Source organism: Lemur catta, chromosome 7, assembly GCF_020740605.2.
Source record: "Lemur catta isolate mLemCat1 chromosome 7, mLemCat1.pri, whole genome shotgun sequence".
Taxonomy (NCBI): Eukaryota; Metazoa; Chordata; class Mammalia; order Primates; family Lemuridae; genus Lemur; species Lemur catta.
This window is the reverse complement of record NC_059134.1, coordinates 92495567-92617012: the sequence shown is the minus strand read 5'-3', so window position 1 is coordinate 92617012 and position 121446 is coordinate 92495567. Positions and strand designations below refer to the sequence as shown.

At 47.6% G+C, this 121446-nt stretch overlaps 1 protein-coding gene and 1 long non-coding RNA gene across 2 annotated transcripts in view; one reads left to right on the top strand and one right to left on the bottom strand.

The window, feature by feature from the left end:
• LOC123642632 overlaps positions 1–10395 on the bottom strand; it is an 11585-nt gene extending 1190 nt beyond the window's left edge. The window contains exon 1 of the long non-coding RNA XR_006736500.1: positions 9349–10395. This is a non-coding gene — a long non-coding RNA (uncharacterized LOC123642632). The remainder of the gene's footprint in view (positions 1–9348) is intronic.
• Positions 10396–64894: 54499 nt separating this feature from the next.
• On the top strand, positions 64895–109963 carry SYT13 (synaptotagmin 13). The gene is made up of 6 exons (XM_045557879.1): positions 64895–65150; positions 95217–95442; positions 98035–98169; positions 99678–99979; positions 104618–104747; positions 106528–109963. The coding sequence occupies exons 1-6, from the start codon at positions 64968–64970 to the stop codon at positions 106830–106832; spliced, it is 1281 nt and encodes a 426-aa protein (XP_045413835.1). The 5' UTR covers positions 64895–64967; the 3' UTR covers positions 106833–109963.
• Positions 109964–121446: the final 11483 nt, after the last annotated feature.

Genomic DNA, 121446 nt, shown 5'->3' with positions numbered 1-121446 from the left:
CAGCAGCCCCGAGGACGAGATAGATTCCGGGATCTTTGGAGAGGAAAGGCTCACTTACCAAGAGCAGTCCCGAGTGAAATGACATTATCCTTCTACAGAGGGATTGCGGTGGGTTTTTTGATTATTGTTGTTGCTGTTCAACTGCTTTTGTTGCCTTTTTGGGCTTCGCTGGAGTTATTAACCGTCGAGAGTTCAGTTAGCATATGAGGGACAAGGGGACCACAGAAATGAACCGATTTGCCCGAGGAAATAGAGCAAAATGTGTGGCGGAACTGAGAATACAAAAGTCCCAGTCACAAAAGCCATCATGGCACTTGTCATAAAGTGCTAGACACCGTGCTAAGCTTCATATTCCCTCACCTTTACGACAACTAAAAAGTAAACATTATCACCCCTACTTTACAGATAAGCAAACTGAGGCTTAGAGGAATCAAGATACTTGCTGGAGGTCACACGGTTAGTGGCCAACGCCAGGGCCCCTGCAGCCACCTGCCATGCAAGGCCACCTCCCCCAGGGCTTCCTTTTGGGCATCCTGACTTTCCCTGGAGGCTTTTTTTGCAACTTATGATTGACAAAGGGGAAAATCTAATTTTTGAAGGATAATGAAGAAAGGGAGGAAGGGAAGAGAAGAAACTGAATACAAGAGCCAAGTTGGCCCCTGTAATAAAATGTCATCCCACAAGATGTAAGACAACAGTCTTTAATAGACTTTGAGATTCAATTATCCCTTTATATTTGCAGCAGACTCGTCATCGTCTAAATCATGCATTTGCCATAAACACACCCTAATTCACAAATAGAATATAAAGCAAATCATGTCTGAGAGCCATGCAGCTTCTGAGCCATCACTCCCCAGCCCTGGCTCCCTAGGGAGGGAGGTTAATAAATGCCCTGGGCACTGCCTCTACTTCAAGGCCAGGGCCTGTCTCACAGGAGGCTGAGAAGTGCACTTTGACTCAGAGACTGAATCAATCTTTTCCCTTCTGGGGCTTTTAAAGTATGTTCTTCTCTCCTGTCCTGGCCACCCTCTCTTAGCCCTTGGAGGAAAGACAGCAACTCGTGACTCTCTGTGGATCCTTCCCATTTTTTTCCCAGAAGACTTTGCAAGTGTCAGCTCTCAAGTGAACGCCAACACGTTCGAGTTTTCTAGGTAGCCGGGCCTTCCTATGGCACGGGCCCCGGCCTTGCCAGAGAGCTGACCCGCCCTGCCCAGGCCCTGCCTCTCAACTAGCTGCTAGCCCCCCTCCTCGTGCCCCTCCTCACCAGTATTTTTTTAGCTCTCCTCCTTTTTTAAGTTATAACAGTAATGCACGTTCACTGTAACATGGTATTCAACAGAGTTGTACAAAGCAAAAGCTCCTGATGCTCCTCTACCCCAGTTCCATATTCCCGAGAGAGCCAGAGTTCCCAGTGGTCTCATGGGTGTCCTTCCACACATTTCTTTTGGTTCATGTAGACATTCGAGGTTCTCTTAAACAATTTTTGCCTTTTTTAACAAATATGGGATCATACCATACATGTTTCTTCACAACTTGCTATTCAGAATGAATAACATATCACAGACATCTTTTCAGGTCAAATAAAGAAAGACATCTGACTCCTTCTTTCTAATAATGTTGCAGGCATGACATTATGTAGTATACCTGTAGCACCACTTTGCAAATATCTTATGTCCCTTGATCCTCCTAGATGTGATGTCATGCCTGGTCCCTCACACCTATGCATGCCATGGTTTCCCTCCAGTTACAGTCTGCCTGTCTTTGGCAAGGCTCGTGCCAGGCTGGCCCAGCCTTCAGGAGAGGAGTCCTTGTCCATGCAACATTCTTAAGAGTAGTCCCTGCTAAGCTAATCCCGGCCTTTCAGGCAGAACCCAGACAGACTTGTAAAAGCAGGTTTCACTGCCATGAAATCTGGACTTCCTTTTGGCAAAGGAAAAAAAAAAAAACATAAAGCATAACTAAACCCTTAAGACATCATAAACAGGCATGCAAAAATACTACATATAATTCTAGGCATAAACCCAACACCCGCCAGAAAGACTTAAGAAAACAATCCCTGAGAACACAAAAGACGTTGTTTACCAGAGAAAGGTTTTTATAATGCTGCTGCTGCATTTTATTAGAGAGGGAAGAGGCGTGAAGAGGAGACAGGCTACAGGAGATTTCTGTGCTCATTTAAACTGAATGCTAAAACACTCTGGGTCGGAAACGTTTCAAAACTGGAAGTAAATTCTTCGAGACAATCTGGTTTTCTAGAGCTCTTTTATGGAAGTCACATTTGAATAGTTTTAGAAATCCAAATGAAATCTCACAAAAACCTATTAAGAGTTTGTCTCCTTTAGAACCGGTTATTCCATTTCTGGGACTCTATCCTGAAGAAAAATCAGGAATGCCAGCAAAGACGCACGAATAAGGATGTTTATCCCAGCATTACTTACCATTTTAAAAAATAGAAAACACAACTATTCAAAGAGATATTCACAAAGCATTGAATACCAAGGAAAATGCTTATGGTGTGATGTTAAGTAAAGAGAGATATAAAATTGTATATTAAGTCTATGTAAAAATACACATAGAAAACACTGGAAGGAAATACACCAACATATTAACAGTGGTTATCTCTGGGTGGTAGAACCATATATCATTTTTCTTCTTCTCCTTTTACTTGTCTGTAATTTAAAAATTTGCTAAAATGAACCTGCATTACTTTTATAATGGATTGAATTAAACCACACACAAAATATAGCACTGACTCTACTGACTATTTTTAGGATCGTGGGCTGGTATGCGTGGGAAGGAACGGGCGTGGATAAAGCTACGGGTTTTCTGGGTTGGGGGGCAGAGCTGGAGAAAATCCTCTCACTCTTTGGTTTCTTTAAGGGTGTGAGCCCTGCAGAGGAATACCTTCTACAGAACAATTAGCACACAAAGGAAGCTTAATAACATCAAATAGATGATATTGTCAATTCACTCAACATTAGCATGCATTTACTATATGCCAGGCACTGGGGGAAATGACCAACTTTGCATTCTAGTTTATTAAAAAACAAGGCTACATTTTGTCCCCTTCATCATATCTGACACGTAGCACATTGATTCCCTCAATTTTCCTTCTGTTGTTTTCAGAAAGGCAAAAAAAAAAAAAAAAAAAAAAAAAAAAAAGAGACAGAGAGAGAGAGAGAGAAAGAGAAATGAACAGGTTGAGATTTGCAATGGTTGTCAGGAAAGAACATATTGGAAGTAGTCCGAGGACTTTCAACTGACTCTGCTGAGTGTTCTTCATTAGTGCCAGCTCTGGGAAGGATGCAGCCAGGCAGTTCTCAAACTAAGGTTTGCAATTTGTGCTGTCTGTTCTGAAAGCACTGATGGGTGCTCTCGGCAGGACTGGTATACAGTTATTAATCCATTCATTTAATAAAAACCTACTAGATGTCACACTATCTTAGGACCTGGGGGTTAGAATCAAACAAAGTCCTTGCACTCGTGGTACTTACGTTCTAGTGCAGGAGACAGGCAACAAATGCATAAAACTATAAACTAATAGTATTCAGGTCGTGATCACTGCTATAGAAAAAATAAATAAAACAGACTAAGGGACCAGAGTAACAGAAGGCTCTTTTCAAGATAGAGTGTTAAGAAAAGTCCCCCTCCCCAGGAGGTGACATTTGAGTAGAGAACTGAATAAACTGATCAAGTGATATGAATATACAGAGTACTGTTCTGTGTTGAAAGAGCAAGTGCAAAGGCCCTGAGGCAAGAGTGCAGCAAGAAAAGCAATCTTGCTGGAGCACAGTGAGCAAAGAGGAGAGTAGATGGAGACTGAAGTCAGAGATGCAGCCAGGGCTAGATCATGTAGGGTCTTTTAGGGCACAGTGAAGACTTCTGATTTCATTCTAAGAGTGATGAGAGGCCACTGGATGGTTTTGAATTGGGGAGTAAACTGATCTAAGTTTTAAAAGATCACTCTGGCTACTACGTGGGGGAAAAGTGTGTAGACACAAATTTAGGCTAAGAAGCTGTTGCAGAAATCCAGTGAACGATGGTGGTGGGCATGGTGAGAAGTAGTAGGATCCAAGACATATTCTAAAGATGGAGTTCATGACTGAATATGAGGCAAACGCAAAAAAAAAAAAAAAAAAATCAAGGAAGATTCCAAGGTCTTTGGGCATGAGAAACTGAATAAATGGTGGTGTTGTGTAATGATATGGGGAATGCTGGGGGAGGGGTGGGCGTTTTGCTTTGTTTTAAGAGGACATAGCAGATGCTGTTGGTACCCAGCCCGTATCCCTCCGGCCTTACCACATCAGTGCAGGCTGGTTGACTTTCAACTGCAGCATCTGCATCTCTTTGCCTGAGGGCTTTCTCCCAAGCTGCAGAAAACCACACGCTTGTGTGCCCAGCACACCTCGTGGGAGCAGCCATCAGTCACTGACACTCAGAAGTTGGTGGATAAATACCCCAGTTGGGGTACAAATACCCCAGCTCCCATTCCTGGGTGGGTGTGGGGAGACGCCGGGTAATTCTGACATATGTGCTCTACGCCACCATTTCCCAGGGCTCCCCAGTGGGACTGAGCCCCAGTTCCCCGCAGGAGTGCCTGGCTTGACAGCACATCCTTTACTGGCCTTTCTCCCTTCCCAGCTCATTCTTCCCAATTCCCTACTAAGGGTTCCTGGACATCCCAGGTAAATTCCTTACACTGGAATCCAAACTAAGATGGGAACAACTTTCAATTCTTTATACTGCATTTTTCCTTACATCCATTGCTACTCCTGCCTTTGGTCATTCTCTCTTACTTGCTCTGCAATAGCAGCAGAATCAAGATAATCTGTGAACCTTGATCACATACGGTAGGAACCAAATGGAGTAACTTTGATAAACCAGATTGCCAGCTGATCTCCCCATCCCAATCCCTGGGCCTGCTAATAATCAGTTCCTTTTCTTATTCAACTGCACAAGTGCAGCTCTCCCACTTGCTTTCACATTTTCAAAACCAGCAAAGAGAGGACAATGATCCAAGAGAATCCAGAAAGCTGTCAAATGAAAGAAGCAGGAGAATGAAGGACCCTTTCTGTCCCCTCCTTCACTACATAGTTTAGCAAATACCCTGAGACAGGAGGGCCAGAAACTATTAGCAGCGACATCAAATGCTATTTAAGCATCGACTCTGAGGAACTAAATCTCTCATCAAAAGCCAGTGACATAGAGACCTGACTTGCCCTATGTCATATCTCTTAGGGAAGCAAGCTTGTTGATACAGTAGCATTTTATATGTCACAAATGACTCAGAATCATCGCTTTCTGTTTTCCTTCTGTTGCTATGGATTTACTGTGGTGTTAAAAAAAAAAAACCCAAAGCTGCACAAAGATCCTTTGGTTTAAGCAAAAAAATGCTTGGTACAAATGAGCTGCTGTCATTGACCATCAGGCACTGTGTAAACATGATCATCCTCTCTACAGGTGAGAAGATAACAGGTTCACAGTTACACTGGCAGGGATGATGCTGGAATCTGTACCCCTAGCATTTCAAGGGGCACCGAGACTGGGCACAGGCTCTGGAATCATTCAGATCTGGGATCAAACTCCTGGTTAGCCATTTACTAGCTGGTGACTTTCAGCCTCTTTGAGCCTTGGTTTCCTCAGAAGCTTGGTGGAAATCACATGCCCACTCATAGGGAGGCTGAGATGAATGACGGCAGGCGACAAGCAGATCAGGCACTCCATCAATATTAGCTCCCATCTCTATTCAGCTATTGGTAGCTGAAGGCAACCTGGCAAATCCAACCTAACTCCTTAAAGGCCTGAGAAAAGCCAGCCTGGTGATTCTTGAGGCACAAGGAATTATCACCAAGTAAAAAAGGATGACACCCATGATTAAAGGTTCTTCTCCAGGCCCTCTGTTTCTCTTCCAAAGACTCCCTGTGCTGTGGTGTGTGAGCTTCTTGAACATCTGTTTTACATGTCTGCATCTTTAGCACTGAACGCAGGACCTGGCACATAGTAGGGGAGCAAGTTTGGTGCCATGGAGTTAGACAGGCCTGGCTTCAGGTTCCAGTTCTGCCACTTGCCTCTGAACAACTTACTTCTTTAAGCCTCGTTATCTTGAGCCTTGAGTATCCTTATCTTGAGCCTTGAGTATCCTTACCTGTAAAATGGCTAATGGTATCTACTATAAGGTATTATGAATATGAACTGAGCAAAGACATGTAGAGCCTAGTACAGTGCCTGGCACACTGTAGACACTCAAAAATGTTACCCTTTTTAAATAAATAAGGAATAAGCTCATGGATAAAAAGAACTCCATTCAATTAACAATGCACATTCCCCACACACAAAATGAAACATGCCATTGATCACATATTCTTTGTGTCTATCAAGATATAGCCCCAGATATTTCTTATAGTGGCAAACGTTTATTCCAGCTCTGATTTTATGCAGCACAATCAGAGCAAGCTCCGATCTGTAACTGGGATGCAGTGAGAACAAATCACTCTGCCCACCCTCACCTCCACCCCAGCACACATAAGGAAAGTCTGGTCACAAATAATGCCAAGGGAATCGCACAGCATCTGCCCCCAAATATATATTAAGGCACATGGTATTCTTCACTTTACAGTGGGAAAACCAGACAGACGCCACCTTACTCAACTGATCAAAGTGAACATCTCCAGCAATAAGACATACTGACATCACATTCCTCTCATAGGATGCATGAGAAGGGCACATCACTGCTAGGGTGTTCTTTCAGAAACTTCAAAACTCCAGTTTAATCAGTGAGAAAACAGCAGGCAGACCCAAACCGAGGAACGGTCTACAAAATAGCTCATCAGTGCCCTTCAAGTGTCAAGGTCATGAAAGACAAGGAAATAAGGAAGCACCGCCACAGACTGGAGAAGACATAAAACTAAATGCAATGTGGGACCCTGAATTGGATCTGAACAAAATTTGTAGTTCAGTTTTTAAGAACTGTTGAGGGTAGCCCCCAAAGGGGAAAAGATTAACAAAAGATCCAACCAAAAGGTTCATGGGAGACAGAAGGCTAATCCCAGGAACTTGGCTGAACAACTGGGGGTGAGGAAGATTTATGAAAGGATTAAAGTCTAAGCTCCATTTTGCTTCTTTTTCATTTTTTAAACCTGAGCACCAATGGTTATCTTCTTTCCCTCATTCCCATCCCCTCAAATCCAACCTAGAGTGAGAGGATAAGTCTGAGCCACTTCATCAGAGTTTCACAGCAGCATAATTTGCTCTGTTATTTTCATCCATTATCAATATAAATACTAGATGGCCTAAAATTAGATGGATTATTAGAAATAATATGTCATTTAAGTGGAATTGACAAATTGGGATGTAGCCCTAGGTTCGGGATTTTCTAAAGAGCAGGCCCCTTGCTCCTCAGGGATGAGGGAACCCCAGATGCGCAATTTCAGTTAAGTTTTGAGTTTTGAAGTTGCACAGGAGCCCAAGTGAGCCTTCACTTTGTATTTGAGGAGAACTGGGGCCGAGGGAGAGCAAGGTACTCAGGCTCACAGAGTTGGCAGAACCACTGCAGGCTACCACACTGCTTCCTGCCAGCTGTTATGGTCGACTGCGGCCTTATTGTCCTGACCAAGAATGAGACCAGCCTACAGGTATCACACAGCACGGACACTGCTGCTAGACCTCTGAATCACTCAACACCGAAAGCATCTCTACCAGGAAAAGTGATCTATAAGATGCAGGAACAGAGCAAATGTTGAGAGACAAGATTCTTCAAGCTGGAATGTGTGTGCACATGTGTGTGCAGCTGCTGCTTCTGCAAGGTTTAAGATTTCCAGAACATATGCCTGGAGTTGCTCTATATCATTTCCATTTTCCTTAAGCATCTCCCTGCTGTCCACCCAATATTTTTTCCTGCCTCTGTCCACTGTGTCCTTGCCCACATCTTGTGCTTCAGGGTCCATTCTATGTAGCATTTGATCCCCGGGCCTTTCATAGCCCTCGCTTCAGTGTACTTGAAATGAGGTGGTAACAGCTTTGGGGCCCACGAGATACAGTAACACACAAGATAGACAAGATCTCTACTGTCATGGACCTTACGTGTTAGTGGGAGGAGACAGCCAACACACAAGTGAATAAAGATAAAAAAAATTGCAGTAATGATGGTTGTTGTGATGAAACTGAATTGGGATGATGTGATAGGGAGTAAAAGGAGGTCGCTTTAGTGTGGGTGGTCAAGGAAGGGCCTACTTGAAGAGATAACATTGAAGTTTAGTCCTAAATAAGAGAGGGCCAGCCCTGTAGGTTGAAGACAGAAAGACAGTATGTCTGGATCCTAGTAAGTGGAGGGGTAGAGTGTTCCCAGACTGAGTCTAGATCATGTAGGGCCTTGTAGAGCACAGTAATTAATATAGTATGGGAAGGCACTGGACAGCACTAGACTGTGGAGTGATAGAATCTAACTTGTGTTTTAAACAAATATTCTGGCTGCTGCTGTGTGGTGAATGGACTGATATGGTAGAAGTGGGTCACAAGATTAGCAGCAGGGAGACCTAATTAAGAGGGTGTTGCATTAACCAGTTAAAGGATGACAGTGCCTGGGTTAGGGTTGTAGGGATGAGAACATGAATGGATTTAGGATATGTTTTAGAAGAAAAGCCAGTAGAACTTGTTGATGGATGAGCTGTGGGGAATGAGGGAAAAAGGGAATGGAGACTGTTCCCAGGTTTTTGCCTAGAGCACACTGATGCTGCACCACTCGTTGAAATAAGGAACCCTGGGAGAGGAGACTGGGAGTAGGAAATCAAGAGTTTGATTTCAGACATGTTAAGATTGAGAAATTTACAAATGAACTGGCTGAAGCCCCCATCTCATATTTTATATGCATCACTAGACAAAGAACTGTGAGATGCCAGACTTTGCCTTCCTTTTCAATTCTTTGTTAAGCAGGAATAAAGCGAAAGATAACTGAATAAAATATTTAGTCTTCTGTAAAACACTCTTACACTCAGAGGTTTGGTAGTAGAGCCACATCTTCCTAGGCAGGCCTAAGTAGCCAATAAATCACCATGTCGCACCCAGCAACGGCTCAAGGGGCAAACTAATTAAAAATTTAATCCCATGATTTTCATCTTAATCTCTTTTTCCCATTAGCTTTGATCAATGCCCATAAATACAATTTAGCAGAACTGTTCATTTAGATGAATGACTGGGTGGGGTACCTAATTAGTCTATTTGTTATGAACCAATGTATAACTAAAACTTACATGCTAATTATTAAAAACCACACACTAACTTTCAAAGCATTTTATTACCACAAAAGCTATGCTTCTATTATCAAATGAAATGCCCTTTCTATGTTACACTCACCAATTGCTCAAACCTGTTTCTCTTGACTTTCAGTAGTTAAGCTGCAGTGTGCTGTTTAGGTACACAGGGCATTTAGGAAATGTATGCACAACCTTACCCTGCCCTGTAACACAAGCAATAGTGAAAGGAGTACCAAATAAGATTTCATAAACTCCTCAGCTACCTGGGAAGTTCTGCTGCACCCTGCCAAAAAAGAAAAAAAAAATCAGGCTAGAAACCAAACAAAACAACCAAGCAAACCCGAATGTGGGGACTGCTTTGAGAAAAGGGGAGCTTTGCAGTCTGTTCCGACACCAAGGTGAAGATTATGGCTCTGCTCCCTAGGTCTGCATGTCAGGAGATATTCATTTGAATGCCAACATACTTTAGTTCCTTCCAGTAAAAGAGTTCTTCATTTTAAAAATAAAAGTCCATGGCCCTGGTCTCTTGGAGCTTTTTCAGCCTCTGTAGCAGTGCTTTTACTACTTGGATTTTCACTGTCATTTCAATAAAGGAGTGAGAAGAGTAAAGCACGGGGCCTGCCATTAATGAAAACTATTAAATAACGACTCTTCATGCCAGACACCGCCTCAGAAACAGGAGGAAAGTCTACCAGACAGCAGAGGTCGAGGGTAGCGGAGCCCAGTTTAATGCATAAATCTAAAAGAGGAAGAAAATGGCTTTCAGGCTGCCGAGGTCCTCTATACACACACATTATATAGTACTAAGCATCATTGTCTCTGCGCACCCATTGCGTCTGCCACTTCCATCAGCCCAGTAACAACCGGGGTCTTGGGTGAGTTTTCATCAGAAACTTGGCGGCCACGCCTCCCAGCCACCTCCCGCTGCGTCCCTCCCTCTCGTCGGTCCCACTCAAAGACACCCGCTCACGCGGACGGCCCCTCCCCTCGGCCCCCTTCACCGACAAGCCGCGAGCGGCAGAGCCTCGGAGCCACTCTTCCAGGCTACCCTGGAGCTGAAGCGAAGATAAAGGAAGAGGAAGGCGGAGAGGGGCGCAGAAATGTTCTCGTATTCTTGGCGTCCAAGGGGCTCCAGGACAACCGGAGGGGAAGTGACGTCACTCGCACCGGAAACGGAAGTTGGGTTCTAGTGCAGGTTACCGCCATGTTGTGTGTGGCGGATGGGGATTTCCTCGGTCTCTGTTGAGAGGCTCCATTGACTCTCCTTTCTCTCTTCTCCATTTCTCCCATTCACTAAATGAATATTTACTGGGGACTCGCTGTGTGCTGTGCTCCAGACCCAGTGAACAGGATGAACCAACGTTCAAACTTCCCTCAGCACTGGACACTGAAAGATTAACCACACCGCCCCACCGGAGGGGTTCAAGCACCGGGCCTGGGGAGCACTAGGCACTGAGCATTGAGCACGTGGGCCCGCTGGTCGGAGACATCTGGGAGGCTAGTTTGACTTTGGTTACTTGGACTAGGGCCGCAGCTGAAGAGCAGGGGAGGCAGCAATGGAGGGATAGTTGGGAGGTAGGTGGTGCTGCACTGGTGTGTGGAATGTGCAGAGTTGAGGTGACTGCCAGGATGGGGAGGGAGCAGGAGCTTGGCAGAGATCCCCTTGTGGAGCAAATACTCTGGGAAAGAGACCAAGGACAGAGCATCAAGATCTCTACTAAAGGAGAAGAGAAGGAGGAGGCAGCCTTGGGAGAAGACCAGGACAATATGGCATTGCAGGGAGCAGGGGAAGAGCACTTCAAGGAGGGTAGTCAACTGGGTCAGTTCTGCTGAGAAATCGGTGAGACAAAGACAGAAATGTTGTGACTAATCGGGCACTGCCTTTAGCTAGAGCAGGTTTATTGGAATGGTGGGAAAAGGTCAGCTACCAGCTTGAAGTGAGTTGAGGAATAAATGAGGGTGATGGTGAGGAAATGGGGGCAGATGAGCATGGACAGCCTTCCAAGAAGTTGCCTGTGAAGAAATGAGAGTGATACTGGGAGGAAAATAAGTTTTTAACTATTATTTTTTAAGATTGGAGAGACATAAAGAGGAATAATACCTCTGAAGTCTGTATGGGCAATGGATGAAATCATCAACTTTCACATTATCTCATTTTCTTGAGGCATTTGTAGCAAACTGAGCTAGCTTTTTGCTCCTGATATAGTGTCTTAGCAGGCAGATTAAAATATTCTAAACCTTGCTGAACATCTTATCCTCCTGTGGCAAGTTTGTTTTCCATTTCTTTTAAAGGGCACTGGGATGCTGACCCTGTTTCATAGGGAAATATCTTTTGTGAAAGTAGAGCCAGAGGCCCACTTTTAAAAATGCATCAGAACTTCTGCTTTCAGGAAAATGCAGTAAATGTACTTTCCCCTCTTTCCCACAAAGTACAACTAAAAACTCTGGGCATTGTATATAAAAGAAACATAAGACTTTGAAAGGTGGAGAGAGAAAGGTTGAATGACTAGGTACCTTGGGCCCCTAGTAGCACCACGCTGGCAAATTTCCTGAGTTTTCTTTTTGTCTCATATATTCCAGACGAAAAAAACCAGGGACCCAAAAATGCTAAGAGTTGTGTTGGGGTGGGGGCTGGGGGGAGTTTGCTCTCTCTTAGCAAAAGGAACAGGAAAGGGGAAACCTAGCAGACAGAAAACTCTTGGACAATAACTGCTCTACACCAGCCAGAGACCACCCACAAAACAAACATAAACGGTGCTCCCCATGCCTGCTGATGTGTATCTCAGCGTTTGTAGAGGAAATACTTAAGACAATTATAAGTGGAAGAGGTAAAGGGATGTAAAGGATGGTAAGTTTTCTTCACTTCACTCAAACTGGTAAAATGATGACACCAGTAGAATGTGGTGTCATCATTTTGTATATATTAAAGTATATCATTATGTACATATTAAAATACCTATAGCACTGAAAAGGATATAGAGACAGTCAAAAACAAGGTTGATAAGTCAAATGGAATTCTAAAAAATGTTAAGGTAACCCACAGGAAGGCAAGAAAACAGAAATGAGAGACAAAATAAATGGAAAATACAAAATGGCAGACTTAAGCCATTTTGTTATGCCTAACATACCAATTATTACATTAAATGTAAGTGGCCTAGTTATGCCAATTAAAACACTGGTAGTAAAGTCAGCCCTTGGTAATAGAATAGTGAAATGATCCACGGCCTTTTGATCTTTGTTTCCCACCACCTTGGGCCCTGGGATCAAGCAAGGCAAAGATGGTGGAGAATGGCCCATACCAAATCAGAAACTGGAGTTCAGAATTTTATGTTTAAGATTCACGGTTAGTTCACAAAACACATTTTCTCAATTTATCAATTAAAATTCCTTTCAAGTCCTTGGGAGGGTAGATGAAAAAACATGACCTAATTATATGCTCTCTGTAAGAAACTCACTTCAAATATAATAACATAGGCAGGTTGAAAGAAAAAGGATGGAAAAAACTATGTCATATAAACAGTCAAAATAAGGTAGGAATGGTTATATTAACATTAGATAAAGTAAATTTCAGGGCAAAGAAAATTACCAGAGATAGAGAGAGACATGACAAAATGATAAAAGGGTCAATCCACCAAGAAGACATAACAATCCTAAATTTGTATACACCAAAAAATAGCTGCAAAATACATGAAGGAAAAAACTGTTAAACTGAAAGGACAAATAGACAAATCCACATGCCTCTCTCAATAATTGATGGGACAATTAGACAGAAAATCAACATGGATATAGAATTCTATATCTGGATATCAATCGACAGGATCTAATCAGCATTTATAGACCATTCCATGTAACAGCAGAGTGTACATTGGTTTTTTGTTGTTGTTGTTGTTGTTTTTGTGAGACAGAGTCTTGCTCTGTTGCCCAGGTAGAGTGAGTGCCACGGTGTCAGCCTAAGCTCACAGCAACCTCGAACTCCTGGGCTCAAGCGATCCTCCTGCCACAGCCTCCTGAATAGCTGGGACTACAGGCATACGCCACCATGCCTGGCTAATTTTTTCTATATATATTTTTAGTTGTCCAGCTGATTTCTTTCTATATTTTTTTAGTAGAGATGGGGTCTCACTCTTGCTCAGGCTGGTCTCAAACTCCTAAGCCCAAACGATCCGCCCACCTCGGCCTCCCAGAGTGCTAGGATTACAGGTGTGAGCCACCATGCCCAGCCAGTGTACATTGTTTTTAAGTGCCCATGGAACATACAACAAAATATCCTGGCTATAAAACAGACTTCAACAAATTTAAAGAGCTAAAATCATACTGTATGTGTTCTCTGACCACAATGAAATCAAAATGGACATCAGTAACAGAAAGATGACAGCAAACTCTCCAAACACTTGGGAACTAAGAAATACACTTCTAAATATTCCAAGGGTCAAAGAGGAAGTCTTAAGGGAAACAAAAGGATACATGGAACTGAGTGAAAACGAAAATAAGCCTGTCAAAATAGGCAGAGCTAGGCAACGTGGAGGGAAAATGATAGGCCGAAATGCATACATTAGAAAATAGAGAAACTCTAATCAATAATCTTAGCTCCTACCTAGAGAACCTAGGAAAAGAAGAGCAAACTAAAGCCATCTCAGCAGAAGGAAAGAAATAATAAAGAGCAAAATTAGTGAAATAGAAAACAGAAAAGCTAGAAAAGCAAATTAAAAAGCTGGTTCTGTGAAAAGATTTTCTTAAAAAAGGACAAATCTCTTGCAAGACTGACCAAAAAAAGAAGATACAAGTTACCAATATTAAGAATGAAACAGAGGATGTTACTACAGCTTTTCCAGCATAAAAAAGATAATAAGGAATGCAATTGGCCCTCCTGAGAAGGATGAAGGCACAGACTCTCAAGTCAGGCTGCCCAGGTTAAAATCCTGGCTCTTGTGCTCACCAGAGTGAGCCTTAGCTTTCTCATCTTTAAAACGGGGATTTGAATAATAACTCTCTAGGGTGATTGTGAAAAATAAATTAGTTAATACATTTAAAGCATTTAGAATAGTGCCTGACTATAAGTGCTAACTATTGTTATTACCATTTTGCCATTAGTCTTTCAGGAAGCTGGGACTGAGCTCATGTGAAAAAAATCTCTGCTCCCCAAATAAGTGTCACCTGAGATCATCCTTGGCCTTGTTGAGCAGATCGTACAGGGGAGTAGATAAGCTGTTTGTGGTACATCCATGCAGTGGAACACTACTCAGTAATAAAAAGGAATGAACTACTGATGTGCTTACCAACATGAATGGATGTCACAATGATTATGCTGAGTGAAAGAAAAACCACATGAAAAGACGAGTGTATACTGTATGATTCCAGTTATAAAGAATTCTGTAGAGCTCGAACTAACCCATGGAGACAGAAGTCAGATCTGTGATTGCCTGGGAATGGGGGATGGATGGGGAAAGGCAGGATGGGGAAATTACAGGAGGGCATGAGGAAGCATTTGGGGTGACATATGTTTATTATCCTGATTGTGGTGATGGTTGCATGAGTGGACACGTGTCCAAACTTATCAAATTGTACATTTTTAAATGCTCAGCTTATTATAGGTCATTTAAATAATGCTTAAAGGAAACCCACTACTGAGCTTCATCCAATCTTAACCTTTGCCACGTGTATTTGTTTCAGATTTCTCCCCTCCACACACACCTGTACCCCTCCCAAACCTATTTCCATCCATTTCCCAATGTAAGCGCTGGGAAACTGAACTTGGTGTTTATCATTGTCGTGCATTATTTTCTATATTACTACATAAGTCTTTATAAACATTATGTAACATTGTTTTGCATTACCTAACATTTTTCATAAATGGGGTATTTGTCATTCTTTAATTTGCTTTCTTTGTTCAACATTGTATTTATGAGTAAATTCTATAACTTCAACAAAATTTTGAGGCAGGTGTTATTATCATTTTACAGATGGAAAAACCGATGTTCCCCATGGTTAGGTGAAACTTCTCTTGCTAAAGATGAGTGATGAAGCCAAGATTGAACCAGGTCTGACCTAGGTCAAAGCTAGAGCTTCAGAAAGTGACCACAGGTACTTTGTGGGCTGGGAGATTTCCATCTGAGACTCCCCGGATTGTGCCTCCTGGGACTGCCACAAGCAGGACCCTTCCAGGCCGCGCTCTCTTCTGGGCAGCCCTGGTTTGCCCGGCGTTCAGGGTGGGTCAGGCCTCTGCTTGCCATATCCACCTATGCCCTGTGCCAGGATCAGAGCCTGGCATCTGTGCCCTGCCTTGCTCCTTCTATTTGGTTCTCCCTGCCCTAACCAAGTCCTGCCTCTTCTTGTCCAAATAGGGGTTCCTATCCTCTTTCATGCAGGGACCTCTTTGGCAGGCTGGTGAAGCCTATGGCACCTCAGAATAATACTTTTAAATGTCAAAGATACCTAAGATTAGTTATATTGAAATACCATCATCAAAATATTTTTAAATGGTGATAGAATAATACATATGCTTCTTTGTTAATGCCTTACTTTATAAGTTCTAGCAATAATAACCAATTTTGACATGCAGATGAGCATGAACTTGATTTCAATGTGTCTGTAACAACTATAATATGATATGAAAATGTCTGTGATCTCTGTTGATGACAATAAGGACTGATAATACTACTCTAGTTTGAAGTGCTAAATTTCGGTTAGAAGTTAACACACATAAACATATTTTTCCCCATCCAAGTTCACAGATCCCCGAATTCCCTCCACAAACATGTTAGGGGTCTGTGGACCCCAGGATTAAAGTCCCTGGACTAGCACCTTCCCAGAGACAAGAACCACGAAGTGGAGGGGATTGACAGAAGCTGGTTTTGGGGGCAGACAGAAAGCCAGCCGGTCCCAGGGCTCCGTGTTTTATGCTAAGGACAATCATCTCTCCGTTTCCCTGATCAGGAACCGCCTTGGAGCCTCGTGCACTGTTTGACTTAGCAAGGAACTTCAAAAGCAGCCGCCTGACAAGAATAACTCTTAACTCTTAGATTTAGGTCAGAGCATGATATCAAAGGCTGGAGCAAAGCTTTGCAAATTTCCAGTTTTCAGTGATGTAGTCTAATTCTTTGGGGCATTTGTTACAGACACATTTTTCTAAAGAAAATTGGTTTATGGCTTAATGTGAAAGTAACCCCCCAGCAGATTTTGGCTGCCTCACCAAAGTCCCCCGCAGGGCCCCTCTGGTTCCTGGCCTCAAAGAATGCCTTGCAGTTTGCAAGGAGCCTGTGGGATCTGCTTTGGAAAGGTCAGGCACTAGATTTTGTCATTTGTGAGGCTTGCCATGTTTGCAGCCCTGCTCTCGATTTCCCTACGGCTCAATTACTGACGACTCCTTCCAGGGGGGCAAGGCCCAAGGCCCTCCTCTCTCTGCCTCATTATTTTATGTATCTTGAAATGCTAGCTTTTTAAGTGAAAGATAAATTTTACTGCTTTGGAAGGGTAGTGGAGGAAGCATTTTCACTGTTGGAATAAAAAAAAAAAAAATCCTCCAACATGGTTGTACCAATTTATACTGCACTAGCAGTATGTGAGAATTTCAGCTGTTTCTCATCTCTGTCAGCATTCGGTATTTTCCATCATTTGCATTTCAGCCATTATGTTTTAATTTGCATTTTATGTGTTTATTGGCCACTCAGACACCCTCTTTTCTAAAATACCTGTTCAAATCATTCACATATTTTTCTATTGAGTTATATTCCTTTTTCTTATTGATTTGCAGGCATTTGTTATACAGTATATATGTATACATATATGTGTGTGTGTGTATATATATATACATACATATATACACACACGCATACACACACACACACACATGAATGTAAGTCTGTTCTTGGGAATATGAATTGCAAATATCTTTTCCAAATCTGTGGTTTGCCTTTTTACTCTCTTAATAGTGTCTTTTGATGAACAAAAGATCTAATTTTAATAGAGTCCAATTTACATTGTTTTCCTTTGTGGTTGGTGCTGCTGTTAAAAAATATTCAAAAAAAATTGGGGCAAACTCACTGAAATTAAGATGCGTTGATGCAGTGTTTTTCCTGCTTAGCCTGTCCCGTGGGGGGCTTGTGCTCACAGGCCAGCCTGTGTGCCCCTGAGAAGGCACAATGTTTAGAGTGGCACTGCCCAATAAAAATGTGATGTAAGGCACATGTGTCATTTAAAATTTTCTAGTCATCACATTTAAGAAAAAAATAACAGGTAAAATTAATATTGATGGTATATTTTATTTAACCAAATATCCTGGTACCCAGGTCATTTCATTATTTAAAAATTTACCCTGCTTTAGTTTTTAAATTTAAATTTAGATTTAGTCACACAAGCCACGCACAAGTGTTTAGTAGCCACATCTCTCTGGTCGCTATAATATCGGACAGCACAGGTTTAGAGGCTGACAATGAGTTCTGGGAGCAAACGACCTAGATTCCAATATGGCTCTGTCACTTAGTAACAGTAGCAAGCACCTACAGACTGCTGCCTCCCTGCTGGGCTCTGAGTACCTACGGCATACCAAGTATTGGACGTGCCTTGTCTCATTTAATCCTTCCAAAACCATAGGAGGTAGGTAATATTCTTACCACCAGTGGTGGTTAATTTTATGTGTCAACTTGGTAGGCTTCATCACTATACAATTCATCCATGTAACGAAAACCACTTGTACCCCCTATATCTATTGAAATTACAAAAAAAAAAAAAGAAAAACAACAACAGAACTTGGTAGGCTATGGTGCCCAGTTGCTTGATCAAACACCAGTCCAGATGTTGCTGTGAAGGTATTGTTTAGATGTGATTAACATTTAAATCAGTAGACTTTGAGTGAAGTGCATCACCCTCTGTAATATAAGTGGGCTTCATCCAATCAGGTGAAGGCCTTAAAAGAAAAGGCTGAAGTTCCCCAAAGAGAAAGGAGTTCTGCCTCCCGACCACCTTCAGACACAAGATGGTAACATTTAACTTTTGCTGGAATTTCCAGACTGTCAGCCAGCCCTGCAAAGTTTTCATTTTCCAATCCCCGCAATTGCACGAGCCAATTCCTTAAAATAAAATCAATCTCTCTCTCTCTCTCTCTCCCTCCCCCAACACACACATACACGTGTGCATACACACACACACACACACACACACACACACACACACACACACACACACACCCTGCTGGTTCTGTTTCTGTGGAGAACCCTGCCTACTGCACCACCCATCCCAATTTCCCTCAATGGGGAAACTGAGGCAGCCTGGCTCCAGAGTTCATGCTCCTAACCTTTCTGCTGCTTCCAGCCCTTTGGAAAACTGCTTAATTTCTTTAGGTCTAGATTTTGTCACTGGCAAACTAAGATGAATAACATGGTACCTACCTGATAGGGTGGTTGGGAGGACTGTTTGAGATAATCTAAAGCACCTGGCATGTGGTAAATACTCAGTAAAAATCACTGTTATTTATATCTTAAAACACTCTGAGCAGAACTTACTACTGGATGCACTATGGACATCAAGGAATTAAAAAACAAGGAAGGACAATGTTTAGAAAAGTCTACTATTGACGATCTATATTACAGGCACTTTAGGAATAAATTTTTGCCATGACCCATGTCAATAAAAATGGCTCTTTTTGGCTGAGTCTCTACTGTATGCTCAGCACTTGAATTCCATCCTCTCGTGACATCCCACGTGAATCCTACTGGGAGGTGTCATCATTTCCCAGTTTACAGACATGAAACTGAGGCTGCGGGCGAATCAGAAACTCACCCGGCTTGTAAGTGACACTCTCTCAGGGAGATAATTTCCCGCTACCTTCATATTATCAAAGCATCAGGTTATTTGTTTTCTTTAATAATCCTTTACAAATCGGCTTGCAAGTGAATTGAAATCAACATCAAGTCCTTGTAGGGAAATTGAAAACTTAATCATTCCCTTCTTCTCCCTCATTTTTATCTGCTGCCGGATGCACACATTTGTAAATTCAGCTTTGAAACTGTCATATAATCTTATAATGTTTTTTTTTTCTGTTGCAATTTTGTGCAGGTAATCCCTAAAGGGGATTTTTCATATATTGTGTATGATTAAAATTGAATGTAGCTTGTAAAAAAATGAATTGTTAATAACTGAGAGAGGCTGTGTTCCTTGAAAAATATTTGTTGTTAAATAAAAAGAGACTTCAGAATGTCAATACATTTCACTGTGTTTGCTCTCCCCTTCTGCGTGCTTGTATTCTACCCATACATTTCAAATTGCTGTAATCCACCGCTTAATTCTTGGGTAACTCTTTGAGGTGTGTTCATGAATGTCAGGTCTTATAGAAAGATTATTTTTGCATGTTTTAATACATTTTCTCCTTCATTCTCCTTTCTTTGATGTCAGAGATGAATAAATCCAGTTTAATATGACTTTCATTTGTGAGGCTTAACATAGAAACCATTCAAAGGCTAAATCAAACCTCCTTTTGTTTTTCAATGATTATCTTTTTCTGTCAAAATGAACCAAGCCCTCTAGTCCGAGGATTTGAAAATGTAAGTGTAGAAATAGTCAGCAATCAAAGCTTAGGGGGTGAGCTCGATTGTGTCTAAGTGTCCTTTTATCTTCACACGCACACTCCTGTGAAGCGCTTTCCCTAAGCTAGTTATGTTGGATATTGAAGGGAGAGTGTGTATTCCCGAGTGGCAAGTCTATCATGTTTATTGGGAGGTTGGATATTACGATAGTTATTTTCTGCATGGTCTTTTACCTCTAAGCCCTGGTGCTTCTACATCCACGACTTTTGCCTGGCATGATTACATTGAGATGGTTTAAATAATTTAGAAGCTAATTTGTGCTGGGATAGATAGCTTTGTAAGTGGACCATTAACACCTATATTTCAATGAAAGTGCTGTATAATGACCTAGGGTGTTATTGAATGGCACACTCCCTGAGATACGGCTCCTCTTCCTTTTCATGATCTCTTACCTTTCTGTCACTTTTATGAACAATTCTTTGCCCTGTCTCTTGGAGAGCTAACAGAAGATGACAGCAGAACTGCAGATAGTGTGCGTGGAAGAGTCTGAATTTATTATGTTCAAATTACAATCTATGCATATTTATTTAGCTCCTATTATGTGCAAAGCTTTGTTCTAGGCCCTGTGTATAAAGATCAGCCTCATTCCCTTAAATATCCATGCCTGAGGTATAATTTATTACTGCTTTTCCTGAGGTTAGTTAAGCAATGTGCATCAAAGCCTTAAAAAATACACATATCCTTTGATCAGATAATTCCACCTTTAGAAATGTAACCTAGGACTGTGGTGGCTCATGCCTGCAATCCCAGTGCTTTGGGAGGCCTAGACGGGACGATCACTTGAGACCAGGAGTTTGAAACCAGCTTGGGCAACATACCAAGACCCTATCTCTACAAAAAAATTTAAAAATTCACCAGGCACAATGGCATGCATGCACCTGTAGTCCAACCTTCTGGGGACACTGAGGCAGGAGGGTCGCCTGAGCTCAGGAGTTTGAGGTTACAGTGAGCTGTGACAGAGCCACTGCACTCTAGCCTGAGTGACAGAGCAAAGCCCTAACATTAAAAAAAAGAAGAAAAGAAAAGAAAAAAAGTAACCTAGGTAAATAAATGAAGATGTGGGTAAATATTTATGCAAAAGGATGTTCATCACAGTTGTTTAGAACAATGAAAATTGGAAAATAGGCCAACAGCAAGGGATTATAAAATTAATGTGCCTATATGCCTATACAATGGAATATTATACAACCATGAAAATGAGATTGTAGATTATTGACATGAAAAGATATTCATGATAAAATGCCACGTAAGAAAGAAATGTTATAGTGGGTATGTGGTGTATGATTCAATTTTTATAAATGAATATATAAATACATTGCACTCCTAGGAAAAAGCCATGTGGATATTGAGCAAGTGCAAAGAGTGGTTATCGCTGGGTGGTAGGATCATAGGTGTATTTTCATTTTCTTTTCTTTGCTTTACTTGTCTACATTTTGTAATTTTTCTGCAGAGACTAGATATTGCTCTTGAAATCAAAACAGTCTGTAAAAGTCATTTTTCATAAAGAATAAATTAGACAGTTCATCCCTGGACCATCACAGGGCAGCAGGCTGTGCAAGAACGACACAGTCTGGTGGCCGTTCAGTGTCCATGGGACCAGCCCCAGGAGCCCTGCCTGCCCTTCACCCTGACCCTCTGGCCTCTCTCATCCCGACCCTGCCTGCCCTGTCAGCAGCTTTATTTCCTGGCCTCAGAAAGCCACCCTCCCTCGTGCTCAGTGCAAATGACAGAACAGCCAGCTCCACGTCTGGGTTTGTGTTTCTTCCTGCAGTGAGAAGTACAGAACCTTGACATTGGATTCTAGCTTCTGGGACCTGGTCTGAGGATGAGACCTCAGCAGTTGCATCCTCAGACCAGATGAAAGGCAGTCCCTGAACCCCAGAAACTCAGAGGACATGGGACATGGACATCAGCAACTCTGTACTATTAGATCATGGCTCTCTCTCACCTACAACGCAGCTCCCCTCCCAGCTCTTTAATTTGCACATGGTGTTCACAGCTGGCCCTATGGGCCTTACCTTCAACGATACCCTGTTTCCCATCCTGATGATAGAAATTGCTAACATTTATTAAGGATTTTTAAGTTATTTTTGTGTATCAATCACTATTATAAGCACTTTACATGTCTTTTCTCACATCATCCTTACAACTCTATGAAGTTAGTTTCTTACCATTCCATTTTCAGGTGAGGAAATGGAGACACAGAAAGGTTATCTGACTTGTGCAGTGTCACGCTAGCTGGAAAATGGCACAGTCAGAACGTGAACCCAGACTGCGAGGCCTTGACCACCAGGCAGTCCTGCCCCCCAAGCGACAGCCCCTCTGGGCTGCTTGCAGTGCGTGAACAGGCCGGGTTGTTTCTGTCCTCTCGGGCTTTGCCACACCTGTTCATTCTTTCCTCCTCCCAGCCCTTGGCAACCACTGATCTTTTTACTGTTTCTATAGGTTGGCCTTTTCGAGAATGTCATATCGTTGGAATAATACAGTATGTAGCCATTTCACATTCGCTTCTTTCACTTAGTGATATGCATTTAAGGTTCTTCCTTGTCTTTTCATGGCTTGATAGCTCATTCCTTTTTATCATTGTATACGATTCTATTGTCTGGATGTATGACAGCTTATTTATCCATTCACTTATTGACGGGCATCAGTTGTTTCCAAGTTTGGGCAATTATGAATAAAGCTGCAATACATAGTTGTGTGCAGGTTTTGTGTGGACACAATTTTCACCTCCTTTGGGTAAATACCAAGGAGCAAGATTGCTGGATTATATAGTAAGAGTTTGGTTTTATAAGAAACCACCGAACTGTTTTCCAAAGTGGCTGTACCATTTTGCATTCCCACTAGCAATGCATGAAAGTTCCTGTTGCTCCACATCCTCACCAGCATTCGGTGTTGTCAGTGTTTTGGATTTTAGCCATCCTGCTACAAGGGCTAGTGGTTTCTCGTTGTTGTTTTAAATTTGCAATTAAACTGCAGTGCCATATGATGCTGAGCATTTTTCTTATGCTAATTTGCCATCTGTACGTCTTCTTTGCTGAGGTGTCTGGCCAGATCTTTTGCTTATTTTTAAATTGGGTTATTTGTTTCCTTATTGTTGAGTTTTAAGACTTTGTATATTGTGGATACCAGTCCTTTATCCGATGTATTTTGCAGCTATTTTTCTCCCAGTCTGTGGCTTGTCTTTCCATTCTCTTAACAGTGAAATTCAAATTTTATCACCCATAAATAAACTTTTATTGGAACACATACATGCTCGTTCACTTACAGATTGTCTCTGTCTAATTGCACGCTATGTCAGCAGAGTTCCTACAGGGCCCGAGAGCCTGCAAAGCATAAAATATGCACTAGCTGTCCTTTTACAGATAAGTTTGCCGACCCTTGATTTTTTAGGGCATCATCTCTATTCCGTCCTTAATGAGCCTGTCATTCCCGGAAAAGCAATTCTCACGGGCGACAATTACTGATCAGAAACTCCCATCTGGGGTCGCTGAGTTGAAGTGTCTGTTTCTGGCCCCATTGGACACTTTCTTTTTCTGTTCTCATGGGTACTCGTCCATGGCTTAGTTTCAACTCCAGCTGGCCTTGCTCAAGTCCCTGCTGCGTGGAGGGAGCGCCGCTGGGGCCGCCTGAGCTGGGCCGGAGCTGTCCTGCCTGTGGGGTCAGATAACCTTCTCCGTCCTCCGCGCGCGGCCAGCTCAGCCCTCGCATCTTCCCACGCCCCAGCTGTGGCCGCGTCTTCCCAGTGCAGGGAGTCGAGCGCCCCCTGGAGGCCGTTCCTTGTCATCACAGGGACATCAACTAGCGTGGGGAACTCGAGAGCGTTGCCAGGCTTTCCCTCCCAAGGGGGGCCTCATTGTCCAGCCCCAAGATCGCCCCTCCTTTGGTGTTTAGGGCTGAATTTCCCTCAAAGCTTTGGGTGATCACATTTCGCTGATTTCTCACATCCCATTTTCTCCTCCCAACAGCAGTCATCCATTCTAGCTTGGGGGAGTGGGGGCAGGCGAGGGGCTCAGAGCATTGGAACGGGCTCGAGTCACCCGCATTTTCCACTTCCCACATCGCTGCAGGCTGGCTCCCTCCCTCCACAGTTCTTGCCTTTTGATTTTTTAAAAATGTCTTTAACATTTGGTCCTATTTTTTTTCTCTCTCCAATAAGTGAAAAGAATGTAAATCTAGAAAAATGTGGGCAGACGTATGCTCTTTTTCTTGCTAAGTGTTCGCTCTTTAACTGTAATAGTGTGACAACAAGTGAGGAGAAACAGAGCGACTTCCACACTCTGCCCGGTCTCTCCTCTCCTGCCAGTTATTTTTGATGGCTTGGTATCCGATGCAAATCGATTTTTTTTCCAACGTGCACCTTCTGCCTCCTGCAGAGCATGGGAGCTCGGGAGGGACATAGCCCGCCTGGTTCCTGTGTATTAATAACGTTATTATTGTTATTTATTGAGCACTTACTGTGTGCCAGCACTTTGCTAAGTGCTTTCACATTTACAGACTACATGGTTTTCTGCCCTGTCCTGTGTGCCCTTACTGGCACTGGAATAGGTGACTGATAAGCCTGGCCTCTGAAGTCAGATGGCCTGGGTTCAAATCCTGGCTCTGCCACCCACCAGCTGTGTGACCTTGGGCATGTCACCTCACCTTTCTGAATCTCATTTTCCCCAGGTGTAAAATGAAGATTCATGATCGCACTTAGCTGCGAGGTCTGTTCTGAGGATTGCATTCGTTGATACCGGTGGAGCGTTGGGAATGGTGCGTGGCACATGGCAAGCACGCTGGGAGTGCAGGGACTAGCAAGCAGCTGCGATGGGCAAGCCTGTGCCCCTATGGCCAGTGTCACCACTACTCCATCCCTGGGCTCCCTGCCCTACCTGGTGGGCACCGGGCACGAGTCTGCCAGCTGAAGCCAATGCAGACAGAGCTCTTATACAGGAAGTGCATCTGGGCTGGCACCTAAGCACTGCTGCTTCTGCAGAACTGGTCCAGTCATCCCAGGGGCTACGCAGGTGTTTAAGCCAAATCCATGGGCGTCGTCCTTGACCCCCTCCTCCCTCCACATCCCACCACCACCCCGTCAGCCCAGCAGCAGTTCCCTCCGTCCTTTCCCCGCAATGTGCCCACAGCCGTCCACGTCTCGCCTCTGCGCTCTCCCAGTGCAGCCACGGCCTCTCCCACGTGGACTCCGTGCTGCCCTTCTCCCTGCTCCCTTGTGCTCTCGCACCTCTTATAATCAACCGTGTTTTTGCAGCAATTAGAACGATCTTCTTAAAATGCAAATCACTTCTCTATTTAAACCTTCCGAGGCTTAAGAAAACAGTCCACAGCTTGTGTGCTTGCGCACAGGGCCCTACAGCATCTGGCCCGGTGGCCGGTGAGGTCATCTTCACTCACTCTCTTTTTGCCACTCAGTGAGCCACTTTCACCACGGCCGACCTCGTGCCTGCCTCTGGCTTTGCACTTGCTATTCCTCCAGCTGGGGACTTGGCCTGACCCCTCCTCTGGAGAGATTCCTCTTGGCATTCAGGTCCCAGTTCGAGGGCCTGCCAGGCCTTGCTGGACATCCTTCTCCATGCAGCGCAGTTCTCCATGTGGCCTTGGACCCAACCAGTTCTCCCTCCTTTCCTGCTTGTACTTCCCAAGAACCACTGTGGAAGGTGCCGGGGGTGCAGCATCCAACGCAGAGAGATATTGTTGGGACGCTGGCGGGGGGCAGGCACTCCATGGGGTGCGAGTGGGGTTTGCACAGGTAAGACTCCATCTGCCCGGGGCAGCTTTCCTGAAGCTTGGGGACCAGCTTGTCATGGATCCTAGGCTTCTTTGTCCCTTGCTGCCTACCCATAAGGAACAAGCTCACTTCGTGTACCTCGGTGTGTGTGTGAGTGTTCTGTCTCCCTGGACTTGGGCAAGTAGTGAAAGCGCAGCCCAGGATGCAGTAGGCTGAGGCAGTAACCAGGGCACTGTGAACCTGCTTCACAGCCACCTGTCCCCACTGCCCGGCCACTGTATCTCGCTCTCCCCTTTGGTTCCTGCAAAGCATCGTCACTATTGGAAATACACAGGCAGTTGACCTGAGCATGTGGTTATTCCTCACATCCCCCGACTAGAATGCAGCTGCCTGTCTGTCTGTGCAGCCCTCGGAGTGCCTGTCCCCTAGCCAGTGTCCCAGCAGTATTTGGTGAAGAAATCCTTGAATACATTGTGAAAAAGTCAGGACATTTTTGGGGGGGAAGAAAACTTTTTTTAAGCTACTAAAGTTAAAGTCTGGAAGACCCAGAACAGTTAGTACACTATACTGCAGAGCAGGAAAGAACATCCAATGGTAATAGAATAATGTCCCTGCTCGAAACGAGATAAAAGTTCAAAGTTGGGAGGTGACAGGGAGAGGATTGGAGGGGCTGTGACTAGAATGTAGGTTCCAGGGACCTGTGACAAGGCCTGGGGTGCAGGAAGGCTGGGCGCATTGGGAAGAGGGGACCTCTGCCCCTCTCTGCCCAGGCAGAGCTGCTGTGGGCACCGGGCCAAGTGCGGTCCCCCATGATGGAGCTGCCACTGGGAGGCCTGAGACACTTCTGTCCCCAAACCTGTACCCTGGAGTGACAGGGAAGAGGATCTGAAAGGTTGCTAGCACCCCAAGGAGGGACACAAGTGGCTGAGAGCTGGTTGGGAACCTGGAGTGAACTGGCAGCTGGGAGAGGGGCTGCAGGGTGACATTTGGGGACCTGAGGAAGGTGCACAGACTGGCAGTGGGTGTGGAGGCAGTGAATGCAGATGGTATCAGGGATCCACACACAGGCCAGCAAGTCACAGCAGCCTCGGACGCCCCCACCGCAGGATGGAACCAGATGAGGGGAAGTGGGTGCCCCCCACCACTGCTGCTGGCAGGCAGGTCAGAGGAGAGAGGGAAGAAGCCGTAACTGACTGAGCTTGAGAAAACCTGACAATGACAATGTACCTTGACTTGGCAGGATTAAATTTTGGAGCCCCAGGGAGAGTGGTATGAACATTCACTTCTGCTGGAGAGAAATTGATGGACTCTAAAACGTATGCTTGCTAAACACGAGCAGATGAATGAATAATCAAATAATGTTCAAATAATACAGAATGTTAGCTAACATATAGTGAGAATGTGCCACGTGCCAGGAACTGACCTAATACTTTAGGCGTGGTTTAGACCAAGGTCCTTGGTTGCAGGCAACAGTCTATGTGAGCAAGTTCATGCCAAAAGAGATCTATTCAAGTTTATTTTTTAGTTACCTTATGGAATTTCTGGGAGGACCAAAGAATCAAGCTTGCATGGTGCTCAGACCGGGGACAATGCTGGACCATGGAGCCAACAGAGGCCTTGAAATGCCCTCCTCTCTGCAGGCCTGTTTGCAGAGGAAGCCCTCTGCCACGTTCACCTGTCCTTGGATACCCACAGCGCTTGGGATTGAATGTCAAAATTGCCCCCAGTTTCCCCAGAAGACCCAACGCCCCTGCCTCCGTGCTTTCCAGAAGGCCCAGCCCCCAGCATGTGGCCACCTTCTTGCAATGCTCACTGCACAGTGGGACTGTTGGGTGGAGACCGAGCCGCGTGCCTGTACCCTAGCTGCAACGGAGTCTGAAAGACGTGCTGTCCAGTTTTCCACTTTGTAGCAGGGAACCGGAACGTGTGCCACCTGAGCCGCACGTGCACTGACATCACCCTTCTACAGATGAGGAAAGCAGAGATTGCAGCCGTACATTCTCTTTGAATCTTGAGGGTTAGGAGTGAGCTCCACCCCTCTTGTTTGGGGGAATTTGAATTCATTTCCCTGTTTTTCCTTAGCATATAAAAGACCCCAGGTACAGAATGTTCAAAAAGCATCCTCCATCAGGAAGCCCACCCCAAAATCAAGAAGAAGGCATAGTTCAAGGGCATTCCTCCCTCCAGGAAACACTGTAGCTTGCCGTCTTTTCTCAGCATTTTCTTTTTAAGCCAAAATCTGCTTCCTGGATAGAGGATGTGTATTAGGACTTTGCTCCTCTCTTGGGACCTCTGACCCCATTTTTAATTTGTTGCATGGGCTTTCTGTTTCCTTTGTGTCTGTAACTATAACTCCCTATCTTTTTTTTTTTTTTTTGAAGTCTCGCTCTGCTGCCTGGGCTAGAGTACAGTGGCGTCAGCTTAGCTCACAGCAACCTCAAACTCCTGGGCTCAAGAGATCCTCCTGCCTTGGCCTCCAAGAGTGCTGGGATTACAGTCATGAGCCACCGCACCCAGCCAACCTTATTAAATTGCTTTTCAATTCATCTATAAAGGTGTTTCCATTTGGTACTTGAAGCTCCGCTCTCTCTTCTACTAACTCAGGCAAACTGTAACTGCATTGCAGGACGCATTTCCACGTTTCCTCCAATTTCTTTCAGAGCCATATGGAACTGAAAAACAGTTCACGAGGCTGCCCCTTCTGCTCTCAGAGACCAAGCAGGACTTCAGTCTAACCATGCTGGCAAACTCTTAATCTGTTTTGATTTCTGCCGCGAGCAGGCTGGGCTGTGATGAAGTCCTGGAAAATTCTCCTGTCTCCAGCCTACTACTCAACCTTCTCACACACGAAGGCAGGGGTGGGGCCAAAGCTAAGGCCTGGCATTGAGAAACATCATGAATAGCAATGCCTCAAATCAAAACTTAAAGAAGGAAGAGCAGATCCAACAATTCCAAATGAAGAAAATTGTTTAGAAATATATCCTGAGTTCCAGAGAGAGGATTCAAGTTAACAAAATGCGTCAACGGAAAGCTTTCAAATTTAAGATCTGACATGGATCACACAGCTGGAAACCGGAGCTGCTACTGGTGCAGGGGTCTTAGTGATTCTGGCCGACACATGCTCTCTGCCCTCTTTCTTCCATGCTAACAGAACCCTGGCTTTGCAGGTGCAAAGGCCAGAGCCCTTCATCTCAGGAAGGGCAGGCTCTTCGCAGCCCCACTGGGCTAAGGCGGTCAGGGTCGCCCCATCCCAGTGATTGTCTCAGGGTTCACCACATGACCTGGGTCTGGCCAATGAGATAGTGGAGCCTTCTGCAGGGCTTCTGGGAAATATTTTCTTCCTGGGTACAAAGCCACAGCAAGAGAAAGTCTTTTCTCCCTGCTCCTAACTTCCTATCTCAAATGTAGATTGTACTTAGATGTGACCCATGGAATTGAGGCTGCCATCTTGTGACCAGGAGAGAAGGCCAGGAGAGCTGCATGGATGCTCTATGAGATAACTAAATATCTTGACTGGCTAAGTCAGGGGTCGGCAAACTTGTTCTGTAAACAGCCAGATAGTAAACATTTTCGCTTTTCCAAGCTGCAACTGCTCAACTCTGATGTCGTTGTAGGAAAGCGGTCACAGACGATGTATAAACAAATGAGTGTGGCTGGGTTCCCAAAGAATTTATTTATAGACACTGAAATTTGAATTTCATATAATTTTCACATGTCACAAAATATTACTTATTCGTTTGGATTTTTTTCAACTATTTAAACTGTAAAAATCGTTCTTCGCTCACAGGCTGCACAAAAAGAGATGCAGGCCAGACCTGGCACGTGGGTTGCTGTTTCCCACCCCTGCCTTCTGGCCGTTGGGTTTTCTGTTCCTGGAGCTGAGTATCTTCTAGATGATTCTATTACCAGCCCTCCCTTTCACAGGCGACAAGGCTGAGGTCTCAGTTCACACAGCTAGCTAGTGTCAGAGCTGATAAACCTGGATCCCAAAGCTCCCAACACCAAGCCCAGGATTGTTCTCCCAGGGTACAGACCTGCTTCCTCCTCCTCACGTCCACACATTTATGTCTCTTTTTCTTCTCGGCTGTGACATTTTCCTTTATGTCTGTGACTGCATTTTATTCATTCAAAATGTATTGAGAGCCAAGAGGGTACTCAGGTTTATAGAGGGCCTATCGCATGCCGGGAACTTTACATTATTTAATCCTACAGCAATTGCGAGGCGGATGTCGTCACACCCACCTCACAGATGAGGAAACAGAGGCTCTGAGAGGTCTGAACCATGCCCAGGTTCACGAGGGAGGGGGTGGTGGCCTCAGTCGCACCAGCGCCCTTCTTGCTGCATTTAACTGTCTCCCATGCGCCACAGCTCGGTGCTGGGTGTACCCTAATAACAAAGACGTGGCCTGCTTTCTTTGGCCACTGAGTATTTTCCTTTCTGAAGTGGTTCTTGGCAGAGCGAGAAACAGACGGGGGAATGACAAGCTGCCATTCATCGCTGTGTCCACAAGAGGGCAGCAGGCGGCCACGTTTCCGAAGCAGCTCGGGCCCCCTCGCCGGTCCCACTGATCCCGGTCACGGGTTTACCGGAAACGAGAGAGAACAAGCTTCAGCCTTTTATTGCAATATCTTCACTTTTCTGATGGGAAAAACGAAATCCCATAAAGCTCAGGTTGGCAGGGGCTGTGGCGAGGGAGGGACGGGGCTGTGTGGCAGTGGCGTTTCCCCAAATCTGAGGATGAACAGCAGCCAGGCTTCCCAGGAGCTGGAGGAGAGAATTCCAGGACCCGCAGGAGGGAGAGTCCTTGACTCGTGCTGGAACCGGGCAGAGCAGCGGCGCGGCTGGGTCGCGGCAGGGAAGGAGGAGGGAGTGGGGGCCCCAGTGACATGGTGATGAGCGTGAACCTCCACAGGGTGCCAAGCTGCACCCTGACTGCAAATCTGCGGCTTGCACGCTATTCTCTCTCCCATTTTACAGCCTCAGAGAGGCTCAGCCACTTGGCCAAGGCCACACAACAGAGCTGAGCATTTGTTTAGCAGGAGAAAAACAGGATTTGGTGTTAGGCAACCTAGGCTTGAGCCCCTGGTCCCACGTTGGCAGGCTGTGTGACCTCGGACACATCACCACCCTCTCTGAACCTCAGCCCAGCTCGAGGTAGCCAGTGGTGAACAGTCCTAGCTTCACAGAGCTGGTCTTCAACGTTTGCATCTGTAATGCGGGCATCCTAGCAGCTACCTCTCCAGCTGGTTGTGAGCATGAAGAAAACTAATGTTCCCAAGTCCCACTTCTGGCAGTTCCTCCCCTATGGCCTTGTTTTCCCCATCTGCAAAATGGGAGAATGCCCATTTATTTCAGACACAGTCTAGCAGAACAGCAAGCAGCGGCTAGGAGCAGGGGCTCTGGGGTCATTTAGAAAGGTTGTTCATCTCGGTGCTGCTTGTTTCCTGCCTTCAGGACCCTCGACAAGTTATCTGAGCCCGGTGCCTCGGTTTCCTCATCTGTACCATGGGAGATAGTAACAGTACCTATGTCCCAGGGTTGCTGGGGGAGCCACTTAGTGGTTCCTGGGGCTGCTGTCACAATTCCCAACAATAGAAATTGATTCTCTCACAGTTCTGGAAGCTGAGAGTCTGAAATCAAGGTGTCGGCAGGGCTGCACCCCCCACCAAATGCTCTAGGGGAGACTCTGTCCTTGCCTCCTCCAGCTTCTGGTGGCTCCAGGTGCTCCTTGGATTGTGGCTACAGAACTCCAGTCTCTGCCCTTGTCTCCTCCATGTGTCTCTCCTTTGTGTACCTCTTACAAGGACACTTGTCATTGGACAAGCCAGCATGACCTCAACTCAAGATCCTTAACCTCATTACAGCTGCAAAGACCCTTTTTCCAAATGTGGTCATAGTCACAGGTTTTGGGGATTAGGATGTGGGCATATCTTTTGGGGCATCACCATTTAACCCGCTACGGAAGCCAATAGTGAATCCACGTCCCGTGGTCCACACAGGGCCGGGCACGTCGTGCGTGCCCAGCTGCTGGGTGCCATGGCTGTTACGTGTCCAGAGGCTGCTGCTCAGGTTAGACTGCGGGGACATGCCCAACACAAGAACAGAAACTCAAGTGCAGAAAGAGGGGCCACCCTGTCCCCGCAGGCCCCCGGGCTGGTGGCCAGACTGGCAGTGCTGCATTTCCCAGCTTGACCAGACTTGTCTCAGCGTTGACACTTCCCAAATCCTCACCCTGTTCCAAACAGGCTTTTGCAGATATCACCAATGATTGCAAAGTCTGCATTTGGCTCCACTGAAATCAGGCTCGAGGCGACTGTGGGTCAGAGGTTGAGGGGGGCAAGTGACCTGGCAGGTGGGGGAGACATGGCCAGCAGAGATGGTCTTGCTAGATCATCCTCTTGTTGGATCCCAGCCCAAAGGCAGCTTGGCTCGTCGAGTAATGCCAGGCATCAGGCTTAAAGGTCAGGGTAGTTTTTCACAGAAAAGAAAGGAGATGGCTCTCACCGAGTGACAGTCAGTTCCACCGCCGAGCCTGGCGGGTGTGTCCAGGTGTCAGGGGTATGTGGTTGGAGGAAGAATAAAGAAAAGAAGGGCCGGGGCAAGGAGGAGGGCAAGGAGGCCGAGGGGGGCCAGACTGCTCTCCACGGAAAGGGACATTGGCTGGCCCTGGGACTGCTAAGGGACAGCAGCACTGATCCTGAGACCAGCCAGCCCTGGGACTGCTCAGAGCCTCAGTGTTCTCAGCTGGCAAGTGGGGACCACAGCAGGGCCTCCCCCGTCAGGACTCAGCACTTTGCGGGTATGCAGGCGGGGCTAAAGGATGCCTATTGCACTTCCACCAACACCAGAAAGAATAAAACAGGCTGCAGAGGCACTTTGGGGGTGACAGGTTCAGATCCAGGCCACAGAAGGACCTGAGCTCTGAGCTCAACCTCCCTGTATCTGGGCTGGAAGTGAAGCCAGAGGGGCATCCTCACAGCATGCAGAGAGTAGAGAGGGAGGCATCTGGACTGACTGAGAGAGTTCTGGAACCCCACAGAGCACCTTCTGTCCCACAGGCAATTTGAGGCCGAATGGCATCATCAGAAGAGTAATATTTTGTAACTTTAATGAGACCTTAGTTTTGTCCCCAGAGAATCCTAGAAATAACTAGTGGTTGAGGTCCTTGCCAGAGTGTCATGGGGGCAGCAATGTCAGTAGGGTGTTACTGTCCCCAGGTGGATGGAGCCGGGCGGTCACCTGGGATGGAGCATTTTTTCCCCACTATCCACAGCTCTGCACAAAACCAGCACAACAGGGCGGAAAGTCTGTACCCCTTCCCCAGGCCGGAGGCCAGCACCGCACCAGCTTCAGGGACTCTCGTCCCCTTGAGGCCAACCTTGGCAGGCCTGGGCTTTATTTTACAGGAAGCTGTTTGCTCACCTGGCTGGAAGAAGAATCCTTGAGTTAAGAAGCATGTAGAATTTTCAACTGCTCTTTTGTTCCATGGGTTCAGAATGACTTTGGTAATTCCCTTCTCTGGAAAACTGCCCACTTGCTGTGGTGTAATTATTTTCTTTTGAAGTTGAGAAGCACAGATTGCCTTCCCGGCAACCCCTTAGTTCAATCGTCATGAATCTGTAGAATACCAAACACAAAGAGAATGTCTTAAAGCAACCAGGCAGAAAAGAAGATCACTCCAAAGGAATGACAATTCGACTGACACCTAACCTTTCTCAAACCCTAATGAGAGCCCAAAGACGGCAGAATAATGTCTTCTAAGTGCTGAGAGAACATAACTGTCAACCTGACGTTCCAGAACCAGCGAAACTGTCTTTCAGGCACACAAGCACAAAACAGAAGAGAACACTTGCTACCAACAGACTCCCAGCAAAAGAATAGAAATAGTTTTACTTCTCCAATTCGGATGCCTTCTATTTCTTTGTCTTGACTAATTACTCTGGCTAGAACTTCCAGTGCAATGTTGAATAGTAGCAGCAAAAGCAGGCACCTTCATCTTGTTCCTGATCTCAGGGGGCAAGCTTTCAGTGTTTCACCACTAAATGTCACGGCTTTTACATAAATACTCTTTATTGGGTTAGCAATTCCTTTCTATTCCTAGTTGTTGAGTGTCTTTTATTTTTAATAAATCATGAAAGGGTTTTGAATTATGTTAAATTTTTTTGGCCTCAATTAAATGATGTGGTTTTCTTTCTTCATTCCATTAATGTAGTATACTAATCAGTTTTTGTACATTGAACCAACCTTGCATTCCTAAGATAAATTCTCCCCTGGTCATGGGGTATTTTCCTTTGAATATGCCTCTGGATTTGATTTGCTACTATTTTATTGAGGATTTCTGCATCTATATTCATAAGGGATATTGATTTATAGTTTCTTTTTTTGTGATGTCTTTGCCTGGCTTTGGTATCAGGGTAATTAATGTTGGCCTTATGGAATAAAATAGGAAGTCTTCATTCCTCTTCTATTTTTTGAAAGACTTGTACACCAAAAATGACAAATATTGCTGAAAGATATTAAAGGATACTTAAGTAAATGGAAAGACATCATGTGTTCAATGTTTGACTTAATATTGTTAAAATGGCAATAATCCCCAAAGTGATCTACAAATTCAATAAAATTGTTATCAAAATTCCAGCTGCCTTCTTTGCAGAAATGGAAAATTTTATCCTAAAATTTATGTAAAATTGCAAGGGCTCACAAATAGCCAAAGAATTTTTGAAAAAAGAAGAACACAGTTGGAGGACTCACACTTACTGTTTCCAACAGTTATTACAAAATTACAGTAATCAAAAAATCAAAATAGTGTTAGAGCCAGGAGCACTGGCTCATGCCTGTAATCCCATCAACTACAGAGGCTGAGGCAGAAGGATCACTTGAGACCAGGAGTTCAAGACCAGCCTAGGCAACATAGTGAAATCCCATCTCTACAAAAAATAAAAATAAAAATTGGTTGGGCATGGCAGCACACACTTGCAGTCCCAGTTACCCAGGAGGCTGAGGCAGAAGGATTGCTTGAGCCCAGGAGTTTGAGGCTGCAGTGAGCAGTGATTGTACCACTGCACCATAGCTGGGGTGACAAAGTGAGACCCTATCTCTTAAAAAACAATAACAACAACAGAAAAACCCAACAAATACAAACAGTGTGACACGGGCATAAAGATAGACATATATATCGATGTCATAGAATTGAGAGTCTAAAATAAACAGATATATCTGTGATAACGTGACTTTCCACAAAGGTATCAAGACCATTCATGGGGCAAAGAATAGCCCTTTCAACAAATGGTGCTGAGACCACCGCATGTCTAAATGCAAAAGAATGAAGTTAGACTCTTATCTCACACCACATACAAAAATTAACTCAAAGACCTAATTATGCAAATGAAAACTAGAAATTTCCTAGAAGAAAACACAGTGGTAAGCCTTCATGAACTTGGCTTTGGCAGTGGTTTCTTAGATGTGACACCAAAGCACAAGCCAGGAAGAGGGACCAGGAAAGAAGGAAGAGAGACGGCCACCTTTCCCTAAGAGACAGCAGGTCCCACACCACCCTGGCTTCTTCCAGGCACGCTCTGCAAGGTGGAGCCTGGGGTAGACCTGGTGAAGGAGCAAAGGGAGCTGGTAGGAGACTGAGAAGAATGTTCCTGTCAGGGGAGACTCTTGCAAGATCAGACGCCAAGAATGCCAGGAATTAGTATACAGGGTACAGTGGCCAATGACAGTAGCAATAAGCTCTCGTGTGCACAGTGCTGTATCACTTACAGAGTTCTCGCACAGGCAGTATCCCCTGGGAGCCTCCCAGTGGCCAGTGAGCTATGCAGACCGGACGCCGTCTCAACGGGGAAGCCTGAGACTTGTCTTCGAAACGGACCAGTCTTTCCTCTACATCTCACAGCGCCACCCAGTGGCAAGGCCTGCTGCCAGCTCCCTTGTTTTTTCCAGCCCTCTGGATGGCCAGAGTCTAGACTCTAGAGTCACTTCCTGGGACCCTCCCCTTTGTGGGTGTTACTAGAGCATCTGGTCAGAGGCTTCCGGAGGCCCAGGTTTTCCAGATCATCCGGAACTCAAGCGAAAGCCTTAACGCAGACACACCTGGGATGCACAGGTGATTATGAGCAAGGGTGGTGGGACTCTGTCCCACGCAGGTGTCCCGACCTCTCTTAATAGTCCAATCCGTGGCTACTGAATCACCCGTCTGGGATCTTACCTGGGGCTTCCCACTGCACTCAGACCTACTCTGTGAGCCTTGGATAGAAACCCTAGTCCCTGCTCTAACCTCTGCCCCGCCCAGCCTGTCCCCTAGAAGGACGTTGTTCTATTCTTTCCTGAGTGTTCCAATCCCAGGCATCTCTCTGCACCCAGGCATTGACTTAGAACCGTAGGAAGAAAAGCAAGACTCAGTCTTGGCTGGGATTGGCACTAGGCTTTCTTTAGCTGATCTATGTCTCCATTTTTCTTCAATAGTGATCAAAACGGATTCCTTTGCAGGAAGCAGAGAAGCAGAAAGAGGATCCTGCCCCACAGGACGTAGAACACAGAATTCTGCTTCCAGAAGTTGAATTTGAGCTCAGCATGGGCACGCAGCCTCCTCAGAAAAAGAGAGAGAGATTCTTCCCCCCTCTGAAGCTCACTGCCACCTCAGGCAGCTCAGCTGGGCCCTGAGAATGTGTCTGGAGACGAGAGTTGTAGCTGGCAGCACAGAGCTGTGGCCCAGGCACACAGGGTTCTTGCTGGAGCAGGAGGGCGCAGAGAGGAGATTAGCCCACACCCGTACCCTCACCACCCCGCCTAGCAGATCCTGCCGCCTGTCCTGGGTTGCTGCATCCCTCCATTCGTCTCTGGGCTGCCCGATTTTGCAAAGCCGTTATGGTTTTCTATTTATTTCAGATATACCAGCATATTAGCTGTGCCCACCTCTCAACCTGCCCTGGCTCAGAAAGAATGGTCTATTTAATTGAAAGAGCCCAGATTCAGAGCTGGGATTCTAGAATGGGCCACGAGTTAATAGGGAACTTTGACTAAGTCATCCCTTGCTCTGAGGCTCAGCTCTTTCATCTGTAAAATGAGACGATTAGACTGAAAAGAGTTTTCCAAACTGGGTCCTGTGGAACACAGAAGATGGTGAAATTTAGGGGGAAAGAAGTCCCAGGGTAAAATAAGGCAATTCCGACTGCAGCCCTCTCTTTGCAATTCAGAGACACATTGCCACGCAAAATTCAGGTAATTGGAGCCCTGAAAAGCCCTGCAGTAAAGAAACCCCTTCAATTTTCTTTCATCTGGCATTCCCAAACTTTCTTGACCACAGAACATTCCCCTCCTTTTTCAGTGGAGAATCAGTTAAGATCTTGAGGAATATGATTTTCAGCAGATTGATTTGGGAAATAATGAGCTGATTGCCAAATTCTCTATAAGCTTGAACTCGTCACATTTTGGAGAAATAGGAGCCCTAAATTAGGAGATATTATCTCAGTTAAAAATTAACTCATTATAAGACAAATGGGCCAGTTGCTAAACCGGCCAAACGTCAGTGCAGACCCCAGAGTACAACAGTCCAACAGGCGGCAGAAGGAGCCCTGCCCAGCTGGGGCAGAGCAAGAGGGAGCCCACGTGTCCCTGACTCCTTCCCTGGGGTCCTGCCCCAGAACAATGTCCTCTTCTCAAGCAGGAATCTGGGCAAGGCAAGTGAGTCAAAAAGAGCTGAGACAAGATGCTTTTGTCTCTTCCCAGTGCCCCAGAACGGCACTTCCTTTCATCTTCTCAAGAGTATTGTTATAAAAGACCTTTCCTTTATTTCAAAGGTGATTTTACAGAATATGACCTCAGCGGGGTTTATACCTAATTGGGTTTCTTCTTCTAGTTGAGAGAATTGTTCTCCATTGATGTGTAAAATAGACCTGGGTCATCCTTTTTGTCCCTCAGCCTTCTATGATGTTGATTTCATTCGCTTCTTCCCTCTGCAGGTAGACACTATACCTGCCAGGGGCCGGACCTGAGGTCTGAACTGGAACCCCAGAGACGAGGCCAGGGTTTGATGTTTTAGTCTTTACCTCTCTATGTGCATTCACAGCTCCTCGAATGTTTTGCAGGTTCACTGGGGCACAGCCTAGTTCCTCTTCTTCGATCTCTGACAGTGCCCGAACCGTGACAGACGAAGAACGCTTGCATGCTCTGGGCACCCCACACATAGCTGCTGGGTGAGGAAGAGAAAGAATGAATGGCCCGGCCCCAGCAGGCAGTTGGGCCAGGCGTTGAGATGAAATCCGTGTCCCATGAGGAGTAAAGCACATCTTTTATTTTACACAAAGTGGGTATTTGACTATTGCTCATTTAATAACTCAAAGACTCAAACAAGAAAATGTGAGGCTGAGAAGGGATCCAGAATCTTGGAAATGAGCCTCAGGTGCCCACATCACCTTTTGGGCATGGCACGTGGACGCCCCAGGTTAAAACCCCTGGCTGTTTTCCAGGGAACACAAAGTAAGTAAATAAAAGAAAAAAGAAAAAATTGAGAAAAAAAACCCCAAGAAATTAACAACAGCAACAACAAAACTCTGGCTGCTTTTCACTAGTGATCTTGGGCACATGACTTCATTTCTTTCCTTCTCTTTCTTAACCTAAAGTGGGGCTATCGCTAATCCCATCACAGATAATTACATGAAACGATGCACAGAGGACTCAGCAGGTTGCATATTAGTTCTGCAATTTCAACTCTATGTGCATAGCAAAAAATTTTTTAAAGAGGGAATGGAAAGAAAAAAGGCCAAATGAACATTTAAACTGTAATACAAAAATATAATAATGCAATATAATTCCCATTGGAATAGGAAAAATAATTTAAAAGTTCAGATGGAAGAATAAATATTCAAGAATTGCCATGAAAAATTTTAAAAAGTAGTAGTGAGGAGGAACTTGCATTAGCAAAATTAAAACTTTGGTCCAAAGGTACTATTAATAGAATTAAAAATAAATCTGATTTTGGCACCAAGATACACAAATAGATCTCTGGCCAGGAACAGAGATTCCAAAAATAGACCCAAAATATGTGAGAATGTGATACAGAATAAAGGTGACATTTCAGTTCAGCAGGTTGAGTAGTTTATTTACTAAATGTTGCTAGTATAATTGCCCCTGCACCTGGATTGAATAAAGTTAGATCCTTTCTATACAGTTTTTGCAATAATAATAATTTCCAGATGGATTAAAGATTTAATATAACAACTAAAACTTTAAAAAGATAAAATAAAATATAAGAGAGGGAAATACCTTATTAGGTAAGGTATGACAACAGCAGCTATGAAAAAAAATGGACAGATTTAATTTCATAAGTATTAAAATTTTCTCTCTAAAAATACTGGCATAAATAAAGTCAAAAGACAAACACTGCTTGGGAATGATGTAGTATAACACACACGATGGATAAAAGGGTAATATCCCCAGTATAAAGAGATCTTAGTAATATAAATTGATAAGAAAATGACAAACAGCCCAGTTGGGGAACAAAGAAGAGGCTTGCATTTTCAGAAATATTTTGGAATGAGTTTTCCAAAAAACCCTTCTCAGTGCAGAAAGATCTAGAAATGCTTGAGAGAATATAAGTTAAATATTTTCAAAAGCATGACAGACCTGGAAGTAAAGTCAGGGCAGAAACGACAAGAAATGTTCACTAGATGGGTAAAGCCGTCGCTGGAGTTGGTGTTTGCTCTAAAAACACCTTTCCATACCTGGTGGCCAGAAACCGGGTTTTTACAGCGTAAGAGACGCCAAAGACAGGACACAGAGCTGGAACCCAAGCAGCAGGGAGTTTGCCCTAGAGATCTGCACGTGAAGCTGAAATTCCAAAAGGGAGTATGTGATCTAACACATACTTTAAACATAAGAAGATAGCAACGTTAAATGTAAAAGGGTGGAAAATGATAAGCTACACAAATATAAACCAGGTAAAAACTGATGTAACTAGACATCAAAGACTATGTATCAGACATATCAGACACTTTACAAGGAGAAGCGTTACAGAGGGTGTTACCAAAGACTCGGCACTTGTCCACGGCCGAATCAGAAGAAGGACAAGTGTCTTTGTGGAGGAGGAAAGAGATTTATTACCTTTGCCAGCAAAGGGAGGAAAAAGGCAGAGTAGTGTCTCAAAATCCAAATTCTCCCCACCCGCCCCCCAACATAAGCAGAAATACAGACCTTTTAAAGGATGGGTTCTCAGCTTCAGGCAATTACTGTGGTTGACTATTCTAATGGTCCCATCTCTGCCAAAGACAAAGCCTGAGAACTCAGCCAGCTGCCCACCTGGGGGCTGGTGGCCCACCTGGGATAAGAACAAGAGGCCCTCTCCCTGCTCCTCCCCACCACTCGCCTAGCCAGGGATGCAGGCTCCAAGTTCTCAAAAAGAGTGGGGGAAGCTTCAAAGAGACGGAAAATATTCTTGCTGCTTTTTTTTTCTTTCCAGGCCCTTCCCTGTTACAAGGGGGACATTATATAAGTATGCAAGTTTGGTTTAATGTGAAAAATTAATCAATGTAATTCACCACATCGATAGATCAAAGGAAAAAATCATATGATTACTTTGATGCATCAAAAACTATTTGACAAAAATTTATACCGATTTATGGTAAAAAAGAAAACTCTTAGCAAACTAGGAATGGAAGCGAACTTTCTTAATTTGATAAAAGAAAAAAAATCTCCAAAAAGGGACAGCAAATATTATACTTAATACTGAATTATTGAAAACTCCTCTGTCTGAGACCGGGAATAAGACAAGGACACACACTAAAATGACTTCTATTCAACATTATATTGGAGGTTCTGGCCAATGGTAAAAGGCAAGTAAATGAAATAAATAACATGTTAGAGAAGAAAGAAAACTGTCATTATTTATAAGGGATATGATTGTTTTTATAGATAATTCTAAATAATCGACAGGTAAATTATTGGAATTAATAAGCAAGTTTAGCAAGGTCACTAGATTCAAAGCCAATATAAAAAGCTAAGTTTATTTCTACGTTCTAACAACACCACATAGGAAAATAAATGTTAAAGTGAAACATTTTACAGTAGCACTACAGAACACTGAATATCTAGGAATAAACTTAATGAAAATTGTGCAAGATCTTCTTGCTGAAAACTATAAAATATTGTAATTTTAAATTAAAGAAGATCTAAGTATTGCCAAGAATGTAAATTTTTCCCAACTTGATCCACAGACATGTGAAAAAGTGTTCAACTTTTATTCATCGTTAGGGAATGTAAAATGAAAGCACAATAAGCAACTATAACTAACTTACCAGAATGACCAGAATTAAAAAGGCAGATGATACCTGCTGGAACAACCAGAGCGTCCATACGTTGATAGTGGGAAAATAAACCAATGGAACTCCTTTGGAAAACTCTGTCTCTACTAAAGCTGAGCATGCGCCTATCCAGTGACCCAGCAATGATGCCCCTCCTAGGTACAAACATATGTTCACCAAGGGACATGTATAAGCATATTATTAACAGCACTATTAATAAAAATAAAATACTGGAGATTACCCAGATGCCCTCCAACAGAAGGAGTAAATAAATTGTGATTGGTTCACACACCATAAACTATTACACTGCAATGAGAATAAATGAACTCTCCTACATACAATAGCACGGATAAAATTCACAATACAATGCTCATTTGAAAGGAGCCAAATCAAGAACAAAAGAAGATGGGAGAAAATGTTCTAGATTAGGGGAGACCAAAGAGACATAATAACCAAGCACAGTGAGTGAAATTGAAGTCCAGATTTTTTTAAGCCGTAAAATATGTGTTGGGGATAATTGGAGAAATCTGTGCATGGACTGCATGTTGGATGAAGTTATTGAATTAATGTTGATGTTCTTAGGTATGGTAGTAATGATGAGGTTGTGTAGGAAAATGTCTTAATTCTTGGGAGATGCACATTGAAGTGTGTGGGGGTGAAGACCATGATGTTTGTAGATTACTTCCAAATGACTTGGCAAGAGGAAGTATGCGTGTATTTAAAGAGAGATATAGAGAGATGGAACCGGTGTGGTGAAATGTTGAAGGTTGATGTATGTAGGTAAAGAGGTACATGGGTATTAATCATATTATTCTTTTAACTTTTCTAGGAGCTTGAATTTTTTCTGAAGAAAATAAAAGGAAAAATAAATGTAACACATGCCAATTATAGAAAATTTGTAAAATAAAATATAAAGAAGGAGAAAAGGAATAGAAAATCCAAATAGACTTCTTTAAAGAAACTGCATTACTAGAGAACATCCGCTATCTCTGTTTTTATTCAATATTGAATTGGAGCTCCTAGTCATACGGTAATATAAGAAAAAGAAATGAATAAGGACTGGACAGAAAAAACCAAAATTATTCACATAGAAGGTCCAAGAGAATCTATAGACAAATTATAATTAAGAGAGCTTGGCAAGGTTGCTGCATAGAAGATATATAAGCAAAGATAAAATGCATTTCTATATCCTAGCATCACACAGATAGAAAAAGTAATTTTTTTAATATTTTATTTAAATACAGCAACAAAAATAAGTAAACAAAAATAAATCGAACAAAAGATATATGAGATCTCCATGTGGCAAACAACAAACCTTTATTGAAAGACATTCAAGAAGGCCACATAATGGAGAGAAAAGCTATGTTCATAATTGGGAAGGTTCAACCTCATAAATATGACAATTTCTCTCAAATCAATTTCTAAATCCAATTCAATTCCTATCCAAATTCCCAACAGATTTTTCATTGAACTTGACAAGTGGATTCTAAATATATGTATGGAAGAGCAAGAATAGGCAAGACAGTTTTGAAGTTAGTGGAGCTTGTCTTGGCAGGTATTGAGACTTAATATAGGAGCCAGTGTAGTCAAGACAGTTTTTGCTATGGAGCAAGGTGGAAATGTGGATTAGCGGAACAGAATAGAGTCAGAAGCATAGATGAACACATTGTATTCCCACACGAATATGGAAACTTTACACTTGTCAAAGGTGGCATTGCAAATCAATGTAAAACGGGGTGGACTAGTCAATCTACCATATACAGACAATTGATTATCTTTATGGAAAAAGTAAAATTGGATCCCCATCCCCAACTACACACAGAAGTCCCAGGTGGATTAATGACTTAATACAAAAAACCCAAAGTTTAAAACTTTCAGAATAAAATATAGGAGAATATTTTTATTAAGCAAAACACAAAAAGCACAGCCATGAAAGAGAAAATTGATAACTGTGACTCTCTTAACATAAAAAGTGTGTGTGTACCAAAGTCATCATAAACAAAATGGAGAAATGAGTCACTAATTGGGAGAGGAAATCTTCCACACAGACGACAGACGCAGAATTAGGATCAGTGATAGATAGAGAGTTTCTATGAAGCAGTAAGGAAAGACAGACAGTAGCAAAATGGGCAAACCCAGGAGACAGTAGCAAAATGGGCAAACCCAGCTCTCAGAAGCAGTGGCATGAAAGGCATCCAGGAGAAGGCGATCAGTCTTGCTGGTAATTAGGGAAATACAAATTAATCTCATTACGAGTTTTTATTCTACCCCCATTATTGGCAAGAATTAAATGTTAGACAACACCAAGTAAGTGATGACAAACATGAAAGACAATGAAAACACTCTTTCAGTGCTAGAGGGTGCAAGCAGTTTGGACAGTCATTTCACGATAAATTAAAGTGTGCATCTCTTACAACCTTGCTGTCCGTGCCTTGGTACATTCTGGAGCAACTTGTGCAGAAAGAAGACATACACGGATCCTCAATTCAACATTGTTTATTATGGTATAAACTGGAAACAACTTCATTGCCCATCAGCAGGAGAACAGACAACTACTTACAGTATAGTTGAATAGGAGCATACTATAAACTGGTGGAAATAATGAACCAGAGTTGTATGTACATGGATTAATCTCACAACCATAATTGGGAAGAAGACTAAGTTAATAAAAAAATGCATACAATATAACAATATTTATAGAGAATTTAAAATATGAAAAACACAGTAAATAAAATGCACACATAATGTATGAAAAACACAAAAATGCACACTAAAATGATAACCACTAAATCCCAGACTAAGCAGGTTGCATCTAATGAGAAGAGAACGATGGCAGAGAGGAGGACTTTAAACTGTATCTGTCATGGTTTCTCTTTTATCCTGAGTGCTGGAAACCCAGATGCTCATTATATTATCCTCCGTACTGTTTTTATGTCAAAATATTTCATAATAAAAAAACCAGGCACATAAAATACAAAGCCTGGGAGAAAACAAGTAATGCTGTCTGTAAATGCGAGAGACTGGGCCCACTGTGAAGGGAACAGGGACAATGCCCCCGGTGGCTGGTCCCACACTGGGTAGCATGGGGGCTCCAGGAAGGGGCACCAAGCACACACCTTTATCTGGAGGGGGTCTCTGATGGACATGACAATGGCCAGCAAGAGTCCTGGGGACTGTAGGAACCTTGTCCTGTGTCACAGCTCAGACGCCTGCCAGAGGTCATGGAAAGTTTGAAGTCCTTTCCTGGAACATCCCAGCTACAGAGACTCGCCGCCCAATCATTTATTCAATATTATGACAAATATTCATTGCCTACTCACTACGTGCCCAAGAAACTAGAGGAACAATAGCAAGCGAAACAGGCTTGGCTCCTGCCATCCAAGATGAGTGGCTGGTGGGGAGATGGGCCTTAGTCTCATGATCGTGGAAATAGATATGAGTTTCCAGGTTGTGATAAGTGCTGCGAAGGAAAACCACAGGGTGCTACGAGGGAGCAGGCAAGTCACGTCACCAAGATCAAGTTCAGAATCAGGAAAATTCGCCAAGGGAGGAGCTTTAGAGCTGCAGTTTGAAGGGAAGAAGCCATAACACAGCAAAGAGCAGGGGAGAGAGGAAGGCGCCCTGGAGGTGCCGGGTTGGGGTGGTGGCCCTGGGCACAGGCCACATGGGTGGAGGCGAGAGGAAGCTGGGAGGGGCAGAATGAGGCCGTTCAAGGCCTTCTTGGACACCCAAAGCAATCAAAGGGCACTCAATCATTCTAACATAATCAGATTTGTGTCCTTAGAAGTTCACAACACCAAGCAGTGGCCAGGATGCAGGGCAAGTAGAACCTTCCCCCACTGACGGCGGGAGGGCAGAATGGCACCACCGCTCTGGAAAACAGCTTGGCAGCTTCTTATAAAGTTAAACACACACTTGCCACATGACCCAAAAGGATTGAAAGCTTATGTTCACACAAAGTCCTGCACGTGATTCTTTTGTTCATAATCGCTAAGCACTGGAAACAATCCAGATGTCCTTCAGTGGGTGAGTAAACAAACACTCCATAGCACACACATGCAACAAATAAAATGAACAGAACCTACTGCTGTACGCAGCCATGTGGATACACCTCAGATGCGTTTTGCTAAGAAGGAAGTTGGAGGCAAAGGGATTCATTCTGTATGATTCCATGCATGTGACATTCTGGAAATGACCAAATTATAGGCACGGAAAACAGGCCAGTGGTTGCCAGGGGTTGGGAGCGGGGGGAGAAGGTGATTACAGAGGGGCCCAGGGGAGCATTTTGGAGATTGTGGGAGGGGCTGGCTACACCACAGGATGCAGTTCTAAAAACTCACAGAACTGCCGCACCAAAAAGGGTGAATTCTACTGTATGTACTCATGTCTCAATAAAAGAAAAAGAAAAGAAAAAATTTTAAAAATCTCTGTGCCTGTCCATGGAGAAGTGATTGGAGAGACCCCTGGTCAACACTGTGGCCTGAACTCCCATTCAGAGCTCTAGCCCCTCTCCAAAGAATGCTGGATAAAAATGCCCTCTTCCACACTTCGGGAGGTACAGAGCTCAACTTGAGAGCAAGACAGGAGTGTCTCAGGTCCCAGGGTAAAGGAGGTTACCAGGAGCTAAGACTGTATGTCTCACGAGGGGACACCTAAGGTCACCCTAGCCTTTGTCACTGCTGGCTCCCTGCCCTGCAGGAGCTATTGGTTCAGTCTGAGCCCACTGGAGGGGCAGAGATTTAGGGTGTTCCTAGCACCACCTTGAGATCTACGGTTGGCGAGATTACGTGTGTAAGGAAAGCCTGCCCCAGGCAGCTCCCTGTCTGTATAGATGCCTCGGTGAGAGGCCACGAGACACACAGTGCACTACATCCAGGCAGCAGAAATAGCCACATATCGGTTTGCAAGACTCACAAATGCAGCTTGAAAGGTTGGATGTACCACATGCTCTGTTTGACAAGGACAGGAGCGTGAGTCCTGGCATGACCACCTGCTTGTCTGTAGATGCGAGTTATCCATCGACCAGCTCAGCCTTGTAAGAATCCGTCCACTTGCCAGCATGAGGTCTCGAGAAAGAGAACGGGAGAGAACGAGTTCATTGACTTTGTCACTGCTGGCTCTAGAGCAGAGGGGAGGCCCGCAGGGTCCCCGGGAGTCACCTCAGCCAAAAGGCTGGGGGTTCCACTGAGCAGGGCTGCTGTGTACAGCGGGGCAGGCTCTGAGCTTCCTTTTCACCCCCACGAAGTGGGCAGTGTCCCCTCGGGAACCTCTGCTTCTGCAGAGCTCTGGCTCCTTTGGACCGGGCCTATGGCCCAGGGCAGGCATAGACCAACTTCTGTGGCCTGCGCTCTCGGGGGCTGTGAAGACCCTAGGGGTCAGGCGGAGCTGCTTCACAGCCCGGCTTCCCACCTCTGGCCATGACGCAAGCACAGCCCTCTGGCCACCGGTCTGGCCACAGACGCCAGGCCTGCCCTAGGCCCTGCGCTGAGGGGCAGACGCGGCCCACATGTGAAGTCGGGGGGCAGGGGGCCTGACCCCACAAGCGACTCTAAACTCTGAGGGCTGAAGGGGGCTTACGCCTCTCGAGGCCCCTCCCTCCTGGCCACAGTCCCCGCACAGCGTCCTCACAGGTGCTCCTGGGGCTTGTCTGGTGCTCTCGTCCCCTCGCCACCTCTTGTCCCCTCTGTCTGGTGGAGGCACACGGCCCTCCCTTGGAGTCCGGCTCCGCCACCTCCCCGGCACGGTTCTCACGCGGAGGTCACCTCCCTCCACCTGCCTCAGGCCGCAGCGGCAGGCCCAAGGCGGGGTATGCGGCCCGAGCTGGGCCTCCCAGGCACCTTCCCTAGAATTTCATAGATAGATGTTGGGAAAGAGAAGAACTTTCTTTCCTGTTAAGTCATAAGGTTTAGGATAGGCCTCCCCTGACAGCCGCCAGAGGATTTGGAAGGAACAGAAGGTCAAGGCAAATCGTAGAGAGACGGAAGAAGGATCTTGGTCCCGCTGGAATCCCTGCACCCAGCAGGCCCTCAGCACAGTTCTGCCCCTGCCTTCCGTGGGCCCCCTTGAGCATTGCACGGTGACGGGAGAGGGTTGACACTATGTTTTCAGGGCCAAGCACGTCGGGCCCTTGAGACCACCAGCTCCCAGCCCAGAGCCTCAGCTTTTCCTGGGGGCCGAGGCTGCTGCACTGGCCGGTGCTCAGTGGGGAAGCCAGGTGTGCTGGTCACACCTGGGGGGCAGGTTGGAGCAGCCAGGGAGGGAGGACGGAGGGGAGGGCAGTGCAGTCTGGGAGGCCTTTGCTTTTCCGCTCATTAACCAGCCCCGTAGGCACGAGGGACGCAGCCTGGTGACCAAGAGGTGTTATGGGCTGCTGCAAACGGTAATTTTATGGCCGGGGGTGCAGGCAGGAAATTGGGGTTTATGGCTCACTAAACATCCATAACAATTAAACGCAGAGACTCCATGGCCCTCCGTGGGCCCAAAGCACTAAACAAACACTAAGTAAGAAGCCGTCCCTTCCACCCACGTTCCTAGAAGTGCCTCCACCAAATACTCTGACCCGAGCTCTTCCTGACCGCAGGAGCAGCAAGGCCCAAGTTAGTTTGGTTTGGTTTTGTTCGTTTTGGGTTTTCAAAGAAACAAGGCTTTAGTGATTCTTTTGCTCAGAAAAAAAGAAAAAGAAAAATCTGTCCCACCAAAGGGGTTAGATGAAAGGATGGATCATTACAATATCCATTGCTTAAATTTTATAGCATGCTACAATTTTTGAAGCACAATCACACTCATTCTCTTCCTTCTCTCACTTGGTCCTCACCACAATCCTTGAAGGAGGCAGGAAACATCACTCTCAGGACACAGATGAGAAAACTGAGGTTCAAAGGGTGGAGGGACTTGCTGTAGGTCAGCAGGTAACTGGTGAGTGACATTAGTTGGGACTGTGGCTACTCCTGAAGTTGCTGGGCTCTGTGACCTGGCACTTGGGAGTCTGCCAGTGAAATGACCATGTCCTTGCCCCTTGACGGTGAGGCCAGGCTCGCCAGTCGGTAAGTGATTATGGAGACTGAGCAGTCCCGTGGCAGGCCACCTGCGAGCTGCAGGGCGAGGGAAGGCAGTGGTGTGGTTCAGGACGAGTCCGAAGGCCTCAGAACCAGGGAAGCTGGTGGTGTAGCTCTCGGCCTGAGGAACGGAGAAGTGGGGGCCACTGGCGCACATCCCAGAGCACAAAGGCTGGAGGATGTCCCAGCCTTCTGGAGAAGACGGTGTCTCCGCTCCAGTGGAGATGGCACATTCCCCTTTCCTCTGCCCTTCTGCGCTGTCAGGTCCGGCTGACTGGACCGTGCCCAGCCACGCTGGGTGAGGGCAGACCTTTCCCACTCAGTCCACCAGCTCAAATGCCAGTCTCTTCTAAAAACAGCCTGTCGCAGTGTGCTTGTGCTGCTATAAGGAAATACCTGAGACTTGGTAATTTATAAAGAAGAGAAATTGACTTCTCACAGTTCTCGAGGCTGGGAAGTCCAGCTCGCATCTGGTGAGCGCTGCTGTCAGCTTCCGAGATGGCACCGGGAAAGCTGCATCCTCCGGAGGGGAGGAGTGCTGTGTCCTCACACGGTGGAAGAGTGACAGAGAGCAAGCCCACTCTGCAGGCCCTTTGTATAACGGCATTAACACGTCCAAGAGGGCAGAGCCCTCATGACCTAAACACCCCACAAAGGCCCCATCTCCCAACACTGCCACGCTGAGGATCAAAGTTTGAACACACACATTTTGGGAACACATTCAGATCATAGACATCCTCACAGACATACCCAGAAATAATGCTTTACCCACTATCTGGGTATCCTGTAATCCAGTCAAGTTCACACCTAAATCTAACCACTATGACAGCTCCCCATCAGCTTTTCATCGCTTTATCACCAAAATGAGTGAGCACTCAGGGAGAAAAGTGGAAAAAAAAACCTTGCCACATGGAAGAGAAAGAGAAATAGCTGGTAAAATTGACCGTAAAGGAAATGAAGCCAGTTCAGGCAGCAGGCAATAGCTCAAGGCTTCTTCAGAAAGCTTTGAGAAGATGTTACAACCAAGGAAACCAAGAGATTCCATGAAGATAGAACAACATAGAGCACTTGAAAAGTAAAAGGATGATTGCCAAAATTAAAAGTTAAATTAAAAGGTTGAAATCTAAGGCCAAGGAAATCTCCCAGAAGGTAGAACAAAGGTAGAAAGACATGGAAAATATGAGAAAAATAAGATCAATCAATAAGAAAGATAGATCCAGGAGGCACAACATCCAATACGAATTCCAGAAAGAAAACTGGGAAAATGAAGACAACAAAAACATTCTCCAGGGCTGACGGACACAGGTATTTAGACAGAAAGGGCCCACAGAGTGCCCAGTGCAATGAATAAAAAACCACTCACACATATTGTGGTGAAATTTCCAAACACCAATGATAAAAGGAGTATCTTAGAAACTTCCAGAGAGAAACAAAAAAAGAAAGTTGCTATCAAAGGAAAAAATTTAAGCCTGGCACCAGAAACACTGGGCACTAGAAAAATAATGGAGCAAAGTCTTTAAATTGTGAGAGAAATGATTTCAATCTAGAATTTCACGTCCAAGTGATGAACAGAGTTTAATAGGCTCCGAAGGTAAGAAAAAAGACATTTGCAGATTTACCAGGACTCAGACCATTTTTGTCCCCACACACCTTTTCTCAGGAAGTTACTTGAGGTTGTGCTCCAGCAAAGAAAGTCCTCTTTTTTTGGCTAAACCAAGAAAAAGAAAAATGTAGCATATGACCTAGGAAAGTGATTAAGGGAAGATGTGGGACTCGAGCTGTGAGAACAGGCCTGGAGGGAAAATCCAGTTGGAAAGAAGGAGATAAAGGATTCCAAGAGGAAGATATCTGGAAAAATAGAGATTTGAGAGATTTTATGTATCCAGAGAATTTGGTACCATATAAAAGGGTATTACAAGCAATCAGCGCACAGTAAAAAGCAAGGCAATCAACCAAACAAGAACTTAGGGATTTCAAACCCCTGAGAGGTTAAATATAGAGGAAAAGAGATTGAGCTCAGAGACAGACTGCCTGAACTTCCAGCTCTGAAACTTATCAGCTGTGTGATCTTACATGACCTCTCTGTGCTTCAATGTACTCATCCGTATAGTGGGGCTGATAATAACACATCACACGACTGTTGCAAAAATTGCATGAATGAATACATTTAAAGTGATTGGCATAGTCTTTGTCACATAGTAAGAGCTCAGTAAATTTTTGCCATTATTACTCTGATGGACGCTTGTTGATAAATCCAACCAATTAAAAGACAAATTTAAAAACACAGAATTGTAGAAACGATAGTGATCACTGTGTTCATTTAATTGTAGAACAAAAGTACAGCCCAGGGTAGTGTTAACTATTTTAACAAACACACCCAAAATATATAAGGGTTCAAACATGACAGAGCTTTATTTTTGGGTCGCGTAAATTCCGAAATGGTTGTTTCCTGATTGGTGGGCAGCTCTCCTCCGACTGGTGATGCATCTTCAATCACAGCACTCAGCATGGGTGTACGGGTCGCTGGCTCTCACGCATCCAGCCAATGGGAAGGGAAAGAGCACAGAGGATCACCCACTGCAGCCTCCATGGGCCAGACCAGCAAGTGGCACTCAACACTTCTGCTCACTGGCCACTGTCCAGAGGGCAGATGTATCCGACCACAAGGGAGGCTGGAAAGTGTGGTCCAGTTGTGTGCAGAATAAAAGGGTGAGTGATTTGGTGAACAACTTCTGCCACAAAATGCTTTGTGGTGTCAGAACAGAATGTCAATGTTATAAACTTTGAAAAAGTCAAAATAATAATATTCGGAGATGGGGGAAGGAAGGTGGGAACATTCGCAAGGATGTTCATTTCCTTCTCTTTCTTAGCAGGGCATCAATCTTTTCTGCCTCAAATGAAAACATGGAGTTTTTAAGAAACAATCATGATTCTAATCTCTTAATTTTTCGTAATCCTTCTTAACCTTAAAGGAATCTTTCAAATTAATAACTAGAGAAAAGAACATTTATCTGAAGTTCAGAAATTCATTTATTGTAACCTCAGTTTCATTTTCTTCTGTTAAATTCAAGTAAAATTAAATTTAGTAATTTCTAAATTTAAACAAAATGCATATATATCTTGATCTCGATGTCTTCTTTCCACTTCCCAAAGCCTGGAGGTACCAGCTCAGACTTGCACCCCTGGAAGCTCAAGTGACAACCCAATATCAGGATAAAAATCCCTCCACCATTACGTGGCTGGAGGATGCTCTACTTCCAAGGCCTCTCCATCAGCCACTGTGACTTGAACTTGTGAGGAGGTTCACGCAGGTACCTACCGTGTCCAAGGACAGCACCCTCACCGTCTTTGCCTTACCCTCACTGTGGTCTAGGTCTCACTCCTCTGCAGGAAGGAGCAGAGGATGAGAAAGGAAGACGCTGGAGCTAGAAGGACGTGGCCTCTCCATCTGCACAGTTCCACAAAGTGCATGTTAGGGGGTTGCTGGAATTTGCTGATATGGACATTTTCCTTTCAAAATTGCAGAAGTGCAGAGAGGTAGCATTTTCCAGGGCAGGAAATGATCATTTTAGAAAAGAAGGTGCAGGGGACTTGCAGGAGTCAACAGATCCCTAAGTTTTTTGCAAAACAACCCTAGCCACGCCTGCAGCCCCCACCAGAATGACTCGAAATTGCTGATGACAAACCATCCTGACGGGTCTCCCAGGTGCCTGCAGTCTAGAGGGCTCCCATGTACCCTGCCCCCAAGAGACATTGAAGGGAGTCCCCACCCTTGACGGCTGCTGGCTGAGGGTTTTCTGATTGCTTTCCTGGAATGGTACGTCTGGTGCAGACTGCATGAACCGGCAATCCGCTGTCCAGCCCCCAGAGAGGCTCTGCATCCCGGAGCTCACCCTAGCCCAGCACTGCCTCCACTCAGCCTCGGGATCCTCTCTCCCAGGTTTGGTGACCTTCAGGGAGGGGGACGGGTCTGCAGACAAACCACGTGCTCACCGAGCTCCACAGATGTCTCTTATCTGTTGCCGCATGCAGGTCTGGCTGCCCGCCACCCAGAACCAAACACGAGAGGCAAGTGGTGGTGAAGGAAAGGTGGTTTATTCAGGGGCCGGCAGCCTGAGGAGGTGGCAGACCATGGTCTCAAACACCGTCTCGTCTCCTCTGTTTACCGAGCAACTTATAAAGGGAAGGGAAAAAGGGGCTGGTGGCAGAAAGCAAGCTTTGTGCAAATCAGCGTGACTTGCGCAACGGTTATCCGCAAACAGTAGGTTGTCTGGTGGATCTTGTCATCAGCTGTCTGAGGCTGGCCTCTTCCCGACTCTTGATCTGTTCTTTTTTCAAGGTCATTTTCTAATCCTGTGTCTGGCTGCTGTGTAAGTGAGCAGCAGGTTAATTCTAAACTTTTAAGGCAGAACAAACCAAAAGCATACTGTAAGTTAAATGGCTTTCCTTTAGCCAGCCTGGAGTCGTAGTCTGAATGGAGTGCACTTACATCCCTCCTAAGAACCTGGATTGTCATTCATTCACGTTGATCATTTATTCACTCAGCAAGCATTTATTGAAGACTACGCACTCTGCTGTGGTCTGGGGATACAGCAGTGAACAAAAGAAACAGTGGGCCCTGCTCTCATGGAGTTTATATTCTAACTAGGGGAAAGTTTCTTAACCTTGGCACTATTGACATTTGGGGCTGGATAAGTCTTTGTTGGCGAGTAGGAGCTGTCCTGTGTACAGTAGTTAACATTATTTTATTGATAGACACTGTGTACAGATTACCTAGTTTATTCCTTATAACACAACCACCCCCATCCTTCCCCCATATTACAGAAGAGGAAACTGAGACTTAAAAGACATTCAGCAACTTGCCCCCACCATTAAGTGGAGTGGCTGGGATTGGAACCCAGGCAGTCTGAGTCCAGCCCCAGCTGTGTTGACCACTATGCACCATGTAACTAACTCTGCAGGTGTGCTTGCCTCACCTGTGCCCCTGGGGTGCCGTGAAGCTGCAGTGGGATTGTTGATCGGAAAGCACAGGGAAGACTATATACAGGGAGAGATGCAATTTAAAGCTGCACTTTTCGAATTGCGGTGTTGAGCCAGCAACAGAAGCCGTAGCAAAAACCTGGGACCAGCCTTTGTTTCTCTTCCTGGTGTGACTTAAAACACTTTATTTCAGGGCCAATAAAAATCTGTGGTGGGCCAGGCGCGGTGGCTCACGCCTGTAATCCTAGCACTCTGGGAGGCCGAGGCGGGTGGATCGCTCGAGGTCAGGAGTTTGAGACCAGCCTGAGCAAGAGCGAGACCCCGTCTCTACTAAAAATAGAAAGAAATTAGCTGGCCAACTAAAATATATATAGAAAAAATCAGCCAGGCATGGTGGCGCATGCCTGTAGTCCCATCTACTTGGAAGGCTGAGGCAGTAGGATCGCTTGAGCCCAGGAGTTTGAGGTTGCTGTGAGCTAGGCTGACGCCACGGCACTCACTCTAGCCCAGGCAACAAAGCAAGACTCTGTCTCAAAAAAAAAAAAAAAAATCTGTGGTGGACGAGAATGCAAAATTATATTCCTTTCTTTATGGTGAAACTATAGAGACTTGCAAGAAAACACATGCTTACCACTGTCACTGTGTGCTCTCAGGCCCCTACTGGATATGGTGGGAAAGCTGGAGAGACTGTGATTAATAACGACAATAATAACAACTAGTATTCATAGGCCCTTTCATATGCAAAGAAACTATAGAGACTTGCAAGAAAACACATGCTTACCACTGTCACTGTGTGCTCTCAGGCCCCTACTGGATATGGTGGGAAAGCTGGAGAGACTGTGATTAATAACGACAATAATAACAACTAGTATTCATAGGCCCTTTCATATGCAAAGGCTGCTGTCCTGAGCACTTTACTTATAACTCATTTAACCCTTATAAAAGCCCTGTGGGGTTAACTAATATGATTAAGGCATCTCCTCCACCCCTACCAAGGGGAAATGGCATTGCCTGAGGTCCCGCAGGGAGTCTGATCTGCAGAGACAGGGCAGGTTCGGATTCCTGTTGCACAGGACGTGGCCTCTGAGTTTAGCGGGAGGAGTTTCCGGGGAGGGGGCAGGTCCATATAGCTTGAGAGTTGGCTGTGGGAGGTGGGAGGTGGCAGTAGGAAGACAACATAAAAAGAATCCAAGTCACAGCCAAGTTACTGATGTTTTTCAAAACGCGGTCCATGGACCACTCACACCATGTCTACCTGGGGAGTTTGCTGAAAAATGTCTATTTCCCATCTTAATTTAAATGAAAAAAGACTTCATTTATTTGTTAAAATAAGAAATCTAACAGAGTCAAAGGCTTTTTTTCCCATTATGTATATGGAAGAAGAAGAAAGTTCAACAGTCTTGTCCTGATTTGACAGGACATCTTATAAGCATCTCTACTTTTTAGGAATACGGAGGTGTCCGTAATAGCATTATCACCAGAGAAATGGCCAGTCAGAATTGCAGGTTTTTCTTTGAAGTTTATTTTCACAGGACATAGCAAAAATCTCTAAAGTCTTAGGAGTCTGGCAAGACCTTTTTGTTCAGATTACACTGCTGCAGATAGATTTATATTAACAGGAAACAGAATAAACTGGCAACAGGTACACAAATACCAACGTGTTCTGGTTACCTATTGCTGTGGAACAAGCCACCCCCAAACTTAGTGGCTTACAGCAATAATTTATAATTATCTCCTGATTCTGAGGGTTGACTGGCCTCATCTGGGCAGTCCTCGCTTGGAGTCTCTCGGACAGTTGCATTCAGTGGCCGGGGGTGGTGTCATCCGAAGGCTCGGCTGGGCTGGGCGTCCCAGACGGCTCATTCCCGAAGCAGTTGGTGTGGGTTGTTGGCTACGAGCTCAGCTGGGGCTGTCTACAGGAGCTTTTATCCATGGCTTCTTCACGTGCTTGCCCTTCTTGGAACACAGAAGCTGAGTTCTGAGAGGCAACACCCAGAGTGAGCATTCCAAGGGGCCCAGGAAGAAGCTGGGAGGCTTCCTACGAACTAGCCGTGCAAATCTCAGAACGTCACTTCTTCCACTCTCTGTTGGCCCAGCAGATCACCAAGGCCAGCTCACACTGAAGCGAGGGACACCGGACCCCACCTCTCAATGTGGGGGGCAGCATGCTCTTAAAGGAAGGACAGAATTGACAGTCACCCTTGGAGACCACCAGCCACATCTCACATGTCTCCATATTGCACGGAAACAAGGTTTGATATTCTCACAAATGATCTCAGTTTTATACCACATCAAATCAGGCTATTTTGGAAAAAAAAAAAGACCTTGCTCCTACTTTAGCTGTCAAAGAGAGGAGACATCGCCTTTATTCATTCCTGAGACACTTAGGTTAGTTATGAACACTTGAAATTTTGAGGCCAAACCTGAAAGGTAATTAGTGTTATAAGCAATGAATAAATAACTATTTCGTGATGGAACTGGAGCAAAGGATGGGGGGACTTTCACTTATGAGCTGCAGCAGAAGGCACGGATTCCATTAATCTTCACCTCTGGGCCCACGGGTACCCCCTGAATCAGCCTCTCCCCAGGTGTGGTCCAGAATCAGCATTTTGCAGAATACACCAGGTAATTTTTGTTCATAGTGTTTTAGTTATAATCTTATTAATAATTCTTCACCCAATTAGAATCACACTCAGGCCTGTTGATTAATATAAAGTGCAATGATGATAGATTGCACATCTTGTCTCTTATTTAGCACTTAGCAATTTTCAAAGACCTTTTCATTAATATATTTGGTTCTATTTTCACAATAATTCCCCAGCCCCCTCTGGTGTCTTTGCTCGGTGACACCACATTGGCCCTGGCTTTGCCCACAGAGCCCCTCAAATTTACCACCTTCATTTTGCCTCTGAGATTTCTTCTCTAATATGCTCTTAAGTCTCCTTCGAAAGTCTCCCAAATTCCTCCAGCTCCACCTACAAGCCCACCCTGATTTGAGTGGGGCGAAAGGAGATCACTTTTCCCTTGGGCCTTCACTCCTCAGCCCACAAATAACCCCACGAAAGGTTTGGGAGGTAGCAGAGAGCCTGGAGTGAACCTGACATGGAGTCCGAAGGCCTGGGGCCAGCCCAGCCACATCCTCTCTGTACCTTGGCATCCGCATCTTTAAAATGAGGGCGTGGCCCACCACCAGTGGTTTCATGGTGCTTTGGAGCAGCCTTAGCGCTCCTTAGAGGTGCAAGGTGTGTGGGGTGGGGAGAAGGGCTTGGGGTGCAGAGGATTCTTCTCCCCAGTCCCTCCCACCAGAGCAGCTTGTCTTTTGGTTCAAATTCCCACATACAGCTGTTGGGGGGAAAGGTTTGCAAATAACAACAATGAAAAGTGCTTCCTTTAATTTTCCTTTCAGCCCTAACATTTCAAAATCGTAGTGATAAATTTCCAACAGCCCAGTGCTAATCACGAGTCAGGCTTTGGGCCGAGCACTTCATGCCCAGTGTATCACTCCATTCTCTCCATTTCATGGATGTCAAAACTGAGCCTCACTGAGATAAAGTGCTTTGTCTGAGGCCACCCAGCTGGATCCCTCATGGAACCCAAATTCACTGCAGGGTGGGCTGGTGCCACAGCCCTCTGGCTTGACCAGGACACAGTAAGACTTGTCCTGTTGCCTGACTGCTAGCCCAGGCTGTGACACAGGCCAGAATGTCCAGCTGCAGTGGCCACAGTTCCTCCCCTTTCAGTCCTGCAGCAGTTTAACGAGTGGGGGGGGGCAAGGGAGGGCTCCAGACCCTCCCTTTGGTGGAGACACAGGTGAGGGTGGGGGATGGGAGCAGCGGAGTGAACTTGCAAGGGGCTGTGCATGAAGGTGCGGCAGAGCCTCAGGGCTCGGGTTAAGGCCCACGGGGCAGGGCTGTGGGACAGGGCTCCCATCTGGCCACTCAACATACTCACTGAGGTGCTGTGCTGTGCCTGGCACTGTTCCAGGGCTGGAGATGCATCAGTGCACAACACAACCCGCCCCCCCCCCGCTGGCCCCCCCTACCTGTGTCCTGGGGCCTGTATTCCACAAGGGGGACTCAGACCACCAAGACAAATTAGACAGGGAAGAAGAATTACACGGAATATTAAATAATGACGAGTGCTAAGGGTTTGGAAAAATAAGGCAGGGAAGGGGAACAGGCAGTGATTGTACAAAGGGTGGAGAGCTGGTAATTTTAGATGAGGCGCAGAGAAGGCCTGGTACGGAGAGAAGGTACAGGTGATGCTGGGAGTAAAGACCTAGGGGAAGGTTCATTTCCCCCCATATCCTCTAGGTGGCAGCATCTTCCCATTCGTGGGGCAGCACAGGTGGTTCCTCTTCTTGGTGCTAGAGGCATAACCCTGCTCAGTCCACCTAAAAATGCCAGCTAAAATGGGGAATCCTAGAAATAATACTTGAAGAATATGGGGCATGTGAGTATGGTTATGTTTCTTGATCTAGGTGTTGTATAAACAGGTGAGTTCATTTTGTGAAAATCCACCAAGCTATACTTACAACCTGTGCACATTTCATCTGTAGGTTATACTTCAACAGCAAGTGCAAAACAACACACCCACTTTAAGCACTGATTTTAATCTAAATCATAGTTTGCATTATTTCCCCACCTTTTGATGATTAGAGCTCTGTGTCAACTCTATTAAAATTTATTAAATGCATTAGTACAAACCAAATGGTCACAGCCGTGGCTTACGTGTAGGAAGCACCTGATAAACATTAGGGCCATTACCTCTTGTGCACACTCACGATGCCTCATTTATGATTTCCAGTCTCACAGTCTTTACAACGGAGGAAGAACTTGGAGACACTTTCGTAGGAATTTGTTGGCACAACCCTTCTAGAATTTTGTGAGTTTTCCCAACCTTTTACAGACAACTCACTCATACCTATTTTAATAGCAGCTCTAAAAGCAGCTCACCTATATGGGTCTTTGCAAAGCACTCACCTTAGTTCTCACAGAACTGACATTCCTTTATACTTGTATGTCTTTAGTTGAGATACCAGTTACTTAAAGTGCATAATGCAATAATGAGATCAACTGGCACAAAAAGATTTTGAGACAAACACAACTCTAAACGAGTATTCAACTAGATCAGAGGGGGAGAAAAGGTCAATGAGAAAACAGGCTCTGGGCATCGGTGGCAAGTTCTCCAGAAGGAGTGCAGAGCTTGGGCCAATCTGAAAAGTTGGCTCAGTGGAAGTAGGTTCAGAGAGCTCATACTGTGCCGTTAAGTGCTGGAGTCTACAAGATGGACTCTGATACAACTGTTAATGGGCTGGTCTACCCATCAGGCATTGCTGGAAGTGCTTGGTAAGGCTGCTCTTGGGAACCTGGAAGAATCATCAAAGCCATTTATTTATGTAACTTCCATGTGCCAGGCCCTATGTTAGGTGCCTTACAAAAGCTAGCACTACATATCTTCACAGCAATCCTGTCAAGGATAGAATATCATCTCCCCATTTACACCAGCTCTTGATGTGTAACAAACACTCTAAAGCTTACCAGCTTGTAATTGTTAGGTCCAGAGCCAAAAGGGAGACACACAAAGCCCAAGGTGTAGCAAAATGTGGTTTACTTGAACATCTGGGTGCAGATGGGTAGAGGCCAAAAAGAGCATCCACATGAGGAAGGGGAGAGCCTTGGGTTTTATAGAGGGTTTTTCCAGGGGGAGTAGTGTAACTGGGCCAGAGCAGCCACTGTAATGAATTCTTATCAAACAGCTAGTTTCTGGGACCTGCATGGGTCACATCCTGCAACTCCAGCATCGGTTACTTGTTTAGCAAGACAGCATATTTTCTCAGCCCACTTCCTTATCAGCAGGGACCTTTGTTCCCCTCTCGCATTCCATTCCTTTATTTCCCTAGAAGTCTGGTGGAGGTTATGCATCTAATTGTAATGAGTCCTAATTTTAATTTAGCGTATAATTCTGTGAGTTGGCACTTTGGCTGGGTTCAGTGGGGTGGTTCTTCTAGTTTCAGCTGGGCTGTCATGTGATGAGCTCCCAGCCAGCTTCACAGCTCTGCTTCTAGGAATTGGCTTACTGTAGGTTGGGGGTCATGGCAATAACTAGGTCACTTGATCTCTTATCCTCCCACAGGATAGACTGGGCTTCTTCACACGGTGGCTGAACAGGATTCAATGATGGAGAATGGAAGCTTCCAGGGTCTCTTGAGGCTTAGGCTTAGAATTGGCATTTCTAATGGCATTTCTACCACAGTCGATTAGCCAGATCAAGTCACAAGGTCAGTCCAGATTAAGGGGTGGATCAATAGACTCCACCTCTTTGCAAAGTCACAATGCAAAGGGAATAACTGCAGCCATCTCTCCAAACTACTTATCACATCGTTTTTACAAGTGAAGAAACTGAAGCTCAGGCAGGTTAAGCTCACTTGTCCATCCACAGACTCCCAGCTAGTCAGAAACAGGGCTAGAATAACGCATGCCCACGGGACTTTGACACCTACTCTTTTCACCAGGCTAAGCTACTTTATTAAGAAACTAGAGGCTCAGGAGCAAATGGGATACTTTTTATTTTAAAATTAACATTAGTTGGGAATCCTCTGTTATTTACACAGCACCATGCTTTAGGGCATCCTCACAACATCCCTGTAAAATAGAGATGACTGTCCCCATTTTACACATAAGGAAACTAAGGCTCCAAAATATTAAGATTACTTGCCAATGGATCACACAGCCTAGTGCACATAAAGACAAAGGATTTGACCACATTTCTTCTGATTTCAAATCCACTATTCTCTCAGCCATGCTAGAGACGCCTAATCTTGGGCCCATGACTTCTAAAAGACATCATAGGACCCTTGAATAATTTAGAGTTACATATAAATTCTGATGATATATATTACATTCAAGCATTCTTTTCCTGAAAAAGGAAATAGATTTTACTAGATTCTCAAAGGAGTCTATGACCCCCGCAAGGTTACACACCAGATTTCTGAAAAAGTGCTGCCCTTCGTCCAAAATGGCAGCCGAAACCCTCCAGACAATCATCTTTGTATATTCCAGAAAGCCAGAAAGAAAGGAAGCCATTAGGTTAGCTCAAAAAAAAAAAAAAAAAAAAAAAAAACGGGAGAGAATTGAGGCGCTGTGCCTCTGGGCGTCAGAATATGTTGCTTCCTTTTGTGCTGAGCTGGAAGCAGGGTCTGCAAGCATCCTGCGTCCTGGAAAAGGCCCTGCCCAGGCAGCTGACAGCAGGTAGTGGTCAACAGAGTGATGCTGCCATTCGATCCAACTCCAGAATATTTTTCTACAATTTGCAGACTTGGATTTCTGGATCAGAGGCCCCCAGGCCCAACCCCTTTCTCCTTTCTGCCTTAGGATGTGGAGCCAGAATGGCTCAGTCAGCAGCCAGAGTGCTGGGAGTGGCCCTCACTCCTGGGCCGCCAGCGTCTCAGCTTTCCTGGGCTCTGCAAGACCCTGCTGTGGGGCCCAGAATCCTCCACCCTTTCTCCCAGGCAGCTTCCTCCTGCACATCCCACCCTTGGTAATGGACCTGGGCTTGAGAAACTTCCAGTTAGCAGTGGTCCAGCTTGCAGAACCACAAAGGCATTGAACAAGAGAAGTAATGACACATGGCTGAAAACTGGGGGCCAGAGAGGAAATGTGACTTGCTCATACAGTACCTGCCCTCTCCTCGTGCCATGAACAATTTCAGCCAGCCGTCACGACCCACGTCTGGATGGAAGCTCACACCCCTCCACTGCATGCTTCCTGCGGCCATCTCTTCCGTTCACCAGCATCCACTTTGCCCCTCCCCAATCAGTTCTCAGCACTTCAGCCAGAGGGGTCTTTCCAAAACATGAATCTGATCCAATCATGCTCCCCTGCCTAACATCATTCTGTGGCTTTCCATTATAGCCTAGAAGCCTTGTTACCTGGCCCCTGCTTCTCCTTTCAGACTCATTTCATACTGAGCTTCTCCAAGTTGTGCGCTGGAGCCAGCCCCTACCTGCTTACAAGAGCCAGTGGTTAAATATTGAGGAATTTGTGGGTAGCTGGAAATCAACCATGCTGGGAATACTTTACACCAGAGAAATCAACAAATGTTAAAAATCAGAATTTTTTTTAATTCTGGAGAGTGGGTTGTCCAGTCCACTGTGCCATTCTGTCACAGGGCCTTTGCACGTGCTATTGCTCTGCCTGGAATACTGTCTTCTTTCTTTGCTGAGCTAACTCTAACCTTACCTCAGCTCAATTGCTACTTCTTCTGGGAAGCCTCCCTTGATGTCTCTGAGTAAATCAAATCCCTACCATAAACCTTTTCTTCTTAGCTGGTATCACATCTGTAGTTTTATATGTGTGATGAATGGTCATTGTCTGTCTTTCCCATGGGAACGTAAACTCTCCATGGTGAGAGAGTCCATGCCTGGTTTTGCGCACTATCTTTGCTCTATCACTTGGCACAGTGCCTGGTAGTAGAAACTGACAACATCTGCTGAATGAATGAATGAATGAATTAACAAAATACGCACCAGACAAAGAGTCCTAAGCCTTGGCTGCGGTGGCAGAGATACTATTGCTCACATGTCTCCACACTCTACTCTATGTTTCCCAGCCTCCCTTGTTGTTAAGTTTGTCCTGTTATCCAATTTCGGCCAGTGGAATGGGGTACTCTGTGTGCTCTGTTTCCAGCCACAGCCTCTAAAAGATCACACGTGATCCTCAAGGCTCTTTCTCTTTTCCTCTGCATGGCTGGAAATAAAGGAGTAGCCCAGATTCCTGAGTCACTGATCAGAGAAGAGCTGCCCAGATGAGTCACCTTACCCTTCTTGAACTGAGAGATGAGGGAGACATATTATACTTTTATTGAATTAACCCCTGAGGTTTGGGGTTTGTTTACTAGAGCAGAACCTAACCTACCCTGACCCAAAACACCTTCCCAGCTTTCATGAACTCCTTCTGCCCTTCGGGCAAAACCACAATACCTCTAAGCCTCAGTTTCCTTATTGGTAAAAATAAAAGGATTCCACAAGGTGATGTCTGAAATCCTTCCAACATTAAAATTCTGTTGTTCTGCTTATACATTTTCCTTCTGCCTGCCTGGCACCCTATGCAGACATGACAGATGTTTGCTAAATAAGAGAAGCTTCTATATTTGAAATCCTTTCCCCCAGATAAAAGTATTTTAATAACTTAGAAGTTCAGAGTGATTATTCAGAATATTTAAACATCTAACATGTACAGTATTGATCAAAATAACAATGGTGACATTTCATCAAGGGGCTGGGGAACCTTCAGAGCTCTATCCCTCAGCCTTGCAGATGCCAAGCACCTTGCTCTGTCTGCCCTCAGCAGCCTGGCAGCCCGGCGTTTCCAATTATTTGCAGATCTCATCCTCAGACTGTCTCTGCCGTTCCACTCAGCTGCCTCTGTCAACTGCCTTTCTTAGTAGACAAAGGCTCATTTTTTAAAGGAACCCAATGATGCCTTTTCTTAGAGAGCTGTCATTAGAAGCCACTGCCTGAATATCAGTAACCAAGAAGCAAATGTTGCATCTTTGATGAGATGTATGAGGGTGACTCGTTGGGTAGCAATGGTAGCCCAGAGCCCTGATGACTCAACTGGGTTTCAAATCTCCTGGGGTCTATTCCTAGCTCTGCCATAGGTTCGTTGTGTGTGAAAGAGGAGGCAAAAGGCAGGCTCTTCTCCTTGGGCTGGGGTCCTTCCTGTTACAAATAAAGGCCACCGCAGCTTCTGTCATTCCAGTAACCATAGTAACAATGGACCACATGACAGGTGCTGATCCCCGTCAGATGTTTTCTGATATTAAGTGTTCTTCATCTTTCCTCCCCACCCCACCCCAGATCCTAGTAGGAGTAATGGCATCAAGGATGTCCCAGGGGAGCAGCTCAGGCATGAGAGACCTGGAGCTGACAGCGTTAATTAAACCTCTTCTTTCCCCAGAACACTGCATCGCCAGGCCTGGGAGCAAGAAAACCTCCCAGGGAAGCTCTTATGCTAAGAGACTGCTAAGTCTAACACCAGGGCCTGAGCCGCTTCAGCTCCACAGCTGGCAGCAACTGGGGCTCGGTAGGAAAATGTGCCTGGCATACAGCAGGCACAAAATAAATACTTGCAGCAGAGCCAAGTTAATAAAATGGAGTTCACATCACAAATGGGATTCCTTCTAAGCTACTGGAAATCCTGCATAAGATGATCATGTGAGTCATCAAAAGTTATTGAGGGCCTGCTGTATGCATCCATGAGTGATAGCATGGAGGCTCTAAAGATGTTAGCTGGCTGAAGGAATCCCAAGTCTCTGAGAGTGGCTAGAGTTTAAGGACATGTTGGGAAGTGTGTGGAGCGTAGTCTGGAGGGGTTAGCAGGAACCACATTCATGAAGGGTTTTGGATTCAAGTTGAGTCTCTTGAGTTTATCCTGGAGAACCTTTGGAAATTGTTACTCATGTGAGTGACAGGACGAGTCAGCTTTGCATTTCAGAAACCTGCTTTTTGATGCACTGGAGAAAAAGAATTAGAGGGAGACTATTGCTTTGACCAAAGAAATGATGTTCTAGAAATTCTGATCACTGGCCTTAAGAGAACTGGCAGCGTCTGCTTCCTTCCTCTTGGAACCTGGTCACCATGCTGTGAGCAGCTCCAGCACCATGGAGAGGCCAAATGGAAGAGAACCAATATGCACCAGCTGACAGTGCCACTGCCATCCCAGCTGCAGCTAGCACCAACTGCTCCCCATGTGAGTGCGCCATCTTGGAAGTTCCAGCCCAGCTGAACCCCCAGATGACTGTAGTCCCAGAAGACATTATGTGGAATAGGAAAACCACCCAGCTGAGCCTAGCCAACCCACAAGATCATCATAAGTAACAAAATAATTGATCTAAGTCACTAAGTCATGGGTGGGTTTTTATGCAGGTGTAGGTAACTGAAAAAGTGGGAGCTACCAGGTGGTGGTTGTGGCTGCAGCTCAGCAGAAAAGGTCTGGCTGGAGAGGTCAGAGATTGGGAGTCACCAGCGTTGTGGAAATTTAAAAAGCTCTGTTGTGGAGGAGATCACCTACACCCCTTCTCCTACACATGTCCAGCATGCCTAGAGCACAGCCGACCCACAGTGTATGTTTGCTGAATTAAGTTAAACACGCCACATAATGAAGAGCACTGAAAAGTCACTGTTTTCTTGATCTAAGACAGCCCTTCTCGTGCCCGGAATTCTAATTCCCCCTCGTTCTAAGCACACCTTTATTCTCACTGTCTGGGAATCAAGTGTGCACTCCTAGCTGCTGCATTTGATACTCTTTATCCTCCTAAGACAAGTCCTTCTTTTGGGTGTGGACTGGGAATCTGCAAACAGGAGTTTGACTTCAGGATGATTTTTCTGGCTGCCCTGTCCTATCTGAGGCTCAGCTTCCTCCTCTGTATATAAAGAAGAGAATATCTGTGGATCAAATTAGGTACTAATGGCCGTCCTCAGGGGACACTGGCAGAGTCTCAGCCCCAGAGGCCACATCGATTCTGTCCACCTGCTGCCTGCGCCTGTCCCCCCAGGTTCGCTAGGTGGGAAATCGCCAGCTTAGTGTGTTTGTGTGTTTGAAAGGCTCCTGGAGGACCAGATTTTACAGCCTCCTTGTCCAGCCCCTGGGGGAGGAAGAGAGTGAGCAAAGGGTTAGTATTCTGGTAAAGTGACAAAGTGACGCCCTCCCCTGATGAAGTCGCAGGCCGGGGTTCCATGCTTGGTTTGTCTGCTAGCAGAGTGACCTCGCGAGCTCCAGCCCTTCTTGGGCCCTCTGTCCCCGTTTGCACGTAAAACATCAAGAATGGCCTGAAACAACCCTAGGATTGCTGCCACCGACAGGCTCTGGCTGCTGCTGGGGTGGGGGTCCGGTCACGTGCCGGGGGAGGGGGTGCCGACTGACGCGGCCCGGGCCGGCCTCCTCCTCTGACGTCCTCGCAGCCGCCCTCCCTCCCTCGCTCCCTCCCCGCCCTCCTGGTGGCGGGAGAGGGGCTGGCTCGCCGGGATCCCGGGAGCTGCGCGGCGGCCGGGCCGGGCTGGGTGCGCGGCGGCGGCACCATGGTGCTGTCGGTGCCGGTGATCGCGCTGGGCGCCACGCTGGGCACGGCCACCAGCATCCTCGCGCTGTGCGGGGTCACCTGCCTGTGCCGGCACATGCACCCCAAGAAGGGGCTGCTGCCGCGGGACCGCGACCCCGACCCAGAGAAGGCGAGGCCCGGCGTGCTCCGGCCAGCCCAACAGGTGAGCGGGGGCGGCGCCCCGACCCTTCGGGGCGAGCGGGATCGCGGGGCTGCGCGGAGGGGGAATGGGGCAGGGGGGCGGCCGCGGTTCTCCTCTGCGCTGCATGGCCGGGAGGGGAGGGGGCACAAGGGACGTGCTAGAGGACCGGCCCAGGAGTCGGAAAGGCCTGGGGGATGGGAGAGCCCTGGGGGATGGGAGAGGGATGTGAGGGATAATTGGGGGTGGGGGGCTTGAGGGGACTGAGAGAGGAATGGGGGGGGCCAGCAGCGATGGTTAAAGGGAGGGGATGGGGAAGGGGACTTGGATAGGAATTGGGGCTGGGGGAATGTGGGGGACTGGGAGGGTAGTGTGGGGCTGGGGGGGGCTGGGGGTGTGGGTGGCTGGGAGCGGAGTGTGGGGCTGGGGGTGTGGGGGACTGGGAGGGGAGTGTGGGGCTGGGGGGGCTGGGGGTGTGGGGGGCTGGGAGCGGAGTGTGGGGCTGGGGGTGTGGGGGACTGGGAGGGGAGTGTGGGGCTGAGGGTGTAGGGGGCTGGGAGGGGAGTGTGGGGCTGGGAGGGGGGTGTGGAGAGCTGGGAGCGGAGTGTGGGGCCGGGGGTGTGGACCTAGGAGGAGTGAGAGGAGGGGGAGGCTGGGAAGGGAAGGGCCCTCAGAGAGAAATGTGGGAGGGGGAGGGGAGTTGGGGGAGACTTTGAGAGGAATTGTGGAGAATGAGAACCTTGCAGAATTGGAGGGGAAGAGGAACGGAGCTGTGAGAGGGAAGGGGGGTAATTGTGGGGGAGGGCAAACACTGACAGAGCTGAGAAGGAGTAACTCCCAGAAACCACAGGAGAGGTGGCTGCTGTCCCCCCAGGAGCTAGGGAGCTAGGGGACAGCTGGGCAGGGAGGCCTGGGGTCTGGAGAGGCAGCAGGAGCCCCCCTCCCAGCAGCTCCCAACTCCAGCCAGCCAGGCAGAGGGGCTTGCTGTGGCCTCTCCCAAGATGTCTCTGAAGATGTCCCTAGAGACCGGAGGGCTTTTATCCCACACATTCACTTGTCCCCAGAAGCCCCTTTGGGCAAGAAATGGGCTGTGTTCCCTTTGTACAGTGCAGCAGAAGGGGGTTGGAAGGATTTCCCTACAAGGCTGTGACCTCCAGGATGCATTTCCAAAGTAGAGAGTGCAGAATGTTCTCTGGACAAGCAGGAGAAAAAGAGTCTTGCTTGAGTGATTTGAGGAAGGCTGGCCCTGGGGCAGAGGGATGACTTAAATGACCGCCTAAGGTCCTCTAGATTTCTTATAGATTTTCTAGTTCCAGGAGTGGCATTAATGTGTTGTGATTCCACCTTCCTTTTTCCAATCAATAATTCAAAAGCTTAGAGGACCCAGCTGTGTGGGCCCAGTGTCAGTCACTGTATAGTGGGAGTGTAAAGGAAATGGCTGCTGTCCTTGAGGCACTTACAATCCAAGAGCAGTGACATTGACACTGGCTAAATAGCAGCCGGCTGTACAGCAGGATGTGGGACCTGGAATGATCTGGAAATGGGAGTAGTGGGCCCTCCATGGGCGGGTTGGCTGGGCCCTTCTCCAGAAGCGGCGGCTGGCGGCCTCTCCACCGTCTCTTCCAGTCAGCACACCCGAGGGACGGCCACTCTTCTGCCTTTCAGTGGTCGCTCTCCAGACACTGTACCTACCCTCCCCTTCCCCAGGAGAAGCACTGGGGAAACAGTTGGTGTAAATGACCTCTGAGATCCTTTCCAACTCTCTGTCTTATTGACAGCCAGTAGCACACAGAATGGCTGAAAATCTGCTTAAGACAAACCAGGTCGTGCCTCCCCCCTGCTTAAAATCCTCCACAACTTCTCATTACAATAGGTCATGGCAAACCGTAACATGGCACACACCCAGTGCCACGCACTGTTCTAAGTGTTTTACACTTATTAATGCACTGAACGACCCCATAGAGGAGCCGTATGATGATCCTAACTTAAAGATGAGGAAGCTGAGACTCAGAGAAGGTAAGTGACTTGCCCAAGGCCACACCACTAGAGCAGTTTCAGAGCTGGATTCTAGCTGAGCTGGTCTGATTCTGGAGTCCATGCTATAGCCAGTGCACGCCACTCCCTCACCTGCGTGGTACAGCAGGTGCCCCCTCTCCAGCCTCGCTCGTGCCAGTCTCCCCCTTCTTGTCAGTCTCATCCCTTCTGGAGTTATGATCATTCTTATAAGACACCAAGCCCTTTCCTGCACACTCTGGTTTTTCTCTGGCTTTTCATATGGATGGCTCCTTCTCCTTCCTGGGTCTCTTTTTGTCGGGTCTCTTTCCCTCTAAATGTCAGGGAGGATTTTGTTTACTGACCATGAAACAAAGTACCCCCATTGTCCTCTCTCATATTGTTCCTTCTAAAGTCTTTTATAGCCCTTCTTACAATTGGGTGTGATCTTTCATATTCAGTTGTTTGTATGCTATTTATTCCCAGCACTTACTTAGCACCTGGAAACTAGTAGGTGCCCAATAAGAGATTGTTGACAAAGAAAGGCATCCCAGCATCCAGCCAGCTGGGATTATCATCTGAGTTATTCTTCAGATGTGGGTGCATGGGCCATGTCTTTGCAACCCAGTGCCAGCTCAGTAGGGGTAGGATAAATATTTGTTGATACATTTGTTGCTACATGATTCCTGCCTATCCACATTCCCTGACCTGGTTCCCTGGGTGACAAGGATTTGGGCAGGCGGGGGGCTGAATCTATAGGGGTGAATGTGCTGAGGCTGGGATCTCACCATGGCTTGGCTGCCATTGTGTTAGACTCATTCAGCCACTGACCCAGATAAAGTCAACAGAGAAAAGACAATCAATTGACATTTCAAAGAAAGCAAAGGAGGTGGTGTTAAGCATGGCAGGTGACAGCAGGGTGATGTGCATGGCACATGTTGACAAGGACGGCAAGACTCGGGAAAGGCTCTCTGAAGATGTTTCTTGAAGAGAGAGAGCATGGGGGCTGGGGAGTGGGGTTCTAGATTTCTGTAGCCCCCACAGAGATTTCTGAGGCATAATATGTCTCACGTGCAACTGGGATGCTTGTAGGATACAGAGTTACTGCCCTCGTCTCCATAACTCACTGGTTGCGGTTGCTGGAAAAATTCCTGGGATTCAAGACCATGCCTGGGAATCTGATTTCTGACCCTGAATGGCTGGATGAAGTTGAAGTTTCTAGTGATTTTGAAAGGAACTTTGAAGTTTTCCCAGGGGTTCTTAAACTGGGTCCACAGACCCCTCCCACCAAGGGGTCTATAGATGAAGTTTAAGAGGTTCATGGTGTTGAACAGGAAAAAATTACATCTTTATTTTTACTTACCTCTCACTGAAACAGCACTTCATGTAAGTAGGAATATAAACAACTAACTGTAGTGGTATTATCAATATCTGAGACTTTGTCCCCAAGGGAAATCACAAATAGTTTCAGAGCACACCACAGCTGTTGCAGATACTTCGCAATAGCATTTATGCTCATCTCTCATTCTAATTATGGTACTTATTAATCTCCTGCAAGATTCTGTTACTTAATGAATTAATAAAGAAGCACACATATTGATATTGCACAGATTGATTTTATTAGCTGTTCCTCTGTAGCCCTGTGTCTTTTATTTTTGCTTTTCCAGACATTCAGAGGAAGTGTCCACAGGCTTCTTTGGATGGCTAAAAGAATCCCTAGAACAAAACAGGAGGAGAAGCCCTGCTCAGTGCAGAGCGGTGGAGCGGGGAGCCCTGGGCCATTCACTACCTTCCTTGCCTCCAGCCGGCTTCCTCTCTCAGTTCTTTGCTTTTCCAAAATACACACTCTGGAACCTTTATCCTGTCTTCTTAGACAATCCCTCATCCTTACTCACCTGCAGCCCCTTGGGGGATGCAAGGAATTCATTCTTACTATGCTGCCCTCTCCTGGTCCGGGGCGGTCACCTGGGACCACCCTGTCATCAGCCAGCTCTGGAAGCTTGGTCATTCTGCAGTGACCTGGCAGCTTGAGTGAGGAGACAGGGCAGCTGCATCTATTAGTGAGACCCGTGGGCTCCTTCCTCTGCATTTCTCTTCACGCTCGTCTGCACAGGCCGCCACTCAGCCCACTTCTGGGGCCTTTCAGAGGAAACCCCTGTTTTGCCTAAAGAACTATAGTGCAGAGAGAGAACTGCCCTTTCCACCGGGACACCTGCCACGTGGCAGGTACCTGGGTCCTGCTTTCACAAAGCTTTCATTTTAGCGTCCTGGTTTCTCCCACCCGAGACTTACACTTACGTTGTGGTGCACTTAAGTGAATCTCCTCAAATGCCTGAGAGGTCCCCAGGGTGAACCCAGGGCTGTCCCTTGGAAGCTAACAGGTGGTCAAAGGCTTTAGCAAAATTGCTTGGCCCTCAGCAGGGGTCCCCACACCTCTTCTAGCCACACCTCCTGTCCCCCACTGCCACATGCTACCAAATTATAAAATCCTACCCTCCTTGCAGCAGAGCTGGGGACACTAAAGTGGCTTTTGATGAAACCCTAATAGATTGATTCCAAGTTTTTACAAAATAATATAAATGAGTGGTGAATTTGTATCAGACAATGTATATATAGTGGAGTCTCTTCTCTCCAAGGTCAGAGAACGTGTCTTTCTTTCTATCCCTGTCAGTGTCTGATGTGATGCTGGGCATGTGACAACCCTTCAGTGTCTGTTTTGAATTAAATCGTCACGTTGTAATCTAACATGGATAAGAGAGGGCAGACACAAGGGAGTACACACTGTTAAGGCTCTATTTACACACAAGATTTGAAACCAAGCCCGGTTTATGTGTGTGTCACCCTGGGGCAGGTAACACTGGGGCAGGCTTGGGGGAGCTTCTGGGGTTTTGTTCATGCTCTGCCTCTTGACGTGGTGCTGGCTACAGGGATGTGTTCACTTTGTGAAAATCCATCCGGCTCTACATTTATGATCTGTGTACTTTCCTGTAGGTAGTTATATGTCAGTAAGGTTTTTATTAAAAATTATTATCAGGCAGTGGCTCACGCCTGTAATCCTAGCACTTTGGGAGGCCTAGGTGGGAGGATAGCTTTAGGTTACATGTCCAAGACCAGCCTGAGCAACATAGGGAGACCCCATCCATACAAAAAAAAAAAAATACAAAAATTAGCCGGGCATTGTAGCGTGCACCTGTAGACCCTGTGGTCACAAATCGATACTTGGGAGGCTGAGGCAGGAGGATCACTTGAGCCAGGGAGTTTGAAGCTGCAGTGAGCTATGATGATACCACTGCCCTTATGCCCAGGCAACAGAGTGAGACCCTAACTCCCAAAAAAAATTGTCATATTGTGACATAATGTTTATGGATGTTAATTATCAGGCCAGTACTGTTATTACCAGGAGGGCTTTGGGAGGATATTGGAGAGATATGGTCTCTCATGGTCTATTGTGAGCTACTTACTTGGTACCGTCTGCTTTTCGATGTTTCTCCTGTGGGCACCTCCTGTGGCATAAAAGAGTCCTTTGAGTTTGGGACCTCAAGGCCATCTGTGTGACCCTATTAACCCTCCCACCCATTCTCTTAGACCTCTAGAGCAACACCCTCTTGGATCACGTGTCCTAACTCACACTTGTAAGAGGACGGACAGATGCTGCTGCAGGGAACCAGTCCCCTTGATCCCATAAATGTTTGCTGAAAAATCACTGACATGAGGCAGATTGATTAATTGGAAGAAAGTGACATTCACATTTTTTTAAATGTATATGCAGAGGAGCCTTCAGAATGAAAACAACTCAATGTAGGTACTGAGGTTTTTAAAGAAAGGGGCCTTGGATTATAGCAAAGCAGGTTTTGGGAGGGAGAAAGGAAGAGGCTGGGCCAGCTGGCAGAGGTGGTCTTATGTAAATGAAACCTTGCTGGGAGCCGCCCTCAGACAGGATAGAGGGTAAATGTTTCCTGAAAGGTGTCAGACTCTCTGGAAGGACCTGTCTGCATTTATGGAGATTCTCTACAGTTGCAAATTCCCGCCCCCCAGGTCAGACAGCTTTGCAGGGGTACTTCCATGGCAGCCATCTCAAAATATGGGAAAGAAATAGATTTCTGATTTCCTACACTGCATTTCATTAGTTAATTAGTTAATTCGTTAAAGGTGAGGGGGCACGCCCTGGGCCCTGTGATACTGCTAGGGAAAGCCAGGCGTGTGCTCTTCCTGGTAAGTGGGGAGACGGACAGTGAGACAAGCCGTTGTCATGAGGCGTGTCACAGTGCGGCGGGATGGGGGACATGCAGGGGGTCATGGAGACCTTTAGGAGGGGCATCCCCCACCCCTCCCCGTCAGCCCAAAGTAGAACTTTCTCCAGTGCAGGCTGCTTGCTCTCTTGAACTCTCCGCTGTACCTCAGTGACCGTGGGAGGCCCCAAGAATTGCTAACCGCACTCCTGGGACTGATTCCACTCTGGGCTGCAGCAAGGTCTGACCTTCAGGGACTGTCTTATAAACAACAATAGATTATTTGCATAGAGTAAGAACAGCTAATATTTAGCAAGTTCTTTATATGTGCCAGTCAGTGTTCTAAGCACTTTAACCATATTAATTTTAATTCTCACAATAACCCTATGAAATATGCATAATTACCATTTCCATTTTAAAGGTGAGAAAAGTGAAACCCAGAGCTTAAGTAACGTATTCAGTGTCAGGGCTGGGAATCAGATTTAGAAGTCGAGCTTTGGAGACCACAGTTTTGACCACTAAGCTGGAGATTAGCAGAAAAAGTAGTGGAAGTTTTATTTGAGCCAGTATGTTTCCCCACATATGGCATAAAAGTGTCCCTGCATAGGCATCTTGGCGGGTCAGCACCAGAAACCTTTCTGGGGCTTTGGATCGCTTTGCCGCCTCCATCATGCATCAGGGGTTGGGTGCAGCCCAGGGCTCTCCAGAGAGATTTTACACAGTAGACATGTTTGGGCTGGTTGCTTAGCAACCTGGAAGACAGTATGAATTTTCATCAAGAAATTAGCATAGATTCTTTCGGGGAGATGAGCACACACCTGCTGGAAACACTAGGCCCTTCGAAGAACTCACGATGCCGACCCTCATGTATGGGTCCATCAGTCCTTTTCCCATGGCAGGTCTGACCTGGCACATCTTTCCTTCCCCCGTTTCTCCTGTTGGTCCGGCTTGTAGATAATTCGGATGCTGCCTCTCTTCGTGGAGCTGGTGGTTCACTAACACTTTTTGTCAACTCCAGCAGAAAACATTGCTGCATTCTTTTCAGACGTTCAGATCCTGGCCGGATTATGGGCAAATACCTGGGATGCAGGAGGAGGAATAGAGAGGACGTTGGCTCATGATGAAGGAAACACTGGAAAGACAAATCCAGGGGGCTTGAGCAAAGGCAGAAGGAAGAGAAGAGACCAGCAGGATAGGGAAGCCTCAGACCCAGAAGACAAAGGGAGAAAAGACAAAGACACGACTGTTCCAGAGTCAGAGAGCAGTGGGAGAAACCGGCACACCTGGAGGTGGTCCCCATACTGTCAGTGCTGTTTGACCAACAATTTCCCGATAACCAGTGGCAGTTCACCTCCCACTTACACCTTCATAGTGCTGTGCTTCGTACCCCCAGAGCTTATTTCTTGCTAGCAAACATCGGGAAACCCTGCTTTGAGGATAGACAATAGCTTCATAGAGACAAGGTTTAAGAACTAAGGAATTCTATATATATTTATCAGAGTCAACACATGTATGCGTGCAAAGGGCCACCTATAACCAGTTTGATAAGAAATTATATGTTCATAGAGTTCTAAAGGAAAACAGATGAAAGGGGCATGTTCCTCCCTCTCTTCCCTTAACTATGTTTATTGAGCATATACTATGTGCCACGTATTGTGCCAGAGGGTGGGGATACAGTAGTAACTGCTCTCTCCCCAATGACACGGCAGTTCACTCTCAGCCCTCATAAAAGTTATGGTATAATGTGGGAGACCAGAGTTAACAGGAGAAGAGCACAAATAAATGGAAATGTGTGTGGTGGTAAGTGCCCTGAGGGAAGATTCTGGTACAATGAGAGTGTAAGGTGAAACCAACCCAGTCAGGGAGGTAAGGAAAGGCTTTCCTGAAGAGTGATGGCCAAGCTGAAAGCTGAAATTGGAGGGGAAGTTAACCAGGCCAGTAGGGAGGCCGTTGGGAGCTCCACGCAGAGGAAACAGCCTGTGCAAAGGTCCTGCGACAGGAGGAAGCCTAACATTTAGGAGGGCCTGGGGAAAGGCCAGCGTGCCTGAAGAGCAGAGAGCAAGGGGGAGCCAGGTATATGATGAGGCTGAGGAAGTCGGCAGGGGCCTGAGCGAACAGGGCACTGTAGACCATAGACAGATTCATTCATGCAAATGCATCAGGCATTTCTTAATGCCTCTATGAGGGGCATGGAGCTATGTGTTCATGATATGAAGGTTACTGTTACTTTCAAAGCTTTTTTTATTGATGTGAAATTCACATAAAATTAACCATTTTAAAGTAAATGAATCAGTGCCATTTAGTACATTCATATCCTTATGCAGCATCACCTTCACCTCGTTCTAGAATAGTTTCATCACCCCGGAAGAAAACGCCCTCACCCATTAAGCAGTCACTGTTCCTCCCTCCTCTCCAGCCCCTGGCAACTGCCAGTCTGTTTTCTGTCTTTATGGGTTTGCCTATTCTGAACGTTTCATATAAATGAAATCGTCTAATATGTGGTCTTTTGTGGTGGCTTCTTTCACTTAGCAAGTTCATCCACACTGTAGCATGTATCAGGATTTTATTTCTCTTTATGGCTGAAAAAGATCCCACTGTGTATATATACCCCATTTTGCTTATCCATTCATCCACTGGTGGACATTTGGGTTGATTCTACCTTTTCGCTATCATGACTTGTGCTGCTGTGTGCATTCCTGTACAAGTGTTTGTTTAAGTGTCTGTTTTCACTTCTTTCCAGTATATACCTAGGAGTGGGATCACTGGGTCCTACGGCAATTCTATATTTAACATGGTGAGGAACCGCCAAACTGCCTTCCACGGCGGCTGCACCGTTTTAATTCCCACCAGCAATGTCCAAGGGTTCCAATTTCTCCACCTCCTTGCCAGCAGTTGTTATTTTCCTTTTCTAAAAATTATAGCCGTCCTAGTATGTGCTAAGTAATATCTCATTCTGGTATTTTCCAAACTTTTAAAATTAAAAGAAACCAAACACTCACTTTTAAAATATTCATCAGTAACTGGCAAAGTTTGTAACAGACATTTGGTGTCTGTACTGAATGCCCATTGTGATGAATGCACATGACACACCTGTGAAAACACCTCGTTGCTCTCAGGTCTCCCGAGAGGAATGGAGTGGGTGGCGGTCTTGGCTTCCCTCTTCTCCCAGCAGGTTTGAACCTGCTGCTCTGTCCTTTAAATAGGTTTCGCATTACCACTGTCATCTTCCCCATCCTTTCCCCCCAAGCTTTAGCCTCTCCTAGGTCCCAACGTGCTTCACCCAGATACCTGGGGGCCCTCCTAACCTAGGTCAAACTGAGGCAGGATTTAGTATCTTTCGCTATCATTTCCTTATGTATTGATGCTGCCAGGCCGGTGGGAGGCCCAGGGGAGCCTTGGTCCTCTCCAGCACCAGCAAGCTGGACACACAGCAGGGCTTCCCACCGAGGGGTTTGCTAAGTGCTAACTTATTAAGTAAAAGGGGGTTTAATTGCTTTATAGTATAGAAAAATCCTGGGAGATTTTTACTTAAGGGCATAAGAGTGTTACAGTGATATTTTGGGACGTTGATTGGGATTTTGGGGTGGACTTGGAGTGCATTATCATTTCTACCATTGAAATAATGGAGTGCAAGTTCCTGCTTTCTGGAGTTTGCATTACCACGTTCCCAGAAACAGCCCAGAGTCAAATGATGGGGAGGCCGCATCTGTGAACGTGAGTGGGAATAAAGAGAGAGCAGCCCTCTGGGGATTCTGCGAGCATGAGTCCCAGTCCAGGTCACAAACCCCGGAGCATTTTGACATATTTCACTGGCTCCTCCTCACCCCCATGAAGTCCAAGACATACTTCTCTTTCGTAGAAAACTGAGCAGGGCTTAGCAGATCACAAAGGAGCAGTGAGGAGGAAGGTTGAATGACCTGGTGCGTTGAGGAAAGGATGGGCAGCAGATGAGGAGGAGAGGACTGGGGACGCTGCCACCTCTGCTTGCAGCCAAAATAAAAATCACAAGCCTGGGGGAGCAGGGCGGCCTGGAGAATGCTTGTGCTTGCCTTTAGCGACATGCCAGGGAATCAAGGCAGGCGTGGAGTGTGTGGCAGCTTCACTTTCCACTGGTTTCCCTCCCTGTGGGTCTCCGTTCACTTGGCCGACACTGGAGAGCTGCAAACCCAGTGAGATGCTACCCACGGAGAGCGTGTTTGATTTGGAAAAGCATAAACCGCACGGGTTGGATGTGCTGCTGAGGATGTAGGTTTACTGAGGCAGGATTGCGAAGACTCTGCTTTTCAAATAGAATCGAGAAGAATGTTTTGGAGAGGAGGAAGGCATTTTTGGGGAAAAGCAGTTTGGTGTGGCCACTAGAAAAGCTGATTGAAACAGCTGCGAGTGTAGAATAGCCTCTGTTAGCTCTAAGCTCATTCTGCATTTCTGATTCCCTCCTCCTTTCTCATAGCACATCACCAGGCATCTTAAAATACACTTTCATTTCCAGCACAGTCAATGCATATGGAAGAAAGGGTAAGCTATCAGAGAGGAATACAGTGAAGGCAGCGAGGTGACGTCAAGAGAAAATATCCACATGATTCAAAGGGTTTTTTTGCACATTCCTTGCGAATGAATCATCTAATGAGCTCATTTTACTAACAAATGGAACAAATCCTTTAAGCAGCAACATGACTGTCAGTCACCCTTTTTGCTCAACAGCTTCAGTGTAAAAGGTGTGGAGACAAAGAACAACAAGGAATGGGCATGAGATTAGGTGTTTTAGCCTAATGCCACCACACTGGAGCCTTGCACTGGATTTTGGATACCCACCATAACTGGTTTTAGGTAACAATCTTTGGGACCACCCAAAAGAGGAAATGGATTCTTAGAAAGAAAATGTTCATTTTATGATCAGGATACTGAGTTATACTTAAGCAAATAAGACTTAAAGACCTGTGTTTGAATTCAGACTCTACCATTTTCTACAAAATCACCACAGCCATTCTGAATCCCACTTTGCTCATCTATAAAACAGAGATTGAATTAAGGTTCTCTAAGGTAACATTAAAGAACCAATGAGATAACACTTAGGAAAGCACCCAGCAGACTCAGCACCTGGCCACAGCTCAGAGGATATTTTTCAGAATCTGAATGATTTTCATATTGACCTTATTCCAAAGCGATGACTTTTCTGTATGTTCACTATATAGGAAAAACAGAGTCCATATAGAGTATTCCAGATGGGAAAAAAATGAAATGTTTCTATAAGCATCAAAAGGGGAGCACTAATATCCCACTTCTAGGGTATTCATTCATTCAATAAACATTTCTTGGTCACCTACTATGTGCAAGGCAGTGAGCCAGCGCTGGGGACACTGCACTGACAAGGCAGACAACATCCCTCGTGCAACTAGTATTCCAGGGAGAGCGATGTTCATCACACAGTCATGTATGTAAATGTAAATTTCTGACTGCGGTAGGTGTGGAAAGGGAGCTCAGCGGGCCTCCCAAGGAAGTGATAGCTGATTAATGTTCTGATTCTCAACCTCTTTGGAGACCCCTTTCAGTGAAAACCTCTTGAGTACTTTCCCCTTAGATATGCATATTTCATTCTTTATAAAGCATATATATGCTTATATATAATATATATCATTGTACTGATACATCATGAATACAATAAAGCATGCACAAAAATAGACCTTTTTAAAAGAGTAAGATAATAAATTATAAAGTGAAATTCTGTTATTTTCTCCCATACCCTAAATGGACTATCTTGCATACCTCTGTGGCGTATGGTTAGTGGCGTTTACTAGGAAAAGGCATTGGGGATGAGGGTCTGAAATATTCTAGGCATGGGGCATGTGCAAAGGCCCTGTGGAAGGAACTAGCACGTAGGAGGGACTGAAAGAAGGTCAAAGTGGGTGAACACAGAGAGCGCAGGAGAGAGTGAGGAGAAGCGAGGGGTGGGTGAGGCCAGGCAGGGCCTCCCAGGGCCTTCTGGGCCACTGTAAGTATCTGGGTCCTTGTACCAAGAGCAATGGGAAGTATTGAAAGGTCTCGGCAAGCTATGACATGGTGGGGTTGGGGTTGTGAAAAGATCCTTCCAGCCGCTGTGTGGAGAACAGATTAGCTGGGCGAAGTGCAGAAGTGGGGAGGCCGGGGGAGCCCTGGCGAGAGACAGTGATGACTTGGGCCAGGGTGGTGGCAGTGGTTTGGAGAGGTGTTTGGGAAAGAGGCTGGCTCTGCCGAGGGGCCGGGTGTGGGCTTCGGGAGCAGAGAGGCGCTGGGGAGGACACCTGAGTCTCCCACGTATCCAGCAGGATGGTGGCAGCATGTAGTCCAGCAGGGAGCGCTCTGAAAGGATGAGGTCACGGACTGCAAGTCCCGAGTTCACCGTGTGCAGGAGAATGAGGGGGGTCTTTGAGATATCTCGGCAGACATGCTAGTCCTGCCAGTGGTTCTGCATGTCCAGAGTGCACAGCACAGGACAGGCGGTGCACACGGGACAGCTGTCTGCAGGAGTAGCAGTCACAGCCCTGCGCATGTCCCGCCCCACGGAGGGAGGGAGGAGGGCCTCGGAGCAAGGCCTGGTGGGCACTGACATCTCATGACCAGGCAGGAGTGTTCAGGGAGACGAGGAGCCCTCTGCTCCCTTAGTTCCTTTTCCTTTGTCTCTGGGAGGGAAGTCTGAGGACAGTAGAGGAATTCTAAAATGTGGGCTTGGGGGAGGAGTTCAGGGAACAGTGGGATCACCCGGCAGGATGGAGAGCCTATTTGAGGCGGGTGACATGATTTTGTTGTGGCACCTCTGCCCTGTTGAGTGACCCTCCGGCAGGAGGCAGCCTTCACAGGACAGCTGGGCTGGTCCAGCGTTGGAGTTTTGCCAGATGGCGTCAGGGAAAGGACACGGAGGCAGGGGGCTCTTTAGACTCTAAGAAGGTGTTGGAGCCATGGACCATGGACTCATTTGAGGAAGTTGGAGAAAGAGAAGAGAGAGTCGGGGCTCCCTGGTCTTAGCTGGGGAAGAGGAGATGTCGGAGGGGCTCAGCCAGCGGCTGGAACGAGGGCAGGCTGTGGCCGAGGTGGTCATGCTCCACGGGGGTCCTGGGAGCAAGATGCCCACCAGGGTCAGAGGTGCCAGGACCATCCTTTTGTTCCCCAGCAAGGCAGGTGGGAGTCGGGGGCAAGGGGCAGTGTCAGAGTGAATAACTGATGTATCTGCAGTTGTTATGAAGAAGAACAAGCTGCCAACGGGCAGATGAGTCAGTAGCCTGTGAAGTTAGCAGTCAGCGTGCCATGGGGTGTTTCTGGAATTGTTCTTTATTTTAGGAAAATACGAGACTCCCTCAGAAGAGGGAGCACCTTCAATCTGCAACCTCTGAAGCCAATGAAAGGGTCAGGCAGGACGCTCGCAGGCTGGTGCCTGCTGTGCTGGAGGCTCAGAGTCTGCAAAAGTGTGTTGCCCCCCTGCCTGAGACCCAGGCCCTGTGCACAGCCCCACAGAGTGTCCCTGGTGGAGGCAGAGCAGGGCGGCTCTGGCTGCTGTAGCTGTGCCGAACATCCCGGCTCATGTGACTCCTCCAAGCGGCCTCTGGGAACCTGCACTGATTGCAACAGTAAATGAAATGGTAATTGGATTAATAAATAGTGTTATTAATTGAGTTGTCATTAGTCGCTGCTGTAATATGATTTGACTTCACACATTGGATGAGTGGATGGGGTGAGGCACTTGGGCTTTGGGTTCCAGTTCCAATCCGCCCCCTGCCTCGAAGTGTGACCACCAGTTGGTAACTCAACCTTGCTGTGCCTCATTTGGCCACCTGTTAACAGCATTGTCATTGCTCGGTTGTCGTAGGGATTAAATCAGGTAATACAGTAAGGACAGTACAAATTGCTGGGAGCTGCTGCCTCCTGCCAGGCCACCTTCTCCATTTGGCTTCCTGTCCTGTTTCCCGCCCTGCTTCTGGTGACCCCTCCTGCTTCTTGCCCCTTCATGCCTGGGGAGGTTAGCTGTGCCCATCTATTCCTGGCCCAGGACACTCACCGTTCCTGCTGGTTTCCTTAACCCTCCACACCTTTGCAAATATCTGCTTTATGAAACTCACCTCAGTTACCCAGTTTGAATGTGCCATGTGTCCCTGCAAAACCTTTATTGATAGGGTACTCAATCCATCTTAGCTATAAATTACCAACTCTAATAATTAGTAATAATAAAGGAAGAATCTGTGGGTCAGAGAAAGTGTGCCAGTGAAATTGGCAAAGATCAGGACCAACAATGATAACACCCTCTCTTTGCACAGGTTAAAGTGTTTAGAAGCCACTTTCACTTTCTCATCTGATCTAACATCTATCGTGGTGCTTTGTGCATCTCTCAGCTTTTAATACATGCTTGCCAAATAGGCACATCTGCGGGTAGAAAGGCTTGTGGTTGTTATTCTTATTTCAGAAAGCTTGAAATGAGCTGAGGAAAAATATTTCACATTTATAATAACTTGGAGACAAATACTCTGATGTCACTGACCTTCTGTGATCAAATACTATTTTGTGACATTTTCTAGACTGTGTCAGCCCATGTGACGCAGACGGGGAATGTCTTAGGTTTGCATCTTGTTTAAAAGAAGAAAGAGCTACAACTATGGATGGTATTGACTGGCTTTGAATCTGCCCAAATGGCAGCTGGAAGGGGAATGTCGGAAGCAGCACTCAATGGGCAGCTCTTGAAATCTGCTTGCTGACTGGTCATTAAAGTCACACAGAAGAACCAATGTGTTGCCCAGACACTGCTTTGGCTGTAGACTTCCAATGACATTCTAGGGATTCTGCTTTTTCAGAAAGGGAGACCTGAGGAGTAATAATGGAAGTTCTTTTTTTGTTGTTGCTTTTCTTTGATGCAGCGCCCTCGAATCCCTCCCTTTCCCTACCACCTGGTTCCACCCCTAAGCACTGCCAAGTCTTCCTTGGAAAAGTCTCATGCATCACCGCCTCCCTTCTTCCATCCTGACTCTTCACAGCAACACCCTGGCCGGACCCCTCATGTCCTCCCTCCGTGTGCGTCTGTAGGCTGGCCTTCTCACCTCCTTTCCTCCGCATCAGTCACCCCTGCGTGCACCTGCTGGTTTGATTTGTTGAAAATTCATGTTATTCTCCTACTCACAAACTGTCAAGGTCTCTCTGCTGTTCATAAGATAGAATTCAAAATCTTTAACTCGGCATTCAAGGCCCCTTCTGGCCTGGCCTTGCCATTCCTTTCCAAGTCCGTTTCTCCAAACCCAGCCTTCCTCTCCCGCTGACTTTCCATGCCCCGAGTGTGCTCACTCTGGACACATGCTGCTGCCATTCTCCCCGTGGAGAAGCCACTGGCTCTCCCATGATTAATCATCCTTGAATGCTGGGTCCAAGCCGCTCCTGCAGGAAGCCTTCTCTGATCACATCGATAATGAGGAGCTCCTCCGTGCGCCTTCTGTAGCGCACAGTCCAGACATTTGGCCTTAGAAGACTGCCTTCCGTACTTACCTATCTTTTTATAAGTTTGAATTGGAAGCATAGCAAATATCTTTCATTTTCCATATCAGTTCCTGCTAATAGATAGTGGCTTCCTGGAGCCCTAAGCTGAATACCCTGTGTCTGAGCTCAGCAGGAAAGAATGCTTTGATCCATTAGCCATGTCTGCCATGAGCATAGGGTAGGAGAATGGTAGCATAAGCACCTCATATTTCCCATTTACGGAGTATCTAGTCTTCACCATCGGATGGTAGACTCCCCGGGGTCAGGGGCTTATTCACGTATCTTCCTTGGTATGCAGGGTGGGAGAATACATAGTCAGCGGGCAACAAGTGTGTGCTGATTTCTGTTTAATTGGACAGCAATATGACGTGGAGGGTTTTGGCTTAAAACCAAAATATAAGGAGGATCTAGTTAAAATAACCCCTGTCCTGGTTTTGAAGCCACACTTTACAACTGGGCTGTTTTTAAACTTCCAGGTTAGACACTGATGTGCTTTCCAACTTCTACACTTAAGTGGATAGATGTCTAAGGTTAGTGCTTCTCTCTTCTTTTTCCCACGCGGTATCACCTTTGATGGATGATAGTCACAGGGGTTCGAGGGGTTATGCAGGATTCATCTCTTTTCTCTCCCACTAGGAAAAGCTTACCAGAATGCAAATGTATGATAGCGGTATTATAATGGTAACCTTGAGTGTACTCTAGTCAATTTTTAGGTGAGTAAAAAAATCCAAGTTTAGCACTTTATTGTTTGTAATATATTGGCACAATAACAGGATTAAAATAATTGCCTTAGTTGCTCAATTATCTGAGCACCATAGAATCAAAAAATCTTAAAGCTACTCTGGAAGAATATCTTAAATTCAATGTCAAGGAAACTGGCATATCACCAAACGTTTCAGCCTTTAATACCAAAATGACTTTCTTCGGAAAACAAACGTTAAAAATATGACCACCACCAATGAGAAACAGAAAACAATGTCTAAAGGATTCAGATGGACACTGTTGGTTAAGGCCACAGAGACCAACATTAAACACGTGTGTTTCTGTCTTACAACGTTATCGATGATGCAGGGCTGAGGTCCTCCTCCTAGACCCAGACTCGGGGTAACAGAAAGACTTTGAGTCTACTGTAAACCAGTACAGTGGGCTGGGGGAGGGGGCAAGTAGAAATTTTGGAATTTAAAGGCTGAGTGTTGATGGGGTTACAACACAGTCTCGACATTGTCTTTGTGCAGGTCGCAAGTGAAACGCATTTTCTGCACAAAGAATGTCAAACCCCAATCCGGAAGCGAGAGCAGTAGTGGCGCGGATGCCTGCATCCGGGCAGTTCACTGAAACAGCCAGACCACTGGCGGGGAGGTAGGGATGGGGCCGTCAGTCTAATGATGCGGCTCCTGCCAGGAAATCAAAAGCAGCGATTAGGACACAGCCTCAAGGACCTGCACCTTTAGTGCAGAGGCTGACAGTACTGGCTTTGGAGTGGACTTGGGTTCAAAGGCCAGTGTTCTCGTATGTTAGTCACGTGACCTTGGACAAGTTTCAGTCTCCCTGAGCCTCACTTTCCAGCTCTGTAGAGAAAATAATTAAGTTGTCTTTATTTTTCTTTATTAATATTAGGGCATATGGAATAGAGAAAACATTAGGCACTTGCCTGTAGGGTTGTGTGAAGATTAAATACAGTAAAGTTTGTGTCGTGCTTCATAGAGCGTCTGGTACACAGGAAGTGTTAAAGAGATGGTGGCCTAAAGGGTGCTGGGATGTGACTGCTGAAATCAATGCAGGGGCCGCCCGCGACAAAGAGATCTCTAGGTAGGATCTTGCCATTGTGTGGTTTCCATCCCACGGAGTGTTGGGGTTTTTTAAATTCTGTTTTTAAGTTCTGTTTCCTCCAGAAATGCTGGGATTCTGGCAACACGCATTGGCCCTCGTCCTCTCACTGCTTTAGCTGCATCGCACCTGCAGACTCACTGTTCTCTGAACATGCTGCGAACTTTCATGACCCCGCCTCGGCCAGAACGCCCTCTCCGTCGCCTGCACCTGGCAGTGTCAGGCTGCTGCCCACGCTGCGGGGCGCCCAACCCAAAGTCAGGGTCTCTGTGAATCCTCGTACATGTCTTCCTTGCCCTGCTCTTGCCCCACACCACCTTCCCCTCCCCCAGGCAAGGCTTGGTTTGCTCCTACGTACTCTGTCTGGTTTTTTACTGGTCTTCATCATAGCAGTTATTATTCTAACAATCCCCCCACCTGCCCACTCCCCCAACACACACATACAGACCGTGTGAGGGCGGGGTCCAGTGTCTGCCATGCCTCTGTCACATAAGAGCTTCTCAATACCAAATGACGATCGATGGAATGAATGGGTGAATGGCCGGGCTAGGAGGATGGAGGTGGGATGTCCTCCCTCCCGGTGACTTCCCCTTATGTCTACCCAAGACCTTAGAAAGATGACAGACCGTTGCTGTCTCTGGTTCCTTGGTGTCACCCAGGTGGGAAGATAGGGCTGAGCTGTAAAGCCTACGGGTTCCCAGTCATGAGCCCGGGTTCGCTGACCAGCTCTGCACCTTATTAACAGTGTGACTTCAGACTTAACCCCCCACCCCGTGCCTCAGTTTCTTCCTCTGTAAAGTGCTGATAACAGTAATGCTTTCCTCATGAGGTTGCGAAGTGTAAATGAAACCATGTGGGCAAGATGCTTAGATTTGTATCTGACACATAGTTAATGTTAGACGAGATTTTGCTTTTTCAAATTTTAGCGCAGGGAACCTTCCCTGACCCTCAAATGCTTAGTGGAAACAACGTCCCCTCCCGCCACAGCTTGTTACCATCTGTCCCGGCCTTGACAGTACTTATTCCAGACTGCAATTGCCTTTTTGGGTGTACTGGCTTCCTGCTCTCGACCTCACTTGAAATGACCACCGCATGAGGAACACAATGGGACAGTGCTGTCCCAGCAGCTGTGTAGATGTGGAGGTTTGATCAATGACAAATGAATGACTGAATGCAGAACAGCAGAGAAAGGGTCTCCGCTGGGGCTGGCTGCTATTCCCAGTGGAGTCTGATTCTTGCCGGGTGGGAGAGGCACATTTACCCCACGACAGAAGGGCTGTCCCAGTCTGTTGCATTAGGCACCTGCTAGTGGGCAGAGAGTGTGTTGCTTTTTTGATCTTAAAATAACCACAGAGAGAAAAGAGACTAGGAGGAAGTGAGTCCTCAAGGGAAGAGGATTTGAGAAAGGACTAGGGGCACAGACTTGGAATAAACAGAAGAGGAGGTGTTGGAAGGGAGGACAAAAGATGGTATAGTGGCAAGGTCGCCATGGAAACACCGGGGCTCCTGGATGAGAAGAGAAGCTGCCTCTCCAAGGTGAATTTCAATGTTGCAGCCTGAAATTCGCCACCCCTGGGACCTGACCCTGTAGATTTGCTCAGAGGAAAGTTGCTTCACAAGCAGCCAAGAAGCAGTGTCCTGGTCCCGGCAGCTCCCTAGGAGAGGAACATCTGCCCCACCTAGACGTCTGGACCTCCCCCAAACCAGGGTGTTCCCAAGTGAGGCACAGGGACCACACACGTCACAGTCACTCTGGGGAGGTTCCCCAGGCTCCACTGAATTTACGTTCTCCAGGCGAAGCTGATACACAGAGTATGGAAACCAGCGCGGACTGTCCTGTTTCCCCTGACTAAAGGGTGTGCAGAGGCAGAGGAGGAGGTGGTGGGGACACGCAGAGGCCCAGGCACCTGCCACTTAACATGGGCACAAAAACATGGGCAAGTGGTCAAGGCTCACTGGAAATGGGAGGAGGTAGATGAAGTGGCCTGAAGGGGTTCATTGTGGGACTCCAGGTGGTCATCTTGGGTTGGAATGGAGCCTCTACCGTCAGCTAGCGGCATGACTAGGGGTATGGGACTGAACTTCTCCACAGCCTCAGTGTCCTCATCTGTAAAATGGGGTTCTGAGGAGCCAAGGCACTCGTATTTTCATAATGGAGGGTGCAGGTGGGCAGGACCACAAGATAGAAGAGGCTGGGACCCTGAGTTTGAAGAAGAACCACCACCTGACCGTTTTCAGACTGTGGGAAATCAACATTTATTGTGTTCAGTGTCCCCACTGAAGTTCAGCAGTTGGCCTTCCCTAGTACAAGGCTGTTCACGATTGGCCTGCTAGCCATGAAATTTCAACCAGTTGTGGGTATCTGTGAGGACACAACCGGTTGGGTGTCTTCCTCTACAGAAGAAATGGGTGGAGGAGATCGAGCCTTTGGATTGGTTAAGAGCTTCTATGGCTGCACCCCAAATTCTCTGCAGGAAAACTTTCTATATGATTGGAAAGAAAACTCTGATAAGCTTCTAAGCTCTCTTCCAAGGATAGCGAGGCTGTTCCCATCACAGACTCAGCCTCTAAGAGTTGTTCCTTCCCTGGAGACAAAATGATTCTCTCTCTCAGTCACTTCTAGTTTGACCTAATCAGCTGAATGCCTTTTGTCCAAACATTGGTGAGAACCCTGCTTCTCCGCTAGAGGAGAGCGTGGCAGTGTGTGTGCATTTGAGAGGGAGTTCAGGAAGTGTGGTACCAGACCTGGAAGTCACAAAATAAACAAGGGAAATTTTTCCTTCCTGATGGTAATTTAAAACAGTTTAATATTTAAACAGTCATATGGAATCAAATACGAAAAGTAACATGAATTTCTGAGGTTGAACTGGAGATTTCAAGAAAGATTCCCAATTGCTCTGGACAGCTTCCTGTTCCTAGAGTATGCATTACCTTCGTGTGCCTCTGGAGCAATTTAAAAAGAAAGTTCTAGAAACACTGGTCCAGACACCAGTGGATCTGAAATGCAGGTCCACAGACAGGTTGTGGGCTGGCTGTATGCAGGAGTCACTTGGGAAATTTGCTGAACATTCAGATTCTTGGACTCATCCCGGAGAGCCTAATTCAGCAGGCTGCCCAGAGGGGTGTATGTGTGTGTATCTTTATCTATCTTAATTTTTATTGCAGTATAGTTTGCATACAATGAAACATACACATCTAATTTTGATCAGTTTTGGCAAATATTTATCCTCCAGGTTGTAGCCCCACCCCTCCCATGCCTCTTCCCAGTCAATTCCCGCTGGTTCCCAGTCAGAAGGAGCCACTGTTCTGATGCCTGTCACCAGTGATGTGTTTCACCTGTTCTAAGACTTCACATGAATCAGAGTTTCTCAACTTTAGCACTATTGACATTTTGGATTGATAAATCTTCATTGTAGGGATGTTATGGACTGAATGTTTGTGTCCCCCGGCCCTAAATCCATGTGTTGGAATCCTCACCCTCCATGTGATGGTCTTAGGAGGTGAGACTTTTGGGAGGTGATTAGGTCATAAGGGTGGAGCCTTCATGAACGGGATTAGCGCCCTTATAAGAAGAGATGCTAGAGAGATGCTCTCTGCTCCCCACCATGTGAGGATACCACGAGAAAACAAAAGCAGGAAGTGGGCCCTCATCAGACACCAGACGTGCCAGCTCCTTGATCTTGGACTTCCAGCCTCCAGAACTGTGAGAAATAAGTGTTTGTGTTTTCAGCCACTCAGTTGGTGGTAATTTGATATGGAAGCCCAAACTGACTAGCACAGGGGACCAACCTGTGCATTGTAGGACGTCTAGCAGCGTTCCTGGCCTCCCGTACTAGCTCCCAACCCCCCGTGGTGACAGTAGTCAGTAGCAGCACCACCGTCCCAAGATGTGACAACCAAAAATGTCTTTAGACATTGCACATGTCCCCTGAGTGGCACAATTACCCTGGTTGAGAACTGCTGATGTAAATGGAACTGTGCAGAGTGTATTCTTACGTGTCTACCTTCTTTGGCTCGGCATACTTCTGTGATTCTTCCCTATTGTTTCGTGCACCTGAAATCCATTCCCTTCAGTTATTGAGGACTATTCCATTGGAAGCACGTGCCACAGTTTACCTGCCCGTTCTCCTGTGGACAGACACCTGGGCTGCTTTCAGTGTTTGGCTCATATGAATAACAATAGCCACAGGTGTGGATTCATGTTTTCATTTCTCTTGGATAAATATGTAGGAGTGAAACTGCTGAGTCCTAGGGTAGATATATGTTCAACTTCTAAGAAACTTCCAGCCTTCCAAAGCGGTTTGCCATTTTCCCTTCCACCGGCCATGGATGAGCATCCGGATGTTTCCGTCCTCGCCAGTACTGGTATTGTCAGCCTTTTTCATTTCAGCCGTTCTTGTCAGTGTGTAGCGGTGCCCGTATTTTTACGGCTTCTCGATGATTCTCATGAACAGCTGTATTAGTTATCTATTGCTGTGTAATAAATCGCCCCAAAACTCGGTGATTTAAAGCACGACGCTTATTTTCGCGCAGTTTCTGTGGGTCAGGCATCTGGTCATGGCTTGGCCAGATCTGTGGGCTGAGTCTCCCAGGCTGCAGTTGAGGCATCGCCTGGGGCCGTGCCCATCTCAGGGGCTGGCTGGGGAAAGCTCTACTTCCAAGCTCGCTCACAGGTTTGGTGGCAGGATTCAGCCCCAGGCTGCCCTCCGTTTCTTGCATGTGGTCCACTCTACAAGGCAGCTCTGAACACTGCAGCTTGTTTTATCAGAGGGAGTAGGTGAGGGAGAGCAATAAGATGGAATCCAATTTTTTGGTAATCTAAATCTCAGAAGTGACCTCTCACATTTACCTATTCTGCTCATTAGCAGCAAATTTCTTTTCTTTGGTTGGACAAGGTGGCTCACGGCTGTAAATCCCAGTGCTTTGGGAGGCCAAGGCAGAAGGATCACTTGAGCCCAGGAGTTTGAGACCAACCTGGACAACATAGCAAGATCCTGTCTCTGAAAAAAAAGAAAAAATTAGTGCCAGTTACTCAGGAGGCTGAGGCAGGAGAATCACTTGAGCTCAGTAATTCAAGGTTACAGTGAACTATGATCACACCACTGCACTCTAGCCTGGAGGATAGGGCAAGACCCCCTCCCCCCCAAAAAGAAGCAAGTAGCAAGTCACTAGAACCAGCCTACACTCAAGGGGAGGCAATTGCAGAAGGTCTGGATACCAAGAGTCAGGACCCTGGGAGAACCCATTGTAGATTCCCCAACCACAGTGGCTCTGGTGTGAGAATGCTTGGTCTAGGCCAGAGCTTCGCAAACCATCTGTGGCAGAGGAACAAGTTTTGTTCAGTTTTGTTCTAACACCTACACTCAATTTCTATACTTAATCACAGATGAGTGAAAAAGAGTTCATCCTTCCCAATGCCCAAACCCCACTTTGCCCAGCACCCAGGCTATCCTATTCAATCTTCAATCCAACCCCAGGAGATAGATGCGATTATTAGCATCTCCATTTTACAGATAAAGAAACTGAGCACAGAGAGATTAATTAATCAGACCCAAGGTCACACAGCAAGTATTGGGAAAGCCTGAACTCTAACCAAACTATCTTGTTTTAGAACTTGATTACCCGACCAGTTAACTATATTTCAAACTTAAACTCTTTTTTTTTTGAGACAGGGTCTAGCTCTTTTGCCCCAGCTAGAGTGCAATGGTGTCATCATAGCTCACTGCAACCTCAAACTCCTAGGCTCAAGCAATCCTCCTGCCTCAGCCTCCCAAGTAGCTGGGACTACAGGCATGTGCCACCACACCTGGCTAATTTTTCTATTTTTTTGTACAAACAGAGTCTCACTATGTTGCTCAGGCTGGTCTTGACTCCTGGCCTCAAGTGATCCTCCTACCTCAGCCTCCCAAAGTGCTGGGATTACAGGTGTGAGCCACCACACCCGGCCTCAAACTTAAACACTTACACCCACGCTGGTGTGTATAATCACCAGTGTTAGAGCCCAGAGCGACAGAATCTTGCAGGCCCCTGTTCCCTGGCCCAGCTACCCCTCTGAGGGGGCCTTAGCTGTGCCGCAGACCAGCAGCAGCCGTGGCCTGTGTTTGGCATTATCTGAATGCTCCAGGCCCAGCTCTGTCCTCTCCGCCATCTCCTTTTTTAAAGTTCAAGTTTAAGGGGCAAAGATGTCCCCTTTTCCAACCAGGTTTGCGTCCTCCACCTGCAACTTCCTGGGTGGTGCAATGCTACTGTAAGAGGGCCGTCCTAGCATGAAACCCCAAATTAATAAACAGCCTTTAGGTGAAAAATTAATCATGTCACAAAAGAGGTCATGTAGCGTCTCTGGTAGGGTTAAGCATTTGTGTACAGATCATTAACTACATAATTAATTTCTGGTTTTCCAACATGAGCCTCATAAGGGAAGGGCAGCATCTGTCTTGCTCACTCCTGTATTCCTAACACTGAGCACCGGGCCTGGCCGGTAGCAGGCTCCGTAAATATTTGTTCATTAAATGAAGGTCCGGGCTTACCCCCTTCCGTCCCCCCTGTACCATCTGTCTTAGCCTGGAGTCCCGGAAGGCAGAGCGTGCGTCCGGGCGGCTCTCCACCAGGAAGCAGGAGCCGGGGGAGGTGGGAGGACAAGGCCAGGTGCATTCCTGAGCCTGCTGGGTCTCGAGGTATCATGATCTTCCAAAAGGCCGCTGAAGACCCCAGAAAAGTGATGAGGAGGAAGGACAATTCATTGTCTTTCCGCCCACGGGGTCAAGTTCCTCCTGTGGAGTTGTGGGGTTTTCTTTCTCCCAATTTTTTTTTTATTGTGCTAAAACACACATAACATAAAATTTACCATCTTAATCATTTTTAAGTGTACAGTTCAGTGGTGTTAATGAATATATTCATTATGTTGTGCACACATTACCACCATCCATCTCCGTAATTCTTTTCCTGTTGTAAAACTGAAACGCTGTCCCCAGCGAACAGTAACTCCCCATTTCCCCTCCCCCAGCCCCCGGCAGCCACCGTTCTACTTTCTGTCTCTATGATTTTCATGACTCTCAGTACCTCATATAGGTGGAATCACACAGTATTTGTCTTTTTGTGATTAGCTTTTTTCACTTAGCATAATGTCCTCAAGTTTCATTCATGTTGTAGCATGTGTCAGAATTTCTTTCCTTTCTAAGGCTGAATAACATTCTGTTGTATGGATAGAGCGCATTTTGTTGATACTTTCCTCTGTTCGTGGACACTGGGCTGCTTCCACCTTTGAGCTACTGTGACTGACACTGCGACGAACGTGGGTGTACAGATGTCCCTTCGGAGACCCTGTTTGCAATGCTTTTGAGTATATGTCCAGAAGTGGAATTGCTGAATCATATGGTCATTTTTTAATTTTTTAAGGAACCGTGTTTTCCAAGCAGCTGCGTCATTTTACATTCCCACCAACAGTGTTGACTTTGTCATTTTCTGTTTTTTTTTGATAGGAACCACCCTAGTGGGTGGGAGTTGGTATCTCGTTGTAGTTTTGATTGGCATTTCTCTGACCATTAGTGATGTTGAGCATCTTTTCATGTGTTTATTGGCCATTTGTACATCTTCTTTGGGGAAATGTCTAAGTCCTTTGCCCAAATTTGAACCCAGGTGTTTGGTTTTTTGTTGAGTTGCCCGATGGAGTTTTAACTCTTTGCACATCTAGGTTGCTCTTGGGTGGACAGAGGGTCCCTGGTGTCTCACACCTCAGCAGCCATGGAGAAGCCCAGGGCAGGAGGCAAGAGGGGGTGGCCTGGGCACAGTGTGAGGCCCTGTGGGGCTGTGCCCAAGGGAAGCTGTTTGGAGTCCATGCAGAGTCGGCCACGGTAGGAGGAGCAAGTGGCCAAAGGTGCTGGAGACAGATGAAGCTGGGAGAATCCAAGGATGCACATCGGAAGGCTCTGAGCGGCACCCGAGGGTGACAATCTTCTGTCTAGATGGGCATGCAACACCGAGCACAGCGGGCACCCATTCCCTGATTGTTAAATGCTTGTCCCCACTGGAAATTTTTCCTGACCCATCCTGCAGATGTATTTCCCAGGTCCTCTTCTTGGGGTTCAAGGGCCATGTAGACAGAGAATCCCTGATTCAAAGTCCTGCCCCTCCTGCACCCATGGTGTGAAGTTGGAGCACAGTTCTCTCTCTGGGCCCCTGCTCCCCTGAGCACCGCCTTCCCTCAGACGTCCTTGTTCATCACCTGTAGTCTTCTCCCAGGCTCCCTTCCTCGGCACCCAGACCTCTTTTCTGCTTCTCTGGCACTGAAGTTTCAGCTGTGTAAGTGGAACTAGATGCATTTGAAAGATGTGGTGGAACCAGGCTTTTGAGGTGCAATAAATAAGATGGTACAAGAGAAGGAGATAGGTAATCAGCCGCTGCTCTCGCTGCTTGAAGAGACTCGTGTAACTATCATCAGACTCTGCGCTTGGCCTGGGCAAGGCTATAAGTCATTCCGTGCTGATGGAGCCATTTGCCACACAGGGTAAGGCAGGATAAGGATAAACCACAAGTGAGCATGAATGCAGAGAGATTCAAGAGGGGACGGTGTACCCCAGGCCTAGTGTCTCTGTACCAGGGTCATAGTCCCCTGTTAAGCTGATGCACTGTTTGTTTAAAATGCAGTGCATCGGCTTGGGCTGCTCTTGGCTGTAAGGCACAAACCCCAATCAAACAGGCTTAAACAACAAGAACAATACTGCCCATGTAATGTGAAGTGCAGAGGGAGGACAGATTGCAGGGTTGGTTGGTTCAGTAAGTTAGTGACATTCTCATCAGGGACGTAGGTTCTTCCTGTCTCTTCCCTCTGTTGTCCCAAGGCTGACTCACCTATCGGTCACAAGACAGGGCCACATACTTCCTGCCCAGGGGGAGAGAGAACCTCTTCAACTACTGTGGAATGTAAGGGGTTGGCTTCCCCAGGACAGGTGCCAACCCCTGGGCCAGAAACAGGCACCAAGATAATGCCAAGAACTAGCAGGATCAGACCAAACAAACCTCACCTGGGAGCTAGGGAGGGATGGCACCTAGACAGCCTGGTGACATGCAGGGAAGGTAGAGGAGAGAGGGGACGGATATTGAGGCACAACCAAGAACACCCCAATCTACTGCTCTAGGGGTGCATTTAAGCACTTATAACAGGCTCCTGAAAACATCAGAGGCCCACAGATTGAGACCCACTGAGGAGAGAGGAATGCAGACCCAGGGTCCTCAGAGACTGGGGCAACACAGAGTGAACCTCACTCAGAACTGAGCTGGTGATGGTTTTCCCACTGAAAATGCAAGATCAGCCCAACTGGATCACGCTGGGAATGAAATGGAGCCCTCTTCTCAAATGATTGGACTGGGATGAAACCAAATATAAACACGAATATGTTCCCCAACTATCCAAACAGCCTTAGTTGTGTCCCAACAAGTGACAGAACAAGGTGACCCTAAGTCAGGGGTGGGCTGAGGCCCAGCAGCCTCTGGGAGCTCTTCTGTGCTGATGGACAGCAGGGGCCGGCAGTGGCCAGACCCCCAGGATGCTGTGGCTGCCACTTAGAATCCAGCATCCAAGACAAACAGCGGTTTCTTTGCTTTTTTTTCTTTTGTTTGAGAAGCAGCTGTAGGGCAGTGGAAATGACATGAAATTTGAAGTCAAAACATCTGAAGGCTCAATGATACAGACCACATGTCAATTCTATGATCTTGAGCTTCCCTGAGCCTCAGTTTCCTCATTGTGAAATAGAATAAATGTAACCTGGACTTAGTTGAGATATTGAGGGTGGATGTGACTTTGTGGAGGATAGAAAGACATGGGGACATTAGTCATCATTCTGTGTCTGCTCCCAGGGCCCTGGGCTGCCTGGTGTCAGGAGCATAGACTTTCTCCCCGCCCCTCCCTCTGCCTTCCAGACCCTCCTCTCCCTCAAGGTCCAGCTCGCACCCTGGCCCCTCCCTGAAGCCTGGCCTGGGCTCTGTGATCTCCCCTGCATGGACCGCGGGCAGCTGCCATGGGCTGTTCACACACACTGCCTCCCGCTTGCTTCTGTGCTGCGGTCCCGAACCACCAAATACACTTGCTATTTACTTCTGCAAGTGTGTGGTCATCTCCTCAACTCACCTGCACCTGCAAATAAAGCAACGGTCTTCCACCTCTTTGCAGCCCCCAGAAGCAGCTCAGAATGCGAAGTGAGATCAGCCCCCAAATCACCTGTCACTTAAGGTGACAGCCCAGAGAGGCAAAATGACCTGCTAAAAGTCACCCAGCTCTAGCGGTGGGGTCGGTCCTGGAAGCCAGCCCCCTCGATGCCCAGCGTCACTCTCAGAAGATGTGGAGACACACAGGGGGCCTGACTTTGCAAATCACACAGGTCCCTCCCAGGGCGACTAGTTCCCTATGTGTGATGAGATAATGACAAATGTTTCTGATGGGGGGTGCCGTGCTTGGGGAAGACTGGAAGGAAGGATGCACGTCGAGAGCCGCAGGGGCAGTGGGCTTTGGACCCAGCTGATCCAGGCTTAGTGCCGCTGCCCTCCCAGGCTGCACGATTCGGGCGGCTTCACTCCATGGAAGTAAGAGAAGCTTTCGAAGCCCGTACGCACCGGCACACTCAGCATGATCAGGACGGATCAGCTCCGTGCTTGGCTGCATTATGATCTGCTGGGTGGTGTTTCCGGGAGGGGAATGGAGTGTTTCATCCCCTCTGAGCCTCAGTTTCCCCTTCTATACAAGAGGGATAATCTCTGTCTCTTAGGGGAGTTCTGAAGATGCTGGCGGTAATGCTGGGGTGGGAACCAGACAGGGCCCAGCAGGAAGGGGGTGTCCAGGTGAGGCCGCTCCTCCTCCTCTTCCTCTGGGCCCTGCCGTGTCTTCCCGTGCACACCCCAGCTGTTTGTCTGATGAGTGAGGCTGATCGAGGAATGCCCCTGTCACCTAGGTCCAGCCTCCCTCAGGAATGGTTGGGGATGAGTCTCAACCAGGCAGAATGTCTAGAAATTATACTGGGGTGATTAAATATAGAAAGTGCAAACGTTATAATACAAAATTTGAAACAGTGTTAAGCTGTTAAGCGCCCTCTCTCTGCAGACAGCATCCACCCACCCCCACACTGCCCTGCCCTGGTCACTCCTGCCACTGGCTGGCCACCAGAGATAGCCACAGAAACGGGAGGGCCAATGTGGAAGTCAGGAGGCTTCCTGGAGACTCTGCCATGGGTCTAGCCTGCTTTACCCTGAGGGTCATTTGTGGCCACCCAGGATTCCAGCGTTTCCAGCTCTAGCTCTGGTTCTCAATCCCCAGTTTCCTGCCTGGTTATATAAGTTTGAATCCCTCAAGTAGGAGGGATCTCAGAGCCCAGTGGAGGCAAAGACAGAAGATTCCACTCTCTGTGTGAGGCAGCCCCCTGTAAAGACTGGACAAATAGGTCTCTGTGTAAAGAAAGATTCTCTTTTTTCCAAGTGCCTAAGCCCCCTTACCTCAGGGCACATGACTGGGCAAATGGTGCATAGGCTGCATTTTGGCCTCCCACTTGGCCCTCATCCAGGCACCTTTGTACAGTGCACAAGCCATACCACTGAACATGGCAGCCCTAGTCACAGGTATGTGTTTCATGCTGCCTGTGAACAGACACTATGCTAGGCACCAGGGACAAAGCAGGAACAAGACAAGACATAATCCATGTGCTCCTGGGTCTCAAATTCTAGTGGAAGAGATTGAGTGCAAACATGCCAACCCATGACCAAGACAGCATAGGGTGGGATCAGTGCTGTGAAGCGAAGCGTGGGATGTGGTGATAGAGAGGGCCAGGCTTGGGAGAGGAACTTAATTTAGATAGGAGGGTCACAGATGGCCTCTCTGGTGAGGTTTCAGGTGTGAGATGGAGCCAGCCACGTGGAGATCAGGGGGAGGTTGGGGCGGGTTATTTGGGGGAAGCTGACTGGGAACTGACAGGTGCAGCAGGCTCCTCCGTGGACCTCAGTGTGTCGTCTGCATAGTTGATGATTCCCGAGCCCGCACAGCTGGCCTGGATGTGACTGAGAGTGAGCCTGTTTGAGAAGCAGTGAACTGGGAGGCTGGGGGGGTGGGGGGTAAAGGGAGAAGGATTTGGGGCGCTTTCAGAGAGATGCGCAGGGCCAGGTGAGGCAGGCTCTCACGGTCACTGCAAAGAGTCTGGATTGGGGCCCAAGTGCAGTGGGAGTCACTGGCATTTCTGAGCCATGAGGTGGCGAGGAGGAGGGAGAGAAGGAGAGAGAAGAGGCAGAGGGAGGACCACCCGCCACAGGCCCGAGTGACACCCGTGGGCACAGCCGTAGGATACGTGGACCGATGGGTGCAGAAAGGCGTGGCTGGATGGGGCCAAATCTCAGTGGATTGTGGATTCTGGTGGGTTTGGAGATGACCCGTGACCTTCCCAGGTTGTGCTCTCTGGGGCAGAGTGGGACCACACCTCTCCCCCTGCCTCCCACGCCAGCTCAGCTCGCCGCTCCTCCCTTCCACGTGTGGGAAACAGGCAGGAGCTTCCCTCATGGACTAATCGCTGGTTTGTTTTTGCAGTTTAATGTTAAAAAATCCACGGAACCTGTCCAGCCCCGAGCCCTCCTCAAGTTCCCAGACATCTATGGACCCAGGCCGGCGGTGACGGCTCCGGAGGTCATCAACTATGCGGACTACACGCTGAGGTCCACTGAGGAGCCTGCCGCACCTGCCAGCCCCCAGGCCCCGAGTGACAGTCGCCTCAAGAGGCAGGTCACAGAGGAGCTGTTCATCCTTCCTCAGAACGGTAGGGTCTCCTGCCGCCTCGCGCTTCTGTGGGCCACACTCAGGTGGGGTTTGTCAACGCTCTGCAGATGCTGTGCGTGGCCAGGCTGAGGGCCAAGGGAGAGCCCCAGTGTCCAAGCAGGCGGGCACTGGGTCTTGGAATCACAGTCCTTTATTCCCGCTGACACGTTGCCACATTGCTTCTCCCCACCAACCTCCCGCTTTGCGCTGGGAAGTGGAGAGTCCATTTCAGGTCACGTGTGTGCAACTGTGGACAGCGGATAGAGTCATCGTTAAAACCATGGGCCTCAGAGTCATGGGTTTAATTTGCTGCCCTTTTATATACTTTCTGTGTGGCATCGGTCATGCTGCTAACCTCCTTGGGCCTCAGTTTCCTCATCTATAAAATGGGATCACACTATTACCTGTCCCATGGGGCTGTTGTAAGGTGTAGGTAAAATAATGCGTACAGAGTGCTCAACTCACAAAGGGAATAATCAAAACATATTGTTACTGTTTCTGTTCTCCTTTTCATCAGCATCAGCATACCAAATGCCATACCTTTGGCACTGGTGCCAGGCCCTGGGGCAGGTAAGTGAGCAGAGACCAGTCCCTAACCCAGAGGAACATGTAGGCATTTTAGGGAGGCAAAACAGAAAGCCGCCGGGAGGGCAGCTTGTTGTGTGGTCTGGGGTTTTGCTCTGCAGGGTTGCTGAGGGAGGCGCTGGACGCCTGATGCTGACCCCACTCCTAGTGCGACTCCGGGCCTGGATGCAGCCAGACCCCATGCTGGCCGGTGGACAGTGCCTGTCTGCCCTGGCCCAGACCGCAGAGATGCGCCTGGCATTTCAGGAGCACATTCATGGGGGGCCTGGTGCAAGAATGAATCCTGGGTGGCTTTTCGCCTCCAGGTTTACCTGTTCACATTTCAAATGGATTCATAATAGACCTGTTAAGACTTGAGCGCTTAAGGCTGAGGGGCAGAGACGATCTGTGTGAGGACTCTTGGGGGTAGTAATCTTAATCCTAATCCCCTCTCCTGGGAACCCCAGATTTCTCAAGGATCAGATGAAGCCAGGACTGGGCACTTTTCACCAAGGACAGCAGGAAAACAAACCAGTGCCTGGAACTTTGGAAAACTCAGGACACACTTGTTACTTTTCTCCTTTTCATGTTTCCTCCCTCCCTTCCCCACCCCAGAAGGCAACAACCTAGTTCTGAGTCCACAGAAATCTGTCAAGGGGTGACTGGTTCAGCAAATACTGACCAGAGACAAAGGAGTGTAGGAGAGGACATCCGATCATTCAGCTGCTGTCCCCATCATGTGCCAAGTGTGGCTACTCCACCAGTGACAATCCTCTCCACTCATTGTAGAGCTCCAAGCCCCACTTCTTGAGGCTGAGACTGCCCCTACGTTTCCAAGTGGTGCTGGCTCCTGGGTCCCTCTCGGGGAAGGAGGGTAGCAGAGTCAACTTGCCAATGCTGCACCCAAACGGAGCACCCCCACCCCAACCCATAATAAGAGACCTTAGATAAGTGGGGGCTGGTTTTGATGACAAGGCTGAGGCTGTCTGAGAGCTCAGTACTCCGGGAGCCAGGTAAGCCCGTCCCGATGCTGACTCTGCTGCCGTGGTCTGTGTGATGCCTTTGGAAGCCACGCGGGTTCCCTGTACACGTGTGTCTCGCCGCATCCTGCTCAATCTGTTCCTTTCTTAGATGCACGAGGGAAAATTTTCACTATTCGCAGGAATTTAGTAATGAAGCATTTTTGAAATTAAATAATCCTCTATATTTCTACCCTCTAAATTAGCTCTGAAAGTCAGAAATGAAATTCCAGTTTGCTGAAAATGGTGTCTTCTGCAGCTGCTGTATCCTTTTAATTCTTATGTTTAACTCATGAGAACCTTCTAGATGTTAGGTCCCCGTTCAAGTGAGGGGCAGGGTGAGCAATACTGGGGGTTTTGGGAACTTCTGAATTAAAGATAAGGTCATTCATTCACTCAGCAAATCTTTATGGAACATGCACTAAAGTCAAACCCAGGACTCCTGACTTTGTTTCCAGCACCCACTCCCGACTTGTTCCTCAGTGTTTATCTCCAACAGTTAACTCCGGGGGCGGGGACTAGGCTCTGCGGGAGAGGTGGAACTGGGGACAGGCTGGGGATGGTTTGCCTGAAATAGGGTCAGCAGAACTACACAGGCTGTGACAGTTTCCCTTACTGCAAGCTCACCGCGGGCCAGGCTCCGGGCTAAGAACTCGCCGTGCTTTGTTTTATTTAACGCTCACAGAAATTCCAGGAAAGAGGCACTGTTACCACCCCCACCGTGAAGATGAGGAAACTGAGGTTCAAAGAAGTCAAGTAGCTTGTCCAGGGGTCACACAGCTATGACGTAGCAGCCCATGTCCAACACCAAAGACTGCTGGGCTCTGAGGGTCCCTGAAATGCCATGCCCGTGTCTACACGTGTTACCTTGGTGTGGTGGCCATGATTTTGCATGCGGCTAGGAAGATTTGGGTTTGGGTTCATGGCATGGGTGGCAGAGACGGGGAAGGTGTGGTCAGGAAAACAGGACCCCAGTGCGGTGGCAGTGACGGTTTTGGCTCTCTTGACAGGGGTGGTGGAGGACGTCTGTGTCATGGAGACCTGGAACCCGGAGAAGGCTGCCAGTTGGAACCAGGCCCCCAAACTCCACTACTGCCTGGACTATGACCAGCAGAAGGCGGAACTGTTTGTGACGCGTCTGGAAGGTACTGTTCTTATTTGACTCGCACGGGCTTCTGTGTGTCCCTCCCTGCCAGGGGAGCTGTGCAGGCATCTGCAGCTGGAGGGAACGCAGGATTAGTAGTCTACCCGCCAGACCCCAAACACACGATGCATTGATGCACGATACTCAGGCCCGAAGATGCTCTCTCTCTCTCTCCTTTTCTCCAAGTGAGGATTCCTGGTTGGGAAACATCTTCCCTCCAGTTGGTGATTCAAGGACCATGCTCCTTCCATCTGTGGCTCCATCATCCCCTCAGACCTCCTTGCCATTTGTAGCTAGCAGGTGAAAGGAGAAAGAGAAGGAGGAGAGGGCACGACGATTCCTTAATAGCCTCTACCTGGACACGGCAGACACCGCTTCTGCTCACATCCCATTGGCTGTAACTCGGCCACAAAGCCACCCCCAGCTGCAAAGGAGGCTGGGACACGTGGGCTAGCTGGTGCCCAGGAAGAAGCAGAAATGGGTTCTTGGTGAACAGCTAGCCACCTCTGACGCAGCTGCCTTTGACCCTGGACGGAGTTTTGAGCTAGACAAGGTGTTCTGAATGGTCAGAAAAGTATCTGCCATCTGAGAACCAGGCAGTCTCTCTGAGGGGGGCAGGATGTCCGACCGTTCACTTTACAGGTCACTTAGCAAACAAAGCTAAGACTTTGCAAAGGAATCAGGGCTAACAATGGGGCCGGGCAAATCAATTTTGTGTTTAATTTTGTTTTTTGAGCAGTTTTCCTTATTGTCTTAAGATGTTTAAGCACTTTGTATCGTTTGTTGCATTTCGTCTTCACAATAGTCCCATTTGACAGAGTAGGAAACTAAGGTCTAGCAACTCATACGACTTGTCTAAGAGGATTCAATCTAACTGATGACAGAGCCAGGACTAAACAGTCCCTTGAATCTCAGTGGAAAGTTCTTGCTCTTAGGACACATGGCCTCAGGTCTTCATCTCTGCCTGTGGAATGTCAGCTACCAAATTATCAAGGAAGAGCCAGTCCTGAGAGCACCACAGGTGCAGATTTCTGGGTAGATCCACATCATGAAGCATTAAAAACAGCAAGGTTCAATAACAGCATCCATGAGGTAGCAGCCAAGTGATTCACATTTACCACGCACGTGGTCGTACGGTAAATATTTAAAGCGCAGAACAAACGAACCGGTTCAGCAGCAACACTAATAAAGTCGTCAGCAGTGGGCCTGGCCCCCTGGGGAAATGTCAGAATCACGGGTTTGGAAGGGCTCTGGCCGGCGGCATGTCTTGCCCCTGTCCGCCAAGCAGGGCCGGTGTGTGCTGACCCCGGCCCCTCGGAGGTGTCCTGTTTCTAAATGTCGTGCTGAAAGGCGGCTCCACAGCGCCCAGGGTGCTCAGCCCAGGGGTGTTTCAGACACCCGAGATCATGACCGTGACGCCAGATCCCACAGCCCTAAGCAGGGCGTGCCTCTCCCCTCCCCCTGTCCTCGGGAAGTCCCACGTCTGTGTTGCTTTCTCCTTGCCTGCAGCTGTGACCAGCGACCATGATGGAGGCTGTGACTGCTATGTCCAGGGCAGCGTAACCAACAGGATGGGCTCTGTGGAGGCCCAGACCGCTCTAAAGAAGCGGCAGCTGCACACCACCTGGGAGGAGGGCCTGGCGCTGCCCCTGGCGGAGGAGGAGCTCCCCACGGCCACCCTGACGCTGACCCTGAGGACCTGCGACCGCTTCTCCCGCCACAGCGTGGCTGGGGAGCTCCGCCTGGGCCTGGACGGGGTGTCCGTGCCTCTGGGGGCCGCCCAGTGGGGCGAGCTGAAGACTGCGGCAAAGGTAGGGTTCCCTCTGGGCCAGAAAGGCAAAGCCTGTGAGTGGAGCGTGGGACGGCAGAACTGGCCTCTCCCAGCGGCTCTGGGCCAGTGCTCATGGCACAAGCCTCAGAGACCTGCCCAGCTTGGGCGGTGAAAGGAAGGTTGGGGTCTTGGATAGGCCAGCGGGCTGGAGCAGACCCATGGCCCAGGACTTGGCATTACTGGTGTCTGCTTCTAACTTGCCATGCAAAGACTGCCCCGGAAATGCCATGCCGCGGGTGTATTGGCTCTAGTGCTATGACAGCTTTGTACTCATTTAGACCCAGCTATGCTCTGTGCCCCTACTATGTGCCAGGCACTGCAGGGGTGATGAACACAGAGTGAACAGGGTGGAGCCCACTGCTCACAGAATGTACGGCCCAGAGGGACAAATTGGCGCAGTAAAAGGATGCTGATGGTGACAGTGATGATGGTGGTGATGGTGATATCTGTCGCGTGTTGACTCTTGAGACATCTGAGTCTAACAAATATGCTCTGATGGAGAGTTCTAGAAGGCCTGGTTCACAGTGGTGTTCGTGCTGGGCCCTGAAGGAGCGACCTGGGCTGGGGACAGAGCCAGAGCCCAGTGGCCTATGCAGCCCCCAGCCCCAGGGTGACTTCCCCACGTCTCTGCTGCTGGGGAGGCTGCGAGGGAAGGAAGGATCTGCTGAGATGCCACAAGCCATCGTCCCCACAGGCCAGGACAGCAGCGGGGTCAGAGAGCCCCGGGCTGCGGGATGGTGTATAGGTATTCAGGCCCCTGGCTCAGAGCCTATCCAAGGGCCTGCCACTGTGGTGCCTCGAGGGAACCTTCTAGATGACCAGGCTCTCAACCAGCTGGGCAGTGCCTTATCTAAAGACTGTGTGGCCTGCAGAGCCCCACATATGGACTATCCGGCCCTTTTCAGAAAACGTTTGCCAGCCTAGTGCGAGAGTGAAAAAGTATTAACAGGGCACTATTTTTGAGCACTTGCCGTAAATCCGTCGCTATGCTTAGGGCAAGAAAGTTCTTCCACTGCCCCAACCAACCAGCGGAGAGAGACGCCATGACCATTGCATTTACAGTGAGGGAACTGGAGCTTACAGTAGTTCAGCAACCCACATGGGGTCACCCAGTGAGGACCCTGCAGAGCCAGGCCGCCAGGCCAGGTCAGTCTGACTGCAAATGCCAGGCTGTCTCCCCTCACCTGCCGCGCAAGCACCTGATGAATAAGAGCCCTGACCGGCAGGCACCTTTTGCCAGTGGACACCTGGACTGCGGGAGGGCAGGGTACACTCCACTCCCCACCTGCCCTCTTTGTGCTGTCATGTCCTCCTCGCCCCGGTTTCTCTCTTTCTCAGCCTCGGAAAATGGACAGCAAAATCACAACCACTCTCAGCTGGAACTGAGCTGTGCCAAAGCCCGCTCGCTAATTAGTGTGTGATGTGGGACTCGTGTGTGATCACTGATGGGGGCCCTGGGAGAAGGAACCGACACTTAGGCTTATTAAGCCAGTAAACCAGCTTTCTCTGGAGATGCAGAGGCTCCCCTGCCGGGCTTCGAGGCTTTGGTCTAGCCCCAAAAGGGCTGCAATCCAGCCAGTCTAGGCGGGAGTCTCAGGCACTTAGCCCACTCCTACCACTCCCCCTAGAAGAGCAGCATCCATCTATTCATTCATTCTGCAAATACCTTGCCCAGTGTCTACAGGTCCCAGGCACCACGCCATGTGCTGGGGACATGGCAACGGTGATTAAGATGAAGCCCTGCCCTCACGGCTCCATCCTAATAATCACCATCCTCTCTGCAGCTATTACTCTCTGCAAACATACTCTCACCTCCACTCTGACCTGCCTGTGTACCACTCCTGTGAACAATCTCAGAGGGTGGCCTGGAGTCAGAGGCAGGAGGTGACGCTCTGGGCGTATGGGAGGAGAGAGCCCCAAGGCCAGACCAGGGAGCCCCTTGCCCCAGCTAGAGGGTGTGGGCTGATTTGAACAAAGTGAGCAGAGCCCTCGGTCATGGCAGCCCAGATGTGTTTCTTCGCTGGGCCAGAAGGGGTTAACAGAGGTGCCAACAGTGGCCCAGTTCTAACCTGAAGACATTCGGCCGAAAGCGCCACATGCATCACCAGGGATCCGCAGAGTGACCCACTCCAAGGGCAGCCTGGAATGAGTCACTGAGAGCCTGAGAGAAAACAAGGGGGAAGAAGGAGAAGAGAAGACAGTTATTTTTGTTGGAAGGTACTTTCAGCAGCAGTGCCGAGGGGGCAGGTGCCATTGAAATTCTTTGGCTGTGGTGCAGCTGGCTGGGCTAGTCCGGGCCTCACCCGACACACAGGTGAAGAGCCCTTCAGGGATGACAGGTGCGGGCTCCTCTCACCTGGTCTCCCTGTGGCTACACCCAGGCCACGTGTGGACCTCTGATAAGTGCCTTGAGTCAGGAGGCTGGTTCCCATCCCAACTCTGCTGCCACCCTGCTGGGTGCCTGGCACACGTCCCTCCACCCCCGTCCCTTCACTGTGAAACGAGAGAGTTAGGGAGGACTGTCCACCAAGGCAGCTAGAGAGCAACGGAGGCAGGACTTGGACTTCACTGTCAGACCAGACCTCTGCCCAAGGCTCAGTTTTGTCACTTACTGCCTATGTGACCTCTGGCAGTGACGCACCGTCTCTGAGCCTCAGGTTCTTATGCCTAAAATGGGAACGAGGTCAGTATCCCTCTTGGGGTTGTTGTCAAGATTACATGGGATGTCTCACCTTCCCCGCCCCACCCCCCAGCCATAAATATTTATTGTGTGCCTACTGTGTACCAGATGCTGGGGACACAAGTGAACAGATGCTTCTGTGGAGTTTCCAGTCTAATGGGACAGACAATGTGATCGTATCTAGCACATGCTAAGTGTGTAATAAATGGTAGCTGCTATCATTCATGTCATCGCCAGGGGTCCTTGAGGCCCCCAGATCATTTCGTCATATGGCTGGTCACTTACGGCTCATTGACTCTTTGGGGTCTCGAGAAAATGGAAGCTCAGAAAATTTGAGTAACTTACCCAAGACCACGCAGTTCCAGTGGGAGGATTGGAACTCAGACCCACTTAGTTTGGCTCTAGAATCTATGCTTTCAGCACTACCCTTGTTCTGGGTTATTAATAACTGTTGTTTTGACAGTTGTCATTAAAATTGTCATTTATAACCTTTACTGAGAACTTACTATATGAATTTTCTCATTTAATCCCTGATATCTATTAATATATTTCTTCATAGTATTAACACTGCCCCATGTTATATATGGAATCACCTCCTGTCTGTCTTTCCCTGTGACTGCAAGCTTCCTACAGGCTGTGTTTTGTTCCCTTCGTTAATTGTAGTGTCTGGAGCATAGTAGGTGCTTTATGCGTGCTTGCTGAAGGAAGGAATTCGTGGGAGGCCACAGTGAGCAAAGGAAAACTGATTCCTACCCTCCTGGGCTCACGGTCCAGGGAAGAAGTGAACAGACACCATCGCGTGTGCTGAGTGTGACAGGAGGGGAGGGAGCTATGGTGGCCATTAGCCAGGGACCAGCCTGGTGCCAGGGACATCTTTCCGGATTGCCCTCACTGTACAGCTGGGGAAAAAATGACAAAGCTGGAGGGAAGGGGTACAGGACTTAAAGTTGTGATACCCCAGGGACAAGCTTCCCTATTCCCTTCCCCAACTCCTAACCCCCATGTTGGCATTGCAGGCCACACAGCCTGCCTCCTCCTTGGGATTTGGAGACAAGGGCATCTGCTTTCTGCTCAGAAGGAGGGACTTATGGCCTTCAGCTGACCCCTGCCCACACGCTCCCTTCCTTTTCCTGCCAGGTCTCCCCATAGCTTGGATTGTGTGACCAAACACCCACCTCCTGGGAGGAGTCTTTTGGTCATCTTTGTCCCGTAGTGGATTTGTTGCAATTGCAAACAAACTCTTGTGGGAATTTCAGAGGAGATAGTCTGACGTTGCATACGGGGAGTGGATGTGTTTGGATGCTCACGAGGCATCAGCACCTCTTTCCGAGGGTGGTTACTGCCAGTCGCCTCTGCCACATCTCCTGCCATCATGCCCCCGGCATTTTGTTGACAGTGCCGGCCACTCCGTTGGGGAAGGAAGCTTCTGCTCACGTTATCATTCCACTTTATTGACTCTTTCAGCCTGCAGGGGCTAGAAAGGAATGATCTTTTCCAACGAAGTAAGGAATTACCTCTTCCCGCTGCCCTGGGAACCTGAAGGGCCAGGGCTGTGATTCTCAAACTGTGCTTTCCAAAACCGTAGAGTTTCAGAGGTTCCCCAGGAGCTTGGGGGTGGCAGTGAAGGATGAAGAGGACTCCTGGCCTTGTGTCCCTGACACATCCTGAGTGGCATCTCCTTGCTCTGTTTTATACATTGGGTTTGAATGAATAATATGTGAAAAATCACATTTTGTGGAACACAAAGCCCATGCACCCATATTTCCTTTGAGCCTTACTCCCTTCCGCAAGGGTGGCGAAGCCAGCTTTGACAGGTGCCTGGTTTGTAGGGTGCCTGTTAGATATAAGCCCGGTGCGACCCCAGCCTCAGCGTTAGCTAATGGTTCGGAAGCCGTCCCCAAGTGACACTCCCCTCCTGCGCCTCCTCTTCTGCTTCAGGAGCTGTCTGCGGGAACTGGAGAGGTCCTTCTGTCCATCAGCTACCTCCCGGCCGCCAACCGCCTCCTGGTGGTGCTGATTAAAGCCAAGAACCTCCACGCCAACCAGTCCAAGGAGCTGCTGGGGAAGGGTGAGTGAGGTGTGAGAGGAGAGAGCCGGGCAATGTGTGCAGAGGGACGTGGCACCTGGGAGCAAATGGGGACAGGTGAGCAGGGAGGTGGAACAGCCTTCCTCAGCTGTGTCCTCCACCCTAAGCTCACCAACCAACTTTGAAGGGCACCCTCACTTCCTTGAGCTCATATGGATTCACTCCTGGGCCAATCTGCTCACCAAGACCCAGATATGAGCCACCTGGGGTTCCCTGCCTTGCACATCCACTGTGAGCGCAATTGGCCTTGACCATGGCAGGCCAGTCTGACCAGGAAGCTGAGGGTCAGACTGTAGCTATGGAGTCCTGTTCCTGGGCTGACGGGAAAACCAGGCTGGATCCACCTCTGGGGCAGGTGTCAGAAAGCCCAGGTTGTTCTCCCGTCTCAGCCACCACTGCACTCCCCACACCCAGCACAGTCTCCTCTCTTCTCAGCCTTTGCCAACTGCCACCCCCATGCCAGCTGAATGTGGGTGACGGCAGAAGGTGTGTGGGTATGTGGGCTGAGGCCTGAGGCTTAGGGCATCTGTGCCCCATATACCCAAATAAGCATCTCTTCAACATCCTGGAGGCCTCATTTTTTCCTTCCGGATACCCCGGCACAAGTCCCCAGTCTTGGGGACCAAAGCAGGCTCTCCTAGCAGAGCAGGAGGCAGCCTCGGCTAGCAGACCGTACCTGCGCTGGCAGCCAGGTGCTCACAGCAGGTTATAAATACATCTCTATTTATAGCAGGATACAAATAAAGAATTGCCACCTCATTCAGACTCTCTGAGCAAAAGATTTGGGGCTAATGCAATCAGAAGAGTTGGTCTTGCCGGCAGACTCATGGGCCAAAAGTCAGAGTTCTGTGCTTTTTCCTTGTCCCTTCCAGACACTCCTCTGCCTCTTGGTTTTTTTTATAGCTTCTGTCAGGACAATTACAGCACAACACTTTGTCTCTCAAATATCTCTGCTGAAATAACAAACTAACCCCTGGGGAGTGATAATTATAGCAATAAATACAAAGTAACAATTATTCTCACATTAGCTTCAGGAACCTTGACTAATGGAAAAGGAATCGGGTCTGAGCCTTGTGATGTGACATGAAAGGTCCTCTGGTGACTCGTCTGTAGATTTCCTGGGAGACAGCTCTACGGGTGCAGTGCCCCGGGGTGGGGGTGAAGGGACGGGGAGTCTGCCTTCATCCCTCCCACACACGGTGTCTTGGTCCTCAAGTAAAACAGGAGAGCAGAAGAGAAGAACTCACCCAGCAGGGGACCTGCTATTTTCATAATAGACAAAAATGCTTGGGCTGAGAATTGAGGGGACAAAGACTTGAGCTGGCTTCGTTTTTCTGGTCTGAGTGCAAAATCCATCTGCAGGACCCCTGAGCTGTTGCCCTGGACCTGAATTCATGTGGGGATAAGAAGTCATGTGGAAGGGCTTGTGGGAAAGTGGGGTTTCCTGGTGGCACTTGAATATGTTATGGGATTGTCTGTTTCCCACACTTTGGTGTAAGTTCTAGAGAGGCAGGAACTTTTGCTGTGTCCGTATGTCTAAAACAGTTCCCGCCATCGGGTCGGCACTTAATAGTTGTTGAATGAATGAATGAATGAATGAATGCATGGCCCGGTTGGGGAGCAGAGAGCAATCCTCAGTGCGAATCTTGAGCCAGAGACACTGTGTTTCCAGCCCCAGGAGGGGGCATCACCCCAGCCCACCAGACCCCAGAAGCTCACTCTCGGCTCTTCTCTCTCTTTTTCCCCCTCTGTCCCTCCCCAGATGTCTCTGTCAAGGTGACCTTGAAGCACCAGGCTCAGAAGCTGAAGAAGAAGCAGACGAAACGGGCCAAGCACAAGATCAACCCCGTGTGGAACGAGATGATCATGTTCGAGCTGCCCGACGACCTGCTGCGGGCGTCCAGCGTGGAGCTGGAGGTGCTGGGCCAGGACGAGGCGGGGCAGAGCTGCGCGCTCGGCCGCTGCAGCCTGGGCCTGCACACCTCGGGCTCGGAGCGCAGCCACTGGGAGGAGATGCTCAAAAACCCGCGCCGGCAGATCGCCATGTGGCACCAGCTGCACATGTAGCCAGCGCGCAGCCGCCTCCCCTCTCAGGCAGCCCCGCTGTCCTCTGCAACCTGCTCTTTGTGCCCTATCCTCATTCTGACACCCAGAAAACAGAGACAGGCGTGTTTGCAAAGGCCAGGACCCGATTCCTGTCATCACACTCCCATTTCTAAGAAATAAGCAAGGCAGGGCAGGGCAGTGTGCAGAAACGGGGCATTCGGGTCACACCAAGGAATGCATTTTGCTCACCTGTGCTATCGAGAGAGACACCAAACGCAACTCGTGTGCCCATTTTACAGGTGGGGTTAGGCCAGAGGCAGAGAAAGCTTTATTGGGGGAATAATGGATGCAAAGAAGAATTTGGCTCTTTTAAAAATAAGCTTTTCAAAAATGATGACAAAAATAAAAAGTATGCTGGGTTAACTCCTAGAATTAGAGACGGTCGGGGTGGGATGGGACTGTCACCAGCATTAAGGAGAGCTCCCCGTGCGAGGCAGTCACCCAGTGGTTCTCAAACTGGTGTGTGAAGAGTCACCAGCAGATTCTGGGCCCCTGGAGGATTCCAAGTCACTCTCCCTGGTCGAAGCCCAGGAGCCTTCATTTTTAACGAACGCTGGGTGGGTCTGACGGAGAGCTCGAAGCGCTGTACTTGGAGGAATTCCTTCTAGAACATTCCAGACAGGTTTTCAACCACAGTCCTTGACGGGGTCCCACCACCACGGGGCAGCCATTCCCAGTGCTGGACTCCTCAACCATCAGCGGGAAATGGGGCCTCCATTTTTTATTTAATTATTTTAATTCTTAATATTTTACTTTGTGCTTTTCAGATCCTGTTCTTGGACTGGATTTTGTGCTTTTTATTGAAGAACTTTTTTTATCTTAAAATCTGTTTATATTATCCTTGGGGAGACCTTCCCTGACAAAGTGTAGGTGGGATCCCCTGCTAGTGGCTGGGCTGGATTCTGAGTGCAAGCTGTCACATGTGCCAGCATCACCAAAGTGACCCTCAGAGAGAGACCCACCCCTTCCCAGCATTCCGGTCACTTGAGGAGGAATTTAGTTATTAACTTAGTTGGTTACATCTGGCTTTATGGAGGTGGAAACAGACGTGAATGGCACGATAAATGAAATAGTGTTCAAAAGCTGTCGGCACTCCCTGGCTAAAAACAAACTCTGAGGCCACCCGCAGATCATGGTGAAGCTAGGTTACTATTTTTACTTGAAGTTGGCAGCCAAGAATGTCCAGAAAGTGCCAGAACCATCCCAGACATTTTCAGAACCACGGATTCTGCATTTGGGCTCCTCTATACGAACATCCAAATCTGGGCCCTCAGCTGTCACCCTGGTCCCTGATCTAAGATAGAATCCCTAGATGAGATGGGAAAGGGCTTCTTTTCTTCAACAAGGCAAGTCATAGTTGGCCTCTCCCTGAGAATATGATCGGGGGCTTTAGAGCCTTTGGTCGTTCTTTTTCCTTTCTGTACAGAAATAGGAAAGCATTAGATGTAGCTTCTATCTATCCTCTGAAGAACCAGAAAAATATCTAATCCCTCTTTGATGAGAAAGATAATTGGAAACCTTGATCACGAAGGTTGACCGGCCCCTTCCAAGTGTTTTTTAGGCAAACCATTTGTTAGTGGTTTCCTATAACGTGTTGCTGAGCTCGCCTTGCCACACTGCTCTCTTCTTTTCAGTAAGTGTGGAGGCTAAGAGAGAACAGAATGTTCCTTACGTAAGCTGCAAGCTAACCAGCATTCTCTTCTTGGTAACATCTGTTACTCCAATCTAGAAAAGTTTGGATTCTAGACTAAAAATCAGGAAACATGGGTTCTGTTAATATTCCTTATAAATCTATGCACCGGCCCTATAGTCCTGCCAAAGGAATGAGGTGGTCTGGGCAGGGCCCGTGGTCCCCGAATATCAACTCCTCCCGCAGTCATTCCGTCATGAAGCATTCATGGTTTGGGATCTTAATGTTTTAGTCTTCCAGAATCCAAGCTAAAGGTTGCCCCAATGGGAGCCATACTCCACCCCAGGACATCTTAGGTGTCAGCCATCACCGCACTTGGCAGGGATGCACAGAAGCAAGATAGGTTTTGAAGGGGCTTGTCTGTTATGTTCACTGGTGTGTTCTAAGTGCCTAGGATAAAGCTGTCTCATGGGTGCTCCATAAATATTTGTTGAATGAATGAAGGATGGATAGGGGAGTAGAGGAGTATGCAGAAAAAGACATTGCAAATGGCATAAAAATTAGAATCCTAGCAGAGTTCTCAAATGGTAAAGGCATGAGACATCTTAGCAGTTGGCCTAGAAATTCATAACATTATTACTGTTTGCCTAATGACAACTCACAGCTCCCAATGTAAATGTAATTAACAAAAGAAGAGAATATGAGTGCTGTGCTTTTCCACCAAAACTCCATCTTAGTGAATTTTAAATTACCCGGAGATGTCAGACTGCCAAGTCAAAATACTTTAGTAATCTTTGCATCAGCTTACCTTGCACCCGGTACATTTGCAATTTACTATTGAATTACAATAATTGGGTCTATGTGAACGCATCCAATCGTTTTTGAAAAGAACACTTTGTACTATGCCAGAGAGCATTTTCTAAGAAGGGTATAAAGCAGAGGGGAAAATGAAGTGAGAGACTGCTTCAGACAGGGCTGTTGCCCAAAAGGTGGTCAGGTTCTTTTATTAGATATGTCTATGGGGATAGAGAATTAGGAGTCCACTTTTCTTAATCTGTGACTCCATTTCTTACGTCAAATCAATAGCTGTTTGTTGAGTGCTTATTAATCGAGACCTTGCACGCGTCTGTCCATTTTGATTTGAGATATGACTTTCTGTGTGGGTTGAATGACAAGTCTCCCCAAACAAAGCAGGGCAGAGAAAGCAAGGTAGGAGAGCAATTCTTCAGGGTCCATTCCTCTGGGATGTAAAGGAGTCCTGGGGGAAAGGCGGCTGTAGCCTAAATCAACTAGTCCTTGTGATTCGTTTCTGCCTTCTGTGTTTCCTGTTGTCAAATGCTAAGTGTGTGTTTTGCAGTCATGAACCGAAGCACAAAAATGCATGAGACATTGTAGTCGTATGTCTGGTGTCACACTTTGGAGCAAAAACCTTGCAGTGGTAAATAAATAATTTCCAACAGGGTCAGCTGCCTGGTGTTTTCTTTTCTTTCCTTTTGTTTTCCTTTTATTTAATATTTTAGAATATAAAATGCAAAAAAACAATCATTTGATAAGCATTCATGAGTCACTGCCAAGTTTAATAAAACTTGACAACTATAGCTGCAGTCCCCTCAGTGCCTTTTACTCAGGAGACCATAACCCTGATTTAGGGGTTTATCATCCCAAGTATTCCTTTATACTTTTACTACACGTATATGTAAACCCCGAGCTCCATAGCATATTTTTGAGCATTTATAAACCTTTTTTAAATTATATCACACTACTTTTGCTCAACATTAAAATTTTTAGCTTCATCCATGCAGACATATATAGCTATAGTTCATTTCTTTTTTGCTGATATATAATATTCTATTGTATGGATATATTAATGCCACAACCCCATTCTTGTGTTGATGTACATTTACATGTTTCCTTTCCTTCCTTTCTTTTCTTTCTTTCTTTTTCATTCTCTTTCTTGAATTCTTTCATTTTTTTCTTCCTTTTTCTTTCTTTCTTTCTCTCTCTCTTTCTTCCTCCCTCGCTCCCTCCCTTCCTTCCTTTCTTCCTTTCTCTCTCTCTCTTTCTTTCTTTCTTTCTTTCTTTCTTTCTTTCTTTCTTTCTTTCTTTCTTTCTTTCTTTCTTTCTTTCTTTCTTTTCTCTTTCTTTCTTTTTTTTCTTCTTTCTTTCTTCCTGCCTCTCCCTCCCTCCCTCCCTCCTTCTCTCTCTCTCTCTCTTTCTTTCTTTCTTTTTCCCTCCCTCCCTCCCTTCCTTCCTTCCTTCCTTCCTTCCTTCCTTCCTTCCTTCCTTCCTTCCTTCCTTCCTTTCTTGTTATAGATAATGCTGCTATGGACATTCCTGTGCATGTCTTCTTGTGCACTTGTGAAAGTCCCTTTAAGATATATACCTAGGAGTGAGGGGAATTGCTAGGTGACAGAGTGCTCTGTGTGACTGTGTGTGTGTGTGTGGATACTCACACACATGGACCTTAGTGGCTTTGCTCAAGTACTGAATCAAAGAGGCTACATACAATTAGGGAATAGAAGGGTTGGCTAAGACTTCTCAGAACTTTGACTTCATTCATGAGAAAAAAAAATTATGTGGAAACTAGCAACTCCTCTTTCTTCAACATCCCCAAAAGAAACACTGCCATCTATGGAAGGGTCAATGCAGCAGCCAGCGGTACTCCTGAACTCCAGACGGTGGGCAGGGACAAGGGTGCTCCTGTCACCCAGGCCTTCCTGGTGGCCACTACAGCCTTGGCATCTGGAGGAAGAGGCCTTGGCATTAAGCACCGGGCAGGATCTGAATTTTAACGTCAGTAGGAAATCAGCTGTGTCACACAGAATTAAAACCAAAAGTTCTTAAATAGGATAAAGGTTCTATAATGAAAGCTATGAGATGTCTTCACTTTATAAGTCTGCATGTAATTATATACATATACATACATGTATATTATATATGTACATGTATTTTAATGTCAACCAGGATTTTAATTTTCATAATAAAACAGGATCCTTGGGTTTTATTCCACATAGCCAAATATTATGCAGACTCTGTTTCACAGGTGACTATGAATATTGCCTGTCTGGGTCCAAAACTAATATTTAAGAGTCTAGAGCCACATGTACTCATTATTAAATTGGAACTAACCAATGAGCACACGTGTGTGCACAGAGCGAAGTAAAACCCAGTGCAAATCAAGCAGGGGGGAGGAGGGAGGAGGGGCAGAGATACAACCGACCTAATGGGTACAGTGAACACTATTTGGGTGATGGGCACATCTATAGCCATGACTCAAGCATTACAAAAGCAACCCATGTAACCAAAAACATTTTTACCACCTTAATATTTCGAAATGGAAAAAAGGAGTCTAGATTTATATAAAACAGAAATGGAAGAGGGAAGTTCATTAATCACTATATACAGCAGCTTTCCATTTAAGTGCTTCAAATAACCAACCCTGCTCCTGCGTGTGAAACTGACTCACATCTGGAGCGCTGCATGAGGAGCTGGGGACGTGCAACCCAGCTTGGCTTTGTCACTGGCCACCTTCATGGCCCTGTTCAGGTCACTTGCCTCTGGGCCTTGGTTTCCACATCTATAAAGTGAATCTGGACCAAATGATCATGAAGGCAGCTTCCAGCTTTAACGTTTTGTGATTCTGTGATCTAGACTGGCAATGACTTACTTATTTTGCACATGTCTTTAGCCTCCTAGCTCATGTGCATAAAAAAAAATGAAACTCACATACATGTGCACCTGCCCTCCCTGCCACACACCTGGTGATGTCCCCGACAGCTCCTGACAGTCCCTCCTGAAGCCACCCACTCTAGACAACGTGCAATGGCACTCGAGCCTCTGTGTCAGCCCTTTCCCATTTGCTCAGTTGCTAACGGGGCTGGTGGTAATTTTCCATCCAAGAGTTTCTGTTTTTTTAGAGCCAGTTGGAAGCACCACCATTTCAGGAGCGCTGAACTCTGGCATCTGTTCTGTCTCCCTCCCGGGGCAGACGCCTGGCAAGGATAAAACCATGGGACGCGGCTGTGGATGGATTTAGGAGGTTGGGCATTTTCTTAGTGCACTTGCTGGAAAACTGCCCCCACACCCTCCTTCTTGGTCTCCTGCAGGTAAGCCAGCACAGATGGTCCTTGGTGGGGACCTCAGCAGCTTCCCCGAGCCAGAGATGGAGGTGCCTACCTGGTGGGGAGGAAGAGAGAAAGCCAGACTACCTCCCAGGTAGGTGCCTCCATCTCTGGAAGCCAGACGTTGCCATGGAAACTGGTCTAGTAGCGGCTGCTGTGTGATCAGGGCCCTGTGGGGGCTCATCCCCAGCCACGTTTGGTCTATTGCCAGTGCAGCCCAAGCCAGGGCGTAGTCTCCCATGCCAGTTTCCCAGCACTCTTTCTTGGTGTTTCAGGACCGCTCGCTGGCAAGTGAGCAATGGCAGAAATCCTGTTTCAGAAACCCAGGGATTTCAACCAGGGACAAGCAAGAAGAAACCTGCTTTTCCAGCCCAGACAAACAGAAATGCTCTGCAACCCCTCTCCCCTTAAAGGCCAGGTGAGATGAGCCACTGGAAGCAAAAGAAGGTGCCCTGAGGATCTCTCCAAGAAGGGAACCGTGATCCCCATTTAGGCAGAGGTGTTTATGCCAGCTGAAGGTGTGGGTGTAGGTGGCTCTGTATTAAAAGTCACAAGCAACCCCTAACCCAGGGTAGCCCCAGAAATTCTGAGTGAAAGAGGATGGCAGCAGCAGGGAACCCCAATACTTCCTAGCACCTACTTCATCCTGATCTTAAAGGTCACCATAATGATTATAATGATAAATAATTAGCACATAGTGAACTACTACTCTGTGCTAATCTCTGAAGACTAGACTAGGACAACTGACTCTTCCAAGGTCTCACAGCTTGTAGGAGGCAGAGGAGGATTTGAATCTGGTACTGTCTAACCCTAAAGTCCAGCGTCTAGGGTACAACGAGTGGCCGAGGGTCTTTATTGAAAGGTCACTTAGATGCATTGGCAATAGCTTCAGAATGCTACCGGGAACCACAGACTCTGAGAATCACTGAGCTGGAAGGAGCAGGAAACGTTTTCTTCCATAGGAGAATTAGGAGACACCTAACTGGATTGGCTGGGACATTATCCGTGGGGCAAGAGCAAGTTGGAGTGGAGGGAACTCAAGTAAACACCATGGGAACAGCCTCTGGCTTTGTGGAGTAGGGCCTGGGTCAAGGCCAGAGGCAGCCAGAGGTCAAGTGCAGGGTCATTCTGACCAAGTGAGGAAACTGAGACAAAGATTGGTGATGAGGAAGAATCCAGGACTTCAGCTCTGGTCAATATAGCATTGCTGGAATTGTCCTTCTGTCAGGAGCCGCTTAAATTCATTCATCCCTTTGATACACATTGATTAAGTGCCCACTCTGTGACTTTTCCCTTGTGGGCATTACAATCTGGATTGGGGAAGACAGACATAAAACACCCGCTCCCCCCCACCCCCCCACCCCCTGCACACATACATACAGTAATTAGATGAATGCAGACTGAGATGAATGGTATGGAGGAAAACACCAGGAGCAATAAAGAACAGCACCTTTTAGAGAGAGTGGCTATTTAGAGAGAGTGGTCGGGAAAGGCCCCTCTGAGAAGGTGGCATTTTAGCTGAGACGGTGGCATTTTAGCTGAGACCTAAAAGAGAAGAAAACTCAGCCATGCGACCATCCTGGGGAAAGCTATCCCAGGCAGAGGGCTCAGGGTGTTGAAGGATCTGATGTAGAAAAGCTTAAAGAATTAAAGGCAGTGGGGCTGGAGCCCGATGCAGGGGAGGACGAGACAATGCCGGAGGTAGGCAGGGCTGGTGGGTCATGATGCGGAGTTTGGATCGCATTCCAACGGCAATGGGAAACCACTGGAGGGGGTTGGGCAGAGAGGATGCCTTGACTGGATCTGTGTTTTAAAAAGATCATTCTAGAAATTGCCACAAGGCAGACTTTCTAATCTTCAGGCAGTGAGCCAGTCTCCTGAGTCTTCTCTCTGGGGTGAACTCACCTTGTCCTTGAACCTTGGAGAGGGCAGAATGGGAGAAGATGGGGAGAAGAGGGAGCCAAGGGAGTGGAACAGACCTCACCCCCTTACCACATCCTCCAAGCCCTATTTTGGTTGAGACCAACTTCCTGGCCAAGTGCAGATGGCAGGGCGGGGGGCGGAGGGCGTCTTTCCTTCCCTTGCTTCCTGGTGATGGAATCACTAACATATTCCAGATACTGCTGCAAAGGTGGGTCAAATCTGAGCAGCCCAGCATGGGGGCAGGGCTGAGCCTGGGTCACCGGGCTGATTAGGCATGGACAGCTATGCCCCTTTGCTCCTTCCCCCCTACTCCTCCCCTGGGAAAAAGAGAACTAGAACATTCCATGGGGACTGTGGTGTGGCTTTCAAAACAGAAGGCTGTAAATGACCAACTAGTGGGGGGGGGTGTCTTCAGGGGCTGAGAGGAGAATGGCAGACACTAAGAAGGCAGAGGTTAAGAGTAGGGGACAGGGGAGGTTGCTGAGAGGAAGGCAGATGGGTGGGATGGGAGGCTGTGCCTAGGAGAACCGAGGGTCTCAAGAGGAAAAACTAAAACCACATTACCTATGTCTTCATTGAATTTATGCTCGTCTTCTTTGCAAAGCAATGTGGCAAAACATCACTCATCACCCTGATGCCAGCACCCCTGGCAAACTGCTGAGGAAAGACCCTTCTCCAGGGACCAGGCCCGCACGTGGACAATCCCGCCAGGCAGCTGATCTGCAGCAGCACTGTGGGCCTCCTCCGAGAGAGCCCTGTGGGATGAATACAGATGGGAGCAGACAGATTTATTTTAAACGGGTTCAGTCACACCTCTTTTGGCCTGCCTGGTGGGCGAGGCACGTAGGTTACTTGCTGGAAGTAGACTGTAATGGGGGGAAATTGAGAGCAGCAAGAAGGGGCTAAAGAGGCCTCTTCTGGTTCCTTCCAACCCGGCAGCTGGCAGGCTCCTACCCTGACGCCTGAGCCCTTGCCGCGGGGTCCATTCGGAGTCACCCAGAGCACAGGCCCGGGACAGAGGCAAGGAGGCAGCGATTTGACCGTGGTGAGCAAATTTAAATGCTTTTATTAACAATCTTCTTACATTACAAGGATAATATGACAAAAGGAAAGTTTCTGCGTACATATTATGATAAACCAACATAGCTCTATTTGTATCCAGTGTTCTAGGTCCCGTCACACAGGTACTATAAAGCGTAGTCTGCAAAATAATAACATCAAGAGGTTTTTTTTTTTTAAGAAAGAAAGTATTAACATATTAATATGTATGTGATAATAGACTCCTAGGTATTTCCCCCACCCCCACTTTATTTTTCCTTTGTGATTGAAATGAAATCGGTTCAGCAGCGTGGGGGGTGGGGAGGAGAGAGACGGGGCAGAAAAGAGGGAATCAGACTGCTGGTTCTTCCGGAGAGACACAAGTGAAGACTGAGGGGTGCCCGAGGGCAGCCTGGCCTTTGTCTTTTGGTGAGCAGTGTCGTAACCGGCTGTCCCCCTCTGGACGGAGGGCCCGGTCCCTTGGTGCCCCTGGCAGGCTCTCTCTGAGGTACAGTGCATTGTGGGATTGCTACCTGGGGATGCCCATCCCCTGGCCGTGGGTCTGGTCCACCGCAGTGGGAGGAAGGCTCGGCCGGGCCTGGTCTCGCTGGAGCCAGGCACTGGAGGGCGTCCCAGACCCGATTGGCAGCTAGCTGTGGCTCAAGGAGGTGGGCATTGGCAGAGCAGACCTGCTCTGGACTGTGCGCACAGGGCGGGTCTGCTGGAGACTGAGGTACGTTGTAGGATGGTGGGGAAGAGCGGGGCAGGGGTGGGAGGAGGCTGGGCTGGAAACAAGTGCCTCTGCAGAGCCGCAGGCGGGAGGCTGGTCTGGAGAGCAGAGGTGCAGCTGCCCCCGGCTCCACTGGCCGCCGCCTGCAGCCCCCCTGTCCTACCTCTGGGAGGAAAAGAACCATAGAGAAAAAACTGGAAGCAAATGGGCTTCTGCCTCAGGTCAGGGCTGCACAAGCCCTCCGTCGTGCTACCAGCTGCACCCGCGCCCCCTCTAGCCCCCAGACTTCCCCGCCTGGCTTGAGGTGGCAGCTGGGGACATGGTGAAGAAGGCCCCCTACCCAACAGAAGCGGGTGGGCGTGGGGCGTCCCGGCTAAGCCGCTGCCTCGAGTCACAGAATCCGAACAGTGTACGTGAACTACACCTGCCTGTTCCACGGAGCTGGGGTGAGGGGCCACGGGCCTCCGAGCAGGGACAGGGGAACGGCGTTGTCCTGAGTACAGCCGGCGGCGGCTGCGCAGAGTGGGCTGGGCCAAGTCCCTGCTTCGGAACTCGAGTTGCCATATGTCTCCCTCCCTCCCGTTAGCCGATGCCCCCTGTCCTGGCCACCAAGCCTCTGGGTGGTGGGCCGCGCGGCCCATCCCCGGCCCTGCCCGCAGACAGGCGCTGAGCGGTGAGGCCAGAGCGGCTGCACTTCGGCTGCTCGGCCTCTAGGGGGCAGCAGCAGTGCCGGGGGGCCGGGGAGCGGGTGGCGGTGGCATCTTTCCTGGACCGCACCTGATCCAGTTGGCACCTTTCCTAGTGCCACCAGCGCTGCTCGTTTCTGGTGGGTGAGGGTATAGGGGGAGTTTGTGCAGTGGTCCCTCCACGAGGGTCAGAGGCCGTGCACGCCCTACTGCCAAGCAGCGGTGACCACCTAAGCGGAGGCTGGCGGAGGCGGGTGGGAGGGACGGAGGGGCCGCATCTGCAGCTCAGCGGGTATCTCCTTCCAACCTCAACCCAAGCCTGCGGAGAAGGAGAGGCAGTGCACGGAGAGGGCAGGGACCAGTGACTCTGCTCTCCAGCACTCCAAGTAGGAGGCCCCCTGGCCAGCAAACCCTGTGGAGACAGGAGCTTCCTGTCCCCACCTCTGAAAGCCCTGCCTCCTCCCGTGCGCACAGCACAGCACCGGCCCCCCTACTGCTCTCCCAGCTCTATAAACTCTATCTTTTATATCTATTTAAAACATAGAAATGTATAAATATATAGGATATTATTTATAGATATATAGACGTGATTTACTCTCTTACTCTGTGTGTATACGTACTGTATATGTCCCTATATACAACATAAATGCTGTAGCATGTGTATTATACACTGCACATGCCCCTGCTTCCATGCACTCTCTCCTAGGGAGACTGGATTGCATAGGTATTTCTGGGGCGATACCACTTGAGGGGATGGGGGAAGGAAGTGCCAGATGGAAGAGGAGGGCTGTACCATTTTCCTCCCAAAAGGACACTTTTTCTCCCTCTGGCTAACATGCAAAGATTGCCTTAAAGGCTCCTTAAAATATCATAGTTCCCTCCATGCAGCAAAAGCATCCTGATCAGTAGACAGCAAGAGAAGGAAGGGCCTCCCCCAAGCAGAAGGCTGGACGAGAACCCACACGACAGGACACCACTTCCCCCAGGAGACTGGTGTCTAGAATGGGTGTTCCAAGCTCGACCGCCTTCCCTAAGGAGGCCTGGCCTGCCTGCTCCGGCTGTTCCAGCCTGGCCTGGCTAGATCTGCCTCTTGAAGGGATGAGAGGGTATGAGTTTGGTGCTTTCTGCCAAAATTGGGTGCATGGACCAAGAAAAAGCAAGAATTCTACTTGGAAATCAACCTAGATCATAAGCCTAAAGTAGATCTCAATTCAGAATTCCTGTACCTAGACGGGGTAGGAGAAAAAATGAAAGGGGCGACAGAGAAAAGAGAAGTTATATTTCAACCCTTTGGGCCTCCTCCTGGCCCCCACTGGGCTCCAGGTGGGCAGCTCACGTGGCGCCAGCCCCAGAGTCCGCGGCAGGCTCTCTGCTGGCCTTTTCAGCCTTCTGCATGCTTTCCCTTGTTTTCTCCCTCTTGGCACCACCTCCAAACAAATGGAAAGTATTTAAGCATTATTTTAGATAATTGCAAGGTCCTTTGTCCAAATTAGAGGCTTGGCAGAAGCAAGTCAAGGGAAGGGGGCTCAAAAAACAACTCAACTTGGGAACATGTGGCAGGGGCTGAGGTCAGAGACCCCTAAGTGCCCAGCACTGAACCCCACCATTCAGGAGCTCAAGCCTGTTTCATTCTCAAGTGAGGACGGGAAGTGAGGACGGGAAATGAGGACATCACAGGCAGTCATTTAAACAAAAATGATGCCTGGACTCTTGTGTTCAACCAGGCAGGCAAAACGTGGGGATTCTGACATGGCAAGAGTTGCCAACATGTCTGGGCTGTCCTCATTTTTCACAGATACTAGGTGGCAGTGCCTCTTTTGTTTTTTCCTCCATGAAGGAAGAGCAGATTTTATTTAATCCTAAGGGCTCTGGCTCCCAGGCTCTGCCATGTATGTGGTTGGCACAGTTGGCCCCAAACCTGGGCCTCAGAGTTGATCTCGCTTCCCACCATCTCCATGAGCCAAAGAGAGTCATTAATCAGCTAGCCCAGCGACAAGTCTCAGCCTGGGAGACACATATTTCATTCTAAGCCTATGGTTGTCACTCCTAAGCCAGGGTCTGAGTTAAAGGGCTCTGTCATCTGGGATGCACAGACTGCCTGTCCACAGTTCTTTATGCTCATCAAAGGGAAATGAGGTGAGCCAAGCATATGGTTCCCTGCGCCAGACCCCAACTGTCCCATCATCCCGAAATGCCTACAGCAGAAATCACGGTAATCATGCAGAAATCACAGGATAGGAGCACTGAGCCTCCCAGGGAGCACGCAGGCTGAGGAAAGACCCTGTGTAAACTGCAGTGGTGTGTTACCCAGATTGTTCCCTGGATACTCCCTGTCCCAAGGCAAAGTGGCCTACACAGTGTGAGCCACAGCCCTGGCATAGCTGAATGCAGCAGGAGCCATGAGCACCCAGAGTTTTAGAGGTACCCTGCCGACCTTCAAGACTGCCTGTGAACTTAGCTTCTCTGAGGTCTGGAGGCTGGCTCAGGAGGTGACCCTGCAGCCATGTGCCACTAGTAGCAGCTCATTCTGCTAGGCCCAGAGGCAGGTCACCTGCTCCCAGCTTTCTCAGGAGATACAGAGGAGGCACTGGCATTGACCCAAAGGATTGGGTGCCCTCTAGCTGAAGATCTCAGCTAATTTTGGCCATGGTCTCTTGAGAGGAAACAGTCGCAGCCCTGACTAGGTGCTCAGGCAGACACTGATTCTCTCTTCCTGGTTTTCAAATGAGTGGTCTAGGGGACGACCCCGCTTGGTAGAGAGTCCCAGTGTAATGGGTAGGGAGGAGCAAAGAGGGAAGGAAAAGGTGTAAGGCAACTGTTGGCTAGAAGAAAGGATCCCAACCTACTGTTTCTGCCCCCCACCAAGGCCCACTCTGCCAGCCGTCTCTCCCCGCCCAGCTCAGTCTCCACGATGCTCAGTGAAACTCCCCAGCCACGGCCATTTGCATGCGCGAGAGAAGTCCCGGGGCTGGCGCTGGGCAGGGTGGGACCTTGTGCTTTGCGACAGCACCCCACTTGACCACAGTTAGACTTCGACCCAGATAGGGGGCAGCGGGGGGAGACATCAGCTTCAAGTACGGAGGTGGAGCAGGGCTGGGGATGTCAAGGCGTCAGAAAGGGGCTTTTGGTCTTTCCTTGCTAGTTCCTGCGAACTCTCTTCTCGCTCAGAGGAGGGTGGGGTAGTATGTGTGCAACTCGGGGAGGGGCGGGGAGTGGGGGCGAATGTCACCAGACAGGGGTGCATTGCTTTGCTGAAGAAGGCAGCATATGAGACCTGGCAGTGGGACAGTTGGAGGAACCCAGTTTTTTTGTTTGTTTTTTGTTTTTTTAAACATGCTACATCACTGTTGAAAACAAACAAAAACGTTTCAAAAATAATATATAATATATATAATATATTTATATAATGAAAAGCTATTGACTAGCAGCAATGATTCTAAAGTTATCGTAGCACCAAGACCATGGGGGTGAGAGGGAGGGGCTTTGAGGGGCACAAAGGGATTGCGGGACCAGGACGGGGCAGTAACATGTTCAGTGTTGATGACAGTTCCACTACGGTTCTCAACGGTGGCATGAGGCCTCGGAGATAAGATAAACCAAGAAGGAAGGAAGCCACCACAGTTCTACAATGTCTGAGCCACGCGGGTCGAGGACACTGGGGCCTTGCCTGTGGCCAGATGGCACCCGCTCTGCTAGCCGAGAGGGGCAGCGCTCAGCAGAACTGACCGCACGCACGTAGTTCAGATCTTCCTCCCTCCCCAGACAGGACCTGCATCCACGCGATAGGATCTCTGCATATCAAATACGCATAAATCAGATGTAGAAACATGAACAGAAGTTTTTAACAGCTCACGCACATTTTTTAAAACTCCCCTGCGAGGTATACTGGTAGTTAAATGAACGAAAGAGCATTGATCAGACTCCTCTAGCTTAAACTGCTGCTTGCCCCAGGGAGTAGGCAAGTGGCTATTTCTAAAGCTTATATCGTGGTTTTGTGTGTGTGTGTGTGTGTGTGTGTGTGTGTAGGCTGATGCCTTGAGAGTCCTGTATTACTTCTTGTTTTTTTCTTTCGTTAGGACATCTCTACCCTGTTCAAAAAAGGAAGAGTTCACAGGCATAGACACATTCCCTAGTTTCCCATGACCTTCCTGCCAGGCTGTGGAGCTCGTTCTCAGCCTCCCTGCAAAAGAAGGACCACATCTCTAGAGACTCTCATTTGCACACTTGCATTGACATCTCCTGCCACTGAACTATAGCAGGTATTTCTCGATTATTAAAGGAAAAAAAAAAAACCCTAACACATGATATGATTATAAAGACAAAGTATAAATAATTCATGTAAATTGAATATCTACTTTTCATTTTGCTTGTTTTTAGCCAAAAATCACTGCCCTACTGGGGTCTGGACTTCTTGGTCCTTTGTCTCCCCAACAGCCCTGGATCTGAA

Coding starts and splice junctions, on each gene's coding strand:
- SYT13 (XM_045557879.1), top strand. CDS start 64,968: ATGGTGCTGTCGGTGCCGGTGATCGCGCTGGGCGCCACGCTGGGCACG. Junction 65,151..95,216: donor TGCTCCGGCCAGCCCAACAG/GTGAGCGGGGGC, acceptor TTGTTTTTGCAG/TTTAATGTTAAAAAATCCAC. Junction 104,748..106,527: donor CAAGGAGCTGCTGGGGAAGG/GTGAGTGAGGTG, acceptor GTCCCTCCCCAG/ATGTCTCTGTCAAGGTGACC.